The 140,423-nt window shown below is 50.2% G+C and overlaps 5 protein-coding genes across 7 annotated transcripts in view; 3 read left to right on the top strand and 2 right to left on the bottom strand.

Annotated features, from left to right (window-relative positions):
- The window catches only part of ATXN7L2 (ataxin 7 like 2), a 16,785-nt gene extending 4,393 nt beyond the window's left edge, over positions 1–12,392 (bottom strand). The window contains exons 1-9 of one of the 3 annotated variants that reach the window (XM_067531744.1): positions 12,245–12,392; positions 8,547–8,618; positions 7,022–7,126; positions 4,991–5,195; positions 3,970–4,280; positions 2,889–2,971; positions 2,138–2,379; positions 1,640–1,832; positions 922–1,043 (exon numbers count right to left, since the gene is read on the bottom strand). In XM_067531744.1, the coding sequence (XP_067387845.1) occupies positions 922–1,043; positions 1,640–1,832; positions 2,138–2,379; positions 2,889–2,971; positions 3,970–4,280; positions 4,991–5,195; positions 7,022–7,126; positions 8,547–8,618; positions 12,245–12,377 (1,466 nt within the window). In that variant the 5' untranslated portion in view covers positions 12,378–12,392. Of the gene's footprint in view, positions 1–921; positions 1,044–1,639; positions 1,833–2,137; positions 2,380–2,888; positions 2,972–3,969; positions 4,281–4,990; positions 6,331–7,021; positions 7,127–8,546; positions 8,619–12,244 lie in introns of those variants that run through there. The other 2 variants (XM_067531741.1, XM_067531740.1) reach the window with 2 other exon arrangements.
- A 6,147-nt stretch (positions 12,393–18,539) lies between these two features.
- On the bottom strand, positions 18,540–34,290 carry SYPL2 (synaptophysin like 2). The gene is made up of 6 exons (XM_067531723.1): positions 34,069–34,290; positions 33,828–33,899; positions 28,616–28,740; positions 23,475–23,676; positions 22,342–22,533; positions 18,540–21,484 (listed from the first exon to the last, which is right to left on the bottom strand). The coding sequence occupies exons 1-6, from the start codon at positions 34,114–34,116 to the stop codon at positions 21,356–21,358; spliced, it is 768 nt and encodes a 255-aa protein (XP_067387824.1). The 5' UTR covers positions 34,117–34,290; the 3' UTR covers positions 18,540–21,355.
- Positions 34,291–54,661: 20,371 nt separating this feature from the next.
- Positions 54,662–70,907, top strand: PSMA5 (proteasome 20S subunit alpha 5). Its single transcript, XM_067531714.1, has 9 exons — positions 54,662–54,870; positions 58,642–58,708; positions 60,684–60,810; positions 62,249–62,316; positions 63,211–63,318; positions 63,422–63,480; positions 64,496–64,598; positions 65,990–66,076; positions 70,615–70,907. Exons 1-9 carry the CDS (start codon positions 54,842–54,844, stop codon positions 70,690–70,692), a joined length of 726 nt encoding a protein of 241 aa, XP_067387815.1. The 5' UTR covers positions 54,662–54,841; the 3' UTR covers positions 70,693–70,907.
- Positions 70,908–80,256: 9,349 nt separating this feature from the next.
- SORT1 (sortilin 1) lies at positions 80,257–121,673 on the top strand. Its single transcript, XM_067531523.1, has 20 exons — positions 80,257–80,491; positions 93,422–93,481; positions 95,933–96,006; positions 97,647–97,749; positions 98,281–98,445; positions 98,862–98,935; positions 100,493–100,542; positions 102,232–102,362; positions 103,153–103,297; positions 105,416–105,571; positions 106,993–107,099; positions 107,804–107,906; positions 108,201–108,369; positions 108,878–109,068; positions 111,861–112,050; positions 112,632–112,748; positions 113,461–113,569; positions 113,737–113,843; positions 116,900–117,023; positions 118,127–121,673. The coding sequence occupies exons 1-20, from the start codon at positions 80,315–80,317 to the stop codon at positions 118,139–118,141; spliced, it is 2,367 nt and encodes a 788-aa protein (XP_067387624.1). The 5' UTR covers positions 80,257–80,314; the 3' UTR covers positions 118,142–121,673.
- A 6,024-nt stretch (positions 121,674–127,697) lies between these two features.
- On the top strand, positions 127,698–128,720 carry LOC137142197 (galanin receptor 2a-like). The gene has a single exon (XM_067531433.1). The coding sequence runs from the start codon at positions 127,698–127,700 to the stop codon at positions 128,718–128,720; it is 1,023 nt and encodes a 340-aa protein (XP_067387534.1).
- The last annotated feature ends 11,703 nt before the right edge of the window (positions 128,721–140,423 follow it).

The raw sequence follows: 140,423 nt of genomic DNA, 5'->3' as shown, positions 1-140,423 counted from the left end.
AGTGACTGAGCTGGGAGTAGCTCAGGTGTCCTGGCTCCCCGGCCCCTGCTCTGACCTCTGAACGCACTGCCAGGCTATTCTGGTTTCTGGTCACACTGGCCATCCTCTCTTGCTCCCCAGGATGCCCTGAAGGACCAGGCGCCAACCCAGTCCACCTGCAGCTCCCAGTGAGGGGAAGGGGAGCAGGGGCAGCAGAGGCAGGCATCACCGCGGACTGAAATAGAAGCCACCCTCTAAATTTAGCAACGCTGAAAGGACCAAAAATGGACTGACACATCAACTGACCTCCCTTCCTGAAAACTGTCTCCTCAGCCCTTCCTTGGGTCCCCGAGGGCTTCCTCTTCAGCCTGCCACAGCTCCCGTGAGCTGGGTTATCGTACCTGAGGCACAACCCCCCCTCGTGCACACAGGGCGAGCTTCCCCAAGGAACGGCTGGAGATTTTTCCCCTAGGTTTTTCCTGCCCACCCGGGTGTGCCTGGGCTCCCCAGCAGACTGAGCGCCAATCAGGCCCAATGCAACGCCGCCGCAGGGCCGAGCCTGGAGGGCAGAGGCTGCGCTGGGAAGAGGCGCTGAAGCTCACACCCTGCTCCAGAAGGCTGACTGGGCAGGGGAGTGGCTGGACTGGGAACTGCCAGCTGTCCTCCCAGCTTCCGTTCCCCCAGCCTAGCGCTCGGCTCTCCCCACACATCCCTTCCTCGCCCACAAGGAAACGCGACCCCCCCGCCCGGGACCTGAGCAGAGGCTGGTGCCCCTCGGCCAGCCTCTGTCTCAACGTGCCATGGAGAGACCCCATGTGCCAGGAACCATTTCCTCCTGCACACGCAGCTGCTCCATCCCCACTGCACGCCTGGGCCAGGGGGCAGACACACCCGCTCCCAGTCGGCCCGGGCGCCGCCGCCTCCCCCCCACGGGACACTCACTTCCACATGTGCGAGCTGAGGTGTCTCTCCAGCATGGAGCTGAGGGCCGAGCAGAACCGGTCCAGCCGTCGGTTGAAGACGTAACACCCGGGGCTGACCAAGCGGCTTCCGAAGGTGCAGAACTGTTTGGCAGCAGGAGAGGAGGGGGAGAGAACCATCAGGGAGGCAGAGACTCCTGCCGACCACGTGGCAGCACCTGCCGGGGGTCAGGACCCCAGCCCATAGCATGGCAGAGAAGAGAGAGGAAGGACTGTGGGCTGCATCCCCAACCCACTAGCGCCTTCCCAGCCCCAGACGTGGCAACTCCAGGTGGGTCCCAGCTGGATTCTGGGATCCCAGCACCTCCGCAGGAGCAGAACCAGCCTGGCACAGGGTCCCATGTGCTGCTCCCTGAGAATCACTGGACGGGCCAATATCTCCAATGCCACAAGGGGGCACCAGTTTCCGTGCGGGGAGGGGCAGAGACCTACCCCACCCCACGCCAAGCACTCACCCAGAGCCGGTTTCACACCGTACACACCTGTATGCACAGCATCTTCAGCGCCCACCCCCCCGTCCCCCACCAACAGCTGACCGTGTTTTCTGCAGGGGAGTGGACAGGGGAGAGAGGGGCTGGCCGGGCACAGGCCCCATTAGCCAATGGGGTAATCTGCCACTGTTTAGGCGCCCCGAGGCATGGGCCTACTGTGCCTAACTGGAAATCTGGCCCTGGACTCACCGCCTGAGGCCGGGGTGGCCGTGTTGCATAATGACAATCCAGCCTGTGGGATTCCTCCGCAGCGTCGTCCTCGCTCTCGTCGCTGGAGACCCGGCTACTCCCCTTTGGCATGGGGAAGGGGTAGAGCCCCGGGTCTCTGTCGCCACAGGCCGTGGACGGCTCCTCCGGGTCGCTCTCTGAGGAGACCCTGGACCTGAACCCAACAAGAGGCAGAAGAATGAGAGCTGGGGGCTGACGGGTTAAAGCTGCAGAGGGACGGGGTTAGACCGGGTGGACGCTGTGTGCCAGAGGCAAGGGCTCCGCTGGACAGGGGAGACGCTCCCATTGGGGTGCGGTTCTGCTAGGATCCCTGCATGGGGGATGTGGGAGGGGCCAGCCCTGAAGAGATGCCAGAGCAGCAACCCTCTCCTATGCCAGGGCGGGGGAGTCTCCCCGATCCGACACACACAGGGAAACACGAGGCTCCCCGCCGGCGGGAGCTGGGCCCTGCTGCGTTACCTGGGAAGTGCGCAGTGGGAGTGGGGCTGCTTTGCTCGGCAAAGGGAAGTGCTGGGTAGAACCGACGAGGTCTGCGCCACGGAGGCTTCCTGGGAGAGACGGTCGGGGATCGCTTCCTTCCTCACCGGGCTCTTCTCCTTGGGGGACTCCCCCTTCCTGGAACTAGCCTTCAGCTCGGCCACCAAGACATCAAAGTCCTTCGCCCGGCCCTGCACCTCGCGGCGCTGGTGCACGGAGTGAATCTGTGACACGGGCAGGAGGGGAGAGCGTCACAGCCCTGGCGTCTGGGAACGTGTTCTCCACGGGATGCCAATCTCAGACGTGCTGTGGGGATACCCTCTAGTGGCTAGAGGCCCGCAGGAGCTACAGACCCTATTACTGATTCCGCTAGTGGAGATCCCCCAGGGGGAGGCCTGTGTTTGGAGCAGAGGCCCTAGGGTCTCCTTTTCCCTGTCTACATGCATGCAGCTGAGCCGTCAGATGAAACCGCGGGTGTCTCTAGTACAAGGAGGCCTCCGAGAACCAGTCAGCATGAAATCTCCCGCCCCCTCTCCTCCAACTGGCTAGACCTTTGCAAAACTATAGCAATGCAACTGCAAATGCTTCTCTTCCCCAGCGGGCTAAGCGTCAGTCTGGGGGCCTCCCGCAGCAATTCAGAGCCCTTCAACCGCTAGCTGGGCTGAAGGGGAGGAGAGCTCATCCCGCCTCCCCTTGTTCCACCAGGAAACAATCTCACACATGCCGCCAATACCTTGCAGGTCAGCAGCCGGGTGCAGATCTTTTTGGTGTCAGGATTCACAACGCCACACTGCCTGTTCAAATCACACTCCTTCCCTGCAGGGTAGAAAGACAGAGTTGAGACGCACAAGGGGAAAGCAGCAGTTACTGGGCACGGTGACAGGGCCTGGCTGAATCCCACGAGCTCGCCCTGCTCTTCAGTGTCTTCTCCAAACTTCCTAAGAAGACCCCTGCATTTGGCCTGGATCATTGGTTGACACGCTTTTGTGTGGTGAGGTTCTCGCCATTTCAAAAGGGAAAATATTGCTTCTTGCATCTATTTTAAAGGGACACTGTCATCACCGGGCTTTCATACTCGTGGCCGTTGGGCGGTGCTCAGGTACAAGTGCAACGGGAACTATAGAAAACCTTCCCTTCGAGAAATGAGGTCCAGCATTTAGGATCTGTTACAGAGCTTACTAAACCAGGTATGAATGGAAAGGTGGATTTAAATGTCCCGACCCAGACTAAAGCAGCGTTGGGCCAGTGCAGAAGGTGCAAAGACATGCAACACCTGGCATGCGAGGATCTCTGAACACTGTGCAAACAGCTCATTCAGCCTCACAATCCCTGGGAAGCCAGTGTTATTCTCATTGTCCAGGTGGGGAAACTGAGGCACGGAGTGTTAAGTGACTTGCCCAAGTTCGCCCAGTGGGTCAGTGGCAGAGGTGGGACTAGGACTCAGATGGCCTGACTCCCAGTTCTGGATTTAAGGCACTGGCCCAGGCTCTCTCTCATGGTACCCAGCATGCAGCCCACTAGCTGTGTGCAGCTCTTTAGGGCATCTAGCTGGTGCCCTTCTCCCTCTTCCTGGGGCTCCAATCAGGGGGGCTGGGAAGAGAGCGGTTCAGCTAGCGGGTGTATGGCAGGAGAGAAAAGGAGATGCCAGGATCCCTGCTCCCTCCACGGGCCAGAGAGGAGACACCCTCCCATTCCTGCCCAAAGGAGAGAGGCTGAATTGAGCGGCACTGCAGAGCCGCTAAGCAATCACGGCTGGCAGCCTGGCACGGAGCCACACAGCTGCGTCCTCACGCAGGGGGAACAACAGGACTCACGCGCCATCTTCTTGTGGGATTTGGGGGGCGGTTTGGTGGCACCAGGCTCCTTCTCCCCCGAGGCAGGGATGCTCTCTGGTTTCCTGTCCAGGCCATCAGCGGGCTCGATCGAGTCGACTCCTGCCTTGGCTGGCATGAGTGGCTCTTTGGGTGACATGGCCAGGGACAGCTTGCCCAGGGACTCTTTGGAGCTGGCGGAAGGCTGCCCGGGGATGGAAGAAGCAGCAGCCTTTGGCGGCATCTTGATTCCGTGTCCGTCCGGCTTGGGAAGGCTGGAAATCTTCTCCAGGTTCACCACTGGCATGAACAAACTGGAAGGAGAAGGGACAGGCCCTGAGAGGTCAGCCAGCCTCGTCCCTAGACACTGGGTAATGTGCTAGCAACAGCTGCAAACCTCCCTGGGAGCAGAGGGTGACTGAGGCCCATCCGGGCCAGCAGGTCACAGCCTCCATGCCACATCCTGGGGCAGGTGCCCTGGGCTTGTGGGACCTGGACTCTGGGCTCCTCCTCTCTGCACCTTAACAACGAACCCACCGGCCTTGCAGTCGTGTGTGCTCCAGCCTGCCTCCGTCCACGGACTGCCAGGCCAGACCCGAGCAGCCAGGGACAAAGGCGCCGTCTCCATTGAGATCCGGCCGAACGGCCGGAGTAGCACATCTCCTGAGCCCGGAAGCTGCCCTCACTGACCGCTCCCGCCCCACAACAGAGTGGGGCGGGGCTCCCCCTTCCCCAGCATATCAGGGAGGTCAGGTTCCCCCCACTGTCCCCCGTGAGTCCGCTCCCCATGTCAGAGCCAGCAGAGCCTGTGGCCCCTCCCCACACATCAGAGTGCAGTGGGGCTCGCCTGGCCCTTCACCCACATATCTCTCCACTGCCCCCTTCCTCCCAGCCCCTCAGCCCCAGAATGGAGCTTCCCCCCCCCGCAATCCCTCTCACATCAGAGCAGGGCCAGGCTCCCCCCGACCCCTATGTGTCGAGCACAGTCAAAGCAGACTCCCCCCTTCGCCCTGCCCCAGCTCACCAGAGGTTGTCTTTCTGTGCCTTGTCTGGCCTGTCGGGCGGGTGCTGGGCCCGGCTGCGGGAGCTCTGTGATTTCTCCCGCGAGGCCTTGGCACTGCCGTGGCCCGCACAGGTGGGGGGCTGCCCGTTGACGGCGTGGCACTTCTGGGCGTTGGCGGACGCCTGCGCCCGGGCATAGAGCTTGCTGAGAGGTCCGTGCCGTCTTTCTGCAGGGGAGGCAGAGGCTCCGTCAGCGACCCTGCCCGCCAGGGGGGCGTCCCAGCCCTCGCTGCTCTCCAACACCCCTGGGGCAGGGGGGCTGCAAAGGAAGCCTCCCAAACCCGCCCCAAGACACTGAGAGCTGCCTAAATCTGCAGCCAGGCTGGTCCCACAGCACCGCGTAGCAGGAAAGGCCCTGTTCATCACATTGTGCCGTGCACTCTGAAGGCTAATGATGACATCTGGAGCAGCAGGAGTCCTCTCACTGCTGATCATTGTAACAGAACCATCCAGCCTGGGGTGAAGCCTCAGCACCACCACCATTCCCATCTCCCACCTGCTTGTCTGAAATTAGCAGCAGTGCCTGGCTAAGAACCCAGGAGTCCTGGCTCCCAGGCTTGTGCTCAGCCCATCAGGTGTCCCGTCTCCGCCCAGCAGCCTGAGCTGCCTTGTACATCACCTCTGCGTGCTGTGTTTGGGAGCCGGCCCCACAGACCACAGCAGCTCCAATGCATGTGGACAGCTATCAGACCCTGCTACGCATCAGGGCGGCATGAGGGTCTTTAACAGGCACTACTCCTCCACCCCACTGGAGCCCCCGGAGAACCATGCCCGGCACCAGAATCTGGGAGCCACCCAACAAGGCCGGGCCCGGGGTAGAAGTGAGTAGAGCAGCCACGCACCCCTTGTTCCTGCCCAGACCACGCCCCTGTTCCTGGGGTGGCTCCCTACGCCGGTCTTTTTCCCCTTGTCCTTTCCTGATGGAAAACCCGCTGAGAGCACGAAGCCAGCGGTCGCTCCCCCGATCTCTCTCACCCTGCCGCTGATTGCTGGGGGGGCTGGATTGCGCAAGGAGGTGAGGATTGTGGTGGGTGGCGGGGGACAGAGGCCACCGGCTGGGATGGGAAAGAAGTTGCCAGATCATAACTCACGGATGCTTTTTGAAGGTGTCCTAAGACAGCGTTTCCCAAACGGTGGGTCCCAACCCACCAGCGGGTTGCGGGAAGGTTCTAGATGGGTCGCCAGGCCCTAGGCAAACCCACACTTCTCCCAGCCCAGTGTGGAGGGCGTCAGAGAGTGAGCCTTCCCCACACTCACCCTATTGTGGCAGCTTCTGTCCCGTGGGGCTGGGCCTGGCTTGCCCCTCTGGGCATTGCAAAACCTGGCACAGCGGGTCACGGCATCACTCAGATCTGTCATGGCCATGGACCAGTTTGTAACGCCACTCACTCAAATGTGGCCTGGCTGCCCTCCCCTCCACTGCTCCGACATGATGGTGGGGCGGCCGGGCCCAACCTGAGTGGTGTTGCGACCCCTTACACCTGGTCGCAGGGAGCCAGGCCCAGCCCCACAGGACAGGAGCCGCCTCTGCAAGTTTGGGGGCCTCACTCTCCTGGACGTGCACCCCCAGGGCCACCCTCCCGCACCGGGCCACCCTCCGGGTTTGCGGTGCCAGGACAGAGAGTGTGTACTCGTCGGAAAACGAGACCAAGTGCAGTTGGTGGGTTGCCTCAGTGAAGTTTGGGAACGGCTGGCCCATGCCCGGGGCTTCCTGCACAGCCCCGCGCGGCTGCCTCTGCGGCAATTCTCGCCCCACGGCAGACGGAGGAGGCAGAGCCTTCCCTCTGGAAACGCCCCCGGGCCGTCAGGCTCAGTCCAGAGCACGACGGCTGCGTCGGTGACACCGGTAGAGTCGTCATTCCAGAGCTGCTCCCAAGTCAGCACTCGAGGGCCCAGAGGGCAGAGGCCGCGGCGGAGGAGAGGAGAAGCAGGACTCCCCATTGCCGGACAGGCCCTGCTGCCGAACTCAGCCCCGGACACTCAAACAGCTTACCGCAGTGCTTCTGAAAGGCTTGAGGCTTGACCACTTGGCTGCAGTGGTTACACACCACCAGGTAGAACTCGTCATGCGCTGGGCAGTGCCCAAAGATCGACATGTCTGCCAGGGCGAGAGACAGAGCGGTGAGGGCCCCACCGCGGCCTTGTGGGCAGCAGAGGCTGTGGCTGTCCAGGCCAAGAGACGCCTAAGAAAACCCATGTTTTGTACCCCATGCAAACGGAAAGTCACATCCCCTGAGATCAAGAACCAACTCCCCCCACCCAAAGGGTGTATTCCCAGCTCAGACCACAGGGGCTGGGTTACCGGACCTTTCGCTGCCAGCTCAGCTCAGCTGGGATCAAGTGCTGCTGCCACCCATAGGGAACAACGGGTTGACCTGGTGGCTGGCTGCACCGACCAGCCGGCCAGCAGGTCAACCCACAGGGAACAGTGGCCTGTGTGAAATGAGTTTGGCGAGTCTCAGAGCTGACTGAGAGCCGCCGCCACCGCGCGTGGGGCCACCACCGGGCAGTTTCAGCGGACGCCAAAAGACAAATGGGTCTTGGAGACCGACCTCCCCACTCAGCCCTGGAGAAGGCCCCTCAGGGCGAGGCTGGCACAGACGAGGGGCAGCTGCCACCCATGCGGACGCTGGGGCTACCGGCACCTGGGGCGTCTGGTTTATGGATGCGCTGCTCAGACGATCCAGAGACAAGAGCCTTGCCAGAGACTCCAAGACCTCTGCATCTCAAGCCTTAAACTGGGACGGCCTGTCCCCTGCCCTGCACCCGGAGAGCAACTGGGCCAAAGCAACTCACTGAAGGCTATACCACACGCTGGGCTCTGGGCCGCATCCACTTGGCTTGCAGGGCTGCCTGCTGTGACACCAGGGTGGGTTACAGAGCACCGGGCTGGCTTTGGCCTCTCCCCCGCAAACAAGATCAAGGCCTGTGCTGCCAGGTGAAGCGGGGGAATAATCAGGCCAGGAGTGATGGAGCTAACGCCAACCTTGCAGGGGATCTGGAGGTCCCGGAAGAGTGCGGCCCCAAACAGCCACTTGCTGTGCTTGGGCTCCAAGCCAGCCCGGCAGAGCTCCACAGCACGCAGCGCGCGCAGGCCGCAGAGAGGAGCAGTCTGGGTTGAATTCTGCCCTGCGTTTGCTCTGCGCATTGGAGCCCATTTCTCCCAGGCTAACTCCACCCAAACGGGACGTGCCTTGCGTGGCCAAGGGGGGCTGACGTGAGCTAGGACTATGAGCTGATCTGCTGTTTAGCAGCTCTCTCCTCCGAGAGGGCCAGTCTGAATGGCCCAGGCTAAGGGAAGTGATGGTGAGAGCTTCACCTCGTGACCAGGGCCCCAAAGTTACCTGCTGATGCCAAATTCACAGCTGATGCTGTGCTAACCACCCACCGCCCCCTAGACACACAGATAACAAGAGCCTTGGGTACAGCAAGACTTCCCCTCAAGTCAAAGGAACAAATCACGCCCACTTCAGAATCAGGCAGCTCCCCGACCCGGAGGTAGCTGGACAAGATCTTACCTTCCTTAATGAGCGTCATTGCATCCAGTTTCTTGCTCCTACTCTTACTGCTCTCCTCCACCTCGGACCCTGCTAGAGACAATCAGCATCAGCCACAGTTAGGACCCTTCCCAGATCCCCCTAATCCAGAACCACCGGTGCCCCCAGCCTGGAAGACAGCCTGCTTCTTGCCAGAGGATGGTGGGTTGTTTTTAATCGCTTGCACGGCAGGAGGATGGCAGTTCACCAAGGTATCCACAGACTGAGGATCCCCTAAGAATCAGTCAGTTAACAAGGGGCCCGGCCTTGGTCTCTGGGAATCTCAGTCCCCAGGGCCTCCGGCTCTGCCACCCCGAATCAAACAGGCATGTTTGGAAGCAGGAAACCAACAAGCAAACAGCGCCATCAATGGTCCGTTTGCCACATTACAGGTGGGAGTGGAACAAGGGTGCAGCCCCCGGGGCCGAGAAGGGGTCTTTCTCTGTGTCTGTGAAGGGCCATAAAGGAATTAGCCCCGCTCTTTTCACTGCAAAGCAGTACAGTCCCAGAGCTCCCAGCAAGCTGATGGTTGCAGGCATTGCAACCTCTCTGCTCGCCCTAGCAGATTCTGCAGGACTCAAGGTTTGTCTACACAGGCAAATTATTCCAGATTAACGTAGCGTGTGAATTCCAAGTGCAGTAGCTATTCTGGAGGAGCTCCCTTTGTGGACATTCTTACTCCAGTCTTTTTCCAGGCTGGTATAATCCACATCCAAAGGGTTCTCTATTTCCCCACTGATCATCTCACCAGAAACGTCCCGCCAATGTGCTCAGCCAGGGAGGCTGGATATCAGAGTCACGAATCTATCCCCAGCACCTTGCCGCACTGTGTGTTCTCCTGGGCTTAGTCCAGACCAGCTTGAAAAGTCCCGAGCAGTGGGACTGCCAACATTTCCCTTGGGACACAATTGCCCAGTCAAGTGGCTCTCCAGAGGGTGGGGGAGATCCAGCTGACTCCATATGATAGGGCATTTTCCTTCCCTTCACTTCATAGATTGCAAGGCCAGAAGGAACCATTGTGATCAGTCTGACCAGTCTGACCCCCTGTCTAGCACTGGCCAAAGAACTACCCAAAACAATCCCTAGAGCAGAGCATTTCGAAAAACATTCAATCGTGATTCACAAATGGCTAGTGATGGAGAACCCACCGTGACCCTTGATATCACTCCCGGTTCTACCCCAGTGCACTGAGGGAAAGGGGGGAATGGGGCAGCAGCCACAAAGGAAGAGTAAATGGACAGGGGCTGGCAGCTGGTAAGGAAGGGGGAGAGCATCAGAGGGAGAATAGCAGAGGGGAGGGCAGAGAGAGGGTGTGTCTCTTGGGGCATGAGTAGCATCCCACCACTCTCTCCTCCCCTTCCAATCCCCATGAGCACCTTGGGTTTGTGCCCCAGACCAGCCAACTGAGCAGTGAAATCCCCACCCAGCAGTTCATGGGATGGGGCTGCGTTTTGATACAGGCATCAATGATGTAATTAAGGGCCTGACGCCAATTCCCTCTTCTCTTTTCTTTTTGGCATTAAACCCATCCGATGCTTTTTTAAAAGTAGATTTTAAGATTATCCTAGAAATTACAGCACAGTAGGGCAAATCCCTTGCCCGATCTCAGGAAAAAACAGCCAACAGGCTCCCAGAAACAGAAAGCCTCAGAGAGGGGAAACTATGTATTTTTATAAAGCAACAACTTGCAAAAAGTTGCTTGGATGTTAAACTCCAGTTTGAGCTATAGTTAAGGCCAGACAGGAAAAGCCATGACAAATATACTGTGTGGAGATTCCTACACTGCACCCCACCAGCAGGAGAGATTAGATAAAACTAACAAGGTTTCTCCAGCTATCATTTTGGTACCATTTTCAATCTACAAGCAACAAACTTAGCCAACAGTGTGAACTTGTCTGCAAAGGGAATTTTCTTTACAGCCCAGCTATAAATCCCTGAAAACACAGGAGTCATTATGCAAACTCTGCCGGAGCCTTAAGTAGATCAGGAAGCACGATGCTCTAACTACATCAAGTGCAAGGAAAAGATAATGGAGGGGGAGGGGACGCAGCTCCACAGTATAAGAAGCGTCACCAGGGACAGCTCCACGGGCCTCCGCTCCCCCACTTCCAAGGCCTTTCCAGTGTCAGACTGCACTGGAGAAATCAAACGATCCCCTTCCCCCCCAAAAGGTGATGCTACTGAATGACTCCTGGGATTTCAAGGACAAAAGTCTCAAGGGGCAGATATCATCTCTATCCCCCATGGGGAAAGAGGGCAGACAGCGGGAGTGAGGGGCACAAGCAAAATGGGGGTGAAAAGCCGCATAGGAAGAGAGAGGGCTCTGGGGGAGTTCAGGTCTGGTGAGGAATCCAGTGGAGGAGAGGATCTGGGGAGGGTCAGATGAGAGTATTGGGAGAGACTGAAGGGTGGGGTTGGGAGATCAGTTTCAAGGGGATACTATGTTGGGGGTTCAAAGGTCAGGGATAATGGGGGTGGTTCAGAGAAAAACCAGGGGGCATTGGATCAGGGGGCACTATGGGGAATGAGGAATCTCATCCTCCACTGTCAGGGGGCTAAGTGAAAAGTTCAGGGAGAGTCGCAGGGTAGGGAGAGAGGACATCAGGGGCAAGGAACCACGAGGGCATGGGTTTGTGAGGAATCTAGGAGTGTGTGGGGATACAAGTGACAGGTACAAGGGATAGCAGGAGAACCAGAGGCCAGGGAACATAGATCTCAGAGGATCAGGGTGTCTAGGGAGCTGACAACAAGTATCATGGTGTGATCTGCTGGGCAGGAATGGGGGAGAGGGATCACAGGGTGCATGTGAGTCTAGGGGCTATAGGGAGATCAGGCAAGTAAGGATCACAGAGAGCATCCAGTGGGCAGGAATCACAGCAGGGCAGGAATCCATATGGGGTCAGGATCCAGAGAAAGGATCAAGGCTCTCACGGATCATACAGGGTTTAGTTAGTAGATATGGATTTAGATTCAAAGATCATGGGAGAGCCAGAAGGGTCAGGGATCATGGGGGTGCTCTGGAGGCACATAAGGGATCAAGGAAATCCGGTGCAGCTGGGGATCATAGTGTGCACATACCATGCTCAGCACAAACGAAAGGGATCAGTGATCCCAGAGGGTCCATGGAATCAGAGAATGATCTGTGTTCAGCACATGCATCATGGACCACGGGTGATCCAGTTGGGTCAGGGGTCACGGGACACAGGTTTTGAAATGTGGGTTAGATCAGAGACACACACGAGGGATCGCAGGGGATCCATCCACTGGTGTTGGGGGCCGTAGCTGATCCACAAAGGTTCAGCCTTAATGGACCTCAGGATCCAGTGGGATCGGGGATCGCAGGGTGCTGGGGATCTTGTGAAGCCAGGGAACCAGAGTGAGACTCAGGGTCTCGGGGGAATCCAGCGGGATCAGGGGTCCCCGGTGCCCAGGCTCCCATAAGGGCTGGGGATCTGGGGCTCACAGAGGATCCGCGGGAGGGGGGAGGGATTCCGCGGCGCTAGGACCCGGCAGCGCGGGCGGCGTAGGCGGCGCTAGGACCCCGCGGCTCCTTTGTTCGGGGCCGGCGGCGGGCGGGGGTGAGGAGCCGGACGGCGGCGGCGGCTGCCCCGCTCCCCGCCCCGGCCCCCCCCCGGCCCGACCCGCTGGCCCGGCCCCGGGCGGCGCGCGCGGCCCCTCACCTGGCTCGGCGGGCGGCCCCGCCCTCTCCACCCAGGCGCTCCAGCTCTGCCCCGCGAAGTCATCGAGGCTCGGCAGCCGCCGATCCACAGCGGCCATTGCTGCCGCCGCCGCCGCGCGTCCACGCACCGCCATCACCGCCGCGGGAGCGCGCGCGCCCCCCCACCGCCGCCCGTCCGGGGCAGCTGACGGCGCAGGCGCAGCGCGCGCCGCGCATCATGGGAAGTGTAGTTCTCTGCTGCGCTCGGGGCCACGGGGTTATGGCCCCGTTGGAGTGACCAGGGTGCTGCGCAGGAGCTCAGCTGGGGACTCCACAGCGCCCCTACCCCGGAGATGGCGGGAAAATGGTGGCTTGAGAGCCAGGACGCCTGGGTTCTAGCCATGCCCGGGGGGGAGGGGCACTGGGAGCTAGGACGCCTGGGTTCTAGCCATGCCCTGGCCGGGGAGCACTGGGAGGCAGGACACCTGGGGTCTGTTTTACAGTGATCTGATGGCAAGTGGGAAAAATCAGGCCAGGTTGGGGGGGTAATAGGTGCCTATATAAGAAAAAGCCCCAAATATCAGGAGTGTTCTTATAAAATCAGGACAGCTGGTCACCCCTATTCTGTTGCCAGCTCTGCATGGGCTCCCTGCATTGGGGTGAGTTTCACCCCCAAAATTTCTACAGCACAAAAGTTATCTAGATTGCCTTTGACATTTCCATAGTGCCTTTCACTCCACAGCGATTCCCTAAATGCTGTATAGACTTATTATATGGGGGAGTGGAGGGGTGATTCCTTACCTACCACTGGAATGCAGCAAATTCTGGCACAGAGCACAGCAGCTGTCCAACAGCACACAGCAACGCATAAGAATGGCCAGACTGGGTCATACCAATGGTCCATCTAGCCCAGTATCCTGTCTTCTGACTGGCTGGTTCCAGGTGATTCAAAGAGAATGAACAGAACAGGGCAATTACTGAGCGATCCATCCCATCGTCCAGTCCCAGCTTCTGGCAGTCAGGGATTTAGGGATATCCAGAGCATAGGGTTGCATCCCTGACCATCTTGGCTAAAAGCCATTGATGGACCTATCCTCCATGAACAAATCTAATTCTTTTTTGAACCCAGTTATACTTTTGGCCTTCATAACATCCACTGGCAACAAGTTCCACAGGTTGACTGTGCGTTGTGGAAGATGAACTTCCTTATGTTTGTTTTAAACCTGCTGCCTATTAATTTCATTGGGTGATCCTTGAAGCTTGTGTACTGTAAAGGGGTAGATAACACTTTCCTACTGACCTTCTCCACACTATTCATGATTTTATAGGCCTCTATCATACCCATCTCAGTCATCTCTTTTCCAAGCTGAACAGTCCCAGTCTTTTTAATCTTGCCACATATAAAATCTGTGCCATATCCCATTTTTGTCACCCTTCTCTGTACTTTGTCCACTTCTAATACATCTTTTCTGAGATGGGGTGACCATAATTGCACGTAGCATTCAACGTGTGGGCATTCCATGGATTTATATAGTGGCATTATATTTACTGTCTTATTTCCTAATGATTCCCAACATTGTTAGCTTTTTTGACTGCCGCTGCACATTGAATGGATGTTTTCAGTGAACTACCCACAATGACTCTAAGATTTCTTTCTTGAGCGGCAACAGCTAATTTGGATCCCATCATTTTATATCTATAGTTGGGGTTACGTTTTCCAAAGTGCATTACTTTGCATTTATCAACATTGAATTTCATCTGCCATTTTCTTGCCCAGTTTATCTGAGATCCTTTTGTAACTTTTCACAGTCTACTTTGGACTTAACTATCTTGAATAATTTTGTATCATCTACAAATTTTGCCACCTCACTGTTTACCTTTTTCCCAGATCACCTATGAATATATTGAACAGCACAGGCGGCCCTGCTATTGACCTCTCTCCACTGTGAAAACTCTCCTTATTCCTACCCCTTGTTTCCTACCTTTTAACCAGTTACTGGTCCATGAGAGGACCTTCCCTCTTATCCCATGAGCACTTACTTTGCTTGAGAGCCTTTGGTGAGAGACGTTGTCAAAGGTTTTCTGAAAGTTCAAGTACACTATAGCCACTGGATCTCCTGGGTCCACATGTTTCTTGACCCCCTCAAAGAATTCTAATAGATTGGTGAGGCATGACTTCCCTTTACAAAAACCATGCTGGCTCTTCCCCAACAAATTGCATTCATCTATGTGTCTGGGAATTCTGTTCTTTACTAGAGTTTCAATCAATTTGCCTGGTACTGAAGTTAGACTTACTGGCCTGTAATTGCCAGGATTGCCTCTGGCGCCTTTTAAAAAAATCAGCGTTACATTAACTATAGTCCAATCATCTGGTACAGAAAGTGATTTAAGCGATAGGTTACACACCACAGTTAGTAGTTTTGCAGTTTCATATCTGTGTTCCTTCAGAACTCTTGGGTGAATACCATCTGAACCTGGTGACTTATTACTATTTAATTTATCAATATGTTCAAAAACCACCTCTACTGACACCTCAATCTGGGACAGTTCCTCAGATTTCCTCAGGTGTGGAAATCTCCCTCACATCCTCTGTAATGAAGACAGATGCAAAGAATTCATTTAGCTTCTCCACAATGGCCCAGTCTTCCTTGAGTGCTCCTTAGACTCATAAACTATAAGGTCAGACGGGACCATTATGATCATCTAGTCTGACCTCCTGCACAACGCAGGCCACAGAACCTCACCCACCCACTCCTGTAATAGACCCCTATCCTACAGAGTTATTGAAATCTTTAAATCATTATTTGAGGACTTCAAGGTACAGAGAATCCCCCAGCAAGTGACCCGTGCCCCATACTGCAGAGGAAGGCAAAAAAGGCGAAACCCCCACAGGGCCTATGCAAATCTGTCCTGGGGAAAATTCCTTCCCAACCCTAAATATGGCGATCAGCTAAACCCTGAGCATGTGGGCAAGACTCACCAGCCAGACACCCAGAAAGAATTCTCTGTAGTAACTCAGAACCCGCGCATCAAACATCCCATTACAGGCCATTGGCCATATTTACTGCTAGTAAATAGCACCTCTATCCAACTTTTTTTTTTGCAATTAGGTTTTAAGTCTTTTACTAATTGCTCTTCAAATTCTTTTTTGGCCTCTCTAATTGTACTTTGACACTTGATTAGCCTGTTCCTTTTATTTTCCTCAGAAGGAAACACCACCCGACAGTTTAGGACAGGAAGTGAAGAAGTATCCTGTATCACTGGAAATTGCCAGGGGGAACAGAGGGAGTCAGAAGGTAATGACCGAAGGTACAGGGACTCGGAGTAACCATCAATCAGGATACTGGGGTGTCAGAACCCTTGCAGCCTCACCCCACCACCTAGGATGAGGGAGTAAGAAGCCTGCATAAATATGTCCGAGAAGCTCCAGCTGAGCGGGCCTGGATCTCCTGTCATGGTGACAGAGGACTCCCTGGGGTCAGAGAGGACTGCAGCCAAGGGCCGTCTGTGGCCATGAAAGCTTTTGTATGTTTCAGTGCCCATGTTGATCTGTTTCTCCCCCTTCCACACAGAGATCAATACAGCCAGCCAGCCGGCATCCTCCAGCCCAGGCTGCCGAACGAGTTCATCCATCACTTTTGCTCCTTTTCTAATGAATATTTTCTCCCCTATAAGGGCTGCTGCTAAAGTCTCCAAACAGCAATATTTCTCCAGGAAACCATCACTCCCTTTAGCAGGCTGTGGCAGCGCTTTAATCACAGTGTCCAGATACTCCTTTCCCCCATAGCCCTGCCCCTTCCCATCAGATTACACAGATAAAAGTTGGTCTTGCTGGGTTCCTGGCAACCTGCTTTAGTTCAGCATTTGGCCTGAAGTCCTGGAGAGGAATCAGGCCCGGGCATTTAGGGGATGGGAAATCTCAGGGCTGGGGGAAGGAAGGGCACTGTTTTTAATGCCCCAGTGCAGCAGTGGGGGCACCGGAGTAAAGCTATGTCACTGGGAGCTTTGCAGAGACCAGATTCTCCTAGCAGTAATCACAGCCTCTTGCATCATTAGGACTTGGTGTAGTTCATTATCCTATGCAGCTCGGTTTCACTTGTAGGTCTGTGTGGGTCACCACAAAAGCCTATTTCATCTGTGTGCAAAGGTGAGGCCTGCCCTGGGGCACATGCAGCAGAACTTCTTAAGAATCAGTCTAATAGAGGGCGATCTGGTGTGTCACACTAGTACACACGCAGCTCAGGCAGAGAGCAAGGGCCATTAAAAATGCCCTTAAAATGAATCCACATGGCAGTCACCGACTTCAGAACCCCTATTGCACCTGGACACATGGAGCCAAGGCTGTAAGAAGGCCCAACTCCTGCTGATCGCAAGGGCAGCTGCACCTACTTACCCCAGCACTGAATACTATTCAGAGGGAGCAATTTGGGTGTGAGCTGTGAGCCTTGTTTGGAAGGATGATCCACAAGAAATCCACGGTGCTTTTAGCACCCGATCTCCACAGGGATGTACCGCTGCCGTCCCCACTCCCCTCTGTGTTCTCATTCTCCTCTCATTCGAGCTTCAGCCTAAGTCCAGACCAAAAGATCCTGGCAGCACAGAGCTTGGGCCAGTTTCTAATCTGTTACACTGGTGTAAATCCAAAGCGACTCCGTTCAAGTTGGTGGTGGAGTGACTCTGGATTTTTTCCAGCATAGCCTAGATCACAGTCCAGCCCCTCCGCTTTCTAGATGCCATGTACACTGATGAGATGTACATAGGAACATTAAGCAATAACTCAACCCAGAAAGCTTTTTCCTTTGGCGCTCACGCTGATCACTAGGGCTCCCTGCTGTTGGGGTCATCCTGGCAGCATCTTCTCCCATGTTTTCAAAGGCAGGGAAGAATTTTGCCCTGCCTGATTGGTACTTGTCTGCGGGCAAAGAATGGTGCAGCAGCTTGTTGGGGCTAATTAGACCCCAACCTATCTAGTAGGACATGCTGGATGGGTGATTTTCCCTTTACTGGGCAGTTCCTGCTGACGTGATCAGTCAGACATAACAACCAAAGCAAAGAGGTTTTCCCCATGGATCAGGGAGGGGATGTAGTGATGTCACTGTTCTCCTCCCCACACCCCCCCCCCACCAGGGGAGGCCAGGTTGGTGCGAATGGTGTGACTGGCGTACAGGTGGTTATGGCTACACACTATGATCTGCCCTCACTGGCAGTAGAATACATGGCATGTAGGTGGGAAGGACCCAGGCTGCTGGTGGCGTCAGGGGGCAGGGAGGGAGGGGAATGCGGGGCCGGAATGCAAGGATGACACTGCTGGGGCAGACAGCTAAGCTGTATTAGATCACCTAAGCTCCCTGCCCTGGAGATGAGTGCGGGCTTGTTCCCTTGGGGCGGGGGAGGCACCAGCCGAGCAATATTGCCAGCCCTTCCCTGGAGTAGTGCAGGGTGTGATGGTCACTGCTCTCCACCCCACCCTGGGAGACATGGGGAGGGTCACAAGCTATCGTGAGTGCCTGCTGCTGAGTGGATGTCAAGCTGGGTCTGAGCGGCTGATGCAAACGTAACCTCCCGGGCTGCTGGGTGGAACAGGATCTGAATCTGCTCTCATCCGACACAGGTGGGAGAGAACCAAGCGCAGGCAGCAGCTTGTTTGGGGTAGCACCTCCTCCCCTTTCATGGGTTTGAACCCCAAACCCTCGGCTCCAACAGCACAGGCCTGTACCTCTCCAGCAAGGGGAGCATCAGTTGGCAGTAATAGTAGGCTAGCGTCTATCTGGACTAGCCCCTAGAGGAGGAGCCCCCCCCCCCCCCCCCGCTCTTTGCAGGCGTGACAGCTGTAAGAGCCGAGAAGTGGCTTTCTATTCCTGTGACATGAAGCAGGTTAGAGAGAGAGGCTGTTGGAAATGGGTGGGGAGCACAAAGGAAACCGGCCCGGAGTGGCACTTCGTCATAGCAAACCCTCGCGGCACTTTTTATTCAAAGCCATAACAACAAGCACGAGAAAAACATGCAATGTAATCCGGTGAAGAGGGGCCGGGGCCAGGCCTGGGGAGACAGACGGGGCTGCTGGGAAGCAGTCAGGGCCAGGGCACAGGCAGGAGAGCCACTGCCCCCCCTCTCAACTCCTGGTGCAATCGGTGGCTCTGACAGTGGCCAAAAGGGTTAAAGAGCAAGTCCTCCCCGCACCCGCCACCCGGTGATCCCCCTCCCCACAGATTCACACAGATTCAGGGCCATTTGCTGCTGCCAGGCCTGCCTCCGCCCCCTTCCATCCACCCCCAGCAAAGAGATTCGGCAAACAGCGGCACTTCATTTTCTACAGGAAAATGCAAAGCCAGCACTAGCTAAGGTTGGTCCCTCCCCCTCCTCCTAGCCACAGGAGTCCCCTCCTCTGCTGATCTCTGTCACAGGGCAGGGCCCTATGAGGAGCAGCATGGCCCGGGGCCTGCAGCCTGAGATCCGTGGGGGTTATTCACGAAGGAGGACTGCAGGCTGGTATTGCTGGTGCCCCTGGGCTTGGTTAACATAGGAGGCTAGCATGAATACATCTCCCAGTGCTGGGCAAAGGGGCAGGTGCCAACCTTAGAGCCACTAAGCAAAAAAAAAAAAAAAAAAATGGATTGTATTTTATATCTCCCATTTCAAATAAATAAATACAGACACTGAACAAAACAAACCGCACAGTATAAATGGGCCCCAGCCCCTGCTTCCCCCACAAGGGCTGAGGTTAAAAAATAGAGAATTGCTCTCTCCTTTCCTCCGGGTTCTGGAGCCATTATTACTAATCACTGATAAGCAAAATAAAGACACAGCCATTCCTCTGTCCCTCCGTGGCAGGGATGGGTGCCAGCTCAATTGGCTGCTGGACTCTTGGAAGATCTGAGCCGCAGAGGTCCCTGCTGTGGCGTCTCCACCAAGAGGCCAGATCCTCAGGTAGTGTAAAGCAGCGTCACTTCCTGACTTGAATGGAGACGGGCTGCTTTACACCAGCTGAGGACTGGCTTTGAATAGCTCCCTCGCTTAGCAAACAGGGACACCGGCAAAACAGAAGGAACCAAACGTGGCTGGAGCACTTTGGTTGTCCTGGTACAGAAGCTGGTTAGCCCAGCCACTCTCAGAGCCACCCTGGTAGCATAGAAATTGCCATCCCAGACCAGACCAGTGGTCCACCTAGTCTGGGATCCGGTTTCCAGCACCAGGTGCTTCAGAGAAAGGGGCAAGAAAACCCATACTGGATAATTATGGAATAGCCTGGCCATGGGGGAGGTTTCTTCTTGACCCTTGGTAGTTAGTGGTGGCTTATGCCCAGAAACATGAGGGTTTAAACCTCTAGGAAGACAAGGATAGGAGAAGTCTGCCCAAGGGCCAGCTGGATTGGAAGCCTGGGTGGGAAGGGGAAGCCCTGCGGCAACAGATTGGTCAATTCTCTTCTCCCACGGGGCATCCCGTGGCCATGGTAGCAGGCTGAGGACCACACCACATGGCTACGGGGCTGTGCTGTGGGGAACTGGGCATCGCAGGCCCGTGGGGCGTGGCACAGGGCTCCATACAATTGGCCACAGCCCGTCTGCCATGGAGGGGCGAGGGGTGCTGATGGAACTCATGGGCCGGGAGGGGAAATGTACAAAATATGTAGGAATCGGGTCTTTGCTGAACAGAAGGTCCCACAGCTAACAAAGCACCATTAACATCAGTGTCTCCTTCAGCAAAAGGGAGCCCACCCCCTCCCCGGGGCAGAGGGGAAAGGAAAGGGAGAGAGTAAGACCAGAAGATTCAGAGTGAAGCCTGGATTACCTGGGCCCCTGCTGGAACCAAAGCTGTTGCCTGCCTCCAGGGGAGGTAGGGACCCCTCTGAACAGAGCAGTGCCCTGAAGCTCCTAGGGGTTTACGGACTTCAGCTGCTGAACATGTTGCAGGCCCCTTCTCCAAGTACGATGCAGTGTTGTTTTGGAGTAGCTGCAGCATGGCCCTGGGTCCTTCTGCCTGGGACCAAGTGTCATGAGTGTAGACTAATGGATTCCTCAAGCTACGAGAAAAGTCTCCCCTAGAAACCAAGCCAAGCTCTATGGCTCAGGGCACCGGAGAGGGTCAGTCTCACATTACGGCCCCTCGGGGAGCCGATGGAGCTGACGTTCACAAATACTTGGAGGTTTTATAACGAGGGAACTGGAGAAATCTGGGGATGCTCCTCAGCCATAGGGCAGGGAGGGAACGTGCACCAAGAGCTGCTAAAAGGCTGCCGTGGGAAGAGGAACCAGCTGGAGATCTGAGTGAGGAACCCTCTGCCTGCATCACCCACGTGTGGGATCAGAGATGGGTAAGGTCACCTGGATCACTGTCCTGCAAGGGCAGGATCACCTCCCCCGGCAAAAGACGTCTCCCGGATCAAGCTGCTGCTATACTAGATTATCTGGCCTAACATGCAGTCACCCATTGAGCCAAACTGGAGTAGACGAGCAGCTGAAAACCCTCCATCAGCTTCCCCGAGGAGCTACAGAATGCTGCAGGCCGAAGGGAAGAGGAGAAATATACTGGCCTTCTCCTCCCAGGAGTAAGAAATAGCATATTCTCCACCTTCCCTTTCTGCATCTTTTGTCTGTGTTCCTTGTTCCTAGTCAAGCAGGAGGGTAGGTATGAGACGGCCTTTCCATGGCTGGGCAGGAAGGGGTGCGCTTGCATGGGAGGGTTCCTGTCTTAGGTCTCCCCAGCATATCCACTATCACCTGCAAGTGACTACCCACCCCACCCAGTAGCATCTAAACTCCAGATTGGTTTAGGCTCATCAAGGCAGCTGTAAAGAGTAATTCCACACAGCCTCCGGCTGGGGGGCCAGGAACACAGAAACAAATAAATTACACTTATTAAAAAAAGTAATAATAAACCGTAAGTTGTGTAATAGCCACTTGGAGTCTGCGACGAGTTACGTATCCCTGGGACCGAGCCAGGACTCCCGCCTGCCAATGACTCAAAGGTGAGCATCCCATAATGCTCAGGAGGGATGCCAACATGACGATGGACCTCGGAGAGGACGGGGCTCCCACAGCACCGTGTGCTGGGACGAGGGGGTGTGTGAGACAAGGTGCTGGCCGTCCAGGGTGGAGGGAGGTCTCCGGAGGGGGTGGGCAGGCGGGGAGGGTCTTTATTGCTTGTCGATGGCTCCCTGTTCAGCAGAGTTCTCCTTGGTGGTGGTCTGCGCGTGCCATGAGGTCTCTTTAAACACAAACCAGCAGTTTCCAGCCCACAGAATAAAATTGATGAAGCCAAAGAGCTAGGGGAGAGTCAGAAAGAGAGGAAGCAAAGGGAACAATTACCGTGGATGCATTCCCAGCAAGACCTTCCTAGTTCCAGCATCAGGTGTGTGCACGACCCTCTCCTGGGTGGAATCAGAACTGCTCAGCTCTCTGTGGTATGTCCCCACCCTCCCGTGGCTGGGGACATGAAGGACAGAAGGCTGCCTACAGCTAATGGAGAGCCTCCGTTCGCTCAACAGACCTAGAGGCCATACGGACTTGGCAGTATCTCCTCCACTCTCTAATTGCTGCATCCGCTCCCGTTCCTGTGCTGAAGAGGCAGCATCACTAAGGAGTGCAGACAGCCACTCACAGCGACCGCCTCTCAAGGAAACACGCTTGGCACACGAGACAGCACCCAATGCGCCAGGGTTTCCGAGTGGTTCCTGGTGGTCTGCCTGGCCTTGGGTTAAACTACAGCGACACCCCCCGTGTGGCAAACACTCTCGCCCTAGTCGCAGGCAGTCCACGGACAGAGGTCGACGGGCCTGGCCCAGCTATGGCTAACATCCGCCTGTAGCTGACACTAACAGCTCATGCGTTGAGGACCCCGGGTCAATCTCCAGTGCTGATTTCCTCCCCCCATCACTCAAGGGCACGGCGCTGCACAAGCCCATAGTCCAGAGGAGCCTCCACAAATGCGCCGCTCCACTTTTGTGAGCACACGCCGAGGCAGGCTTTGCACCTCGTGGGCCAAGTCCTCAGCTGGTGTAAACGGGCCATGGCTTTCAGCAGCGCGATGCTGATTTACACCAAGCGCCAGTCTGACCGAATGGGATCCCTGCCCGCTCTGCCCGCGGGCAGCTGTGGCGCTCGCTTCGCCGCTGGCTCTTACCACGGAGATGTTGGCCAGCCCCATGGCCGGCGTGACCCCGGCGTTGCACACCGCCTGTTGGAGATGACACACCGGCATGGCGGCGATGAGGCTGGACGGCCGCGTGGCCCCCTTCACGTCTGACAGGCCTTTGCCCCAGGCTGCAGCCGCCACCAGCCAGAAGAAGGCGAAGGAGACACTCACGCAGAAATCCTGGGCGGGTACGAAACGCCATGCTGGCTCTGGCTGCCTGCACAGCAGGCCTTCCATCGCTCTCCCCAACCCCAGGGACCTCCATCCCCGGGACCTCCATCCCTGGGACCTCCATCCCTGGGACCTCCATGCCCACTTGGTCTCTGCTGCCTCCCCACACCACCTGCCCCCCAGCTCCGTCCTCAGCCTCTCCACCTGGTGTACTAGGGCAGTCCCCAAAAGATCTAGGCCCAAACCTCCAAAATGGGCACTAAATTCCGTGGAGGGTCCCACAAGTTTCCCAGCCCCTCCCCCCAATGTATGCAACTCCCTTGTTCTCTAATAAGCGAAGGGGTTTAGGAGCGCATGGCTTCCCACCACACAGCTTTAGTCTGCCCTTGCTGCCTGCATCTAACATCTCCCTTTCTTGACCTGAAACCCCAGGCACCAAACAGACCTGCTAAATCCCAGCATGAGGCAACCGACTTTGTCTGTGAGCCCCGGCTCTGAAACTGCCTTCAGCCTTTGCATCTAGCACGCAGAGCTGTGAAGACTATAAACACATGGCTGATGACCCTGGCCAGGATTAGGGGGAAGGTGCCTGTTATTGGTCAGCTCTGTCTCCCCTTGTGTTACCAGCATGACAGCACCACAGGGAGAGAGCTCCCAGGACTGGAAGAGTTGCGAAGACAGAATGATGGCTCAGACAGAAAGGAGTCAGAGGTCAGTGGCGAGGGAACCCATAGATGCTCAGCTCTGCCTCCCCTGACTTACTCTCCAGAGAAATGGGAAGTGACTTGCCCAAGGTCCCATAGTGAGTCAGTGGCAGAGCCAGAAATCAGACCCAGGAGTCTCCTGTGCTCTGGCCACAGTAAACACCCCAGGTTCCTTAGAGCCAGCCCTGCAGCCCGGAAGAGCCATCGAATTAACCCCAGCCCTGAGGGCTAAGGCAGGGATCTCACCACAAAGGGAAGCCTCTTGTTCTCTGTGTAGAGGGAGTGAAATCGCAGGTAGATCACCAGGGCTGCCATGCTGTAGAGGAAGGAGAAGACCCCCAGGGTCACAAAGAACTCAGCGGGTGCCGAGAAGTCCCCCATGAGATGCAGAGTCCTTTTAGTGGTGTTGTCCTCGCAGACAGGCATCTCAAAGGGAATCCTGGATAACCTGCCCACAGACAAAGAGATGGAGAGAGGGATGCATTTAGCAAAGAGGAAGGCACAGCGCAGGAGACAGAACGGGGATGAGACCTACAGCCGCTCTCTTGGGTGAAAGGAGCCAGCCTGTCTGAGGACTGGGATTGCTGGGTGAGCAGTGGAAGGCCTGCCCCCTCAGATGGGGGAGGGGCCATGGAACCCAGATATGGACTGCGTATGGAGGACCAAAGTGAACAAAGATGGCCGGGGGTGCAGGTCACAGGGTAAAACCAGTGATCCACAGCATTCAACTTCCTCCTCCCGGACAGATGGACGGCCGTCTTGGCCTGCCACTCCAGGAAGCTGCCAGGATGGTCCCAGCTTTGTGGGGTCATGGCTGGGAGTTATCCACTGAGCAAGGACAGCACGGACAGTGGCAGGGTAAGGTCCCCACACTCCAGCCTGCCAACGTGCCTCATCCCTTCTAGCGCTTGATCTGCACCAGTAGCCCTGCCCATGGCGGTATAAATGCTGGTGCCTGGTCTTACACTAGAGCAGCGCTACCTGTAGATGATTTGCTAGTGTAGACACAGTCTAGGAGTGAGTTCAGACTCCACAGCAGTCAGTTTTTGGCCACTCTGTCTATCTGGATTTCCATAAGGTTGCCCGTCACTGTGGTATCCAACCACCGCTCTGCTAAGGCTGCTGGCAAAGGGGGCCGATTCATGCCAGTAACAGAAGGGATTTTTGTGACTTGTCACTTCAGCTCTGGTGGGACACCCACCGACTCATTTCACACAGGCTGCCTAACAGCTATCGGATGGCAACGGCATTCTAATTCCATATGATCTGATTTAGACTGCACCCTCCCCGGGGGAACTGAGTTGTCCTTTGTCAATGGCAGTCAAGCAGTGACATGCATGCCATGGGTGCTACATAAACAACAGGTAATTTTCAGTCATTACCTTCCTATGCTGAATATGACACAGCCACCTGGGAGTGAAAAACTTTCTAGCCCTATCCCCCCCTCCCGCCAAGTGCCATGAATACTGTTGTTTTACTTTAAAGGAAAAGGGGGGTTTTATCACTTCGACCTGACCCTCTCCCTGCACTCTCAGAAAGCTGAATACAACAGCCCCGGGTTAGTACGCGAGAACTACAGATGGAAACCGAGGTCGGAGCTGGTATAAATCGACAAAGCTCCAGTGAGCTCTGCCCACATACATCAGGATGGAGGATGAGGACCTGACCTGGACAGTGAAACCATGTGGCCCACTTTCTATCTGGTGAAATGTATCAAGCAAGAGACCATTACATGGGGGACAAATTCACCATCTCAGGGTGTGAGTTTGGTGACGCAGCCCTTAGCAGACTGGGAAGACAGCTATTCTTTTCCATCTTGTGTTCGGAGCTGGGCAGGAGTCTTGCATATGTTGGAGGTCACACAGTTAGAGGAGCTCTGAGGGTGACGGCACTTGTTAAGGAGGAACTGAGGTATGCCCGAGATCTCACCCCACCCCCTTGCCAATTGTCCCTATTGAGAAGGGACCGTCACTGTTATTTCAGTAGCAAAGTTCCCCATTTCTCCCCTCTCTGAGCCTCCTAGCAGGCTCCCAGTCAAATGCATTTCAGAGAAGATCAGAGGTGTGCCTCTATTTATAGCTATCGAATGTTGGCAGGCAGGCCAAGATGTGTGGATAGATATAGCCATGTTCACACTTTTCATATGTTTAGCTTCACAGGATGGATTTCACTCTAATTCTGGCGTCTTTTCTACTCACCCGAGAGGCCTTTTTGCTGATCCCTAGCAACGTGGCTATTCCTGTGCTCGCTTCGACTTCCTTGCTGCTCGACAAACCTTTCTGGATTTGGAGTGGCAGAGAAATTAACAAATGCTGGCCATGATGGAATAGACCATTGGCCCATCCATTCCAGTACCCTGCTTCCAGCAATGGCCTATACCTGAAACATGAGCTGACGTCTGCAGCAATTTGCCTCCTGAACTCGGCAGCCATCAGGAACAGAGGTGACAGATTCCACAGTATATTCTCTCTCCCTACCTCACCTCCAAACAGGTGACTGAGGGATATTTTCCGAGACCAGCTGCCGCTTTTGAAAGTTTACCTCTGCGGGCGTATAGGAACAACTGTGCATGTTGCTGTGAAGGATGGGGTGAGGAATCGGTGTTGATTTATGAATATTGTATGCAACCTGGTTGCTGGCTATGGTGGTTTATTGGATGTTTACTGTCCATATGCATGGACTGTTGGGGGAAAAAAAAGTAGAAAGGCAACACTATGGATGCAGATAAGCAGCCACGCAGGGGGCATTAAAAGAGGGTGCCTGAGCTATTCGCTGTGAAGTTGCTATTTCCAAGCCTCAGGCCAAGTTACAACTGGGAGCCAACCAATCAAACAGAAATTAAAGAGTTCAAAAGTCTCTCTCTGCCTAGAGGTGGGGCAGTCATCAGGGAATCATAGACACAGACATCCATTTGGGGGTATTGAAGTAATCCGGCCTCCCTAGGCTTTCAAGGGGGTGGTGGGCCTCAGATAAGATAGACATGCGTGCAGACTCTTTCTTGTTTAATCCTTTTTCTCTCCTGCTATGCCTGGTTCCTACCGTTAAGGCTAAACAATGCTTTGGTGTAAGAAGTCTGTCTGGTTATCTGTACTAACCACTGCTCACGAGTTCCCGAAGAGAAGACCCATGGTGTTGAACCCACTCAAACCTGTTGGAGTAAGTACGGTAGATGCACGAAGTGCTGTAGTCCAGGCCCCAGTCTAAGGGTGAGAGAATCATGTGATTCCACCCCAGGGAGGTAAAGAATCAGGGACTGACATCTGAAGGGGTGCATTCAAAGACACCAGAGGGGTCCATCCCTGTACCATGACACCATGACAGTAGCATAGCACTCAGAATTCACAACTGTGACATTGACACCTGGGGGCTACAAGGGGTTAAAGTGGTCATCTCTGAATTCTGATGGTTTCCTCCATGCACCCTCATCAGCTGATTAAAGAGGATCTCTGAGCCCTTTAACATAAAGAGAATTGAGCACAGAAACTGCCTGACTGAAACAGATCAATGGTTTACCTGCCTAGCCCAGCATCTTATCTCTTAATAGTGACCAATGTAAGATGCTTTAAGAAAAACACCTTCTTTTAATGTGCCAGGGGAATGCAGCAGGGAGAGAATGAGGGAAGAAGAATTTCTTCCTGACCCAACTGGTGCTCAGCATGTGCCCTGAAGCATGAGTACTGAAAGCCCTTCCAGTTGTTATCAGAGCTACTATAGCTACAGGTGCTGCTTTTTATTCATACAAATACCTAATCCTTTTATGCAGCTTTGCTAAGCTATTTGCCTCAGATAATACTGGCACAAGTTCCTCTCTTGTAGGAACTGATACCAGGTCGATTCATGCATTTACCCATTCAATGCAGCCTGAAGATATCCAAAAGGTTTCACCTCAGTGACACAGCCTCCCTAACTTGTCTTGGACTAAGGGTTCCCTATGCTCTGGAGTCTGTTTTAATATCCTCTTCTCTGAACAGTTAAAGGGGTCAGAATAGATCTGTCCATGATGGATTGGTTCTCCCTTAGGTATTCCATCTCCAGGAGAGGCTCAGAGGATACACTTTTAAATACAATGCAGTCAAAGTTATTCAAGCATTTATTAACCCTGTTTTCAAGGTCCCTAAGTCACCCAGCAGAGGAATGATAAGAAGGGTCCATACAGAACACTGCATTACTGAGTAATTTTCCATCGAGTGGGTATGCCCATGTTACTGGAAAAAGTTTGTTATGGGGCTGGAGGAAAAAATATAACCAACAAAACGCACGACTGGCAAGCGCTCGTTGTGAGAAAGCACAGCCCAATTCCAGCCTCAAGAGCAGGGGTCTGGTCTGCTGAGGTGAGGAGAGGGATGTTTCTCCATGGGTCAGAACTTTATTTACCTCTTCTGGCCTGACTGCCGTTCCCTTTCCTACACAACGGGAGTTTTTCCAACATCGCTAACACCAGCTCAGCTCCACCGCTGTCCGCAATGCTGGGAGCAACTGCAGCCGGCGCCATGTTAAGCATCATGCCATTTACTCCTCAGAGCAGGTCTAAGAGATGGGATCTGCTGATGTCAAGGGATGCAGCTTCATCGACTTCAATGGAGACAGCTCAGACCCTCAATTGGCGTGAATCGGTCTGCGGTGCTTCACGTGGCCATAGGAGCTTTGCATAGACAGGGCTTTGGCAGAGCATGGAGGGGAAGTCTGGCTGCTCTTCTCTTTGATTGTTCCCACTTGTTTATTTAAAAATGCCTTGTTCTCTCTGCAACTAAGCATGCATAGGCACCAGCTGAACTGTCATACCATGGGATCAGGCAATGTGCATCTTGTGCCCACCTGCCTCCACTCTTCAGCTATCCAAAGGCCATGTTTTGCAGGTTCCTACTTGCAGTTAATCTTGGGTAACTGAATCCTATACCAGCCTGCACTCTCCCTTCCCTTTGCCCACACCCATTGCGGAAGGGATTTTCAAAACCCAAAAGAGCCCAAATGGGAATCATTTTTCAGTGGGCGCAGTTAAATAGCCACCCTTCAGCTCCCAGACTAAATTCAATCTGTTTAGGTCGCATTCAAATTAAAGAAAAACCTGCAGTGAGAGTCCCATTCGATCAGAAATATCAGACAGCCGTGAGTTCTGCAGGTTAACAACACATCACATCGAAAAGTATTTCCTTTTTGAAAATGGGAAATAGAAGCAAGGCAGTATGCGCTGGTTTGGGAAGAGCACTCATCTGGGAAGCTGCAGATAGGTTATGGGTTCTGGTCCCTTCACAGACCATGCTCCATTGAGTCAAGCACTGTTGTCAGGCCAGTCTGTCTATTCAGATGGATTAATCCCAGTCCCCAGTGGCATTAACCCTGAAGAGGAAGCATCCCCTGGGTTAGTACCCAGCAAGAACCCCAGTTACCTGAAAGGGTATCCAAACTGCACAGAGATGGCGGTCATCTCTTTCAGATTGTCATTGCATTTCACGGTAGCCCCCGTCTCCCCACTGAATGAGCTGCAGGATCCAAAGGCAAAAATGGCAAAGAGCTGGAAGAGAAAGCAAAACATTTTGGAGTCAGGAACTCCAGCTGGGGATAGTGAATTAGCAACATGCAACAGGCACTATCAGGTAACTCTTGTGGGCTCATTGGGCCTCCTGATATTTACAAGACAGCCCTGGTGATCACAGGTAAATAGTCCTGGGTTTATTTGGGACATTACAATGTTGCAGTGGCATTATCACAAGGTAACAATGGCGCATCCATAGATCATCATCAAGGCAATATCCCCAATGTTGCAATGTGGTGCCATAGTCACATGACATCCCTGTCACCTGGTGCAAGGACCCAGCAGAAAACACTGTCTCAGCAAGGTTTTTTCCTCGCGCAATACCGTTTATAACAAGAAATCAGAACAGGCCAACACAAGCGAAACATGGAGAAACATCCCTGTGACCCATGCAACTGATCTTATAGCCCTTCCCTGGGCAGCAGTGCAAGGGGAAGAAGAAGCAGAGCTGGAGTCAAACTCTTCTTCACAGAAGACTAGGCAGTGCTATGACCTAGACAGAGATGGAAGCGGTCCCTGTAGTCCAGTAGTTCTCAGCCAGGGGTACGCAGAGGTCTTCCGGGGGTACAAACATCAACTCATCTAGATATTTGCCTATTTTACAACAGGCTGCATGAAAAGCACTAGCAAAGTCAGTACAAACTAACATTTCATACAGATAGTGACTTGTTTAAACTGCTCTGTACACTAGGCCATTCAATCCTTGGCCTCTGGCTAAGGCCCAGTAAGGGAGCCAGTTAGTGCCGACTGTGATGGAGGTTTCGTGACATGGAATTGGTGGGAATGGGACTGAGACCATCAGCTCCTACGCGCCGGCAGGGAACCATCACCCAAGCTATCAGTCACTGCATTCCTGACCTGGAGAGCTGGATCCAAGCCGGCGACCTAGCAGTGAAAGGCTCTGGATCCCATTAGCAATCCTCTGAGCCAGCCTCTCTTCCGAATTAGGTTTGTTGCATAAAAACTAAGCACGTACCTTCCTCAGAGAGAACCAGACACGTCTGCAGGGACCCATGTCCTGGGACAATGAGAGATGCTATCTCAGACTACAACCTAGCCTGTCTCCGGATGCAAGTTCCCCTCCACTGGGATGCGCCCCAGTACTAGTGCTCTGACTTCAGCAGAGCTACGCCAGTTTACACTAACTGCGGTGCTGGTCCATTGATTCCTACTGAGGGTGGAGATGAGGCCTAGAGCAGGGAAGTGAATTGCCCAGGGGGGAAAAGTCAGGTAGTGGCAGTGTTGAGAATGGAACCCCAGTGTCTTATCTCACAGTTCCCTGCTCTAGCTAATAGACAACACCGCCTCACATCTGCAACGCCATGGGGAAGGGAATAACAGCATTGCTAGGATGACCCCTATAACTCTCCTTCCTAACAAGACCTTTTGCAGGTTCTGGGGCTGAGGGAGGTCTGCATAGGAAGATATCCAAACAGACAAAATGCCAGGCTGGCAGGGGTATTTACCCAGCATCCCTGCTCTGCTTTGCACCATGCACACCTCCAATGCCTAGCAGCTCAAAAGAACCACTTGGAACACAGTGGATACGGGCAGAGAATAGCTGCAGGGCCTGACGGAGGGAGGAGGAGGCAGGCAGCACGGCTTAAAGACAGCAAGAGCTGTCCCACTGATGGAGACAACTGGAGCAGATGCCTCCCACTGAGGCACATCATGGCACCTGGGGCTCTGATCACAAGGAATACACAGAGCCGCAAGGGCAGACAGGCCCCACGGACTGCAGCACGGCACCGCCCCAGAACACCTGAGAGCACAAGGCAGTGAGCATGTCGCTGGATCGTTAAGCTTCCCAGATATCTATAACCCCAGTGCTTTCTGTCGGGGCTCCACAGGGCCCAGTTCCTACCACCGAACAGCTGACAGCCCTTGTAATAGTCCAGAGCAGTTGATAGACAGCCCATGCTCTCAGTGGTCCCTCCTCCCTGCTGAGCTCTTCTGTTTCATCCCTGCCCATCTGTGCCAGCAACACAGGCTGGCCGGGCGCCATACCAGAGATCTTTTCTTACTGGCTCCCTTCCCCACATTGCTCACTGGCCCCCGGTGAGCTGGCCAGCTTGTGTGCACTCCAGGAGGCTCTGCGCTTGCTTGGCAGCTGGAGGTGCACACCGTGAGCGTGCGGGGGTGTGGAAGAGAACTGCCACAGGCGGGGAAGGAACCTGGATGGTGTCCCACAAAACCTAGAGCTGGCCACACTTCTTTCTTCCCCTCCCCTCCCACATAATTGGACATTACCTGCCCATGCCAATGGCGATCAGGCCCTTCGGTATCTTTTGAAGAGCTTCTGTTGTCGCCGCCCGGCCACCAGTCCCCTAAAGCACTCAATCAGCAGTTCAGAAACCAACGAGAGAAGCTGGTGTTTCCAGAATGGCTGATGCGGAGACATGCGGGCAGGTGGCGAGGACAGAAGCAGAGAGAGTCTGTTAAAAGAAAAATCTGTGTTTTCATAGGAACCTCAAGCTTCCTGCCTCATAGTGAAACCCAGCCCAGTAACCGAATGATCTCTCTCTGAAGGCCCGGAGACCTTGTTAGGATCTTTTTCCTTTAAAGCACCTTTTAATTCTCTTTCTGGGGCTGATGATGCTGAAGGGTCTTTATGCTTCTAAACCAAAATCAGTTTTCAATTACAGGTCCAATAAACTGATGTCTTGTTTTCTTTGCCCCCCGCCCCCACCCCTGTAATGAGTGTGTAATTCATCCATGCAGGAAATGGTTACAAGTCTCAAATGACATTTCCTGTTCTAGGTTCTGAGTTGAATTTCTTTTTCTCTTCCATTGGCACGGGGTGAAGATGAATGTAGTTCCTGAATAGTTTTCTGGTAACTCATGCAGAAACACTCTGCTGTGGTTAAGTTCATGCACCCTGAACTCTGGCTCCCACGAGCGACAGTAAGAAAAAACAACTCTGTGTGCGTGTACGAAAGAGAGAATGAAAACTTAGGCTGAACAGACTGCGGGGTTCACACTTCATCTATAACGGACTGATCCGTGTAACCAAATCCTGAACAGAACAGGGGGAGAAAAGACTGTTATGTCACCTTGGCCATTCCCCAGCCAGTGCAGTACTGATCCTTACTGTATATTCCCAAGTACTTTGTCCAGCCTAATTTTAAATGATGAAAGCAACATGTCTCTTGCTGTTTTACTTGAGACACTATACCACAGTCTAATAGAGCTCTTTGGCCCAGATGCTCAAAGGTGCTTTGTCTCCTAGCTTCCACTGAAAGCCTAAACACTTTTGTGGATCTTGCTCTTTGTTTTCCTGCATTCAGCTTAGGTTTTCTTGTTCAGTGTTATAGCATCCCTCCTAGTCACAGCCCTTCGAACCATCCTATATCATTCCTCTCCCTCCCCGGTATTAACACCCTTTTGATCCTATTGGCTAGCGGACCTGATCCCACAGCGTGCTGAAGCCCTTTCAACTCCAATTGATTTCAGTGAGAATTCTGGGTCCTCAGCACCTCTCAGTACTGGGTAAGTGAGACGTGAGGCCAATGTTTTTGAGACTTGCCACTGATTTTGGATGCCTCTACTTGTGGGTATTTGACTTCAGACATGTTGAATTTACAGAGGTGCTGAGCCCCAGCGGCTCCCATTGACTTCAGTCAGGACTGCAGGAGCTTAGCACTTCTGAAAAATCAGAGCCCCGGTGTCTCAAGTTGGGTTCCCAAAACCAGAGCTAGTTTTGGAAGGTGCTGGCCTAATGCACCCCATGTAAACAGGTTGAAAGCCAGCTTTTAAGAGGTGGTGTGGGTGTGGGTCAAGGAATGTGGGGTCTAGCCCTACCCCTATGAGTGACCTCGCTTCACTTTCCCGAGCTGTAAAATAGGGACAATAACACTCACCTGCCTTTGGGAAGTGATTTATGGCAGAAGAGAGTTCTATAGGAGAGCTGAATGCTATTGCTGAATAACTACAGCACATCATACGCCAAGTACAGGCTTCCCTGGATCTTGGCAGATCAAGAGTGTGACCCTGCCCATCATGAACAGTTCTGTCAGCTCATGGAAGCATGAACCAAATGGAGCGCTCTTGATGCGCCATGAGATATGACAGTGCTGACGTTCCTCGTTTATCTGGAAGGCCTTTTAAACAATTATCCTTACAAATACGATCATTCATAATTAGTGTTATTCGTTACACCAAAGCTGCGTTCTTCTAGAGCCTGTTTCATTCACAATGGCCTTAGCAAAACGCTGCTGAGTTAAGGTGCCTGAGAAATGGGTGCATATCTTCCCTTTATGAATGGGTATGCTTTAGCCTCAGAGAGGTGATTTGCCCAAGGTCACATGAGAGTCAGCAGGAACAGAACACAGGAGTCCTGGCTCTCAGCATCCTGCTCTAGCCAGCACATCTTTCCTTTAAAGGATTCAGTCAAAGTAAGGCTCTTTTGACATTTCCTTACATGTGAGCTGGAGATTGAATCTGCCGCCACAAAACAATCTGTGTAGCTTTGCCCATGGAACACATGTTGCTTTCAACATTGCTGTAACAGACAACTCCAGCTATTGCCACCTGATCGCCATGCTCATAAGGTGGCGGAAAGCTGTTCCATAGCAGATCTGTGTGTGGGGGACAGTTCCCACACACTCAGCCTCAAGTATTGGGGCCCAAATAAGTGCAGGACTCCAATCTTTCCCCGCCGGCGGTGTAGAGAGGAAAGTTCAGTGAGCTCAGGGACCAGCCAAGGCCTGGTATGTGCAGGATCAGAGCTCTGGAAAGGTTAAACCACTGCAGCCAGCTTTTTTCCTCCCCCGAGTGAAATGTGAGCAGGGCGAGCGCCAGTTCCCGGACCCCTCTCCAGAAACGCAGGCCTCCTTGCACATAGAAGGGCTGCTCTGGGAGGGGCACCGCATGCCCAGCCTCTGGACCCTACCCTGCTCCCATGCCCGAGTCACCAAGAGCTCCTCCCCCTCCCCTAAAAAGCAGCCCCCCCCCGCCCCCCAATGCCCTCAGCTGCAGCCTCCCCCCGGCAGCACCGCGTTGCTTTGGAGGAACGTCACCCACCTCCCTTGGTACCGAAATAGAAAGAGCCTCTGTGGCAAACTCACCCACTGCAGCACCTTAATGAAGCCCAGGGGCTCCTCCAGGCGGCCCCAGCGCAGCCCGAAGAGCTGCCGGCCCTGCAGGGGAGAGACAAGGGCGGGGAGCCACGGTCAGCCGAGCCCCGGGAGGCGCAGGAGGGAGGGAGGCAGGGCAAGAGGAGGAGAGGGGAGGAAAGGGGGAGAGGGGAGGGAGGGCAAGAGGAAGAGGGGGAGGGAGGAAGAGGGGGGCAGGGGGCGCTGCTGGTACCTGCTGCCCGGGCTCCTTGTCGCCAGCCGAGGCGGTGGGCTCGGACATGGTGTGGCCGCGGGCAGGGCTGGCCGCTGCGCGCTTCGCCGGGCGGAGCGCACCCGGGCAGGGCGATCGGCTGCGGGGGGAGCCCAGGCGCGGCGGGAGCGGACCGGGTGGGCTGGCGGCGGCGGCGGCGGCTGCCTCCTGCGCGTCGCCCTGTCGGCTGCACACACCAGCGATTCAAACTTCTGTCAAACTCGCAGCGAAACTCCGCGGAGTCACGTGGAGATCAAAACCCAGCCTCCCCCCCCGGCGCCGCCCCCCCCAGCCCCTCTGCTGGGGGGCACCAGCGCCCCCTGCCCGCCGCCGGGGCACTGCCGGCATGCATGTCTGTCCGTCTGTCTGACACACAGGAGAGAGAGAGAGGCAGGGACATTGCCAGTGGGTCTGCCTGCCTGCCTGCCTCTCTCTGACACAGGCGGCATGAGGGGAACCAACCTTGCCATAAATTCCCCCAGTTAACAGTAACTGAAATCATGCCCTGCTGGACTGTGATACACCATTCTCTAATGCCCCATAATTACTAACCGATTATCAGTGAATGTATCATAGCAAACCCAGAGTAATAAGTGACCAGCCATGGATAGATGCCAGCAGTGCCATGGTTCTGTCTCTACCCGCCTCCCCTGGGGGCTGTGCACTAAAGCAAATGCACAGCAAAGGGTTAAATTTCCCCACCAGCCCCCATGCCCTTTGCAACTGCAGATACATTTTCCCCCTCCAAGCCCCCTTGTGCAAAGCTGGTGCTGGGACACACAGTAATTCTAAATTAATTCATACCACTTAGTAATACCTTTCCTCTTTCCAGGATAGCTCATCTATCTGTCTGCCCCAGGCCTACCACTGCAGCCTCTGAGCACCTTCCATGGGAGGGTCTCCAGTCACAGTGCCTTTACGTATGGCCAAGCACCAGCTTAGTGATAGTTCAGGTTTCCTTTCTTTTTAAAAGACAACTCTTCTAAATGCTCTAAAATCTGCATGCTTTACTCCCATTGCCTTGAAAATTGGTGTGCTTCATGAGAGCACAGCGTAGAATCAATGTTCCAAAACTGGGATCATTTGAGAAAGAGGTTCCCAAGCAGCCCCCTCCCCACAAAAGTATTTCTTAGGGCTGACACATTCTGCCAATTCCTCCCCCACCACCACCCCCGACCTGGGGCTCAAAACATGTCTCTGATCATGCCCCAAATGATCTCAGATGCTCAACATTCACCTCCTTCCCACTAGTGCATGACACTCACAGCCTCTTTAGGGAAGCGATATTGAAATCATTATTTTAAAAAAGAGTTAAACTCACTGGATAGGCGAGAGCATAACACTCACATGCTGAACAGATTACAGTGTGCATGTGAAGAAAGGCTAGCCAAGAGAGTTGCTAGCCAACTAGTTTTCCTATATCCTGGGTGGCTCAAGGCGTCATCCCATGGCCACTGAAAACTGACCTACATGAAGGCACTTTAAGTTTGAAATCTACTCTTATCTGAAAGTGAAGTATAAACATTTTGCTAAAACTCACCTCTGTACAGGTTTGTTCCTTTGTTTTTAAATTATTGTTATTGTTTTGGGGAAATGTAATCTGAGCACATCAAATAATTCAGAAGGCACGGAAACTTTTTTTTTTTTAAAGGAAATACATTCCACATGTGAATCGTTGCTGGAGGGAAGGGGGAACTAGAGACAGAAGAGTGGGTGGAAATAGAGGAGAGGTGTTTGGGGTTGCAAGGAAGGATGGGAATTAATGGGAATGGGTGGGAGGAGAGGGAAATGCTGGAGGAAGTGGTATAAAAGAAGAAACACACCATTCTCCTCTCAAATGCTTAAAGTTACTGTAACCACCAAGTAATAAAACTCTCAAGAATTTAGAATATAGACCACATCTGTGATTTCTCTCAGCAACTATACACTGCAAATATTTCAAAGCATGATCATTGTCTTCAATGCACTATAACAAAGTGTACATGTACAAGAGTGGGGAGGAGTACTTAGAACTCACACAGCAACTGTGTGGCCTACTGAAGAGACCACTGGAGTGGGACTATTTCTGTCACATCAGTGCTATATTCCTCAGTTTCCCCATCTCTAAAATGGGGAAAATGCTTTCAGATTTACCGATGAAAAGTGCTATATAAGAGCTAGGTATAATTATTACCTAGCCACAGAAGCATATCAACTACAAACCTACCTGATAACTATGACTGCCTAAATAATCACTAACTCCTACAACAAACATTTATCTTTCTCTTACAAAAACTAGGAAACTCACAGTCTAAAAACATCATTAGTTTAGAGTTCAGGTTGCTCTGTAGGCCTTCCAGAACATCGAGTTCAGCAAAACTCAAACCTCTCAAAACTAGTAACTCAAGAATTAAGGTGTTTCAAACTTAAACACTTTGAGACACTTGTCCACAACCTCTTTGAGCAATGACCCGTATACCCATAACAGCCATACTTGTACTCTGCCTTTGCAAATAGTGCCCATCACTCAGGGAATAGGGACACATGACGACTGCAGCACAGAGTCAACCACTTTCTCTTTGCAAAGGCAAAACTTGTATTTAGGTGAGCTGTACTGATCAGGGGCTACCTACACCTGTTCTACTCTCAAACGCCAAGCCTACACCCCAGAAACAACCTCATGCTTGTTAAGTTTTATAGCCCCTTTGCTTTCTTTTACAATCCATTCACCCATACTCACAGGATTCCATCTAACACTGTATTTTCAGTTGCCCATCATTAAACCCACACACCACCCTCAAATCCCTCCTCTCTGCTGACAATCCCATGGCAAGAAGACCCTTCTGCACTGCTACTGACACAACCTACAGAAGTGTGTGCTGAAATGAGGCATGCTGGATCCCCTAAGGTACACATGCACCTCTTTCCTTTTATTACACACACACAGGGGATGGGAAGGAGCTGATACCCACACAGAGGGCCTTGGCCCCCCCCAATCTCCTCATATCACAATCACATCACAATCTGCCAAGCTGCTCCAAATAATCCCTCCACCATTCAGTACAGCTACACCTCGCACAGTGAATGCAGCTGTAGTGGATGTAGGTAATTCCCAGTGGCTTTTGCCAGCTCCAGAGGGACAGAGTTAAGGTTGCATTGGTGTATACTTTATCTCTTCATTTCCTGGTTTTCAGAGATTTAAATGTCTCTGAACTCGATATTCTGGAATCCCACCAGGCAACATAAACTCTGTGTTAACCAAGTTTTGTGTCAGTGAATTAACAAATGAACCATGCTGTCTATATATTCTTACCTCTCGGAGTGTCGTCAGGATCATTATTATCCCTATTTTTACACATGGGGAAGCTGAGACATGAAGGGAGTAAATGCTTTGCCCAATGTCACTCAGCAAATCTTCTGTACAGCCAAGAAGAGTAAGGTGCTCTGATAGTATGGGGATGGGGATTAGAGAGACCAGTGGTACTCAGCCTTTTCCATACTGTGACCCGATGTTACCATAGAAACTATTTTCAAGACCCTCCTCCCATTTATCCAGAAAGAAAGCAAGGATGGGTGTGATGACATGAAACTGTTTGTGAGCTCCAGGTTAATAACCCATTCATCACTCCTATGTCTGCTGCTTCCCAGTTCCCTGATTTAACCACTATACCTTGCTTCCTTTTTTTGCTAATTTCCCAGTTCCCTGATTTATGCACTTAGACTGGGGATCAGACTGTCCTCTACATAGAAATATGCTGCACAGAGGACTAGAACCTCATGAAGTTTTGCCAGCCTCATTTCTCTGGTGGGCTGCTCCCCTCTCCCATGGAATGAGGTGGGGGGAGGCGAGATGTTGCCCTCTCTAATGACAGGTAACTATGCCCCAGTTCATTGAACATCAAGAACAAAGTTTCTTCTCTGCCAGCAGAAAATCCCATGCCCTGCAGTCCCCAGTGAGCCTACCTTGGCACTGCTGGGGTGATGGGCACCTCTTGATAAAGTCTCTAAATTGGGGAGAAGAACGGCCATCTCCCAGCATGGTGGATCTGCACTTTTTCCCCCACTAGTAACAGATCCGGCTGGTAGGCTCAGTTAGACCATGGCTGGTTTGAGAAATAGAGAAACAGATGAGAACAAAGAATTTACACTAGTGCTTGTGCAGACCCAGCAACAGGAAGCTATGCTACCATGGAGTGGGAAATAGAAGTCACAAAGGGTGGAGGCTAGTAGTGGTTTCCTTATGTGCCGGTCAGAATGTCTCAGTTCCTACTTGCTCTGTGGAGCTGACAGCCTCTGTTGCTTACCCCAAAATCTATCTCCGCTGCTACTAGGAAAGACAGTTCTAAGCCAAGTCCAGCTCTTTGTCCTTAGTTCAAGGACAACATCATGTAGACAGGTTACCCCATTACATATCCCGTTAAGGCTTGTCCAAGATTTCCTTTGTGAGCTGGTGAGGCCCAGCATGGCATAATGCAGGGGTTCACAAACTTTTTTTTGCTGGGGCTCTTTGGAAATATTTCAGGCTGTGACGATCCCCCCCAAAAAGTGATAACCTCCCCCATGCCATACCACCCTTACTGGCCTGCGTGGGGGCTGACAGCTCGCAGTCCCTCCCATAATAACCTCGCGACCCCTTGAGGGGTCACGACCCCCAGTTTGAGAACCCCTGGCATAACTGTTTGTTCTCAAAGTGAAATGCAGGGCCAGTACAAGCCAGGGCTACGCATCACTGAAATCCTCAAAATAGTCTGGCTCTCTGGATGGGGATGACCTCCAGAGTTTTCAGAAACAGACCTTCACTAATGCAATGCCATCTGCCCCAAACCAGATCCAGCCTTTCCCACAGCCTCCCAGAAAAGGTTTTTCCCCCCCCTCTTCCTGCTGATACAGAGGGGACAGACTCTAGCCCATCGGGATTTGCACACAAATGGATTTAACATGTGGCTGCGAATTACTAAAATCCAATGAGACAAACAAAGAAAAAATTAAAAGCAGCTAGAATTAGACTCCCCGCGAATCAGTGAGACTTGGCAAGTCTGTGCTTAGTCTGTCTCAGAGATTCCATTTCTTCCTGTTGATGTAGAATAACTTCTCCTATCTCCTGCAAAGAAAAGGCCAGGCTTATTGGTTTAAATCTATATCTGAGATCCGATTTGTTAAAAAGTTAGGGACAGGAAGTGAAAAGCAGAAGAGACCTACAGAGATTACACAAACTCCAGGAACTGAAATGGAACAGGCAATGAGAGCCAGTGATTTTTGATGTTCAACTTTAGACACCTGGTGTGAAATCCTGGCCCCACCGACATCAATGACAAACTCCTATTTACTTCTGTGGAGTGAGGCTTTCACCCCACAAACTTAATTTTCAGAGGTGCTGAAAGATCCACAACTCCAACTGAAGTCAGTAAGAGCTGAGGGTACCACACGATGTTGCACCCAAAATGAGAGGCTGCTTTTGCAAATGTGGGCCTTAAAGTCATAATTTCTGAGCCCAACAATCATTCTGCTGTCTCCGTCAGGGCCTAGGTTCTATACAGCGATGGGCACTGCCTAAATACTATGGATATTTGTTTCTGCATGCCATTTCCCTCTTCCACCTTTCCCCAAAGTGTGACGATAGTGAGGGGAGTGAAATCAAGGGGATACAAGGAAGCAACCGGGGTAATGGAGTTGAGATATTGCAGTTGCAGTTGCTGGGAGGAGGGGGGAAGAGAAAAACAAGCAGCTGCTGCTGCTGCTATCAGCTTCCCAGTGAAGCAGCTGTTTTTAAATGAAGGTAGGAGCTCTCGAAAGGGTGACATCAATGGAGTTCCCAAGGGAAGGGGAAAGAAGGTGATCCAAGAGAGGAGAGTCAGGGGAGACATTCAGAAAGGGCATGGGGTCATGAGGTAGGAGTGATGTGGTCTCAGATCCTCTTTGGGGAATGAATGATATTCTCTCCTTAGTTACATCATCAGATTAGTCCACTGTGTATTAGTGGGTAATACAAAATAACCTGGGATTTACAGGTGATGCTATTATTTGTGCATGTTTCCTCCGCAGAGAACAGTTGAAACTAGTGAGTGATACGGACCTTTAAACATGCTCTAAATCAGCTGTTCTGTACATAATAATATGGTGATCTGAAGGCCTGATCTCTCACCACCTGCTGGGGTTCTCATTCTGATCTCTCTTGTTGGTGTAAAACTGGAGCAAGTGAGAGATTAGGCCAAGTCCTGAATTCCAAGCCCTTCTCCTGAGAGGGTAAACTATCCAAGCCAGGCAAATGCAAAATACGTATGTGCATTTGGTAGAAAGGGCTCTGTGTCTATAACAGAGTTGTATTATATGTTGCATGAGTGGTAATAGTATTGCACATTCCACATGTGTGCTTATATAGAACTAGCTCTATGTCTTTGTTCCTGCTTTTAAATCCATTGCATTAAAAACAGGGCTTAATAGTTTGGTTTGTTAATTAAATAATTATCTGACTCCCTTCCTCCCCACACACTTGTAAAAGGCATCTGTGCGGGAGGCATATGGCTAGCTTTCAATCTGGGTGGCTTCCACGCTATAGCCAAGTGGAATGGCAAAAGGTTGCACCTGTACACCACATGGGCCGTTAAAGCACATTTTGTTTTATGTAATATTGATGTTGTCTAGACTAATCTATCTGCAGAGGTTTTATAACACACTCATCATCTTGATATCTGAGCACCTGGGATGTGGTTATAGTTTCTTAGCCATAAAGCTTCCATGCATGCAAAGGTGGGCATGTGCTACCATAGACAGTATTTTGGAATGTGCTATTTCACAAGCAGCTTTAGAATAGCTAAGCAAATTAAGCGAGGATCTTCAGCAGCGTACAGTGTCCACTGGTTTGAAGCTGGCATGAGTGGAGGGGGGTGGGCTCATCAGTCTATAGAAGTAAAAACTGATGATAAAGGAAAGAGATTTTTATGAAGTTATCTTGCTATATATACAGCACAGCTGGGGGTGAAACAGAACTTAAAAGCCTTGATGGTGCTGCTAGGAGTAAGGAATGGAGTCTTTGATCAAATCAGACAGCTGTCTCTCTATAGCTTAACCAATGTCATCTTGGAGCATTAAACGCATCCAGGCTGGTAATGTGGGCTAGTAGATAGAGCAGAGCTCTGGTGATAGGAATCCTGGGTTCTGTCCTTGGATGGACTGAAAGCTAGTGGTTAGAGCAGGGAACTCAGAGTTAAGGTTTTTGGATCTCTTCTTGAATCTTGATCTGTGACTTCGTGCCATTTATTTCCCTTCTCTGTGCCTCAGTTTCCCCCATTTGTAAAATGGTGACTAATAATAATGGAGGTCTGTGGGAAAATTAATGAATGAATGTTAGTGAAGTACTCTGATGCCTTTGGACAAAGAGTGCTATAAAGAAGAGAAATCGTATTAACCACTAACAAAAAATGGCAATGTAGAACAAGTGGGTGGCCAAAATAAAAGCAAAGATTCAGGGCCAGATCCTCCAATTCTGGGATGCCCTAATCTACCATTGAAGCACATGGGAATGTTGGGTGGATGAGGCACACACAACCAGGCCCTTAACATTATATATGTTTTAGTTTGTGGTCCAGCTAAATTTGGGTTTAGAGGGTAATAAATAAGAAGGTTTTGGTAACAAGGTTAGAATGAGCATGTCTCCACTGTTCTTTAATAAACTTTGCCTTGTATCAAAGTTCTGGATGCAGATTTACTCAGTAGTTATTACTAGTGGAGGTAGGGGTCTGAGGATCAGACCTATAGGGTTTGATTCAAAGTCATTTGAAGTCAATGGGAGTTTTTCCACTGACTTTCGTTGGGCTTTGGATCAGGCACGATGAGAGAAACGTTATTTCACAAACAAGTGCGAAAACAGAAGTGACATCCAGATACAACACATAAATCTACATTCTGCTGGTGTGCATGGGGGCATGGGGAAGAGACAGTGGTGTACAGAGGGTCTCCCGGGGGCCAAGGGGGCCAAGCCTATATTTACGCACCCCCGCAGGCCTCACACACCCTTCCTGCACAGAGCAGGAGTGGTCCCAGCGTACCCCCCAGCTTCCCTGGGGAGGGGGGCTCTGTATCTGCGGGAGGGGCCATGAGGCTTGGGAGGCACAAATACAGGCTTGGCTCTGCCGCCCCCCACCCCACACTTACTCACCATGCAGCACCTGCCTCTCCCCCTCCAGCCCCGCAGACCGGCACCAGCTTGGACGGGGGCAGCCTCACCCCCCTGCCTGGGGAGGGGTCTGGGCCGGCCCTTCACGATGCATAGTGGGACACCCATCAGAGCCTCCTGCGCCACCCCCTGCCTGTCATGAAGGGCCAAGCCTGGCGCTGGCTCAGATGGGGCGGCCTCACCCGCCCCTGCCCTGGTTCTTTTCATGTCTTTGTCAGCTAGGTTAAAGAGCTCTCTGCTTCTCACATATAGGGACTTACAGATTGTTATCAAGTCACCACCTTCTCATTAAAGATCTCTGTAGTGTGTCTCAATTAAACTCGTTAGGAGAAGCCTAGGGAAGCATGTTAAAAGCACATATGGGGGAACCAGCAATTCCTTATTCTAACCCTAATTTGGCCACTTGCTATGTGACCCTGGACAAGTCCCTCTGGCCAATGTTTTCCCATGGGGCCATTGATTTTGGGTCCCCACCTGAGATATCTTTGTCCTGATTTTCAGAGGTGCTGAGCATCCCCAACTCCAAAGGAAGTCAATCAAAATTGTCCCTGCTCATGCCAAGCCTGAATTTGGCTCTAGAAGTTTTCCCTTGTTTGTCAGCTGGGTGAAATGAGAGAGGGTGAGGCAGCCATGTTTGTTGTGGGCACGTCAGATTGATATATTTCCAAGGCCGTAGTCAGAGTTCTGGGACTTGCATTTAGCAGCAGACGCTACCATCCATTGCTAAATAACTGTAGCGCACCCCTGCACTCTGCCTGGCCATGTTCATTCCATGTCAGTATAACAGCAATTAGCTAACCACACATCTTCTCTAAGTAGATCAGGAACTGGCGTTTCTGTGCTGGTGCCTTGCTGGATGCATTTCTGATTGACTCATTAATAGATGCAGTCTCAAGACGCCAACTAAACACAAGCAGAGCACATTCCAGAGATTGCCAGTTGTGAGGGAAAGTAAAGGCAATCATCGTTAGAAAAGCCTTTATCTTTATCTATATCCAGTCTGTTTGCTGTCTCAGGCAGGGAGGCCACGAATCCAAAACCTAACCAAGGCTGAGCAAAACTCCAGTTGGTGATCCAGGTGGTCTCTGGATTCAACTCAGCTTCTGAAATACCACTGCTTACTGTGGGTGAAATTCACCCCTGTGTGGAGGGCCACCAGAAGGGTTATGTATAAGAATTATGCACGTAAAAAAGTCTTCTTTTGAGGCCATAAGTAGGATTTAAGTAATAATGCATAGGCCTTGTATTGGTCCTCTGCCTAGGGGTGAATTTCACTCTGGTTGCTTGATCTGTCTAAAGTCAAGCTTATACGACCCCCATTATTGATATCGATCACTTTACAATCTTTAATGTGTTTATCTTTATAACTTCCTTGTTACGTACAGAAGTCCCATTTTACAGTGGGAAACCGAGGCACAGAGTGAGTAAGTGACTTGCCCATGGTCAGCCAGGAAGTCTTTGGCATAGCAGGGATTCTAAAGGTCTGCCAAGTCATAGGCTTAACTACTGATGGACTGTCCTTCCTCAAACATACTAAGTGCCCCATTAATCCACTGTCCCAGAGGTGCAGGCTTTATACTAGGATAGGAGGGAATGGCTTAGTGGTTAAGCAGTGCATAGGGACTAGCTGCATTCCCAGAAACTACAGGGGCAAATCCCAGCACTAATAACTCATTCCTTCTAAGGGAGCTACGTTGAGTTTACCAGGTGACTCTTTTAGATGAGGCCTTTGATTCCGAGGCCTTATCTGATATGTGTGGATGACCACAATATATTGGAAGAATAGGGGATTGATCCACCAGCCTCAATTAAAATTTCCCCTCCCCTCTCTGGGGTGCTGTGTACTGGCTGGTGTCCTCCACTGTAGAGATGGCTGCTTTTCAGAGGTGCATGTACATAGTTTGTACAGTGCTTTGAGATGAATGGCACGATATTAAACATGCTTAGTCTTATCAGCATGTTTCACCGACAGTATTCTCTGGTAAGAACCAAGACCCTCACCTCCCCAGCTTTCTTTTTCACAGAGGCAATTTTTAACAGGCCAAGAGCTCCCCATACCTGGCTTAAGTGATCAGTCTTAAGCTGTGAAAGAAAAGAGCTGCCAGGCTCCCTAAGTAGCATTTCCATCCTGTCTCACTGCTTGCAGTATTTTCTCCGAAGTCTTGTTTACATGAGGAAATGTACCTACTATTAATAGTGGTGCAGCTGAACTGGTGCTGAACACTGTTTAACTGCCAGTGTAAACAGGACTAAGTGGCAAAACACTGGAATGGGTTACCCAGGGAGGTGGTGGAACCTCTATTCTTAGAGGTTTTTAAGTCGCAGCTTGACAAAGCCCTGGCTGGGATGATTTAGCTGAGGTTAGTCCTGCTTTGAGCAGGGGGTTGGACTCGATGATCTCCTGAGGTCCCTTCCACCCTAATATTCTATGATTCTAAGTACTGTTCAGCTGCATCTACTGAGCAAGTCCATGGTCAGCAAGAGGTTAATTTCCTAGTGTAGACAAACTTGTTGCATCCAAGCTCTGAAAGTGGGTCTATGACAGCTGCACTGTCTGCTGGATTTCAGTTGAGTTTTCTGTTGACTCCTAACAGCTCTCTTCATATAAGAAGAATCATTGCAAAGTGGAAGGCTGAATGGTGCAGGAAATTGCTAACAGACTCTGGAGGCTTTCATAGCTAGTTTGAATCCAGATAAACTTGTTACTTCAAAGCCCTGAGGACTACTGGACTATATTATGGGCCTTGCCTCCCCTTCTCTAAGCCTTCTCTACCCCATTATATTTATGCAGGGTGACCAGCTGTCTCAATTTTATAGAGACAGTCCCAATATTCGGGGCTTTGTTTTATATAGGCACCTATTACCCCCTAGCCCCATCCTGATTTTTTACACTTGCTGTCTGGTCACCCTATATTTATGGCAAACTAACTGTGTGGTGATGATGAAGAATTGAACAGGGTAGGAGCCTGGGACGTATCATTCAGTGTCTCTGCCCCAGCCCTGAAGGGGAGATGAGGAAGCAGTTGATTCTGATGCTGCTGCCATTGTTCAGGGCTGGATAATGGGAGAGTGAACTCAAAACCTTCATCCATTAGCAGGGGGAAGGGGTGACATGAAAGGAAAATGATGTCCTTCCGGGGTGTATCCAGTGGATGAAATGCCACACACATTGGCTGATCTGGTGCCCCTTCTTGCTGGCTGTCTGTCTGTCTAGAACTCCCACTGGCAGCCTTGGCGTACCACAAGCTCTGATCAGTAAAATGGAAGGTGCAGCTAGCCAGAGCTCTAGGTGGAGGTTAACAACAGGGCCTGGGGCTGCTCTAACTTATGCTGCGTCCCAGGCAGGCCCCCAGCCTAGCCCAGAATTTAGGAGGTGTAGAAGTGTTTGCGCCACCTTTGCCCCAGGCTGGGCTGCACCTCCTGAGTTGTGGCTCCTGGGAGGCACAGCTCAATGCTGGAATGTGCTGAGGCCTTTTTCCTGCTCCAGATAGTTTTTATAGATGGTGCTGTTCTGAAGCCAGATTCAGCTGTGTCAAGACTGGCTTTTGCCAACATAAATCGAGCTGCAGCAGCCCCAAGGCAGAAAGTCCTGGAGGTGAGGAGGCTGCTGTCAGCAACCAAGTCATGGGCAGTCTTGCCTAATGGTTGGAGCAACAGTCCAGCCTACCATTTAGAGCTGAATCCAGTGGGGAGGCGTCCTAGAGTAAAGGCAAAGGTCAGAGCAGGGAATCAGATGCTAAATCCTACACCAAACCAGAGTCACAGTCAGGAGGTGTAGCTGAGGATCAGAGCCAGGAGTCAGAAGTCAGGATGGAGTGGGGTGCTGGGGCAGGTACAGGCTGGAGATAGGGCAGAGCTAGAGAGAGGCAGGACCAAGACAAGGAGCACATTGAGTGGCCACTCTGCTGCTGCCACTGGGCTTCAGTACGCTGACTTCTATGCCAATCAGGTGACTCAGTCAGACAACTTCTGTCAGGGCAATCTAATGAGCACAGCTGGCCAGGAGAATGGCTCTGCTGCAGGCTGGCTCCTGACAGTGTCCCCTTTTCCAAGGAGCCTCTTAGGGGCCATGGGACCTGGTTTCAGGGGGTATTGCTGGTCAAAGCCACATACAAGTTCTGGAGCATGGATGTTGTCTAGCAGCTCCCATGATCGCTCTTCCGGGCCATAACCCTCCCAATCCACCAGATAATAGAGTTTGCACCAAGCTCGTTTGGAGTCTAGGATTTCACAGACCTCATGCTCTTCTTGGCTCAGGACTTCTATGGGAGTTGGTGCTGGAGTGGAGCAGCCAGGTCAGGAATTTTCCACCTAGGCTTTGAGAAGAGACACATGAAAAACTGGTTGGACCTTCAAGGATTCTGGCAACTGGAGCCTAAATGCTAAAGGATATATTTGTTCTGTGATCTTATATAGGCCAAACACTGGTGGTCCAATCTGGCTGAAGGACAGGTAGATTTGAGGTGTTTGGAGGACAGCCAGACCTTACCTCCTACAGACAGTCAGTGTGGCTTGGCAGTTTGATCTGCATGACATTTGAACACCTGCTTGGCAGCTCCAGGGTCTGTAGCCTTTTGATGGACCTGCTGAAGACAGGCAGCTAGATCTGCTGCAGTGGGGACTGGAGATTCTGTAGGTGTGGCTAAATGGAAGAAAGGGTGAAAACCAAAGTTTGCCTAAAATGGACTATGTCAGGCGAATGCATGGGTGTAGTTGTTGTATGCAAACTCTGTGTTTGGCAGGAAGGTGACCCAGTCATCTTGACAATAATTGAGAAAACACTGGAGTTATTGTTCAAGGGCCTGGTCCACCCATTCTGTCTGCCCCTTTCTCTGTGGGTTATAGGTTGAGGATGTAAGCAGTTCCATCCCAAGAGCTTGCAGAGTTTGCACCAAGAAAGGGAAGTGAATTGTGGACCTCCGTCAATATCCCAAGGAGCCAAAAAAATATAATCTAGAAAAAGGGTGGCCATTGCCTGGGTGGTTGGGGGCCATATTAGTAAGAAGATCAGTGGTGACAAGGATGACAGTGCAATCCTGGGAGTAAGTTAACTCTGGGGTGAAATCCAAGAAGGCCAAAGAGCACGGCTGAGACAGAGTAGGCAAAATCTGGAGAAGACCGAGCAGTTTGGTAAGTGGGCACTTGCTCTGACAGCACAGATCACAGGAACTAACGTACCTCAAAATTGATATTCAACCCTGGCCCCCAGAAATTCTGGGACACTAGATCTTGCAGTGGTCAAAGCAGTCAACCACTGGGGTATTGTGGCACATCTTTAACACCTCGAGTTAGGATTGGCCCTCTGAGATGTAAAGGCACCTTCCATAATAAAGTAGACCCTCCTTCAAATGAAATCCTGGACGGGACAGAACGCTAAGAGCATTTAGGGTCTGGCAGATCTTAGTAGCCTGGAGGTCTTGGGGAAGCAGGGGCATGAGGTCCCTGTTTGTTGTCCCTCTAATAAATGTGATGGGCATAAAGAGGTAGCCAAGTATGACTGAGCATATTCATCCTTGCAGGACAGGATCCTTCCCATTTCATGATCCAGGGCAGTAGGTGATGACGAAGTCAAAACTGGCAAAGAAAAGTGACCAGTTGATCTGGCGCTGGTTAAGGTTACGAGCAGTTTGGAAATATTTCAGATTCTTGTGGTCAGTAAGAACCTAGACTGGGAACTGAGCTCCCCCCAATATGTGTCTCCACTGTTCAAATACTACCTTTATTGCAAATAACGCCTTATCCCAGATATCATCATTTTTCTCAGCAGCGGTTAGTTTTCTTGAATAGAAGGTTCAGGAATGGAGTTGGTTACAAAGGCCGGTATGTTGTGACAGAGTGGCTCTGACATCAAAGCTTGAAGCATCTGCCTCTGTGGTGAAGGGCTTGGCAAGATTGGGATGTACAAGAATAGGAGAGGAGGCAAAAAGATTTCTTTAGCTGATCAGATACAAATTGTGTGTCTACTGACCAGACAAAGTGGACCCCCCCTTTTGGAGAAGCGCAATTATCAGGGCTACTAGGTGACAGAATCCTTTGCTAAAATGTATGTAGAAACTGGCAAACCTGAGAAACTGCTGAACATCTCTTATACCCTTCAGTGCATTCCACCCAGAAATGGCAGATACCTTTTGTGTGTCTGTTGTTGGCCTTTTGGGCAAGGCTTAAGTTCTCCTATAGTATTTCCTGATGCCCTCTCCCCCATTTGGGACTCTGGGCTTCAACTGCGGGGCAGCGAGGTCTTGAGGCTTCAGCCCCACAGGGCGTGCCAAGGTTTGGGGCTTCTGCCCAGTGGGTTTGAAAATATTTACCGGAGCTCTGCTCTGGACAGCTCCGGCTGAATTTAAGCCCTGCTGTTGGGGAAAATGATATACCTGAGCCTTTGTCGAACTCACATTATTCCAGTTTGGTGCAGAGATGGTTTTGGTGGAATCTGTTGAGAACACAGCATACAGGTTGCTTGTGCAACATCTGGTTTTCAGAAAAAAATATAATCTAAATAAATAACCACGAACCAGTCCAATATGTTCTGGAAGATGTCATTGACACAATGCTGAAATGTCACTGGAGCATTACAAATCCAAAAGGCATAACTAGATATACAAAATGTCCATATTGGGTGAAGAAAACAGTCTTCCACTCATCGCCTTCTCTGATTCAGGCCAGGTTGTAGGCCCCATGAAGGTCCAACTTAATAAACATTTTGGCTGAACGGACTCAAAAATGTCATTAATATTGTAAGTGGAAGGGGTTAGCAATTTCGGACTGTCACTTTGTTCAGAGCTCAGTAGTCAGTGCAGGGACTCAAGGAGCCATCATTCTTCACCATGAAGAAGATTGGAGTCCTAGCCAGAGGGATGGAGGGGAGAATGAACTTTTTCTCCAGGTTCTCACAGAGGTACTCTCGGAACATCTGGAGTTCAGGTTCTGAGAGGAAATACATGTGGCCACAGGAGATCTCTGCTCCAGGTTGCAAATCAATTGGATAATTACACCTTGCTGCCCCATTGCAGTTATTAGCTCTCTTTTTTTCAAAAAACATTTGTGTAATCTCAATTTTTCACCTGGATTCCTAAAGCTATTGAAGGGGTCACAGGAACGTACCTCCTATGGTCTCTGCATTCACAGGTAGATGGTGGAGATCATAGGGCATTTCTGGTCCAGAACATGGTTTTGGGAGGCAAAAAATCTCAACGCGAAGCATATCATGCCTGGACCACAGCAGATGCATGGATCATGGGTGATGAGCCAAGGATGATAGGGGAGTGAGGTGTATAGATCAGACCAGACTGTAGAACCTCCTGGGGACCCTGGAGCATGGTAACAATCAAGGGGGACATTTAATGAGTAACCAGGCTTGAGGAGAGGGGAAAAATCCATCCATAGACTCCACCAAATCAGGGTTGCTCTTGCGCTGAGATGGAATATTGTGAACCCAGGCAAAAAAAGTCTAAATCCATGAAATTGTTGGAGCGCTCCGAGTCTAAGGTCTTCAGCTCTACCCTCTGCCATGGTGGGATGCTGTAGCCAGAGTGTCATTTGGAGGTGCTGGCACAGTGTCCATCCATAGCCAGGGTACCCATAAATGAAGGGGGATTTAAGGTTCTGCAGTGAGGAGGAAAACAGTCTCAGTCCAGAACTCCTTAATGAGGCTGAGGCCTGGAGTCTTTCTGGTCAAAACACGGCCTGTTTCTTTGCAGAGCATCCCATGCATAATATCCAGATTCCCCACCATACAGGCATAAGCCTGAAGTATGACACCAGCCCTTCACCACATCAGGGAGGCGAGGCCAAACCTGGCTGATCTGTCTGGGCCCCCGTGATGAAAATGTGAAGGATGTCAGGAACTTGACTCTCTCCCCAGGTAGCGTCCAGGCAGGTGGTTGTCAATACTGATACACAGCTTAATACTGATTGTCAATACTGATACACAGCAAGGCATCCAAGGTCAGACAGCAGCTCCACCCATGCCAGTTCATCCTTGATTTCCTTGCTTAGGACATGTCAGAAGCGGTAGTATTGTGTTGCCTCGTTCCATTCAGTATCTGCTCCTGGTTACCAGAACTCCGCAGCAAACTTAGTGCCTGACCTGTTCCCTGATGCAGTCCCTGAAGTGCGTCCTCAGAGGACTGCAAACAAGTTGAATAGTCAAACACAATCACCATGACTCAGACAAACTCTTCAAACTACCCCAGCAGAGGGCTAGCAATCTTCAGGGCAGAAGAGGCCCAGGCCAGGACCTCCCCAGTTAGTAGTCTAATACAAAGTCCTACTTGGGTCTGGTCAATGCAGAATGACTGGGGCTGTGCTATGAACAGGAGCTGGCACTGGTTCATGAAACTGCAGAACTTTCCAAGGTCTCCACCAAATTTATCCAGCACTAGAATCTCCGGCTCCCTAGAAGCTGGGGCACAAACACAGATAGGATGGCTTGAGCCTGTAGGATCTGCAGCGCCATAAACCTGGGCCTGTAGAATTCTGCAGGATTCCCACAATGTCTCACAGGGGCATGGCTGCCCTTACAGAATCCATCTGAAGGGCAATCTGGCCCCTTACCCACCCTTGTTCACTCCTTTGGGCTGCTCAGACTCTCAGTGACTGAGTTGCAGGAGGGCTAGGCTAATGGTTGGAGCAACAGTCCCACCAACCAGCTAAAGCTGAATCCAGCTAGGGCAGGCTCCTGGAGTGAAGGCAAAGGTCAGAGCCAGGAGTCAGAAGCCAAACCCTAAGCACAAGAGTAAGCCAAAGTCATAGACAGAAAACATAGCCACGAGTCAGAAGCTGAAGGGTTAACTGGAGTCACAGTCAGGCGTTGTAGTGGAGGGTCAGAGCCAGGAGCCAGGATGGAGTGGGGTGCTGTGGAAGAAGCAGGACTAGGAGAAAGGGACAGGGCCAACCACAGCCATAGGTAAGGAGCTCAATGACCCGATACTGAGCTTAAGTACCAGCCTGCTGTCTCCTGCAGCCTATCAGGTGGCTCAGTCAATCAGACAACTTCTATCAGGGCCAGCTGCACTCATTAGTTTGTCAGAAGACTGGCTTTGCTGCAGGCTGGCCCCTGACAGCTGCATTGCTGTGAAGTGACCTCGACCTCAGCGTGAAAAATTCCCCTTTAAACATCAGCGTCTCTTTTCGCTTTCAGAATCATGCCCAACAGACGATCTAGGAAGCCAGCAAGACTGTCATTTTCCTCTTCTGGCAAACGCAGCAGCCTAACGTAAGTGCAGATATGGTATAATAGGGCCTCGATTTTAGCTTGAATGGCCTGGTTTTCTCTAACGATGTCTTGCCTAGTCAATCACACTGAAAGATAATGGCAACGATGTCTAATCATTGCCTTCTGCTGGACAGGATCAGAACTGCTCAACTATGCATTTATTAGGCCGAAAGCTGGAATAGCTTATGAAGCTTTTCCCTTATTTCATGTGTTATGGTCATTCACTTTTGGAGCCGACAGATCTGAGTTCTAACACTGCTGAAGCAGTAAAGTGATTGAAGTGCACAGTATAATGACAAATGTGAAGTCCTGGATGGCCACTGATTTATTACAAGCTATAAAGTCCTTCTCAGTTGTCACCCTGTGTCTCTATACCCTGCCCTCCATACTATTTATTATCTGGCTCTAGCTCGGTGTGTAAAACTATTGTGGCTGGCTGCTTAAATTTCATCCAACTATGTTTGCAGAATACAACACATCTGTATATTGTAGAATATACTGTAGAGAAAAACTCTTGCATTGGCTGGGGGTGGGGGATTGAGGTTAGATAATCTCAGGGGCCTTTTCCATCTCTAAGGTGTCTGACTGTGTGATTGTTACATTGCATGGCACTTTGCAGATGCAGGCAGACATTCCTGGTATGCAGGAGATACTCCCCTGGCTTTGGAAGTGCTAAGTCTCTGCTGAGATAAACCTTGCTGGTTGGATTTACCCCATTCCCTTCTCTGTGATGCTGAGACACAACAAAATAATTGCTTTGGGAAGGCAAAGATGCATCAGATAAATATCAGGGAGTGGATCTCCCTTCAAAGGCATCTTCCTGCCTCAAGTCCAACTGTTCCTCTGTTCCTGATCCACAGTAGCTTTATAAATAAAACAACACTAACTGAGAGTGGTGCAAACTGCTGATATAGACACATGAAACGCCGTAGCAGAAAGTGTGAGCAAATGTTTTTTCATCATCTCAGTTACCGCTAATTATAATATTTAAATTAAACTAATTATAATATTCTAATTATATGTAAAACACCAAGAGGCAGATTCATTGGCATGGGAAGATGCAAATGACAGTTCTCTGCACCAACCTGCCTCCCCTCCCCCATCCCCGGGAGGAAAATTTAGCCACTGGGTTAATTCCACCCATCAGTGCAGTTTTAATTCCAGCCAGGGACTCCAAATGATTTTTGCTTGCAGAAGCTATTTCTGTGCATCCCTTGGGTTTCTTGCACATGCCCCCTTCCCAAACAACACTGTCCAGTCTTTGGGTTACAATGGAGGAGGGGAGGTTGGGGCCACTTTCTGCCATGGCAATCTCCTCCCCAATGGATATGACACCTTTGGGACCCTACACCTGCATTTGTATTGACAAAATCCAGCATAGATCTGAGTTGAATCTGGCCCCGAAAGCACTGTCCACAGTACCACATACAAAAATAATCTTGAGTAAAAGGAGAAGAAGTGGTCTCAGGATAGTCCAAACTTTATGGGGAAAGGAGATTTTGTAACATAAGAAGGCTAAACACATTACTTTTATGTCTAGCATCAAAATTCATGGACTAAGACCCCCTGAAAATAGGGGAAGATGCTGACCCAGCTGTCACTGGAGCAGTGCTGGAGGGCCCTGTTAACACATGACTTAAGGCAACATCTCGTAGGTGTAAAGTCCAAGGATTTATATTTATGTTGGGAGAAGACAATTCACAAGTGGGTTTCAGTTTTCAATCAGTCTAAATCTATAATGAAACTATGTCATTTGCTGAGTGTTCGTAAAACAACCAGTCTGAGATTTACGAAGGTCTGAAGGTAGTTCACAGCTACTAGTACATGGCAGCAGTGCCGGTAATTCAGAGTTTGTGATTTGTACTTTATTATTTATTCTGTACGGCATCACAGATGTCCATAAAGGCTACCCCTCTTCCTATCTTAATGATGAATCTCTGAGCTAAATCCTAATGCACATCTCACTCTTGACTGGTTTGGAGCAGCCCAAGATCCACAAGGAGTTTGGAGCAATCCAAGTTCTGCAGATAGGAGACTAGACATGGAGCAGTCAGGATGCTACCATGGGAGGGGTGAAGATGATGGGACCAGAGCATCCCTCGTGGTAAGGTGTTTGGGCGTAAGCTGAATCTGGAATCCACAGCATTTGAGGCACCAATGTGAGTTACAACATGAGGCTAGTTGTGTGTACAGGTCAGCCTGCACAGGGTGAAGAGTCACTGTGCACAATAGAAGGGAGTGGGTGTACAGTGGTGTAGCTGCAGCAATGGTTTCATAGATGCTGGTGGTTTTGAGGCAGTTGCAATATTGCCGATTTCGAGCATTCAAAAATACTGACTCAAACCCTCTCCAAATCATGAGAGTCACGTAAAAATCATGTGATTTAAAAAAACCCCAACATTTTGGATTATTTTTCTTTGCCTTTTACTTTCAGGGCTGCTAGGGTGCATTCACTGTGTGACTTCAAGATTTTTACTGTAATGAAGGAGGGGAAAATAATTTTGTTTTAAAAATGAAAGCTGAGATTCTCATGCCATCTCCTGATCTCTGCAAGTGGGGCTTTAACAAAACAAACCCAAATGTTGTGCGACTTGACATGAAATCACCAGTTGCGGCCCGGACTGAGCGGTGGGGGCAGGCGGTGATGATGGCAGGTAAGGTTGTGGAGGTGAGTGGGGCAGAGGTTACTACCACGCTGGTCTGGTTACTCTGGACCAGGTGCCCAAAACTGCCCATCTGGGGAGCTAGAGAGACAGACACACATCATGCCTTGCTGGGCTCATCCCCTTCTACTACACCTGACTGCCCCTGCCCCATCTCCTCCCTGCTGGGTCCACCCCTCCCCTCTCTCTGCTGGGCCCTGCCCTGCCCTTCCTCTTCCTCCCTGCTGGACCCACCTCTCCATCCCCTACCACCCAGCTGGGCCCAGGCTTGCCCCTCCCCCACCTGCACCCCCTTCCTACTGAGCCCAGCCCAGCCCAGCTGAGCCCGCCCTCGCGTCACAGATACTGCCCCTCCCCCCTTATTACCATCTGGGTTCTTCCCCCTCTTAAGGGGTTGAAGAGGGGGGCGGGATCCCTGTACGCCTTACACCCTGGCAACCAGCAGCCAATCAAGACTTTCCAAGGTAACTCTTGCCCAATAGCATAGGGGCGAGACCGGATCCCGCCTCGGATGCCTATTGGCGAGGGCGTGGGGACGTCGAAGGGTGCTCCTCCAATTGGGTAGCGGTGAGGGGGCGGGGTCGCGCAGGCGCAGCGCGGAGCCGGGTGCTGTGTGCTGAGCTGACAGGGCCGCTGCAGGAATCAGGCTCTCGGGCCTGGCGTGGGACTCGGATCCGGATCTCGCGTTTCCCTGCGCCGCACGCACCGGCCTTCAGCTCCGCCGCCATGTTCCTCACCCGCTCCGAGTACGACAGGTGAGAGAGGACGGGCCCGCCCGGGCGCGCGGGCCCAGCATCTGCCTCGTCATGGAGCCGGGCCGGGGCCTGGGGCCGGCTCACGGCGGGAGCGGCCCGGCCTCCGAGACCCCTCCGCAGCCCCTCTCAGCTTCACCCGCGGGCCCCCAGCGCCCGCCTCTCCGCCTGGGGAGTCTGCCCCCACGAGCCTCCCAGCACCGCCCCTCCCAGCTTCCCGCTGCTCCTCGGCGGGCAGACCCCCTCAGTGGGCCTCTGCCCTGCAGGCGCCTCAGTGGTGGCGGGTGGGGGAGGCATGCTCCCAATGAGCCCCCCTGGTGGTTCCCATAACTTCCTCCTGGCCCTGAGCTGGGCCTTTTGGGGGGGGGCGGGGGAGATACAAGCTCCAAGACATTATCGCTGCGGAGGAGTTAAGATGCTGGGATCTGCAGACTGCCCCTCTGCTTACCAGCGAGCTTGTGGAGCTCCTGGGTGGGGAATGGGGAAGGGATGCTTTAGCCAGCCGGGACCTGAAGTAGGAAACTTCATGTCATGCTCCAAGGAACAGGGTCAGATCACCCGGCTACAGTGTCCTCCTTTGCCACTCACTGCCCCCAGCTCTCCCTGAAGTCTCTCCGTATTAAATACCAGACGTGCTGCAGCATCGTGAAGAGTCGGATGTAAAGCAAGGGATTACCAACTAGAGTCCAAGTTAGTAGTGCCATTTTGGCTCTATCCGTACTGCAGCTACAGGCCGCTGTAGCCTTCGCTACAAGAAAGAAGCACGTTAGAGACAGATAGTTGACTTGTAGTTGGTTAGAGCCTTTGTCCCTAATTCAACCCACTGTGCCTTTGTATTGTAATTTAACTGCTGTTCTCAAACACTTGGGCCTTGTCTACACCAGGGCTCAATCTGCTTTAAAGATGGTGGTTGTTAGCAAGGCTTTAAGATAGTTTACCTGACCAGAGTAGAAGGGGCCTATTCATGTTACAAAGCCATGCTGTTGCCTGGCTTGCAACTTTAGAACTGTAGTGTAGTCAGGGCCTAAGAGGCAGGCTGATTAGTCACAGAGTGACACTGAGTTTTCAGGCTTTTGGTTTCACTTTTAGTTGGAGGGAATGCTGTGTCTTGCATGGCTATGAAACTGCCATCAAGGCAAATAAATAAAAACTACTCAGAAAGTTTGGGTCACTATGTCATCATGAGCGATGTTATTTATGGAGATGTGACAAATGCGGATTTGTATACACACCCTCTCTGAATATATTTGGAATTGTTCAAATAACAACTTTCCAATAAAAACATGGCTAATTGTTCCTCATACAGTTACAAATCCTAATACAAACTTAAAATTGCATACCAAAAACTATTGCAATATATACAGACATGACACAGCAAAGTAACCAGGTACAAAACCCACAGAAGCATAGATATAGAAATTATGAGACAATTTTTCATTGATTTGTGGTTTATTGCTGAGAAAAATGCAAAATGAATTAACTTTGGTAAATAGTTGAGTTTCAGCTAATACTTTTACCTTTGTATGGTTTAGCTGTATGTATAATACAGATGTCTATGGTCCTGATCCTGCAAGGAGAGTTGTGTGGGCATACTTCTGTGCCTGCCCAGAGCCCCACTGCAGTCATTGGGGCTTTGTGTGTGTGTGCAGTGAGTGATCTGCCCACAGAGGGCAAGTCTTCTCATATGGAGCTCATTGCTGATTTGAAGCTTCCATGCTAGAGTATAATACAGAATTCTATTGCAACAATTTAAAAAAAAAAGTGACCTTGAAAGAGTGTTAGCAGAAACATATTTACAACTTCTCTGATGTACTGTAACAATACTATATACATCTCAAACTTGTATATCGTTAAAATACTATGGGGAAAATAGCTTTATGAGCTGCAGGGTGACTTCAGACTGGCAATGGAGTGGGGGTAGTTAGGAAGAGAGTAACTTCAAAATGTAGCTTCTTGCTGCTGTTGCAAATGTCTCAGTGTCCCATCAAGCAGTTTCTTCCCATCTGAAGTCTCTTCAATTGGCAGCAACTTGATCATTCTACCCTCTTAAATATCCCTTTGGGAGTGGGAACCAGCATTTGCTTTGCCCTTGCCTATTCCCTGCATGAGGATCATCTTCATGGGAGCATCTGGGGGGGCTCATTCAACAGCAGCTCCTAATGTGAGTTTGCCTGCAAATTTTGGATCCAGAGCAAAACAGTACAGGCACACAACTTTTCTAGTTCTGGATTTGGGGTAGTTGTGGGACAAGACTGCTTGGATTCCTTCTTTTGGGCATTGGCAGGAGTGTCTCTTCTCTCTTTTTTTCCCCCCCTTCCGTCTACACATATTAATATGGCACTTCCTCCTTCTTCCCACTCCCCCCACAAAGATTTAAATAGGCATTCGCTTCACCCCTTTCCACCAATAGTTTCATTTCTTTGGTGTGGTGTTGCTCCTTTTTCTGACAACCCAACCCAAAATACTAATTGTCTCTTTTGTGAAGAATGGGTGCATGCAGTAGTGCCAGACTAATACAAGATTTTTTTGTGGGTAGCTGGTGGTGGCATGGAATGAGATCCTGGCATATGCCAGTGGCTGTCGGTGCCCTAGATACCAGTATATAGGCCTGTCAGCTGGGGCACTATGCTGTACCAAGTATGTAGTTTCATACAGTTATATTCCTGTCTTCCAAGGTAAGGGAGGAGCACATGTTAAGAAATATCTGCAGGAGCTCTGGGAGTTCTGCATATTAGTGGAGTGTTTGATTGTGTTCTTACATTCACTTAGGCTACATCTACATTACAGCACTTACAGCAGTGCAGTTGCATCGATACCGCTGTAGCGCTTGTGGTGGAGACACCCTAAGTCTAAGCCAACAGGAGAAAGCTCTCCTGTTGGGTTAATAACTCTTACCTCCACAAGAGATGGTAGCTATATCGGCAGGAGACACTTACCCACCAAAATAGCGCTTATGTCGATGTAACTTACATCGCTCAGGGATGCGGATTATTCACACAGCTGAGCGACATAAATTATATCGAAATAACCTGTAGTTTAGATAAGGTGTCAGTGGCAGAAATGAGTCTAATGGACTCTTCAACAGCGTGAGCCGTCACAGGGTGAAAAGAAATTGTGATGTCAGAGCATCCAAGAATGGTGTCTGATGCCATGAGGAGAGGGAGCTGCTAGTTGGTGTGGAGTGGTACAAAGATGGAATTGTCATCTCCCATCTTGTCTGGCTTGGAGGAAGGGTAATAGGATTAGCATATGAGGAGAGCAATGGAATTTATCAGTTTGAGTGAGAAATCGTGCTAAATATTAGCAAGGCAATAGCCTTCCTGAGCCAATAGGAGCATACACTGTATAGAGTCCAGTGGCCATTTGTTTTTCTAGCATCTGCATGTGGAAGATCGCTTGAAGCATTTCTCCCCAGATTTATAATCAGGCCCACTAGAGTTCTAGGGCATCTTCTGCTTCTTTGTCTAGTCCTTGCTGCTTTCCCCCCCCCCCCCCCTCTTTTTAAAACTCTTGAACTTGTATCCCTCTAATCAACATCTGCCACATTGGTGTTCACTGTCTGAATATACAGGTGGCAAGCTGCTGGAGTGACGAGTATACATCTCTAAATCGACCCAGCCATTGACTGAAATGCACATCTTCGGTGTTACCTGCTGACCTGACTTCGTGCCATTAGGTCCCTCTGTAGCGTTGAACCAGGAACTATTTTCTCTGATGTTTTTCCTCAAGTTTTTGGCCTTTTCTCCAGCTCTGATTTTGTTTTCTTCATTACAGGGGTGTGAATACCTTTTCTCCAGAAGGGAGGTTATTCCAGGTGGAATATGCCATCGAGGCGATCAAGGTATTGTAAAACTCAGCCATTGTTCATACGTTGCAGTCTGTAGCCAAAACACTTCTAATTCTGATTGGATTTAGTCAGCAAGGATGGGAGATCTCTTAAAAAAATCTAGTTGCTCATTTCAGTAGTTGGCTCTCTTCATTTGGAGTCAGATCAGAACTGAACCAGTGCCCTATCATAATTTATTGTTCCCTTTTTATACACACATACCTGGTGTAGCTCCTGTGTTCATATACAGTGATGCTGGTAATAGCAGTCCCGATTATATCTTGTGGTTGAGAGCCAATCCTGTCCCATTGATGTTAATGGTTTTCAGACGCTGGCAACAGCCATGCCACTTACTAACAGGTTTGCAGGGCTACAGCAAGGAAAGGAAGTGCTTGAGGCTGCATGGTATGTGTCTGGGCTGCATCCTGCCCTGGCACTGGGGCCTGGGCTCTGCATGTCCCAGTGCTTCTTTCCCTGGCTGCAGCCCCACAAACCTGCCTGTGACCAGGCATTGCCATCCATATGGGAGGTAGTGGACTGGGGTGCCCATGTAACGGGGGAGCCCCTACTGGAGTCCTGGCACTGTGAGCTGGGAGGAGAGGAGGCAGTGGGCTGGGCAGCAGCAGGGAGGGAGATGTCAGCCCAGATGCTGGAACTTTCCACTGAGAGTGTAGTGCTGGGGCCCCATAGGGCACTTTCCTGGCTGTGTCCTGTCCTGGCACCAGGGGCCCAGGCTCAGCACGTACCAATGCTTGTTCCCTGAATGCAGCACTGCAAACCGGCGTTCTGCTTATTGGCAACTTCTGGATAGTAGCAATTTTTACTGCCAAATGGTGTTAAAACTGGGACTAACCATTTGAGACTACTAAAGATCCTATGGCATTTTCGAGGCTTGGTATTGACTCCGATATATAAACCAAATTCTCATTTGGGTAATTACATTCTGCCTCCCTATATATTTAATTTTAAAAAAACATCGTGTTATGCCCTGAATCTTCTTTGGCTAATGGAGCTTTGCATTGTGGGATGTGTAGTTTCCACATACTGCATCTCAAAAATGACCAAATTGCAACTGTACTTTATTTTGTGTTAACTAGGTGACCTTTATTTTCTTGGCTAGTTTTTATGGGTTCCTAGATAGCCTCTATTTAGGGATTTACATTGAGTCCTTTAGAGTTATGAGCAAGCAACTGATAGCCAAGTACTCCTGAGATCTAATCCCAGCTTTGATTCCCTGTGTGGCCTTTGCTAGTCACTTCACTTCAGAATGATCATTTCCCTGTCTCTAAGAGGGGGGTATTATACAGTAATTAATGCATGAAAAGCAATATTTGGTGTGAGTGCAAAGTGCTTCTCTTTCACTTGTACACTTGGTGAAGACTCCTATGTAAATTTTGCAGATGGGAAGGGATTTCACAGTAAAGGAGCTGAAGGAAAGAATAAAAGTGACTAAGCTAATAAAATTAATCTGCAAATATTGCAGATACATCCTGTTTTAAGGCCTCCATGGAAGTCAGTGCACCTGACTTAAATTAATTTTTATTTTGCAAAAGAAAGTTCACAAGAGTTTTTTAATCTGCAAGATTTTTAAAATAATATGTGAGATTATGATATAGCTCAGGGAAGAGATTAATTATTAATCTGCTAGAGGGTTTCTGGATTTCGATGAACTTTCAAACTGCACATCCTGAGCATCTTAACTTCCTCAGGTTCCCAGATCAAATTGACATCTTAAGTTAGCTCTCACTGTGCATTATCCTGTATTTCTTGTGATGGTACATAACTGTAGATAGATTAATGCATGCAGAGTCTGTTTCTGCTACTGACGTTACAGTACAGTAAGGACTTTATTCTGGGGGTAGGGATACTACAAATGATGTAAATCAAGATGAGTATCCTCATATTCGTGCAGATTTAGATACCAAAATGTAGGCACCCTAGTGATGTCGTAGATTACATGTGATGGTGGTAACTGTGCATGTGTTCTTAGCTTGGCTCCACAGCCATTGGGATCCAGACATCAGAGGGTGTTTGCCTGGCAGTGGAGAAGAGAATCACCTCCTCACTTATGGAACCCAGCAGTATTGAGAAAATCGTAGAAATAGATTCTCACATAGGTAAGAGTAATGCAGGTTTGTTCCTCCTCAGGGGAAGGCCTGTGGCATCCTACCAGCCCTTGATGTGTAAGGAAAGCCTCTCCTCCAGAGGAGTTTCATGAGATACTTGTCTTGAAATATGGCTTCTGAAGTCAGCCATGTGAGGGCCTGAGCTTTCTTGGGTGGGAATGAGCATTCATCTCCCAGCAAATACTAGGTGCTAGTCACTGGTTTTCCAGGCTCCAGGCCAGCAGGACATACTTGCAGGAGCAGGAAGCAGCAGCTGAAATGCTCCCTCCTATTTGACCTCCCTAATGAAAGCTCATCCCCAAATTTAGATCTAGGAGGGCAGGGAATTATTGCAATGTAAAGGCTTGATCCCAGGCCAGTGTGTATGCTGCGAGCTCACTGATTGGGTCACTAATGTTAGCCTGTTCCTCTGTGCTCAAGACAGTTTACTGCAGCTGTAGGGAGTCCAAGGAAGACTGATCTCCAGTTTTTTAAGCTGACATATTTGGCAATCTCCAAAACACTCCTCTTGTAAGTGATGAGAATTGGTGTGGGCTGTGCTGATTGTGAAGATTCTCTAGGAATCTAGCTTTTCTCCTCTGCTTTCTTACGACACAGCCACCAGCAGCCATGTGATATTAAAGGTTAAACCGATCTATTTATTTATAGTCTATCATTTCAGTCAGCTACAAATGTGCAACTTTGTGGTATTGTGCATGTATATCAAATACCATCAGGTAGAGGAGTGACCCTTCCAGTACCTAGATTTATGCTCAATGGCCCCACAGGTCCTCCCACCCCAACCTTTCACTCACACACATGTACGTCCCCAACCTGAATTCTGGATGCCCTGTGCTACCCAGCCTCTGATTAATTCACCCTTACATTATGCCACCTGTCTTCAGGAAGCTGGTGAGTGGCTCCCTGTGGAGTCTGATTGCTGTCTCAGACCTCTCACTGTGCCACTGCCAGCTAATAGAGAAGCAGCCAGCCCTCTCCTTAGGGGAGGGTGACTGTATTATCTTTCCAGCAAGTTCGGCTAGTGTCTTGGATTCTCTTCTAAGGTTCCAGACTCAGTTCCTTTGTCAGTTCACTACCATGGTGATTTTTGCTGGGTTGATGTGAAGAATTGAGTAATTTGCCTACCTCTGAGCGCAGGAATGTGTTCTGTAGCACCAGGCGTCAGCCCTGCTAAGGTATAGCTCTAGCTATCTAGCTGGGTAGTGAAACCTCAGCTGTTTAGCAGTTCCATTTGAATCCAGTGTTTTTTGCTTTCTGACCTAAACTATTGTTTAGTGTTACTGAATGCTCTTACATAGCAGCCACATTCTGTCCCAACGGGTGAAGTGCTACTTATGTCACTAGTAAAATGCTTTGGGGATTTGAGGGACAAAAGTGGTAGATAACTTAATAAATGAAGTTATTTGTCATTCTCTCCCCTTTGTTTCAGGCTGTGCCATGAGTGGATTAATAGCTGATGCAAAGACTTTAATTGATAAAGCAAGAGTGGAGACACAGGTAAAGCTTCCTCTGGTGCTTCTCTTGTTACAATGTTGTCATTCCCCCTTCCTAAAACAATGACCTGATTCCGAGAATAGATTATTTTTGTGACCTATTGGATGGTCCTGGCACTTCCAGACCTGGATAGCAAAGGCTAACAATGCTAAGCAGGAGGAACAATTTGGAGGCAAGCCCAGCTGCTGAAATTTCACAAGTTTGGCAGAACTGTCACTCACTCTCATTCCTTGTTTTGCTTCTGTTGTTTTAGTAGTGAGAGGGAACTGCATTAAATCCTGTAATAGAAGGGCTTTGGGACTCGCAGCTGGTGTGGGTGGGGAAAGGCACATCAGCACTCTTCCTCCCCTTCTTTTGGAGTGACATTAAATCCTTCTCTCCTTTCAAGCTGAATGTAGTCCTGAGAGGGCTAAGATGCCCTTACTTTGTAATCACCCTGTTAGCTTCCTGAGCTCTCAGGTGTCCGTAAGGGTAGCAGCAAACTAGTTAAGGACCAATCCACTATCTCTGAAAGAAGCCCTTGTGAATTGGTATTATTTCCAAATTACTGGGTTTTTCCCACTCCAAACCAGGTCCTGAAGATACCCGAGATATCCTGAGAGGCCTGATGTCACAGAGACGCATCCTTTAGCTTGGGATGTCACTTCCTTGTCTTATCTCCATCTTGTGATTGAAAGTACTGCCCTTGTAATGCTCCAAGCCCTGCCAGTTCAGGAAGTGGAACTAGAGTCTTCCACACAGCAATGCGAGCGCCATCACTAGGCTGCCTGGCAGGCCTATTGCTTTTGAGACCCTTTTATTCCATCAGAGCATTGGCTTGTGTGCATCCCCTGTCGTGCAAGAACTGGCTTTTGGAGAGGGATGGGTCGTTCAACCCTTTGTGCTCTCTCTTCCTAGAATCACTGGTTTACATACAATGAAATCATGACAGTAGAGAGTGTGACACAGGCTGTATCCAACCTAGCCCTGCAGTTTGGAGAGGAGGACGCTGATCCTGGTGCTATGGTGAGTAAAGGCTGGCACAGGATATTTTCATACTGTAAACCATTGGATTTCCTCTGCCTCAACAATCCAGGTCTCCCTCAACCATCCGGTGTTTTTGTTACAGTCTCGTCCATTTGGCGTAGCACTGCTGTTCGGAGGAGTCGATGAAAAAGGACCCCAACTGTAAGTTAAATTCTCTCATTGGTTAATGCTCCTCTTTGGTGGGGTCTCTACATGATTCACCACAAGATAGTCTTATTAGACAAGAAATAGGGAATTGCATAGAAACCAACATCTTGGGCTTATCTCAATATGTGTCTGGGATGCAACAAACTGCAGTGTGACCGACATAGAGGTTGCCTGTTCAGCGTTGAACTGAATGTGACACTTGCAGTAAATCCTGATTTTAACTCCTATTTAAAAAAAAAAAAAAAGAGTTAAGAATAAACTGAGAAGGGGAGATCTTTCTTCCCCAAAGGACTAGCAGAGCCACTGGTAACATAATATCTGGAGCCTGCTATAACATTCCTTAGGGAGGAGGTGGGAGCACTTGTAACCAGAAACTCAATGTGATTCCATGATCCAGGCCTTTCTGGAGTGTGAAGGGGTGTGTGGGGGGAGGAGGGAGAAGCTCCATGAATGCAGTGGGAGGAACATCTCAGTCAGAAGAATCTCTGGCTGAAGATCTGTCTTTCTGGGTGACCATGGCCTCAGTCTGTATCCGAATAATGAAAGATCCCGATCATGTGAAATGCTTCTGCTAGGGTTGTGCATGATAGTTACAGAAAGGTGTGCAACTCTAATTCTAGCTTGACTTCCCTGGTTGTCCGTTGGGTTTTGCGTTTGCTTCAGGGCATTGCTTGACCCTTCAGCCCCTTTGGAATCTTGGTCTGAATTTTGTCGCCCTCCAAATGCCAGCAGGAGTTATCTGCTGCTGATGTGTCTTATCTTAGCAGCCCCTCAAATCTGCCATACAGGATGATGCTGGCTTAAGCCGCCTAGCACATACTCTGAGCCTCTTCCCCCAGTATGTCAGGCAAACTGCCACTATCTAAATCTCACCTGATGAGTCCTTGGCTTCCAGCTGTAAGTTGGACTCAGCAGAGAACATTTCATTATTGTGACTCTTCTGGGGAAACACCTTCCAATGAGAGACACTCAAAATCTGTGTTGACACTCTTACCTGTATTCCTGGCAGGTTTCACATGGACCCTTCTGGGACATTTGTGCAATGTGATGCCAGAGCAATCGGGTCTGCCTCGGAAGGTGCACAGAGCTCCCTGCAAGAGGTTTATCACAAGGTAACAGAATGAGTTCAGAATTACTCCTGCTGATTAGCTAGCTGGTATATGCAATGCCCTGGGAAGTACCTATTACCCCCACTTCATAGGTAGGGAAACTAAGGCACTGTGGCGAAATGATTTGTTTAAGGTCAGAGAGAAGGTTGGTCCTCAGGAGTTCTTGGCTATAAGTTCTGTGATTAGATCATGCCGCCTCAGTTCTTCCAGGTTTTTTATCTTGGTTGGGAAACTTTTTCCACCATAATGGATACTGCCAGCTAGTTACCACTTGATAACAGACTCTGAAACTATTTACATAGGCGTACAATAGACAACTAACTTTGCATCTGGCACATTAGAAATGCATAAATAGGTAGGTTCTGCAGCACCAGGAAGTCACCGTTAAATGCACATAGTATTTAGAGTGATTCTCTTCAGTTAGCATCAAGTGTGGATGAAACCAAAAAGTGTAAGAGAGAAAGATAATTGGTCTTGTCTCACCCATGCGTGTAAATCTGATTCAGTAACTTTGTGGGACAATATTGGGAGATAATGAATGTATCAGATGAGGCTACCTAAGGAAGAACTTTCTCTCCCAACAGTGGAACAGTCTTGGTGTTCCATTACAGAGGGCCAAAGATTGTAATGAAGAATCTAATTGATTGTGCAGACTGCTTGGCTGAATGTTCTGATAGGATTTATTCCACTTAAGCTTCAAAAACCTAACAAATATAAATAGTAAATATGGAGGAATCAATGGAGCTAACGTTTATTAATGTTGGCATTCAGAAGGAAGATGGATCTGTAGGTACCAGAAATATCAACTAGTCGTCCATCCTTGGGTATCACATAGATCTTTGGCTCTGGATATTCGTTTATGGTGGGGACTCGCATGTTAGAACATGAAGATCTCTGCCCATAGGGAGGCCAATTTTTCAGAATTAAATAATATTCAATGAGAAACCCTGATTTATAATAAGAAAAACTGTCTCAGGTGGGGACTCAGCTGAATTTAAACTGACTAAATGAGACATAATTAGTGTTGTGGTTTTTTTGTGATGTAGGTCTGATTTGAGTTTTATAAAACAATAATGCTATACTAGACGCAAATGAGAGAGCTGCAATTTTGTACACAAACAAAAAGAAAAACACTGCACCCAGCAATTTAGTTATTACCTTGCCTGAAAGACGTTCGTCACTGCTATAGTGTTGGTAATATATGTAATTTGGTGACATTTTGATTTTCTGCCAATGACAGCTTGGTATGAGATTTTGGAGAGGGGCAGAGAGAGGACATGATTTCAGGAGAGGATGTGATTTTTCTTTTTCAGAGGACTGATTAGAGGGGTGTGTGTGAGAAGTTAAACAATGAAACTAAATGGCTAAGTTTTGTGGCTTGTTTTATTTAACAGTCAATGACACTGAAAGAAGCAATCAAGTCATCCCTCATCATCCTAAAGCAAGTTATGGAAGAGAAACTGAATGCAACTAATATTGAGGTACCTGCTGCTTTACTGTTCTTCCTTGTATAAAGGCTGTAGGAGTTCACAGCATTTGGACTATAAGAAAGGTCTGTCCTGGTTATATTCTTTGCTTCCCTGGTCCAAGTCTCTGTGGTTACACAGCAAGTATGTTCCTTTCTTGTTTCCCACCTGATACTAAGTCAGGCTTGGTTTTACAAATTTGTCAAAATAGGAATGACTGGGATGAGGAGACTTTAAAAACAAGGGCCAATCTGCATCTCTTAAGCCTTCAATCTCTTGAGGTGGTGATTCTTGCCTGTCTCAAAATCTATACATTTCTAATGTGTTTGTTGCCATAATATCCATGTGTTGCCACATAACTCTGTGTGGTATACCAAAGTAAGTCTGAAACCCTCCACCTTTCCCTTGATTTGGGCTCTTAGGAAAGTTTTGCTGGGCTCTTCTGCCCTGCTAATTGGAGAATGCTGGCCTGAGTGAATATCTGAATCCTACAACACTCCTTGAATGTGGCTAGACTTGCCTTTGTATTGATCTGGAAAACCTTAATGGGGGGCCTGCTGAGAGCATTGACTCCAGATCTCAAGAGGTGGCCAGAGTGGACGTGTCGTGCCAGCTGGGTAACTTCTTTAGGGTTTCACACTGCCATCCTTCCCAGATACTTCTAATGTTCCAAGCAATGAAAATTAAACAGCTTCAGGACTTGCTATTCTTAGTCTTGGATCAGTGCCAAAAATCCCTGTTAGATGATAACACCAAAGAGATGGATTTGACAGATTTCAAATCTCTGGGAATGAATATGTAGAGTCTATGTTAACCTCCACTTCCCAGTGGAGCAGCAGTTTTGCCAAATTTAATTTGGTTCAGGAATGCTAATGCTTTTTTGGGGGCAAATAAAAATCATTTATTGTCCATCACAGTAAAGGGTTAGGTGAATAGATTTCTTTTGAACAAGGCTAGTGTATAACATTTGTTTCTATTTTTGGCAGTTTACAAGATAACTGAACCTTAAAATCATGTCTCTCTGACTACTAACTTGCTCTTCTGTCTCCTCTTCGGTTACTGATGTGATTTCAACAGCTGCTGTCTCTAGAGCAATTAACTGTAATCAGTAACTTTCAAGCTAAAGTATTAGGTGCACACACTCAAACCCATCCTCTAATTTTGGATGCCTCCAGTTTTAAGTGCCCATCTTGAGATGCCTGGGGCCTGACTTCCCAGAGTTGTGAGCTGCAGCTGTCTTAGCTCTGACAGTCTGGGAAAGATCAGCTGCCGAAATTATAATGGGGGCAAGGTGGGAGAGTGAAGCAAGAAGTGGTCAGAATGACATGATTTTCAATGTCTGTATTGCACAACCTACTAAGCACAGAAATACTTTGGGTCCAGTATAAATGTTCTGTAGTCCAGTAAACTTCCCAAAGCACTGCTCCTGAAGAGTACCAGCAAGAGGAGAGAAGTTTAATGACTATATTGGATACTAGCAGCCGTTTTAGCAACAAAAGCTACTAGCAATAGGTATCTGATGCTAGCTGTGTTGCTTGTGTCTAACATTAAATGCTGCTAATGATCCCTTCTGAGATGACCAACTGAACTGTCCTGGAGAAGAGACTTGGAAGAGAACATGTCATTTTGGGTTTGCACACTCAGAGCACAGTCTTGTGCCATCCCCAGAAACATTCCAATTAATAAGGACCACTTCATGACCCTTTTAACAGGGCAGCTGGCCCCTTAAAGGAAATGGGGCTCTTGTTCCAGTCCAGGTGCGCTCTAGCTTGGTGTAATTAGGAGAGTGGGGCTGCCCCGGGAGTTATAAATAAGAGCTCAGAATCCTGAGATAGAGTCTAGAATGGGAGAGAGCCCAGAGGCTTGAGGGCACAGAGAGTTCAGAGGAAGAGCAGAGCTGGGCTGAGAGCATCAGGGCGGTGATGGCTCTGAAGCCAGATCAGGCTGGAGAAAGTGGAGGGCACGAAGGCGGTTGGAAGTGGGGCACCTACAAAATTCTCCAGGCCAGAGACGGCTGAAGGCTGAGAGTAGCAGAGGGTGATGCCTGCTGGCTCTCTGAACAGGAGAGCCAGAGAGGGCTGAAGGATGGCCACATGAGCCTGCCAATATCTCCAGGCAAGAGCAGGACTGTGCATGAAAAGGAACAAGGGTGGAGAGAAGAAACCCCAGCTAGAGGCGCTGAGCTGGGGCACATTGAGAAACACCAGAGCTGTACTTGGATGTTGGACTATTGGAACAAATGTGCTATTTGGACTGTGCTGGGGGCATCTTGGTTTATAGGCGGCAGTGAGACTTTTTGGTAATAAATTAGAACTGCAAAAAGGGCTCTTTATGTACTCTGAAGGCTGTACTGAGTTCATCTGAGGAATCAAGACGGAAACTGAGGCAAGGGGCCACTTACAGGGCTGTCTTCAGGCCACAATGGGGCACCCACTAGGGGGCCACACATTTACAAGCATGTTTGCTCATTATTACGGTCTTACAAATCAGTATCTCTTGCTCAGTGAAGCTTTCCACTGGATGACTGACTTGTAGTGCAGTGTGTGAAGAAATCAGTGCAGAGTAATGTGTACAGTATACTTATGTCAGGTCCTCATTTAACTGGGCTTAACTGCCCTCAGCATAGCTTCGTATGCATTGAGGAATCACGATCAGAGTTAAGTGTGAGAATAGTGTGCCGAGGGTTAAAGGGACACAGTAGACTCAAATCGTCCTTCTAAATGAGAAAAAAGCTAGTACAGCTGAAAGGCTAGAAGACAAACTGAAGAGGGTCATGCTTTTGGTGTACATTTGACAACACATTGTATAGTCCCTTTCCCTGTCTGTGTGGGTTTTCCCACATAGCAGTGGGGTGTAGGAAAAACATGAAAATGTGGTAAAGGAACAGTTAAAAATAAATGTTGACAGCAGGGCTCAGGAGCCAGTGAAGCACCCGAAAGGACTGGAGTCACTTTTTCTATGTGATTGTTTTCCTTTACTTAACTCTTTCCTTACAGGCAAGTCTTAAAATCTAGAGTTTGGCCAGAAGGGGGCTGGAAAACCTGAATAGTTCACTAGTGTCTTTGAATATTGACTTGGGGGAATGGGTAGAGTTGTGTTCTACACACAGATTAAAGGGATACCCAGTATCTTAAGCCAAAACTATCAAAAGGGTTAGTGATTTTAGATGCCCAACATGAGACACCTTAAACAGAGTTGTCTTTCAAAAAACGCCAACCTCCTGCCGTCTGAAAGCCAGGCCTGTTTGAGGTGTCCAATGTTGGACTCTCAAAACACTCATCATCTTGAAAATTTTGGCCTTAAGAGTTCTTGACCTATTTTTATTCAGTGCACCTCGTACATCTTTAATGTTCTTTGCTCCTCTGCTGGTGTTTGTGGGTGACCCCAAAGCAGTGCCGGGGGGCCCAATGGAAGCTCCAGGACATGCGGGGGCTGAGCCCTTTTTGTGCTGTACTTCTGTGCCCAGTCCTTCCTCTTGGCAGTAGCATGCTCCCCATTCCTGACTTCTGCCCATTCCCAGAACTGGTACATCTCAGAGTGGGCCAAGGAATTAAAGTTCTGTGTCACACACGTTAGCCACAGGTGTTCCCCACTCTCCCTTGCCAGCTGCCACTGCTTCTGTTCTTTACCACTATCTTCCAATGTCAGCCCCATTAAATGGCTGTTCAAGTGTTCTGTTGCTCATTTTCCAGTCTCTTAAAATTTCGGTGCTTGGTCCATGGAAGGTTCCAGGTTGTCTGCCTTAGAAACTGAATTTCTCTGATCCAAACAATATCAGGAGATCCATGTCCTGCCCTGCCTTGATAATGTGCCTCTCTCCTGGGATCACATCTAGGAGAGCGAACTGCCTGTCAGCCCAGTACCCATTGAATCCTTGGCCTTTCTGCTATCTCCATGTAAGCTGCCAAACAGATGATGGTAGTGATTGATACTCTGCTGACCAGGTCTATGTTTAAAGCAGTGACTTAGATGCAAACGGCCTCTTGGTTACCAGTTACCAAAACTACTCAGTATTAACAAATTGTCCCCTAATGATATGAGTTGTTATAGCCACATTTTTAGAATGCCCGTGTAACAGGATGGGGTTTGTAACCTTGGTTGTTATAGAAGAGGGCCATTGGCTCTCTAATCTTGCCTCCTGAAGATGGTGGTCAAAGGAATGTTAGCCTGGGTCTTATTAGAAATGGGACCGGGCTGAACTGCAGCTCGGGGGACCCCCCCCTGGGAAGTGTGTGATGAAGAATTAGTGCAAATGGGTCTGTCCCTGCAGAGGGAGAAGAAGCTGAACCTGAGTGTTCCCTGTAGATGTTTCCCTGAGCTGCTGCTACTATGAGGAGATTGAGTCAATTAGAAGCTATTTCTGCAGCAGGCAGCTATTTTAGGGAATCAAAGAACATGTTACAGGCTGGAACGATCTCTCTGGGCTGGCAGATCAGGCAGCCGAGAAGGAACAGCTGCTCCATCTCTGGCAGTGTGTCTGTTCCGTGCCCTGTTCTGTCACTTCCTCACGTATGCAAGCAGTTACATTTAACGGTTTCTTCTTTACCTTTCAGCTTGCAACGGTGGAGCCCGGAATGAAGTTTCACATGTACACGAAAGAAGAGCTCGAGGAAGTCATCAAGGATATCTGAAAAACAAGGAGCTCAAGGGAGAGACTCCCTCAAATGCCTCATTCCCTTCTCTAAGCCAACTGACTTCTTTCAGTTCCTTCGAGCGCCCGTGATTTTATTTCCGGCAGCATATGTGCTTGCTCTTTGTAGAAGGCTCTAATGGGTTTTTTTTACAGTTTCTGTACATAAACAATCTACAATAAGAGGAAGTGAAAATAAATCCTTTTGTTACTCTGTCTTGATTCTCTCGTAATGGAATTCTGGGGTGGGAGAAGAATGGGGAGCAGATATAGAATGACCTCTGCAGTTAAACTGCTTCAAGGTAATACAAGAGGTGCAGCGCTTACTGAGTGCTCTGCAATCTGGCGTCCCTGCTTTCACTGCCCTACTGTGCGTGCTGCTTCTCTGAACAGCATTGTCTGGTGTTCCCAGACGTGCCATGACCTCCAGCAGTCACTCGGGGAGATCCTTTCTGGCAACTCCAATAGCAAAGCTCCCTCCTGTGGAGAATGCTGTAATAACATATTTTCTGTAATCAAACATCTGATCCAAATGTCACTTATCTGAAACTGAAGGTCCATCATGCTCCCCCTTTGTGTATCCAGTATGTCAAAAAGTCCTCATACTCATCTAAATTCATCTCGCCCATTCTCCTTTATATATCCAAGGCTTGCCTGTAGCTTTAACTTCTCTTGAAGGTTGTGAAATCAATAACTGGATTTGACATTGTCTCCTAACAGAAGCCTTATAAGTAGACCCAAAGAGCATGGTAGGATACTTACACCCTTAACTGGAAATGAATTTTTAATAGACCAAAGTCCTCTGACTTGATTTTCATAGTTAATTTTCAACCAGTGACTTTATTTCCCAGATGTGAAATTGCTTTGAGATTTATGGGTACAGTATTGTCCTGTTAACAATCAGCCTTGTAGTGTTTATCTCTCGTAACAACAGTCATTTAGACCAGTGTCCTTTTTGCTTATCTAGTGCAATTCTTATCCCATTTACCTGTCTTACATTGAGTAATGCACAGCATTCGTTTCTCTAGCCAGAGGAGCTGTAACTTCTGCTGCAGAATCTGGGTACCGGGGATTGATATTCAAGTGTGTTGGATTGTTAAAAGTATAAGGAAACTCTGCGTAACCATCAAACCAAAACAAGTTAGTTCCTATGAAGCCAAGGTCTTGTTTTACCAATGCTATTTCAGAATTGAGGAAATTTCCTACGTGGTGGCGGGACCTGTTGAGTAGGTGGCTCTTTAAACCCTTATACACGGCTGAGGGTGGATCTACCTGAAGCTTCACCTTGTCTTTCCTATTTTGAAAAATTAAACAGTTTCATAATGAAGAAAATAGAATTTTTGTTTTCTGTGAAATAAGCAACAGCAGTCGCATTTTTAAATACAGGCCTTGAAAAGCCCAGGGAGTAGTGCAGAGAGAAAAACTTGCCTTGGCAAATGGGAATGCTTAAGACAATTGCTGCACAATGTACTGAAACAAAAAACTTATACCGCTAAAGAAAACCTTTCCATTGTGACTATGAAGTAGAAGCTTTCTCTGTCTCCAGCATTAGTTTCATTGCTGTTTTTAGCTTTTTCAAGCAGCAATATGAAATTGACAAGACTGATCAGTTTCGCTTCCTTACCTCATGGAAGTCCAAACACCAAGAATCATGTCAGTTTTCTTTTGCTGTTGCTTGGGAATGATCTGAGCAGCAGCAGAGGGAGGAAGGGGGGCTGTTGCCGGCAGGAGGAAGATTTCATAACAGAGGCTGGGTAAGGTAGAATAGCAGAGATCTCTCCCGCCTTCCTGATGGCTAGGCAGAGGGAAAAAGGTATCCCTCCAACAGCTGGGGGCATGAAAGTTTCAAATCAAACACCATCAGACACATAAGGTGGAGCCAAAAGCAGTGTCCAGAAAGTATCCTTGTAGGAATCCCAGCATCATCTCTTTCTAGTAGCAAGAGTGGGAGACTGGACTTCACCAGCCAATTGTCTATGGACCTTAAAAACGTAACAGCCATACTGGGTCAGACTAATGGTCCATCTAGCCAAGTATCCTGTCTTCTGAAAGTGCCCAGTGCTTCAGAAGGAATGAGCGGAATGGGGCAATTTTGAATGATTCATCTCCTGTCATCCAGTCCCAGCTTTTGGTAGAGGGTTAGGAACCCCATGCTCTGGGTGTCATGTCCTTGACCATCTTGGCTAATAGCCATTGATGGACCTATCTAACTCTTTTTGAACTCTGTTATACTTTTGGTCTTCACAACATCCCCTGGCAATGAGTTCCATAGGTTGTCTGTGAGTTGTGTGAAGATGTACTTTGTTTTAAACCTGTTGCCTATTAATTTCATTGGGTGACTCCATTCACATAATATCAAAACTAGGGTAAATAACACTTTATTCACTTTCTCCACACCATTCAGGATTTTATATCCCCCTTAGTCATCTCTTTTCTAACCTGAACAGTCCCAGTCTGTTTAATTTCGTGTGAAAGCTGTTCCATAATTCTAATAATTTTTATTGCTCTTCTCTGTACCTGTACTTAATGTTCATGGAGGCTCCTTCATGTCCTGTACTTGTGTAATTGTAATTCTCTCATTGCTTTGATGGACAAGGTTCAGCTAGTGTTGACTTAAGTTCTGGGTTTATTTGGTTTTATGGCTTCGCATGTGGGAAGCAAGTTTGAGCATGGATTTGCAAACAGGTTGCATATCTTGCAAGTGTAGTTGTTGAGGGGAGGGTTTGAGGCATTGGCCTTGTGACATGCTCTTTTCTCCTGCAGAGACCACAAAAGTAGATGCTGCCTCATGGCACAGACCTCTCCATCTAGGTCTGTCCAGTGCAATGAGTTCCCAGCTTTGTGTCTATCTTGCATACTTTGAGATTGGCCTTCGTGGTGTCTTTATATCTAAGGATAGGGTGATCCTTAGAGTGGATTCCTGTGCTCTGTTGGCTGTACAGCACCACTTCTGATATATGGGAAACTTCCATGTGAACCCCATGTCCAACCCAGCAAAGCTGAGCCCTGATGAGCATGCTCTCAATGCCAGTGATTTGACACCTCTCAAGGACTTAAGTGTTGGGACTCCAATCCTGCCACTTGATGTTGCAAATGGATCTTAGGCAGCGAAGGTGGATGCTCTCCAGCTGTTTGATGTGGCATCGGTACAATGTCCATGTGTTGTAGTCATGGAGGAGTGAGGTGAGTACAACAGCACGGTATGTATTTATCTTGGTTCTGAAGCAGACTCTGTGCTCCCTCTGGAACCTGTGGGTGAGGCAGCCAAATACCAAGCTGCCCTTTGCCAGCCACAGAATGATCTCATCATCCAACATGGTGTTGCTGGAAAGTATGCTCCCCAGGTAGCAGAATTTCCTGATCAAGTTGAGAGGTGTGTTGTCAACTGGGACAGGTGATCATGATGCTGGTGGCCTGGTGCTGTGGGGTATGTGACCTCCGTCTTTTTCAGGCTGATTGTAAAACCAAAGCATCTTGAGGCATAGGCAAAGCGGTTCATGATAAGCTGAATGTCCTCGAGCATGTGTGCAATGAGGGCACAGTCATCAGCAAACACAAGCTCTCTTAGTAGCTGTTCAATTACCTTGGTGTGGGCCCTGAGTTGTTATAGTTTTGAATGGGGGTCTATTCAATCTAAACTGGATGTGTATTGTATGTGACAACCCTGAGCTTCTGCCTAGTTGCCTCAATGTCTGTGGATTTCTCTGGGACCTCAGCTAATGCAGTCCCCAGTGTCTGTTCCAACTTTGCTTATTTGCTGATGTCTTTCATGACAGCCACATTGATCTTCTTTGGTGGTTTGAAGCATCTTCTAGGGCACTCTGAGAAATGTAGCAATTCTGGTCTCCCATGTTTAAGAAAGATGAATTCAGACTGGAACAGGTGCAGAGAAAGGCTACTAGGATGATCTGAGGAATGGAAAACCTACCTTATGAGAGGAGACTCAAAGGGCTTGGCTTGTTTAGCTTAACCAAAAGAAGGCTGAGGGGAGATATGATTGCACTCTATAAATACATCAGAGGGATAAATACCAGGGAGGGAGAGGAGTTACTTAAATTAAGCGCTGACGTGGGCACACGAACAAATGAATATAAACTGGTCATCAACAAGTTTAAGCTTGAAATTAGGTGAAGATTTCTAACCATCAGAGGAGTAAAGTTCGGGAACAGCCTTCCAAGGGGAGCAGTGGGGCAAAAAACCCAACTGGCTTCAGGACTGAGCTTGATGAGTTTACGGAGGGAATGGTATGATGGGGCTGCCTACAATGGCATGTGGCCCATTGGCAACTGCCAGTACCAAAAAATCCCCAATGACTGGAGACAGGACGCTAGATGGGGAGGGCTCTGAGTTACTACAGAGTATTCTTCCCAGATATCTGTCTGGTGGGTTTTGCCCACATGTTCTGGGTCTAACTGATTGATTGATCTATTTGGGGTCAGGAAGGAATTTTCTCCTGCGTCAGATTGGCAGAGACCCTGGGGGGTTTTCATCTTCCTCTGCAGCATGGGGCACGGGTCACTTGCGGGTTTAAACTAGTGTGAACGGTGAATTCTCTGTAACTCGAAATCGTTGCTTAAATTATGGTTGATTTCAGTAACTCAGCTAGACGTTAGGGGTCTATTACAAGAGTGGGTGGGTGAGGTTCTGTGACCTGCAATGTGCAGAAAGTCAGACTAGATGATCGTGATGGTTCTTTCTGACCTTAGTCAATGAGTCTATGATGCTTCTCACAAGCTGATGGTCTGACCAGCATTCGGCTCCTCTCAAGGAGTGGGTGATGTGCACATCTTTAATGTCTTTAGACCATACAATTACATAATCCAGCATGTGCCACTGTTTTGACCTGGGATGCATCCATGTTGTCTTCGCCTGTTGGAAGACTGTGTTGGCAGTGGTGAGATTGAGCTCAGCACACTTGGAGAGCAGTAGTTTGGCCATGGGAGTTTGACCTTCCTGTGCCATGATGGCCTAGCTCCCTGCACCGTGTCAGAGTTGACTCCCACACGAGCAGTAAAGTCTCCAAGGACAATGAGTTTGTCTTAGCATTGCACCCCTCTGAATACCCTGCTGAAATCTTCATAAAACGCCTCCATGACCTCGTCTGTATGAGTCATTGTTGACACACAGGCACTGATGATGGAGGCGTACTGGTCTCTGGACGAGTTTGTGTGGAGCACCATAAGTCAATCAGTTAGCATCCCTGGGGAGCAAGTCAAGCTTGTGAGCAATGTTAGACCCCCCCCTGACCGTCTTGGCTCATCCTTGACCTTGCCGATCCAGTAGTAGGTGTAGCCTGTCCCCACCTCCTCCGAGGGGGAATCATCAGCAAGTGTGGTTTCACTGTGGGCAGCAATGTCAGTTCTACCTCTCCAGTGTTTTGGCAATAAAGGCTGCCCTTCTTTCTGGTCTTTGGTCATTGTCAAGAAGAGTTCTGACATTCCATGACCCAAATGTCAGTCTGTGAATCTTTGTTTTATTTCGACCGCTGAGTTGGATGCCCAGCCAGGAGTGGTAGCCTGCCCTGTATGGAAGGGCATTAAGAGTGTGTTAAGGGTTCCTTTTCAGTCCCCTTTCTCTGGACTGGAGAGAGCGGTGCTGGTCCCAAAAGGCCTGTTCTGTCACCTCAGGAGGATGTGAGTCTATATCTGCCCTAGTCTACGGAGAACAACCATCACCGTAAGGTCACCTGTTTGCAGAGATGTTACTAAGGACTGCCAGCAGCATCCTCCGCTTGTCCCCCTCATCACTTCCCCATCGTCACAGCATTCTAGGAAGTTGATTAGGTTGAATGAGTTAAAGGCGTTTGGCTGAACAAACTGCACTGTGGAACAGGTTTAAGTGAGAAAGGCTTGTGCAGAGCCTTTCCACTCTCTCACCCAAGCAGCTGTTGCTGCGCTGGTGCAATAAATGCCACAAGCTGACATGGGTGCAGGGTTTGTATTTGGAATTGTCATTCTCCTAGATTAGCTGCCAGGCTGAGCTGAAGAGCCTCCTCTGCCATAACTGTCATGACTGGCCAATGACTGCTTATATTACACAGGTTGCCCTCATATGCCATCTCAAGATATGTGCTTCATTGACCTTAGTATTGTAAACTCTGGCTTTTATTATAGCACTTTTTATCCATAGATCTTGGTGCTTTACAAAAAAGGTAAGTCTCAGCTCCATTTTACAGATGGAGAAACTGAGGTACAGAAGTGAAATGACTTGCCCCAGGTCACAGCCAGTAGCAGAGCCAGGAATAGAACCTAGGTCTTCTGAGTCCAAGTCCCACACTGCCTCCAGGCATATTCCTCATGGGCTTTGTCTGGTGCATCTATAATTTCAAGGGTCAATGCCCATTTAAGAGAAACATACAATTCAGATATGTGAAGATCAATGCTAGTGTTTCCGTGGCTCGGGTTAATATGATGTACAATAACATGTTGCCTTTATAGCCCCATTCGTCTCTGGTTTTCATCTGTTGCACAATTATTCATGGTACGTGACATAAAGAATCCTGCTGTTCCGGGAGATGGTGCTCTTCCTTTTACTTAGCTTTTCAAAAATACAACAAACAAACCTTCCCTGGGTGAGACTCAAAACAAAGAAATGTCCTTTATATCCTACCCTAATCACATGTTTACTGGTACTAAATATCATGTGATCCTGCCATGGTTTCTAACTAAATCAAGGCTTTGTGTTCTTATCTTCGACCTATCTTGGCTCTAGAGAGAAACAGTAAACACTTGAGGTTGTTGCAAGTCAGCCAACAAGTCACATACAAGGAGGGGATCTTGAAATAATAGATTTTGCCTGCTCTTGCCATATGCCACTCAAATGAGTTTAATCTGTGCTCTTTTTGCTGTCTTCCCACAATACTAGGCAGGTGATGTGCAATGCCTCCCAGGCAGTTGTAGACATGTCAGCTGTTCTTTATCCTTATGTCTTTCAAATATGAAATCTAAATGACTGCATGGAAAAATAATGTGAGTGGATGAGGCTGATATCAACTTAAGCTCTTTTCTTGCCTGCACACCCCCCCAACCCCCCATTTACTGGGGAGTACGGAATGAGAACAAAATGAAGAGTCAGAAACTTCTGATTTTTAATCGGTTTGCCTGCTGCCTTAATTTTTGGCTTTGTGCAAAGCAAAGTCACTTAACCTGACTTCTACATATCTGCCAAAGTGAGAGAAGCTCTCTTTCTTCAGCATAGTTGAGTTATGAGGCTTAGTCACTGTTTGTAAAGCTTTCAAGATGGTAAGTGTTACACATTTGGGTTAGGAACTTTCTCCTTTGCACCTTCCCTTAATTGGAATGTCTGTAAACACCCTACGAGCTTTGGGCTGAAGGGGGAGCTAATATCTTTTTTGATGATTCCAATGGTGGATTCTGATTCTGTCTTACTTTCCCCATGATCCCTGCCCTGGATTTGGAGCTTCATTTGTTACAAAGCTGCTCTTCACCCTCAAGCCGCTTAGTTTCACTGTGTGGTGTTGGAATGGCAATCTTCAAACAGCAGCATTACCAGGGGGTAGCTGAGGTTTGGTCTCCATGCCTTGGATTCTCAGACTGTGTGGACATGTTCCAATTATCTTGCATAACACTTTAAACGTGGATTTGTAAGGGCATAATTAGAGCCCAGAATGAAAAACATTTCAGAATGTTTATGCTAGAAGAGGACTTTTAAGGTATTGAAGAGAAACCAGTTAAACATGCATTGCCTCCTCCATCAGTGAATGGACGAGGTAGAGAAGCTGAACCTCTTTTCCATCCTACCTATTAATTAAAAGTATCTTTTAAAATTCCTTCTGTGTAGTGCTATATTGTATCCCTTCATTGACTTTCCCTCTCTTACTCTGTCTAATTCAAACCATTGTTTTACTAATCTTGTGCCTCACATCATTTCTGCTTTCCTTTCCCCCTTCTTGCTGCGTTTGTTTTTTTTTTCCAGTCTTCTCATTTTACTGATCCTTTTGCCTCCCATTTTTGGCTTCATGTCTCTATTATGCTGCTTGCCTAGGCCTCGAACAGTCTCCTTGTTCTCCTCCACCCTCTCCCCCTATCTCTTGTCCTTTTAATCTAATTCTCCAGCAATTTCTTTTCAGACATCCCCATGGTCCCTCCAACACCTTGTTTGTTGTAGACTTGTAGAGGGTGAAGTCTGCTGGTGAAGGGCATGTGTCTTTATCTTGGTAGTAAAGCATAATGTGAATGCGTGACTGTCAATAATGTATAATATTTCCCAATGTTTGCAAGCAACAATCTGTTTAATTATGCTAAATCCTGGCCTGCAACTACAAGTTGCTTTCCACTCATGCTATGGTGTCACTGGTGGTTGGAGCTGGGGTTACTCTTGTTCCTGCTCAATTCACCATGGCTTGCACAGTTCAGTGGGTCAGCTACCACTAGCCCTGCTCCCATGAAGCACTCAGAAAGCATGAGACTGGCTTAAAAATCACCTGAATTGAAAAGCATGTTTTTAAAAAAATGACTTTCTGGTTTTTAAGCCTTGAGAGTGCGGGTCGGGTCCCAGTTTCAGCTTTCTCCACAGCCATCAGGGCAGAGCAGCTTTTCAAACGACTTGACCGTCTCATCTATTCACTTGACTCCAGCAGGTGGAGCTTTAAGAAAAATATCGGGTCAGATGAGTCCTACTAGGGCTGGTTGTGCTGGCAGGCTCCTTTGAAGTACATTATTAATGAAGGAGCATGCAGCAAACAGCCCCTGTTGCAACAGTGGAGGGAAGGGGGCCCAGGGTGTGGACGGGTGTGGGGCTGTTGGGTTCTGTGCCCAGCGCTGGCGGGAAGGGATGTGAGTCAGGACTCCTGGGTTCTGTGCTCATGGAGGGGGAAGGGAGGTGAGTCAGGACTCCTGGGTTCTGTTTTTAACTCTGGCGCATGGCTCTAGTGGAACTAGGGGCTGTGCACAGCAGCGCTCCCTCTTCCTTGGCTGCTTCCAGAGCCGGGCCTTCTGGGTAGCGGGGGGATCGCGCAGTGGCCGGGATCCCTAAATAAGGGTCCTGCGCCTTTAAATGCTTTGGGGGGGCGGCATTTCCAGGCACAATATTTCCACGTTCCAAAATAGTGTCTCATAAATTCAGCCAATTGAAAAAAAAATTGCTCCGCGCATCCACTAGCCAATCAGAGAGCGGTCGCTGGGTAGATTAGGATTGATGGACAATAAAATTGTGTCCCGCCAATCACCTGATGCAAAGTCAGCCAATGAGCGAGGCGTTTCTTGGAGGAGGCGGTGCTTCTTGTGTTGTGGAAGCATGATTGACAACGAGGGAACCTAATCGGAAGGTAAAGAGGCTGACCAGGGTTTAGCCCTTGTTACGTTGCTAGGCGGACGGTTTGAGTGGTTGCTACGGAAGAGACGGACGGCTCTTCAAGCCAATCAGAATTGTGGGGCTCGTGCGTCTACGCGAACGGGAAAAGAGCTGTCAGGGAGGGCAGGGCTTGTTCCTGGAGAGAAGATTGACGTTTCTTTTAGCCAATGAAACGTGACATATCGGTGTGTGCTGGCCAGTAGGGGGGCAGTAGGCGGGGCGCAGCGAAGCCGGGGCCGGGCGGTGGCTGGGAGGCAGCGGACGGACGGACGGAGACTGGCGCTGGCAGTGGCGCTGGTGTGGTGGGGGCGATGGGGCTGCGGGCGGCTGCGCTGTGCGGGACCCTCCTGCTGCTGTTGCTGCCGTCGCCGGGACTTGGCCGGCTGAACGAGCCCCGCGCCGGGCAGCTGCGGAGCCGGCGGGCGGCAGAGCCGGGCTGCGGGGAGCTGGGCGGGTTCGAGCCCGTCCTGGGCAACAACACCCACCAGGTGAGGGGAGGGGCCGGGCCGGGCAGGGACCCCCGGGGACAGACCCCGGCACCCAGAGCCCCGGGAGGGGACAGCCGGACCACCCCCACCCCCCAACACACACATACACACAGCTCCGTGAGGGGACAGCCAGACCAACACCCCCCCCCCACACACACACACAGTCCCGGGGGGACAACTGCACGAGGGTGTGGGGGAGGCCTCCCACATACACACAGCCCTGGGAGAGGACAGCTGGACTGACCCCCTCCCTGCCAAGGGGGGGCAGACCCCTTCCCACACAGCCCTGGGGAGGACACCCCAACTCCACGGAGTCTTGGGGGACACCTGGACTGACCCCCTCCCCAACCCACCCTGGGAGGACAGCCGGACCACCCCCCCCAGACAGCCTCCTGGGTGTGTGGGGGTCAAACAGTCTCTCTCTCTCTCTCTCACACACACACACACACACACACACACACACACACACACACGACAGACAGGGTGACACCCCTCCCCTCTCACACACTGGGGGATAAGAGGGGGAGCAGACTGACAGATAGGGGGACATCAGTTTTTCTCCTCACACATTGGGTGAGGTGAGGAAAAGTCCCTCCCTCCTCAGCCACAGAGGGTGAGCGGTGGGGCCATGCCTGCTGCCCCCAAGGCCCTGACCTGTCTGGTCTCAGGCTCTTGAGTGCAACCCCCTGCCTCTGAAACTGCCAGGCATGAGTCCCTGCCGGTCTTGCTGTGCCCAGAATAAGGGGCACTGCCCTGTGACAGTGCCAGCCACTACCATGCTTGCCTGGTCTTGGGGACTCCCAGGCTGCCTCCTAGCAGATCCCCATGGGACAGCAATTTACCTTCCTCCTCGTGCAATGAAGGACCCGCTGTCTTGGGCCCTGGGAGTGCTAAAACTGGCCCTCCTGCCTTAACACCACTTGCCAGTCCCTTGAAGACATTTCTGCACACAGTAGGGGTTGGGAGGCTGCTTGTGGGCTGTGGGTAGATTTGGGGTACATGGGAATGCAGGGCTGGTGTTTGCCTGCAGCACCCAGGACCTTTGAGGTTAAGTAAGTATAGAGCAGGTTCCTGCCAAGTGAGTGTGTAATATGGAAAATGTCAATGTGACCTTTGGCAACTCACTTCCGAGGTTGGTGCCTCGGTTTCCCCATCTTCTGAATGGGGATAATGATACTCATTTTACCTGTAGGTAGAGAGAAATCGTTCATGTCTGAGTGCTCTGCTTATCTATATATGGTAGAGAAGGGCAGAATCTTAATGGCTAGACTGACACTACTGCGGGCTGTTATCTTAGCCCCCAGGGCTGTGTGTAGGATCTACAGAGAATCCTTTAATGCTGCATTAATCACCTTGGTGTGACCATTTTGTGCCTTTACGTGGACAGCATTGTAACTTCTTCCTGACTTTCAAAATGAGATTGAAAACAGATCACTCTGCTGGTGTCAAGTGAGCGGCATGTGTTGCTCCTGTGAGATTGCATCTTTGCTCTCTGTGGAAGCTTCTGTGGCACTGAGTCTTGCTGCACCTTCGTGCATCCTTGGAACTCTGCAGCATGGGTTGAATGGTAGATGACTCTAAAACAACCTCTTCCTCCTCCCCCTCCCCGCTTTGTTAGTCATAGTTCACTGATGTGGTAGAGTGTAATGGCTCCAGAGATTGCACCCGTACGCGTGCTGCAAGAACCTGTGCTCTCCTGACACTGAGCATGGGGGCATATCATATAAACTATAACAGGCCCTTAACTATAGCAGGGCAATTCAGTGCTGCTGGTGCATTAATAATCTGCTGTGGAAAACCCTATTCTTTGGTTCCTTCTGTATTCCTTCTGTCTCTTCCTATTCCCTTCATGGCTTTAGCAGATGTTTGTTTCGCTCTTCGTGTTTTTCTTTGTGGCTTAATTCTTTACCTGAAACTTATTAGCCTTTTGGGGATCCCCTGAGAGGCAGAACTGTCTGGCAGGCTTACCTCCTTTCCCTCTGGGGAGGGATCTTTTAACATTTTATCGTGTGGCTTCTCTTTCTGCTTTTTTGTATTTTAAACTTTAAGTAATAGCTGATATTCCTACAGCAGATGCAGTGTGCCAGCACTTCACCTGAATGCAGTAGCTTCTTACTGCAGTGATTGAAAGAATGAGGTGGAAGATTAAGGAGATGCTGCCAGATTTGGAGAGACCTAAAATCTAATGTCCTGGTTATTTCCTGTTTGCACAGACTGCTTAAACTTCAGTCACCTACCCCCACAAAAGATAAATGGTTCGGTCCTCTCTCTTCTAGTACAGGTGTCCAAAAACAAAAACAGCCTTCCCACAAACACACAACCACCTTACCAGTTGCTTACTAGCCAGGAGCTGGTAGAAAAGATGAGACCTCAACCCCAGAAAGATCCTGGAGTACTATGTTGGAAGCCCCAGCTGACTTCTGCTGTTATGTAAATACTCCGTTTTATTGTTACCTCATCCTCCCAACTCACCCCCATCCTGTTTGCTTGTTTCATTCTGCCTGTCACCTAGACTGTAACTCTATGGAAGAGGGACTGTCGTCTTTCTTACTTGTCTGTCCAGTCCGTAACACAATGGAATACTGGTCTTTGATGGGGGTTCCTGGTTGCTACTATAATATAGCAACTGAGAAGGGTCCTGGGATTCTTACCATTGCATTATCATCCTGCCCCCTACCACACCTGCCTCAAACAAGTGAATTTCCTGGCTGCTCAGAAGGGTGGGAGGTTTCCTCTACTCTTCCCACAGAGCCTCTGGGCTGCCTCAAGTGGGGAAGGGAGTGTCCCTACTATTCCCCTTCTTTCCCCAGCTGCTTCTTTGAGTCCTTCTCCCTGAGGAACAGCTCCAGTGTTTGACACTGCTTTTAGCTTTCCAAATTAGCAGGTGCTCTGAGAAATGGACATAGATTCTAAGGCCAGAAGTAATGATCCTAGTATGGCCACAGCATTCTCAATGCTATTGTGAAACTGGTTGCTCATTGTTAATTTCATGCTGTTGCTTGGCAAAGCTATGAGCAGTAGCAGAGGCACTGTCTGCAGACTGGGGAAGACAGGCACTGTATCGGTTACATGGAAGTCACATTTGGAAGCTTTTCGTCACAACTATAAGGATCAAAAACTTAGATTCTGTAGCAACTAGTGGCGAAGCCTAGCATGCAGCAAGCGGTAGTAAACTGACTTGCCTTGTGCAATTGGGTTTTAAGCCCATTTCTGTCAGCCTCTTCTATACCTGATGTAGGATCTAAAGTTGGGATTCATTTGCTTACTCTTCTACCCATGTTGGGGTATTTAGTCTCTGTTGGTGGCATGCTGTATCCTGCCCTTGTGGCTGATGGGCTCTGTGGTATAACAGTACTCTTCAATGTATCTATCTGCTGTCATCCTATTTTGATTGGAGCTGGTGGTGAGACTATAATAAACCTTCTCTGGCATCCCTCCAGGAATCGGAAAGCACTTTACTGACATCATGTTTAACATCCCAACTTCCCTGTAACACAGGGAGTTTTCTCCCATTTTACATTTGAAAAACTGAGGCTTAGAGAGGTTGTGTCTTGCCCAAAGCCAGTCTGTGACACAGCTGGGAACAGAGCCCACATATCCTGATTCCTATTTCTTTGCGTTAACCTAGCGGTTTCCAACTTGTGGTCCGCGAGGCTACTACAGGGGGGTTTGCGGGAAAAGAAAAATAACATCCTCACCAAGGAAATGTACAGTTTCAAATAAAACTAGTAGCATATGGTGGTCCACAAAATGTTTGGAGGTTGAAAAGGGGTCCACACACTGGAGAAGGTTGGGAACTGCTTCCTTAACCCACAATCCCACCCTCCCTTCAGCGCGTAGCTTCTCTAGGCATGTAAAAAGCACTTAATGCCTAAAAGAAACAGGCTGTGTCAGAAATCAGCATTGGGGAATAACATGGTGTCTCCTCACAAAGAAGAATATGTGCATTTGTTTGCTAGGACTGGCAGTGTTTTGTCCTAGCCATCTGCAATAGAATGGATCGTGCCTGTTAGAGACTGGAGAGAGAGCCGTAGCTCTTACGCTTTTATTATGGGCCTCTGGACTCTTGAAGAGAGAGTGAAATCTAGTGTCCTTTTACACAGCTCTCCGCCTCTATTTCTGTTTAGCTTGCTCTCCCTTAGCCCTCGGGGGTCCTCTCCTCCCAACTCTCTGCTTTACGCTTGAGAGGCTCAATATCTTGGCTACGACTTTGTGTGTGTGGAAGGAATATAGTCCGTTCCCCCTTCCCCATGGGAGGGAAGGGGGTCTGTCAATCTTCAGTCCAGGGAGGACTGGATGGAGCTTCTTGTACAACTGAAGTGCTGCTCCCTAGTTGGCCATGTCAGATGATACGAGACACTCCTTCCATCCCCCCCTGCCCCAGCCAACTACGGTTGCTTCCCTCTGCAGATTGCTGCCTGGGTAAACAGCTCTACCTCTCAGCAATATTTCTCCCTCTGATTCCCAGTGTGGCACAGGCATGTCCATTCCAAAGCTTCCATGCAGCAATATGGGTGAGGAGATGGCCAGTGGGTTTAGTTTGGTTGGTCACTGGGGTTTCCTGCTGTGATCAGGTGCTGAAATGTGTGTGCACACACGCTGCTGCCTCCTGAAGGGTTTGAAAGCTTCCTAGCTCAGGAGTACACCTGCAGATGCAGGGTGAGGGGGAGGCTAGTATCAGCTGGTGTGCTCTCCTGACTTAGCTGTGAAGTTAATGAATAGCACCTGCCAGCTGGCTTGCTGAAAAATAGCAATTCCTTCTTCTGCAGGTGTTTTGTCTAAGTTAAACATGCCGTATGTGCAGACCTGTTTCAGGGTGAAGTTTTTGTTGTGTTATATGTAAGAGGCAGCATGGCCTTTGTTGTGTTTTGTTGCGTTATAGGTAAGAGACAGCAGCTCTCGACACTCAGTTATGCCTTAGGTAAGCCTGCTGAAAACGTGTTGCGAAAAACAACTGTTTGCAATGCTTCCACCTTGCAATGCTTCCATGTCTAAATACAGCAGTGTCGGTGGTATTGCTTGGGAGAATGTCGCTAGCTCAGATCTGGCTGAATTGAAGACATCTACAACAGGCTCTCCGCAGTGTTAGGAAACAACGAGCGCTGCAGCTGTTCCAGTTTGGCCAGTTCCCCAAACTGCCGCCTGACAATGCAGTGCTTTGCGTTTGGAAATCACCCACTAACTCTTGCGTCCAGCAGCAGTGTTGAGGGCGGTAAGAGAACGATGTTTGCGCTTCCCTGAAAGCTGTGACCCTGACGTCACAGAAGGATTGGATGGATGGATTGGAATGGTTCTGTCAGAAACAATATGGCTGTGGGGACAAGTGAGATATGCCATCTCTGTCCCTGTAGCAACACTGGGGAGAGCTGCTTAACCTCTGAGCCTCAGTTTCTCTATTGTAAAATGGGAGGTTACCCCTGTCTGAAGGGATACTGAAAAATCAGTGAGGCTTGACGAGCAATTTGAAAATATAAAGTGTTAAACAGATGCTGAATATTAAACTAGAGGTCAAGGCCTCAGAGCGATTTGTCCTGGATTTGGGAAGTATTCTGCATGCGATCTCTTCCTTGCTCTGTGGCATTTTGGATTGCTAGTTGGCGGCTTGGCAAACAGCCTTTCTCTGAAATAAAGGATTCTTGCCCTCTAAGTAGGGTGAGGTCCCAGTTCAATGTGAAGAGAAGGGACTTGCTGGCAGCAGAAGTGGGCCCCACTCCAGCTCTGCTCATGCTTGAGGACATTTCATTTATTCTGTGTTCAGAGCAGCAATCACCCAAGCATTTCCCAGAAGAGCCTGAATTTCCGGTTTAGAGACCCTATTGACCGGCAGCACCTTTGCTACGTGAATTGCTGACAGTGGGAACTAGACACCTGACTATGGGGACTTTGAGAACTCTCTGCTGTCCTGCTTGGTCCCTGCTGTACTTGTCAGCCTTTTGTACTCTTGTTCGAGTTTGATCAATGTGGGGCTGGCTGGCTCAGTGGAGCTGGGCGGTGTTTTCTGCCCCACTGCCTCTGGGTTAGGAAGACACAATGCTGTGTTGAGAGGCTGGGAAGGTCATGTTCTGAATTGCTTCTCTGGCTTCCAGTGAGCAATGTTGTTTTGCATGATCAAGGGCTGCGGACACAACTAGCTGCGCTTGCTGTGTCATTAAACTGAAGAAATGGTTTTGCTGAGCACTGGGCCCTGACCTACCTCTCCATGCTGCTGTCAGCAGGGACTAAGCCTTCCCAATGGCAAGGGAGAGGGCACCCTGATAATGAAAGGCTTTAAACAAAATTCCTGGCATTCTACCTTCTCTTAACTGAACTCCCAAATTTAATTTAAACAGGCAATGAATGACAAGCAGGGGTGTAATGCTCCCATTCTGAAGGCTTCTAGAGTACTTTGTAGGAATTGCAAGCACAATTTGGGAGAAGCAGTAGAGAACCTTGTATCTAATGTTGTAGTGGGTATTGGGATTTGATGAGAACACTGAGGTTAAAGCTTCTACTCTTGGGATCTCTAATGACCATAGGTAGTCAGGCCCTTGGATTTAGATCCTTCAGAAAAGGAAGGATGGTCCAGAGATTAGGCTGCTGGTTTGGGACTTTGGAGACCTGCGTCCAAGTCCTTGCTCTGCCACAGATTCCCTGGGTGACCTTGGGCAAGTCATTTAGCCTCACTTTGACTCAGTTCCTCATGTGTATAATGCGGATAATAGTCCTGCCCTGCCTTCCTGAAGAAGATTGTAAGGTGCATAGATAATGGCGATGGAGCCATATAAGTACCTTAGACATTGTATCAGAAAAATTACACCTATAGCATTTAGATTTTCATCAGGGATGTTTCTCATCCAGCCTGACCCTTCTTAGTGGCGAGTTTACACAATCCGAGCCTGTGGTGGGCTGCGGTCAGGTGGCAGAATCCTCTAGATTCAGACTGATTCAGCAGATCAGCCTGGTACGTTTCACTGGCTGTTGGCAGGACTCTGGCATTACAATCCTGTATTACTATACTATACTACTGTGCTATCTCTGTCCTATGTTTTGGATTTCAATAGCAGAGTGGCTTGTTTTTGTATAGGGGAACACCACATCTCCCAGCTGACTGAGTGGAAGGCTGCCTCTCTGTGTAGGTGGATAAAGTCTCCTGTTAACACACATGGACGTCTCGCAGTGTACATCAGAAACGTGGCTGTGGAGTTTTCAAAAAACCCATAACCTTTGGCAGAGCACTGAGAAATGGTGATGCCTTAGACTGCAGGAGGTGGGAAGAGATGATAATCTGTGTGTCAGAATCCCAGGGTGCTGACAGCTGCATTTCAAAGCATGATCCCTGTCAGGATAAGCTCTAGGTTCAGGAAGGACAGAAGAGGGTCTCTTTCCTTCCAAAAAACAAATCTTAGCTCAGTCGTTGGAGATTTGAGACCCCTGTGCTCTCTGCCAGAGCTGTCATCCTGCTGTGCCTGATGTGCTAAAGGCTCTTAATAAAAGGCTGTGATGACATAAGCGACCCATACTTCACACTGTTTGGTTCACTGTTGGGGTGACTTTCCTCTGTCCCTCCTGGAGAAAGGGTTGAGGTTGTGCACGTTCAACAGCTGCTCTGGGATTTTATGGCATCAGTACTTGCTGAACTTGAACCCAGCATAGCTCTCCACAGGGTGTAATTTGTTGCCTTCTGTACTGTCTGGTGCCTCCCGTGCTAATACGCACTGTCTGCTTGTACTCAGACATATTGCAAAGGCTTCAGGCACCTCACAGGGCTTTTTCTTTCCTACCACACACAAGGATTTAAAGTCTTTGCACAGCTGATCATTTACTGGAAGGAGTGAGCACTGTTAAGGCACAGACTGGATATGACTTGACTGGTCTTGTCCCTGCCTAGCTCCTTTAACTTCTCTTCCCAAGTGTGTTCAGTGCTAGATGGACATTCTCTAGGAGGCCAGCCTCCTTGATCACAAAGGTCCTGTCTGCCCCTGGAATCTGCGAATCTGTAAACAGCGTGAGCCATCAGAGTTCCCCTGTTCCCTCAGCTGTTACTGAAGCTAGCTCTGTTTTTACTGGGGGAATTTTCCTTTTGGCCCAGCTTCCTCATCCAGCAGGGATGCCATCAGACACAAATTGCTTTCCCATAAGAAGTGGAAGCAATTGACACTGTTCTCGCTTTGGAAAATGTCCCTTTTAACTAGGCATTGTATTTGACTTAGTGTGGTGAAGATAAACACTAGCACACCGCATCTGAGCCTTTATTTTTAGCTGTGCTGTTGTGAAAGTAACGGGGTCAAATCATCTTTAATAAGATTTGAAATATTAAAGAAACACAATGGCATTTTTCCTAATAGTTTTACCAGGAACTTCTCTTCAAGCATCTACAGGCTTTCTCACCTTAGAAGGCATTCCCCTTTAATTAGATCACACCAGCATAGTGACATGCTTAAGTAGAGTGTGCTAATGATGCCTTCTAAACAGCAATGCTCACTGCTCAGGCTCCTGTCACCTGTAATTTCCCTCTCTAAATTATCAGTGTTGCTAAAAGAAGAGCTGATCAAATGGACATTTGTGCTTTTTTGAAAAAAGCAACCACAAATCCTTTTGTCTTTCTTCTTTAACCCCTGTGTGTCCTGGTCAATTTCCAACTGGTGTGGCTGTCTCCGAGCTTTCCAAAGCCTTCCTTCAATTGCATTTGGAGTGCACTATCTTTTACGCCCTGACCTCAGCCATTCTCTTGTGCATGGTGCAAGCTTTTCATGGCAGGGGTTGTTTGTATGGTTCTTAGCAAAATGAGATCTTGATGTTGGTTGGGTTCTCCAGGTGCTACCATAATGTAAATAATAAAAAACAGCTGCCATGTTCCATCCCAGAGGTAGCTGCGCTTCACTGCTCTGGGAAGTGATCTCCATGCCCCTTCCCTGTACCTCACTGTGGTGTTAAGGCTTAGCTGTTAAACACTCTACGATCACTTATAAAAGTGCAAAATAGCTTTCCTTCCTCTTCCCTGAGGTATGCTCCATTGAGTTGCCAGCACTTGTGCTAAGGAGCTATATGGATAAGCAAGTTTTGACTGCTTAAGAGTATCTCTGTGCTGCTTCTAGTCAAGCAAGCCCTGAATCCACCCAGTAGCCTTCCAGCATCAAGATGTTCCTGGGTATGCCAGCCCCTGTCATGCAGACAGCTCCTCTTATGTTTAGACAGCAGGACTCTCTTGCTGTCTTTGTGCTGCTGCAGATGCCCCTCCTAGAGTTCCTAGTTCAGCATCTGCAACCCTGCTGTGGGCCCACAAATGCCATCTCAGTGGAGGCGGGAGGGCTGCTATACACAGAGATCCCTTCTGGCAGTAAGAACTTACTGCAATGTAACTAGATATCAGGTCCATTCTTTCCATTTCTGCGTGAAGAGGAGCTGTCACGCCATTAAAATCATACTTCATTAACAAAGACTGAGCACCTGGGGCCATGCTACCATGAAGCTTGGCTATTGATGGACCAGTAGGCCAAAAACACAAGGTCTTTTACACTAGACTACAGCAGAGCCCCCTCCTGTCACATGGCCGTCCAGTAGGTGATTTGATGGCCTCCTAGCAAGTAGCATGAGGCCTGGTGAGATTAAAGCACAATTTAGTTCCCACAGAAAACAGAACCTTCCAAATCTCGCTTGGCTGAAATGGAGGTGGCTTTAGAAAACCAGTTGGGATTGTTAGGTGATTGGGCCATGTGCCTGCAGAGTGACTCAGTCCTTTCAGCAGAACTGCTCCCCATCTTGCATCAAAGCAGCGTCTTTATGTAACTGCTTCTTCCTGAGAGGAGGGGAGCTAGGAGACAGATTTGCCTGGGGCTGGCGAGGAAAATAATGCAGAGTCTGTCTCCATGTTTGGAGGTGGCTGGTAGCGCACAGTTTTTGCTGACCATTTGCAAATTTCTCCACTGGGCTTCCTCACGCTCGAAGTCTCTGTGTTGCTGTCTGGATTCCGTTCATTTTGGCATGTCTGTAACCTTCGTTGGCATCCCCCAGCTCCGTGTAGCTCATCTGTCATGCAAGCAGCTAATTTACATTTCTTCCATTTTTTAAATGAGATGCTAATAGGTGTCTCTTGGAAAGATGAATCCGCTAAGGCTTGCACAGGCTGGAGGAGGGAGGGAGGGGCACAATTCCCCTGGCTTCTCTCCCCCTTTCCCTAGCTCACAGTTTCTGCTCTTTGTTTGTCGACTCCCTGTACTGTACCCGCTAGACTGTTTGCCTGTCCAGCTTCTCATGCTGACTCTGGTTCAACTTCCTGCGGCTAGGGTCTCAAACAGAAGCCTCTCTCTTGGGCAAGAGGTGCATCCTCAACACCATTTCCTCTTTCCTTCCTTTGCTTGGAAACCCCCTCTGCCTTGACTCTTCCTTGTCCCAGAATGTTCCTCCTTCACCTGCCTCGTGCTGCTGCCGATCCCTGACTGTGTCTCCATGCCTCTCTCCTTGACTGTTGAAAATCCCTCCTCTGTTGTCTCCTAAAGTCCCAGCTCCTTGCACTCAGGCCCATGATGATCAGCAACTTCCTGCCCACTCCAAAAGGTGAGATTGCCTCACCCTCCATTCTCAAACTCCATGCTCATTCTTGGGTCCATTTCAGAATCACCCAGGCTAGTGGTGGACATCCAAGGGCTCGATACAGTCCACTTCCTGGATTTTCCGTCTACTCCTTCCCTTGTTTATATAGCAGTGACTCCTTCTGGTCCATCACACCACCCCATCTCTGTCGGTGTAAGAGCCTTGTCCACAGCCTCCTTGTCTCCCTTCGTCTCCTTCGGATCTCCCCAGGAACCTGCCTTTTACACAGGTCGGGCATAGCTCAGTAACAGTGTTGGCACTGCCCCTCCCCAGGCTGCAAGGTGCCCGTGGTTGTGTAGAAACAGCATTCTGTACCCTCCCCCAGCTGTTACCTGGGCCTCTGCTTTCCTTCCCCCAACCCCCCCCCAGTGAAGGTAACTGGACACTTGAGGCTGCAACTCTTGTAGTGCTTCTCCCAAGGTACTGAGGGCGTCTCGCAAACGGAGCGTTACAAGGAAAATCGGGCTCCCAGTCCCAGGTGTATTTCCATGGTGACTGTCTGGCCGTCTCCCAGGCCTTGCCTGTAGAATGCTGGGATTCCTGTTCCCAGGTGCATCAATCACCTGCACTGGAGGGGGAGGGGTTTCTCCACCTGCAACCCAGATCTCTGTTTATTTCCTATCTAGACCAATGGTTGAGCTGGGATTTTATGGTGCAGGTGCCAGCAGAGTGGTAACGTGTACAGCCTCAAAATTTAGTGAGATTGTGAAGAGATTATGGTTTAATTGAGGCAACCTTTAAACTGCAGGGCAGGGCGCTGATGGTGCTGATTGTTCCGCTCAGGGGAATATCTGCATTGCCAGGTTCCCCTATGGCACTAATGCGGTGCTAGCTAGCCAAATCCTGACATCGCTGCTTTGCTGGCTTCATCTCTCCGGTGTTCCTCTGGGCTTTTGAGGCCAGGTCCAGTTCGTCTCCTGGCTTAGCGGGAGTGTTCTGTGATCCTGCCTGGCGTCTTGGCACCAGCAGGAACTGCGGAAAATATTATCTGGAGGCGGATGCCTGTGCAGGGTGGTAGGGCTGCGCTGTTTACTCTAGTGCTCGTGATAAAGTGCACAACCCAGTTTTACTGCTATGCAAGGCCAAACGAGCACACCGATGTGGTTCCTGTCACCATGGTGCTGCTGTTTTGGCTGACCAGTTATGTCCAGCGGGAGAAGAGCTCAACTCTGCTTAACCGTCAGCCATTACTGCCCCTCTGGCTGGGGAGCTCCCTGATAGGAGAGGCATTATTAAAAACTCATGAAGGGGTGAGATATGGGAGCAGTCTGTGCTGCTCAGAATCATAGTCTCGCAGGGCTGGATCTCAGGCCATCACCACGAGGCCCATGAGGCTTGTGGGGCTTCAGCTCCTGGTTTAGCAATGGAGCCCCATGAGGTGCGGAGGACCACAGTGGGCAAGCATCTGCATTTCAGCTCTTCAGCTGAACTGAAAGGGAAATCAGCTTCTCGTAGCAGAGCTGTGTGTGTGTGTACGTGTGTGTACGTGTGTGTGTATGTGTACACATGGGCAGGGCATGTTAACCCACAGGAAAACACAGTGCTCCAAAGCAGTTCTGGAGTTTACTCTTGGGCAAGGGCAAGCACAAGGGGAATGTGGTTAAGCTTTTTCTGTATTGAAATAACTAGCTGGTGAGTATCCGATGCTAAGGGGCAAGGCTCCAGGCCCCTGCAAAGCTTTGGGGTAGAGACAAGCTGGATCTGTAGTTCAAACATGAGCACGTGGCAGCCCCTTGGAGAGGTGGTCGGTGCGGGTTGCACTTAGCACCTTTGGCCCACAAAGCATGAGGTCTGCTTTGCTCTCGCTGCCTAACACAAGCTGCCCAGTGTTACCTGAACTACCGAAGGGGTGAGATGGTATGGAGAGGAAGGACTGGGGAGATCTTCCCACGGAGGCTGGATGGAGAGACGCACTCTGTTGAGTTGTCATATGTAGGTTGAGTGGCAAGAATCCAGCAGGCATTTCAGTTATATCCCACATAAGGGGTTGTGTGTGGGTCAATGAATGAAAAATGAAGCCACCTGAGGGAGCATGAAACTGTGAAAAAGTCTCTGGTGGGTTGTGTCTACTACTAGCATTTACTGATTCAGCTGTAGACTGCACAGGTAGCAATGAGTGAAGGGAAAGCCACCCTGTGATGAGAGGCAATGAACTGTGGGTTCCTGAGGCCTCCCCAGATGGGGACTGGGTAGTTATTACTGCTTTGGATTCAAGTGGCCTGGGATGGTCTGTATAACCAGGGGATACTCTTCCACTGTGCATGTTGAATTCCTCTTGATCCTCTCCCCTCCAGTGATGAGAGGTGGAGGGGTTTGTCATCTGTAGAAGTTTGAATGTGATTCCCATCTTTTTCCTTGCAGCATGTCTTTGATGATTACAGCCGCACTGTCTCACTGTCCTGGGTTGGAGACAGCACTGGGGTAAGTTAATGTGTTCGATCTGAACGGGTTTTTAAAAGTAACCTTTCTAAATGACAGGGTAGCGGTGGGGGTTGGGCAAGCCAGAGGGGCAGCTGGGAAGTACGACTTCACTTCCTGGAACCAGTGTTCATTGTGAACCTTGGGCGCACACATTCCCGAGTACAGGCCACTCCCACTGTTCTGCACGCGCACGCATCTAATCCTGCCAGGTAAGGTCCCCAGTGGGGGCTGGTCTAGCGCTCCAACTAGATCAGCGTAGATGCCAATGTAGGTAAAGCAGCACCACTCTGCAGCAGGGGTGCAATTACATTGGTAGAAAGGTGCTTAAATTGGTCTGGCTTATTTAGGCATAGTTACGGGAACAAGCTATAGCAGTGTAAACGCCTTTATTGTGATAGATCCGTGTCCACACTAGAGGGTTGCACCGATTCTGACTATCAATTTCAAAACTAAATTTGTTAAATCAGTACAAAATCTGCATGTAGACCATCCCGAGGTCCCTTCTGCAGAGATTGTGGCTGCCCTCATGCTAGCAATGGCTCAGTTGCCTAGCAGGGTCTACTGCCCGTTGATTGCTGTATCTAGCGCTGTCTTGCTCCGAAGGGCCCAAAATTTAAATACAAATAAATATTTTAAAATTAAAAAAGCCACCCTAACAAAACTCCTCCATACATGCAATTCTCCTCTGGTGGAAAGAACAAACAGCACGCAGTAGATGCCAGTCATGTTGGTGGAAGGCACCCAGGTATTACAGGGATGATAGCAGCACAAGAATCTATACAGATTAGAATGGGAGCAGCTCTAGCAAATCTGTCGTATGACCCTAATGGGGGTTGGGGAAGCTGCACTCTTTTGCTCTGGTAAGAAATGGCCAGCAGCCCAGTGGGGCTCATTCCCATTGAGCTAGGGATGAAGGGTTTACACTGCCCCATTGCTAGCTTCTCGTGTGGGGCAGGGATATGTGCTGCCTTTTCCTTCATCTGCTGCACTGAGAAAAACCCCGTGGCCTGCTGGTGCTGAATCCACCTTGAAGTCCCAGCATCGCCAAGAGCCCAGCTTGCAGCATTTCCCCCTTATTTGCAGTTTGAATGTGAAGTTGAAGCTAGATCAATTCAGACTATAAATAAGGCGTAAATTTTTAATGCTGAGAGTAACTAACCATTAGAACAATTTACCAAAGGTCGTAGTGCATTCTCCATCAATGACCATCTTTAAATGATGGGGGGATGGTTGTCTAAAAGATCTGCTCCAGGAATTATTGTGGGGAAGGTCTCTTTCCTGTGCTACACAGGAGGTCAGACGAGATGATTCCCTTCTGGCCTTAGAATCTATGGAAGCTCCTGGCCTTTGAGGAGTGGGGTGGTGCTGAGCTGTGCTTGTGTGTGACTGACGCCCATTAGACGTGTCTGAGCATAGAGCAAGTGAGCTGCTGCTAGGAAACCATCACAGCCAGCACCGCTCACTGAGCAGGTGGCGTCGGCGGATTTGTCTGTAGCGCTATCACAAGGCGGCTGTTCCTCCCCTGTAAATTACAGCTCTGGGCTGCCTTTATCAGTCAGGGAAACCTACGCTTCTGTGGGCTCCTGCAGGAAAGAACTGCTGAGGCAGCCAGCCTTCCTCACCCTCATCAGATGGCCTGCTGCGTCCCTGACCAGGCTAGCTCTGAGAATAGCTCAAGCGCCGTGTCTGAAGTTCTTAGTATCCTTGGAATTAAAGGCTCAGACCCTGAAAGTGTTGGCTCAGCTCTTCAGTCTCCACTGTGTATGGGGCTGTTGGCCAGGACCTTACATCCCAAGGTCTTGTCTGGTCTGTGGACATCAAAAATCCCTTGGCCCTTCTCATGGGGTTTTCCCTAAAGCCTGGCCAAAATTCCCCCCTCCCCATTAGTGTTGCACATTGTGCTGTCCATAGCTTGGTGCCTTCCATCCTAGAAATAGCTGCATTTCCCTGTAAAGCATGTCGGGAGGTGAAGGCGTCATATAACCATAAGATCATTCTTAGGTACTAGCTCGTGGGATTTGCTGCCTTAAAGACATTGGGGTTGGCTGTCCCTTGAGAAATGTGGGTTGAGCCAATAATCTGCCCCTGGATTTGGCTGGAGGCCAGGTGATTGTCCGACAGCAGCACAACAATAGCCTGCGATTGGGGGAACATCCCCAGCAGACTCGCTTCCTGCCCCTGGCAAATAAAACCAGTGAGTCCCTGTTTTGTTGTTAAAGCCGTTGTCCCTGGGAGAAGCCACGTGAGAGACACAGCACTAGCTGACTGTCCTCAGGGGCGCTACATAAGGGGCTGTTGAATCCCTTCACAGGTTCAGTAAATCCAGTGAGGTGGCTGGGCGGTGGCTGAGAGCTGCTGGCTGCACTCATAGGCCTCCTGGAGGAGAGCTGCTAGTCAGCTGTCCCCGAGGGCTCTCCAGAAGCTTGATGGTCTGGTTCTCTCTTTGTCCAGGTTATTCTCATCCTGACCACGTTCCAGATACCGCTGGTGATCATGAGTTTCGGGCAGTCCAAACTGTACAGGAGGTGAGGCCCATGGTGCCTGATGCATTCTGTTGATCTGATTAACTCCGTGAATTAGTGAGCTGCCTCGCCTGGCTGTCTGATATGCTACTGCTGTGCTCTCTCTCAGTGGCAGCCAGCCGTAAGCGCCGTGGTGTACCCAGTGGGGGAGGAGTTGGAAGGAGATTGAGCTGCTGGCAGGCTCAGGCAGCCTCCCTGGGGTGTGGTGGGGAAAGCAGGGTTTCTAAACTGGCGACAAATCACTCCACTGTGTCAACTCAGCTGATGGATGCTGCTGATGTACAGGAATGGGTGATGCCTGGAGTGGGAATAATTGCCATGGGCTTGGGTGTATCTTGCCTCTTGCTCTGATGTGCCTGGGAGTGTGTGAGGAATGCAAAGACAAGCTCTGCCCAGCCCAGTGGAGTGGGCGTGCTACAGGATGACCAGAACAGCTGTGGGCTGCTCTGCTGCTGTGGGAATCTGGGTGTTCAGTCTCTGCGTGCATCATATTGGTTAAGCAACACGTCACACCCAGGAGGCCGTTTATAAAATCCATGTCAGTTAGAATCATGGAAGATGAGGGTTGAAAGGGAGCTCAGGAGGTCATCTAGTCCATGCCCCTGCTCAAAGTGGGACCAACCCCAACTAAACCATCCCAGCCAGGGCTTTGTCAAGCCAGGCCTTGAAAACCTCTAAGGATGGAGATTCCATCACCTCCCTGGCTAACCCGTTCCAGTGCTTCACCACCCTCCCAGGGAGAAAGTTTTTCCTAATATCCAACCTAGACCTCCCCCACTGCAACCTGAGACCATTGCTCCTAGTTCTGTCATCTGCCACCACTGAGAACAGCCTAGCTCCATCCTCCCTGGAACCCCCTTCAAGTAGTTAATGGCTGCTATTAAATCCCCCCTCATTCTTGTCTTCTGCAGACTAAACAAGCCCAGTTCCCTCAACCTCTCCTCCTAAGTCATGTGCTCCAGCCCCCTAATCATTTTCGTTGCCCTCCACTGGACTCTTCCCAGTTTGTCCACATCCTTTCTGTAGTGAGGCACCCAAAACTGGACAGAATACTACAAATGAGGTCTCACCAGCACCAGATAGAGGGGAATAATCACTTCCCTCAATCTGCTGGCAATGCTCCTACTAATGCAGCCCAATATGCCATTAGCCTTCTTGGCAATAAGGACACACTGCTGACTCATATCCAGCTTCTTGTCCACTGTAACTCCCGGGTCCTCTTCTGCAGAACTGCAGATATTGGTTCCCGGTCTGTAGCTGTGTATGGGATTCTTCCAACCTAAGTGCAGGATTCTGCACTTGTCCTTGTTGAACTTCATCAGATTTCTTTTTGCCCAATCCTCTAATTTGTCTAGGTCACTCTGTATCCCATCCCTACCCTCCAGCGTATCTACCACTCCCCCCAGCTTAGTGTCATCTGCGAACTTGCTGAGGGTGCAATCCACCCCATGCTCCAGATCATTAATTCGCCGTGGAATGCTTCCATTCTTTATCTGCTGTCTGCACTGAGTAACTGCTTTGCAGTGCCCAGCATAGCCCTCCTTTGCGGCTCTCTAATCCCAGCAGTCGCCCCTGAAGCGTCAGTGGCCCCTTGTCTCCTCTGCTGCATCCCAAGAGTCATTATTTACTTTCTTCCCTCTCAGCGAGGACTATGGGAAAACTTTCACAGACATCACAAGCTTCATTAATAACACCTTCATCCGGAATGAGTTTGGGATGGCCATCGGACCAGAGAATTCGGGGAAGGTAGGAGACCACTGCAGATGTGCTCTTGAACAACGTGCTCCCCAGGCAGCTTGAACTGCTTCTGAGTCAGTGACGGAGCTGGTCTCAATGCAGGCTGCTTTAATGCTGAATAGCGCTGCCCTTCGGTTCATTGAAATGTAACTCTCCACATGGTGGTGGTGCCTAGTGTTCAGGGGCAGGGGGTGCACTCCTGGGGACTGCTCCCAACACTCCAATTAATTACCTCTTGGGAGACTGAGGGCAAGTCACTTCCCAGCTCTGTGCCTTGGTTTCCCCATCTGTAGAATGTGGATAGTGTCCATCTCTCTGGAGCTTAGCCAGAGCCTGTGAAGCGTTCTGGGCCCCGTTCCCATGAAGCGCACGTTATGATCCCATTGTGGGGAAATTGGGGCTGAGTGGGCTACATGAAGCTCATTTGTGTTGGAGCAGGTCAGTACAGCCGGCGCGGGGGATGTGGCCGAGGCTGTCTCTGGCATAGCGAAAGCATGTGTGCTCGGCACTCACTTAGTCTCCCCCTTTTTCCTTGTCTAGGTGATTCTGACAGCGGATGTGTCCGGAGGGAGCGATGGAGGAAGGATCTTCAGATCGTCTGATTTTGCTAAGAACTTTGTTCAGACAGATCTCCCCTTTCACCCACAGACTCAGGTCACATACCACCCGCAGAACTCCGACTACCTGCTGGTCCTCAGCATTGAAGTAAGAAACCCATCTGGGAAGCCAGGGCGCTTCCCCCTCCCTCTCATTTCTGCTTTCTTTTGGGAACAACTAAACTAGCTGCAACTGTGCTCTGTGAGATACGCTGGGATCGAGTTCTGTAGCGACACCTGGTGGTGTCGCGTAGTAGCATCCCACAAGGGGAAGAATGACAAATCACAGCTGCTGCTGCGTCCTTTAGCCTTTTAGGATTCTGGGGGATGAACTTCTATTCCTGAGTCTGAAACATACAGTGGGTGCTTTCCAGGGAGTGTTATGTGGCCTTGTATTTAGAAGCCCTGCTGTGTGTTCTGTTTCAGAGGGCTGGCCCTGCCTTTTTTTAGGCCAGATTCTATTTGAAGCTTTAGAGGTAACACAGCCAGTAACCAGCAATCCTGTCTGAATACTGAACTTTTCAGAACAGCCTCTGGGTGTCCAGGAACTTTGGAGAGAAGTGGGAAGAAATCCACAAAGCTGTTTGTCTGGCAAAATGGTGAGTAGCTGAATGGTACATCGGTGTCTGTTGCTCTGAGCTCTCCCACCAAAGGAAGCTCAACGCTGTGGGTATGGCACTTCCCATCGCTTCTCCTCCACTCTTTTTTTTTTTTTTTTTGGTCCCCTCTGTCTTCCCATAGAGGAAACTCAACAGTCTGAGGGGCCCATATCACTCATGTTTAATATGCTTTGATTTAGAAATAACAGTATCCCATCACACTGGGGGTTGGGAGACTTCCCTTCCACAGTGCAGTATTGGACTCAGATTCTTCCATCTGGGAACGGCAGGCCGCTCTCTGAGGGTTGGGAAAGCATGGACTGAGCATTCACTCGATGGAAGGTGCCACTCTTTTCACATGGAGTGTCTAGAACGCTGCACACAACCATGGCTGGACTGTGCTCAGGTGGTAAAACTTGCCTGATTGGTTTTGCCTAACTTTGTCTGCTCTGGAGCCTCCCCATACCCTGGCCAGCCACCCTTCCACCTGGTAACCCTTACTGGGGTTAGCTAAATGTCTGTGTTCAATCACATGTTTAATTTAGCTCTTTGGCAGTCTGATAAGTACTCCAGTACCTACTTGGCTGCTTAATTTCTCTAGTGTGTGTGTATAAATTATTGTGCCTATGCTGCACCCATTAATGTCCAGTTCTGCCTATGGATGCCCACAATCTTTCATGGCTGCTGCAGAGGGCACCTTGGATTTATTTGAGTTGATGAATCCCAGTTTGCTTAGTCTCGTTGGCTTTTTAACCCCTTGGAGTCACCAATACCACTCAGCATTCTGCTCCTAGATACCAAGGTGACATGTGAATTCAATAGCTTTCAGTTCAGACTGCAACAGTGTAGAAACCATGGGCTTGGGTGCCATGAGTTTGGTAGGTCTCAACCCTGCTTCTGGTAGGTAGAAGTTTCATCATAAACTTACTTGTGTTGAGTCAAACTATTAATCCTTCAGTGAATACCTGGACTGTGTGCAGTACGGACAATGTCTGGTTGCAGTTCACAAAGCTATTGGATGTTTCCCAGACTCTTGAGCAAAAGTACCCACTCTTCTCTGAAAGGCACTGTAGCTGTCCTCCTCACTGGTGCATGTGTTGTAGAATCCCAGTACAGCACTGGGGTAGAAACTGTCCCTGCCCAGGGAGTCTGGCTTCACCTCTGTCCCCAAGTTGTGTAAAACTCGGAGTAAGTCTACATGGCAATCAGGGGTGTGACTGTCCCCCATGTCGGCATGCCTGTGCTAGCTTTAGTCTAACTAGTGCAGCTAAAAGGAGCAGAGAAGATGTGGTGACATGGAGCCTGGCAACATGAGTATATACCGAGGGTTTTGGGTGGGTTTGTATAGCCTGTGCCAATGTATGTGCTACTGCATCTTTATGGCTATTTTAGCAACACTATTTAGATTAAAGCTAGCACAGATCTACCTACCCAAGCTGCAGTTACACCTCCAACTGCAGTGTAGACAGTCTGACCCAGCTGTTGAGTCCCTAACGAGCCACCTTCCTCATGTCCACATTCTAAACACTTTTTTCCCCCCTTCCTGTCTGTTTCTAGGGACTCCAGCGCTACCATCTTCTTCACCACCTACCTGAATGGCTCCTGCAGTAAGTACTTCCTGCTTCCAACTAACAGTTGTGCAGTATTAGAGAATCAAAGCCACTTTGTGTGTGTGAGACCAGAGACTTGACAAGCCTTTTCCCTTCAGCTCCATGTTCCGCAAAGATCTTAATAAATCATCAGCTGTTAGCAATTGACTCATTTGCCCAAGGAGCTAAGGACAGGCCAGTGAATGGTCCTGAGCCCAAATACCCTGGAGGCTTTATAATCTGTGGCTATTTTAACATGCGATTCTGAAACCCACCAGCTGTTTGTATCCCCCTCCTGCCTGGTACCGTATAAGTGATTTAGGTGCTTGGATTTACAAGTTAAATGACTTATGTAAATTACATCGCAAGTCAGTTTAAATATAGCAATCCCACCGGCCAGAATTCTCCAGGTGCTCTCCAGCGATCATGGAAAGCATTATGAAATGCAACAAAAACATAATACCCTCACGAAACCCGACGAGCAAACAGATGGGTTGGATGCTGGGGAGTAGGTGAGGGGAGAACGGGGGCTAACAGTGCTCTTGCTACAGCTCCTTAGTGCTCTGTGGCATAGTTTGGATGTTGAGAACTGAGGAGAGATGGATGTCTAGGGGGAGAACTTGCTCTTCCTGGAGCTCACTAGAAACTTAATCGCTGCCAATTTGAGATGTGATGGTGGGATCCCAAAAGGTGGGTGGTGTCGGAATGCAGATGAAGCCATCCTGTTCCAGGGCTATGAGCGCAGACGTTGGAAAGGAAGCCGAACAGGCCTGTGTTGTAAAATAGAGGCAGGGTTGTCTGAGGTTTCGGGGGAAGCCTGGTGGTGGAACTCCTGCCACTGGGCAGGCTGAGGCTAGGCTGGTGATGGCAGATGTAGTCACTGATAGCAGCACGTGCTCACTGTCAGGGTGGCAGTCTGTGAGAGACACAATCTAGAGCAGCCTTTAGAGCTGACTGATACGTTCAACATAGGCGTGCGCATGGGGTGTGCCCAGGCACCCCCTAATGCAAGGGTATCAGACATACCTTGTTTATCTGGCCTGCGCACCTTTTTGACGTGTCCTGCGGCGCCATCTCGGTGTGCGTAAAGCTGCTGCCGAAATAGCGGAGGGCACATGATTTTTCGGCGGACGGAGCTGCGACGGATGGGAAATTTGCTGGCGAAATACCCTCCCTCGTGTCATTTTTCGGCAGAGACTATGACGCGGTGCTAATTCCGCCCATGGGAAATGTAAATGTTGCCCACCTGCGGAATTGAGTTTGACACCTCCGATGAAGATTCCCTGGGTGTGCATGCCTATGCTTCAGGATGAGGTTCTGCCTGGAGTGTGGGAGGGGCTGGGTGAGAAACTGCTGTGATGAGGTGGGGACAGATCCTAAGTGGATTCAGCACTTCTGAGCCCTGTTCGACACTTCAAACGCTGCAGGGCTTTAGGGAAGACGCTACCTGTGTCAATGGAGGAGCTGCTCCTGTTGGTGTGGTACGTCAGCTCCCCAAGGGGCTAGGTCACCAAGAGAATAGTCTCGTTGACCTAGCGCTCTTTACGCGGGGGGTTAGGTTGTTTTAACTGCGTTGCCCCGAGGGGTGTGGATTTTTCACACCCCTGAGTGTTGTAGTTATACCAACTTAACTTCCTACTGTAGACCTGGCCTCAGTGTCCCCCTGTCTGCTGCCGCAACATTAATTCTCATTTCCTTCTCCTCAAGAAACTGACCTTGGGCTTCTGGAGCTAAAGAAAACCAATGACTTTGGCAAAAGCTTCAAGACCATCGGAAAGAAAATCTACTCGTTTGGTCTGGGAGGTCGCTTCCTCTTTGCTTCTGTGGTGGTGGAGAAGGTAGGAGATTTGCTTTGGTCCTTTCTGTCTAGCTTTCAGGTGGCCCTGTGAGTCTGCGGAGTCGCAATGCTTGTTTGCGTCCATATGAGAGGCCTGGGCTTGGAGAGAGACCTTGATTTGGGTTTGTGGGTGTGGGATCTGTATGAATGTGATTGTGCCTTATGCAGTGGCACTGAGGCGGGAGGGGTGGCGGGGCCAGACCTCCAGGCATTGGCCTGGGGGGGAGGTGCCGGGCCAGCCCTTCATGATGTGCAGGAGGCTCTGAGGGGTGGCTGGCGGCAGCTGGGGGGTGAGGCCGGGCTGCGGGACTGGAGTGGGAGAGGCAGGCGCTGCGCAGCGGCTAAGTGCAGGGAAGGGAAGGTGGCAGAGCCAAGCCTGTATTTGCACCCCAAGCCTCACGCCTCCTGCAGGTACAGACCCCCCCTCCCCAGGACAGCTGGGGGGCAACACTAAGACCCCTCCTGCCCTGTGGGCAGGGTGGGGTGCGTGAGGCCTGGGGGGGCGGAGGGGGCGGCGCAAATGTAAGCTTGGCCTCTGGGCGCTGGAGCCTCACAGTACGCCACTGGCCTTATGGGACTGGGAACAGGCAGGGACATAAATGAACACGTGGCTGTCCAGAGTGCTCACGCCATTCCTGTGCCCTGGTCTAGTATCAGGACCATTCTCATTCCTGCTTCTCTTCCCCATCACCCTCTATGATCTGTCTTGGCCCCGGGGGAGGAGGTGCTGACGTATGGTTGAGCATGACAGCCGTTGGTGCTGGACCATAAAGAACGTACTTGCCTTCCAGGGCAATGCAAGGAGAATCCATGTGTCGCTTGATCAAGGTGAGACCTGGAATATGGCCCAGCTTCCATCTGTGGGTCAGGAACAGTTCTTCTCCATCCTGGCAGCCAATGAGGACATGGTGTTCATGCACGTGGACGACCCTGGGGGTAAGTGATAGAGGAGGGTAGGTGGAATAGATCCAAAGTTCAGTTCCCGTGCTTCATCAAACTGGAGTTGATTGTAAATCTCTCTACTCAAGAGAACACTAATCTTCTGAAAGCAAACCCTGAGACCTAGAAATGCAAAGCAAAGCCTAAAATGTACTTAACTCCCCTGCCCATACATTCTAAGTATAGGAACAACCTTAACTGTGTCCCATTCTGTACAGACCTCCTGCCTTGTGCACCCACTGCACCTTCCATGTAGGAGGCAGCATCCTGAAGGACAGTGCAGTAAGGGTTCTAATACCTGGTAGCTTGTGTCTGTGGGAACACCACATTCACTTACATAATCTGCTTGCAGTGCCTGAGAACTCTGGAGGATATGACTATGGTTTTGTACATTGCATGTTTGAGATGCGTGTGATTTCCGTACCACCTTGCCACTCCCTCATTTAAATTGCTTAATTTTTGGTCCACACCTTAACTTTGTTCTCCTAGAAGTATTAGCCTCTTATCTGTACTGAACCTTTCACCGTGGCACTTACTACATTTGAAAAATCTGTACTTTGAATCTTACAGTCCTGAATCCAGCCTCTTTTGATGAAGAGAGGGACATCCAGTCTCCTTTATTTCCTCTCCAGTTGTTCATGGGTTTGGAGAACAGGAGCAGCTTGTAGTGATGGAAAGACAGATGCCCTTCAGTTTAAATTGCACAGTGCAATCTAGGAGCAAGACCAAAATAGTTCAGTTAGATCACAAGTCAGTTTTCAGAGTCGCTGATGCAGTCGACATGTTTGTTGCTGGAAAGTAGGACTGTTTTGTGATACAAGGGCAGAGTTAAGGTGACCCGGGTATCCTTAACTTTGATTTTCCAGGCTTTCTAATGCTTGTGGAGGGTTCTGAAAAGTATGACATTCTCTCAAAAGCTTTTCATCTGAGTAACTGATCTTTACAGTCTTAACCTTGACTGAAATACTTTGCTAGGGAATTTTCTTTGAGACTTCAGGAATTGTTCAGCAACGGAAGTGTCGGTAAAGCTTGCAGATGGCCCAACTGATTCTCAGACTCTCTTTGTGGAGTCTTCCTTTCTGGTGTCAAGACTGGGCACTACATGTAGCTCCCTGCCCTCCCATTCCCCAGTCATGGAGAGAGCCACATCAGACTGATGGAAGCACTTAAAGGGGATTGAGGGGGTCCCCTCTGCACTCCTCGCCACTCCCTTGCCATAGCTGTATGTGTCATGAAACTGCCTATTATGAGATACATGTAAACGATTAAATATTGCCCCCAAATCCCTCCTCAGCAAACTACTCAAAGGCATGAGGCTTTAAGAGCAACAAATTAAAACAAACATCTGGTTTCTAGGCTGCATGGTTTTAGAGTCACTGAGTGTAATCTTCACTTCTGCACCACTGTCTGGCTTCAGACTTGCCAGGAAATCTGTCCCCTTGCGCGTGATCATACCTGTGACATTTCAGTTGCACTGGTTTTGGTTTGGCAAAGCTAAGGGGCTAGGGATCAGTACTAGGCTTCGGCTGGAGGATGACCTTCGCTCAGATGGCCCTGTTATCAGAGTGCCTTTGAACATTTATCCTCTCACCCCTGTGGGGCGGGGCTGTTATCCCTAGGATACAAATGAGGAACTGAGGCCAGAGAGACTGTGACTTTCCCATAGTGTCACATACACATGGTCTGTGATCAAGCCCAGAACTGAACCCAGATCTCCTAAGTCTCAGGCTGGCATCCTAACTGCTGGGGCATCTCCCCAAGGCCCTGCTTAAATAGAAGCAAAGAATTTGGCATCTGACAGCACCACCCCATGTGAGCTCTGGAGTTTATGGGCCATCTTGCTTCCCCTCTGGGACTTGCCGCTTCTTTCTGCCCCTCTCCGCCCCACCATGCAAACCAGGGGTAAATTGCTGATGTATTGCTGTCAGCACTGACAGTATAGGGTAGTGGTGTGACACTAGCATGTGGAGACTTGAGTCCGGGTGTGGCCAGGAAACCTCCCTGGCCTGGTAACCGCTTTCACAATTACTCTTTAGGCCTATCTGATTGCCCAGCCCTGCATTTGTTTCTCTGATTGCTCCTCTTTGCGAGCTGTATAATCTGTCTGTCTTGCAGATACTGGGTATGGCACAATCTACACCTCAGACGATCGAGGCATCATATACTCCAAGTCCCTCGAGCGGCATCTCTACACCAGGATTGGGAGTGAAACAGATTTCACCAACGTGACCTCGCTGCGGGGTGTCTACATCACCAGTGTGCTCTCTGAAGGCGAGTGCACGCTCTTGGAGTGTGGGTTACGCCCCAGCAGGACGGGCTGTGTTAGCGCAAAAGCCTCGGCCCTGGAACCAGGGAGGGATGTGGGCTAACGCGTCCCTTCCTGGGTGGGTGAAGTCAAGGCAAAACCTTTCGTGTAACCTGGGGGTCGCAGTTCTTATGGGGTCTACAAGGGGCCTCAGGAATGCTTTGGGGCCCACTGATGCCATGGAAGGATGGGGTCTATCTCGTGGCTGATGTCCTTTGCCTGCTCCTGTTCGAGTCCAACCCTTTCGCATGCTTAAGGGATGGCTTGCATGAGCCTGGGTTCCAAAACTGTGCAGTCCTTGCTCATGTGAGTAATCCCATTAATGTCCGTGGGCCCAGTTCTGCTCCCATTGATGCTGGTGGGCCTGCTCACAGGAGTAAAGTAGGAGCTGGCCCCTGGGTGAAAAACAACTTTCTCTCCAAAGCCCTTTCTTTGCTCATGTATAATTCTCCTGTGGGGCTGGAAGTGGCCATGTTTGGGGTCAACTCAGAGGTCTTTATCCCGGCTGGGGAGGGGTGAGATTTATCCTGGCTGGGGAAGGGGGTGAGACATAGACCTTTCTATACACAGGACTCCAATCATTGCACGTTAGAGCTGCAGGTTGTTGGCAGAACGCTGCTGGAGTTCTAGGCTGCTCTGCCGTCTCTGGCACTATGCAGTCACACCGTGGGGCGGGAAGGTCGTTGCATATCTAGCAATCAAAAATGGGCACTGTGGGGCATACCTGGGAGGAAACACGATGTTCTCACTGGTTTGTTGGAATGTGCAGCTGAAACGTTGCATTAATATACAAAGGGACGAATAGTCTATGGCAGCAGGAGCTAATGTGAACGGATACTGTAACTGGGCCACGTAGGTCCCTTCTGCCTTATAGGCAGGTCAGGGAGGGAGGCTGGTTGCCTTAAAGATACAAAAAAAAAATGCTTGAAACTTGCGTGCTTCTCCTTTGTCTGTGAGGATGGTTCTTCACCTCCACTGTCTGCTGGACAGCCTTCTACTATAACTGGGGGGCTTTCTAATTACTGAACTATTAGGCTGGGACCTTGGGGTCCTACTAGTCTTGAAGCCCTGAACTGGAACAGTCTCAATGTGGTGATTGCAGCTGGAGAGAGACTGCCTCCATGTGGTGTAGCAGGAGCGCTCTATGCTGGGAGAATGGTGCAGCAGAAATATATGCAGGTCCGCTGCCAGTGAGAAATCAACTTGCTATCTTCTGCTGCAGCCGGGGTGCCTGTTTCATGGGGGTGGGATGTCTGCTAGATGGACCAGGACAAGTGTCCCATCAGACCTTATTGCTCTCTTCAGAGGGAGAGTTGAGTAGGAGTGAGCTGAGGGGAATACGAAACACTGAGGGTTTTACGCCAAGCGCTTCCTCCTCCTCCCGCAGACAATTCCATCCACTCGGTGATCACATTCGACCGAGGCGGTGAGTGGCTGCCGCTGAGGAAACCTGTCAACGCTAAGTGTGACTCCACAGCAAAGAACAAGGAGGAGGTTTGTCTGTCCGGGGTCTCTGCCGAACGCAGTCACGGGGCAGCCAGGCTCAGGTGTGGGGCATTGCCATGGGTCCGGGGCACAGTCAGGTCAGAGCTGGCCCCATAGTTAATTTTTTTGTAAACAATCTTTTATTTAAAATCACTGAATCTCCCCACACGTGAGCCCAAGGGGACCTATCCCTGCAGCATCAGGGCTGCACATAGTGACTGGAAATCGAAGGGGATCTGTTCAGTTTCTTTGCATCCTGCAGCATGAGTGAGATGCTTAATAATGCTAAATAGCACCACCAGCTAAGACTTCACAGTGTGTTAATCCAGGGTATCGTGGGATGTCTTTGGGGGCAGCTGGCTGCCTTCCCTGCATGGCTGGTTTGTGCCTAGCACAATGTGGAAATGACAGGAGAAGGTAAAAGGTGTGCGTGCCTTGCTTGGTGCAGGACAGTTGAAGTGTTCTATAGAGGAGAGACGGAGTGCACCCGTGTCTGATCACAATGCACTTGCACAGGGGTCAAGCTCAGGTCCCCGGCTCAGGGTGGGAACAAACCTTAAACGAGCTGAGAGGCTGCTGCCTGAGCTGATCAGGCTCGAAGCAGGGCTGGTGGGAACATGCCCGGAAGATCCCCCTGGGTGAAGTATTAGGAAGATTCCCCCTTGCATGTTATCTTGTCGTCTAACCTGGATTCTTTGGTGTTCTGTTTACAGTGTAGCCTTCACATCCATGCACTGTACAGCATCTCCATGAAATTGAAAGTGCCTATGCTGCCACTGTCTGAGCCCAATGCGGTTGGGATAATCATCGCTCATGGTAACGAACCCAGCTGCAAAAGTGGGGGAGTGGAGGGCAACTGTCTGCAGGGTTATGTGGGCAGGACAGGACAGGAGGGGGCTCTCAGAATCCATCCTCGGGATCTTGGGCTGGCAAGGGACAGGTTTAATCCACTGGGGGTGGGGAACACTTGTTCCTGCAGAGTAAGGCTGGTGGGGGAGGGGGGGTAGGAGGGAGAGGGAAGGTCAGAGGAAATAGGGCTAAATCTGCCCCGGGGAAGTGCCACTTCCTGGACTTGCGCAAATCCACATGGTGTTGGGCCCTGTGTTGCAGGCAGCGTGGGGGACGCCATCTCTGTGGTGCTGCCAGACGTTTACATATCGGATGATGGGGGCTACACGTGGGCACGGATGCTGGAAGGACCCCATCACTATGCCATCCTGGACTCCGGGGGCATCATTGTAGCCATTGAGCACAGCCCCGAGCCTATCAGTGTGATTAAGTATGCACGAGCTCCCCTTTCTAAAGCGGTTGTGGGACGGGGTGGGTCTGTTCTCTGGCTCCAGCAAACTCTGACTAGCTCTTAGCAGAACTCTGTCCATATAGATGGATGCCTGGGGAGAAACTAGGCTGCTCTCGGGCTTGGCATTTCCCCTCCCTTCCTTGTTCTGCAGCTGCTCAAAGGCCCTTACATGGGCGTTGGGTTGTTGAGGAGGGGCAGGTGACATCTCCTTTAGGCAGATTGCTTTGTTCTTAGCCCCCTTCCTGAAGCTCTGTCTGTGAGCTCCCACGTCTGGGCCTTCACTATGATCTGGCAGCTTCTGCCTGCATAAGCCAAGCTGCAGGACGTGTACCGTCTTTCTGGACGTCTTAGCCTTTGAATATCACGGGGTGGAGTGGAGGGGGTCACAGAAGATTCCACCAGGCCTCAATGACTTTCTGGTCTCTCCTTGGTTGTGTGAATACTGCTCCTTAATGCTAGCTCCTCACTGTAAACCTTTTCTGTCTAGGTTCTCGACGGATGAAGGCCAGTGCTGGTACAAGTACACTTTCTCCAAGGAGCCCATTTACTTCACTGGTCTGGCGTCGGAGCCAGGAGCCAGATCTATGAATGTCAGCCTCTGGGGCTTCAGAAAGACTCTCTTGTCCCGCCAGTGGGTCTCATACACCATTGACTTCAGTCATCTCCTCAACAGGAGCTGTGAGTTTCTCTTGCCTCCTTCCTTTCCGTACAGAGATGGGGGGGCTGAAAAGCTGCTGGCCTTCTAAGAGGGGCAAAGTGGGGGAGGCAGTCTGAACAGATGAGTACAGCTGCGTCAAGTAATGATTGATATGGACTGGAGAAAAGGTGGGAGTTTCAGCTGTCCTAACAGTGGAACATCATCTACAGAGAAGTTGTTATGGAGTGACCGTGCCTCTCTGCTGTAAACTGCACACATCAGGCCGCTGATCCCTTTTACACCGAGGGATGCTTGTGGGATTTCATGCAGGAACCCAAATTAAGCTGCAGCAATTGGAATCTCCTGACCCCAGATTTCCTACAGTTTGATCCCATGTAGAATATAGGGTTAGAAGGGATCTCAAGGGTCCTCTAGTCTAACCCGCTGCTGAGAAGCAAGATTTGTGGTATCTAAACCATCCAAGACAAATGGCTATCCAGCCTCCTTTTGAAAACCTCCAGTGAAGGAGCTACCACAATGTCCCTAGGCAGTCTGGTCCATTGTCCTGCTATTCTTAAATTTAGGAAGTTTTTCCTGAAATTTAATCTACATCTGCTGTAGTTTGAACCCCTGCCTCTTGTCCTGCCCTCTGTAGCAAGAGAGAACAACTTTTCTCCATCTTTTTTGTGGTAGCCTTTCAAGTATTTGAAGACCGCTATCATGTCTCCCCCTTAATCTCCTCTTTCCAAACTAAACATACCCAGTTCCTTCTGCCTGCGCTCATATGACTTGTATTCCATCCCTTTGATCATCTTTGTTGTTTGCCTCTGGATCCTTTCCCATTTCTCTACATCCTTTCTATACAGCAGTGACCAAAACTGGACACAGTGCTCCAGCTGAGGCCTAACCAGTGCCAAGTAGAGTGGTACTGTCGCCTCCCATGACTTGCATGCTATGCCTCTGTTAATGCAACCTAAAATTGCATTTGCTTTTTTGCAACAGCATCACATTGCTGACTCACGTTGAGATTGTGATCCACCACAACTCCCAGGTCCTTCTCAGCAGTGCTGCAGCCAAGCCGGTTTTCCCCCATTCTGTATTTGTGCATTTGGTTTTTCTTTCCTAAGTGTAGCACCTGACATTTGTCTTTGTTGAACTTCATTTTGTTGTCTGTAACCCAGTTTCCCAATTTATCAAGATCTCTGAATTTTAGCTCTATCCTCCAAAGTGTTGGCAACACCGAGCTTTGTGTCATCTGTGAATTTGATCTATTCCTACATCCAGGTCATTAATAAAGACGTTAAACAGCATCGGACCCAGAACAGCTCCCTGTGGAACCCCACTTGAGACCTCCCTCCAATCCAACATTATTCCAATAATAGTTACTCTTTGTTTGTAGTTGTTTAACCAATTATGTATCCACTTAATGGTATTTCCATCGAGCCCACATTTCTCCAGCTTACCAATCAGAATGTCATGTGGGACTGTGTCAAAAGCCTTTCTGTAGTCCAGGTATATTATGTCCACCGCATTCCCCCATCCACCAAACCAGTTACCCTGGCAAAGAAGGAAATCAAGCTGATTTAGCATGATTTGTTATTGGTAAATCCATGTTGGCTGCTGGTGATTACTCCTTCATCCTCCAGGTATCCGCAAATTGAACGTTTTATACATTGCTCTAGTAGCTTCCCAGGTATTGAAGTCAGGCTGACTGGTCTCTAGTTCCCTGGCTCCTTCTTTTTCAAGATGGGCACTATGTTAGCCCTTCTCCAGTCTTCCAGACCTCTCCATGAGTTAGAAAATATTATTACTAATGGCTCAGATTTCTTCAGCTAATTCCTTCAGCACCCTGGGGTGAATAGCATCTGGCCCTGTTGATTTGAATTAATTCAAATTAGTCAGAAGATCTCTGATGTGTTCTTTACTTATCCCGATCTGCATCCCTTCCCCTTTATTGTCTGTGATAACTTCACTCGTCCTCTTGTTATCTTTTTGTGTGAAGACTGAAGCAAAGCAGGCATTGAGCAGCTCAGCCTTCTTATCTTCCTTTACCGTCTCACCTTCTCCACTGAGCAGCGGACCCACACCATCCCTGATCTAGCTTTTTTTGTCTGACACATTTGTAGAACCCCTTCTTGTTGTCTCTGACATTTCTGGCTAGTTGTAACTCATTCCTTCCTTGGCTTTCCTGGTTTTTTGTCCCTACACGCTCGGGCTATTCCCATGTATACTTGCCCCTCCTTCCATCCCCTGTATGTATCCCTTTTATTTTGCAGATAGCTAAAAAGGAGTGTGTACATCCAAGACGGAGCCAGGATTAGAAATTGGGAAGTCCTGGCATTAATACCATGCTCAGTCCTCTAGCTCATGCTGCTGCCCAGTGGGTTGAGCGAGTACCCCAGTAGCCTGCTCGAGAACTGGTGTTCCTTATGAGCATCCCGAGGCCCACTGGCTGTGAGGGACTATGCTGGGCAGTGGAAGCCCTGTGGAGGGAGATGTTGCTAGGGTTTTTCAGGGCAGATTTTAGTGTTGATGGAAATGCATGTGGCTGATGCTGGCTAGAGCAGGTGGTGTAAAATCTCTGCCCCTCTTCTGTGGCCCTCCCAGTGCCCCCCGTTACTGCCACTCCTGCAGACAGACTGACCATCCTGCTTCATTGGGGCTGATCCCGTAGGGCTGCAATGGCCCCACTCCTCTTTTTGCTTTCGGACCTGTGATCCGTAACTCTGGGGTTGGCGGCCGTTGCATTACCTTGCTGCTGCCGAGGGCCAGTTCCTGTCTTCTCAATTCCGTCGTGTTGTGCTTGGAGTCTGATCACCTCCCCCTCTCTTAGGTGAGGAGAAGGACTATACCATCTGGCTGGCTCATTCCAATCACCCCGGCAACCGCACGGATGGCTGCATTCTGGGCTATAAGGAACAGTACCAGCGTCTCCGCAAGTCATCTGTCTGTCAGAATGGCCGGGCTTACCGGGTGAACAAGCAGCCGTCTGTCTGCCCCTGCACGCTGGAGGACTTCCTCTGGTATGGCGAGCAAAGGTTCCCCTCGCCTGGCGGAGACACAACTGTAATGCCCGTAGGGGTCTGAGAGAGTTGGGCCTGGGGTGACGTCCGCTCTGCTAAGGTTACTAGAATGCCACTGCATCAGGTGGCGCGCTCGTCTGGGGATCAGGTGATGGCACGGGAGCTGCCTTTGCACAGGACCCGCTTCGGAGTCCTGGTCAGAGTGCAGGGTTTGTCGTACCGGCTCAGATCAGCGCCCGGCCAGTCAGGGATCCGACTCCTAGTGGTGGCTGGTGCTTGGCGAAGGCAGAACCACTCAGAGTGCATCACACGTGGCGCAGGGCTATAACTAGCAGGTGGGGAGGATTCCTAACCAGACGCTGACTTTCCTATGGCGCGTGAGAGAGTGCTGGGACCCGACCCACAGGCCTAGCCCCGCCAGCCAGGCCAGTGGTGTTTCTAGCCACTTGGCTATAAGAGATACTTCAGGTGCTCCCAGGACTGTCTGTGTAATAGCGCTCTGGCTGGTTAGGCGCAGTTCACCCCCATCTCTCCATGTGTCACTCACTCCTGTCTCTCTGCTTTTTGTTGTTGTGCTGCAGCGATTTTGGGTATTTCCGCCCTGAAAACCAGTCTGTCTGTGTGGAGCAGCCGGAGCTGAAGGGCCATGACCTGGAGTTCTGTCTGTATGGGAGGCAGGAGCTGCTGAAGACGACTGGGTAAAGTGGCTTTTTAACACCACTGGTTACTGAGCTGGAGTCGCTCAGCAAACGCTGGCACTAGATAGGGACAGGGGGACGGGGGCAGGGAGCAGCATGGTAGTGAGTCCTGGGACCAGGGGGGGGAATATATCTTGCTGTTACTGTGGCAACACACGGCCAGTGGGTAGGGCCACAGGGTGGGAATTAGGAGGACCTAGGTTCTGTGCCAGGCTCGGCCACCAATTCTCCCTCTGTGCTGCTCTCGGTAATCATTACCCTCTGGGTAATGATGGTACTTCCCAAAGCCTTGTGGCCAGACTGGGAGAAGTTCTGCTGCAACCTGCCCCCCTGGTCCCTTGGTTCCAGTCTTCAGCTGGTGACCAGCGCTGGGCAGAGGCCTGGCAGAGAATGGACATGGATGCCCCTAACGCTGGCCGTGTGCTGTTTGTGGGGGCAGGCTGTCATGAAGCTAAATCCACAGGGGAGCCTGCCCACCTTTTAGGAGGAGGTTCCTCCTTGCACCCTGGCACAGGTGGGGGTGGAGATCGCCCTGCGTGTCTGGTTGTAGCTTTTGGATCACGACCAGGCAGCAGCATTTCTCTGCACGCCCCTCCCAGGAGGGTGGGTGGGGTTGATGTCTCTAGGAATGGCTGGGCAATCTCGGAACTGGCCTGGGAAGCTCCCGCATGATCATCAGGCTCTGCAGGTGCTTTCTTCCCTGAAATTCCAGGTATCGTAAGATCCCAGGAGACAAATGTCACGGTGGGGTGAATATGAGCCGTCAGGAGACTGACCTGAAAAGGAAATGCACAAGCAACTTGTTGAACCCCAGCCAGCTGGTAGGTGATAGCGAATGATGGGGAGTAAGCCAAGCAGTACCAGCACGTGAAGTGTTTTGGGGTCTTTGGGGTTGCAAACGTTCTTGTATGAACGCCTGGAACTGGAGCGGTCTCGGTTTAAATGTCATGTCATGTGAATGTAACAAAGCTTCCTTCTCTCTCTGCAGTCTGCCACCTACCGCTCCACTCCTATCATCCTGGCTGTCATGGGCGTGCTGCTCATCACGGCCGTAGCCGGAGTCCTGATCATTAAGAAATACGTCTGTGGGGGCAGGTGAGGTTCGGGAAGGATTTCATGTGGAGTTGGCCTGGATGAAGTATTAGCCATCTCACAGACTCTCAGATTTTAAGACCAGAAGGGACCATTGTGATCATCTAGTCTGACCTCCTGCACGTTGTAGGCCACAGAACCTCACCATCTCTCCTCCCCCCCCACTCCTGGAAGAGATCCCTCATCTCTGGCTGAGTTACTGAAGTCCTCAAATCATGGTTTAAAGACTTCAAAGTTCAGAGAATCCACCAGCAAGTGACCCAGGCCCCAGGCTACAGAGGAAGGTGAAAAACCCCCAGGGCCTCTGCCAATCTGCCCTGGGGGAAAATTCCTTCCCAATCCCAAATATGGCGATCAGTTAAACCCTGAGCATGTGGGCAAGACTCACCAGCCAGACACCCAAGAAAGAATTCTCTGTTGTAACTCAGAACCCCCCCATCAAACGTCCCATCACAGGCCATTGGGATATTTACCGCTAGTAGTCAGAATTCAGTTAATTGCCAAATGAGGCTGTCCCATCATACCATCCCCTCCATAAATGTATCAAGCTCAGTTTTGAAGCCAGCTAGGTTTTTTGCTCCCCCTGCTCCCCTTGGAAGGCTGTTCCAGAACTTCACTCCTCTGATGGTTAGAAACCTACATCTAATTTCAAGCCTAAACTTCCTGATGGCCAGTTTATATCCATTAGTTCTTGTGTCCATCTTGGTGCTGGGCCACAGTACATTATAGGCAGCCCCATCATACCATCCCTCCATAAACTTATCAAGCTCAGTCTTGACGCTCCTCTTGGAAACCTGTTCCAGAACTTCACTCCTCTGTCCACAGGCAGGCTCAGAGGGTATATTCACAGCAAAAAAAGCAGCGTAGATACAGCGGGATAGGCTCTGGTGCAGGCTGTACAAGCCCGTCGGAGATCTTGGGCACCTACTTGTGTTGTTAGCCCATACTGATGCCCATGCCATTGGATCTCCATTGCTATTTTTAGCCGTGCTAGCACAGGTGAAACTAGCATGTTTACCCGTGCTGCGGTTGTACCTCAGATTGAAGTGTAGACGTATCCTGAAATGACTCCTAAATCTACCATCTTCATAGACTCATAGGATTAGAAGGGATCGCAAGAGCCATCTAGTGTAACCCCCTGCCAAGATGCCGGATTTGTTGGGTCTAAAGACAGATGGCTATCCAGCCTCCTTTGGAAACCTCCCAGGAAGGAGCTACCTCCACTTCCTTAGGCAGTGTGTTCCATTGTCCTACTGTTCTTATAGTTAGGAAGCTTTTCCTGAGATTGAATCTAAATCTGCTGTGCAGATAAAGTTTAACTAGGATTATTAGTGTGGTAAACAGCTACTGTGTCCTTGCCGCAGTAATGGTAGCAGTCACTAACCATTCCACTGCATAGTACTTCACATCTTAAAGGCCTGGAAGTCTTCACCCAATTCAGCGATCTCACACAAACATCCAACACCATCCCCTGGGTTTCTTGCCATAGTCCTCCTGGTCTGGGCTAGAGTCCTGCGGCTTCCCGTTCGGTCACGGGGGCCATGTGCTTGTTTCCTACTCAGGCTGCGCCATGTGCTAACTCAAGCCAGTGGAAACGCCCAGCTGCATATGTAGACGTAAGGGACAAGGGCTGCCAGGGAAGCTTTCACCCCCCGAAAAAGGATCTGTAACTAACCAGGCTGTGGTGGGCTGGAAGCCAGACTTGGCCTCCTAGTTGCTAGATCAACCAAGCAGTTGCTGGATCCATGGCCTAGAACAGGTCCAGCAAGGAGGGGCTGGGCATCTGGAGGAGTGGACCCTTGGGCGTGGGGGGTGCGTGTTAATGGAGCAAGTCGAAGGATGCAGTCTGAGATCTTGGGAGAAGTCACAGGTGGTGCCCAAGCCCCAGTCTCATTTCTGGGTGGGGAAGAGAGAGACCAGTATCAGACAGATGCTGCTGACTTCCTGGGTCCCAGAGATGTTACTAAACTGGGCAAGACCCCTCTGGGTTCTAACCCTTGTAGAAATGGGAAACTTGGCCTTTTCCATGGAGCAAAGCAGCGTTGTCCATAGGTGTCCCTCGGCTGTGGGGATTTATGAATCAGTGCAATGCTCTGCCAGGGAAGTCACCCTCCGCTTACCCCAGTGACCTATACGATGAAGTGAGCTTTGGGCAGCCCCGTTTGTACTGCCTTGCGCTGTGATCAGTTCTCTCAGAATCACCAACCTCTGGCTCGGTTGGTGTTGGGTAGCAGACTCCCAAGAGGAGCCTATGTGCTGCAGGAAGTGGGTGACGGTGACTTAGGCCTGGTCTATGCTTCCGGGGAAATTTGGTGGCAGTCGACGGGAGTTATGCAAGCTGCGCAGCTTGCGTGTAACTTCCGTTGACTTCCTAAATCCTCTTCTGCGGGCTGTCTCCACTACGCTGTGCCGACGGGAACTGCATCCCTGTCGACGAAGCGCTGCACCTTTTGAGGAGATAGTTTAATTGAATTGACTGGCGGATCGATTGAGCGGGTCTTCATTGCTGCTCAATCAATCCAGATAGATTGATCTGACGGCAGCGAATTTTCCACTGTCCGTGAAGACTTACCCTTAGCGTGCGGCGTTCTTCCCTGGGAGGTATACTGCAGCAGCATTCTGGTGCGGTGCTCCTGCAGTGCATGCTGGACTGGAGGACTTGCTTTCTGGGACACAAACTCGAAGGACTCAGCTATTTGGGGTTAAAAATCCCTTGGTATTTTCCAGAGAGGTAGGTGGAATAGTCCTGGCCCGATCATGAGCATCTGACTGTTCTTCCCCCTTAAAACATTTCTGTGATTTCAAATGGATACAAACTTCTCTTCCTTTCTAAATGGTCAGGAAGTGTGTTGTGTTCTTCTGTTAAACAGCCGCTGTGCTTCACCCCTGAGAGAGCTGCATTCCAGTGCCAGATGCCGTGCTCCCTTGGCAGTCCTTCCCAGGCTCCTATGGGTATTAGATGGTCTTGCTGTTTGAAGTGCTTTGAGATCTTCCCACCAGAGGTGCCCATCAACTGTGTATGTGTGTGTCCCTGACCTGCGTGTCTGCTCCATTCCCAGGTTCCTGGTTCATCGCTATTCCGTCCTGCAGCAGCATGCAGAGGCGAACGGAGTGGAAGGGGTTGATGCTTTGGATGCCGTCAGCCCTGCTAATAAACGTGGCTACCACGACGATTCCGACGAGGTAGGTGATCGGAAGGTGACGCAGACGCAGCAGAGAGCAGTGCCTGAGCATGGCATATCCTCCTCAGTGTCCTGGGCATGAGTCGAATCTCGGGGCTGGCGGGGAGCCAGGGCTTCAGCTGGGCACCAGCAAGCTGATGCATGGGAGGATGGGGTTAAAACCTGCTGCTACTCTCGTGCAGCGGAGGGGACTGAATCTCAGGGCTAGGATAATCTGAAACTGCCCCTTTGTTTGAGCAGCCTTGGTGGAATGAAAACCACAGCCACTGGCAAACGGTGCATAGGCTGCCTCCCTCTGAATGTCATCCTCCGGCTGCAGGCTGGCCTCTCCCAGAAGGCAAAGCCATTCAGATTGTAACTGCTGGGGTCGTCCTGCTTAGAGAGTGAAGGCCCTCAGCTGGCCTGGGCAGCAGCCACAGCCAACGGAGTGGGTTCTGAATGGGGCAGCTGGTCTGCTGCAAACCTCTTCATGTCTGGAATGTCTCCAGCGACTTGGAGAACATTTGATCTTTGTTCTCCTGCTTGGCATGTGGGGCTAATTCACCAGCGTCTCTTTCTTAGTTGATGTGAGGCATAATGTTCTGATCTAAAAGCCACCCCCGCCTGGGTTGAATGGCCTGTGTGAAAGCGGTTTGTCAGTCCCAATCCCATTCCTAGCAGAGGTGGTCTGTCGGGGAGAATACCGCGACCATCTCCCCTTTGCCAGCGGGCTGATCAGAGCCCAGCCACCCCCGCCAGCTTTCTGGACCAGGAAGCCACGTGGTGCATGCAGGGAGCTTGCACTGCTTTTGCGCCTGGTCTGTTGATAACAGGAAACTTCAGTCCTGGCGCTGTTAGGCCGAGGAGCGGGCCCTGTGCTGTCCTGGTGGCTTTGCCTTCCCATCCTAGCTACCAAACAGGCTGAGAGCTTCACCCAGTGCTGAGTTTCTAGCTGCCCAGCAGAGTAGCTTCCTGTGCCCAGGGGGAACAGCAGCAGGTGGGGTGTCCCATTCTCTCCCACTCCAGGGGCAGGAGGGGAGTGGTCCTGGGCTGGGATCTGACTGAGAAGGGCAAGGCTCTGGTGCTGTCTGCCCTCTGGGGTGAGCACTTACGTTCTCCCCTCAGGACCTCCTGGAGTAATGGCGTGTCGCTGCTTGCTGGCCCTGGGACAAGTGGGTTTGGACGCTGCCACGGATCTGCAGATCAGCAAACACCTCCTCCAGCCCACGCTTCTCCAGACCGGCTCTCTCCCCTTTCCGAGGGACTCCACGCTCCTGTCGCTTCCATTGAAACTGTCCAGAGCCAGCGGCGCCGCAGCTCCAGGGGAGGAGACGGGGAGCCGCTGCAGGGACGTGGCTGCCCAGAGGCGGGGGGAGGGGGTGTGAGATTTTAATTTAACTTTATTTGAATGAGATTTCTTTCCAGCTGTGTTGGTTTGTTTAAGGATGACTAAATAGGAACTGAAAACAGCATTTCACTAAGCACTAGCCATTACTAAGGTGCAATTCACCCTGCTGTGGAAAGAAGGCTCTTAACTTCAGCTTAACCTCTCGGGGGCTCATCTCTGCCACGGCCTGGCCTCTGCTGTGCCAAGCCGCTGCTGGCTCTGCCTCATCCACAGCCGCGGCGGCAGCGCTGTCACCGCCACTTCACCTAACATGGGCAGGTCCTGGGGCCCACAGCGGCCGCAGCTCCCACCAGCACTGCACGTCGCTTAGCCAGCACCCCAGAGGGCCGCGTGCCCAAGTGGGGGGTGTTTTTGGTCTCATCTTAAGAGAACTGACTGGATGAAAGCAGTGCGGTGCGTAAAATGGAGTTCATCTCTGAGCCGGGGGTAACCGCTGTGGCTGGCCTGCCTGGAACCAAAGAACTGAAGTGTGAAAGCCCCATGTCTGCAGACACAGGCGCTTTCTAAATCAGCAGCAGGGCAGGGAAAGGGGTTAGTTTTAGTTATAGGAGTAAGTGCAACAGAAAACTCGGTAGGAATAAATCTCCTGCATGTTCTCGTGTTCTGCGGGGTGATGGAAAGCGTGTGTTCCAGGTGGATCTTTGTCCTGAAAATATCATTGCTCTGGCTAAGAGCCCCATGTCTTCGTTTAAGGGGGCAGAAGAAGGAAAGACCCCATCTAATTGTCTATCATGCGCCTGTTTTTTCCCTCAATACAGTAGGAGACCAGCTTGTATAGCTGCTGTCAATGTGGCCACGAGTGGTCATGGCTCGCAGGCTCTTATAAACAGGATCCTCAGTGCCCCGCCTTTCCCATCGATACCGTGTTGGGTGTGATGTTGCCTGACAACTGCAAGCTGTTTCTCTAGGAGCGTTTTCACTTGGCTGAGTGCATTGTGCAATGTCTGTGTCCTATTTTTAAATGCCCATGTGCCCTCAGCACTGGATGCTGCCTAGCTGATTGCGAATGGGGCAATGTCTGGATGGCCTTTGCATTCGGAGGGCTTGATAAAAAGTGAAGGTAGAGAAGAGTCTGATAGCACTGGTATTCCTTCTCCAGGGCTGGGCTGGGCCTTAGGGGGGCAGCTGCATTGTTAGTCTCCAGTGTAGACCAAGATGCAAGGAAAGCGGCTCAACCCCACGCACGCATGAGATGAGTTTCAAGGACTTTTTAAAAAGCAAAAAATACTTGGCTTATTTAAACTTAGCCAACTTCTTGAACAGAATTGTCCATCTCACTCTTCCATTAACAGCTTCTCTTTGGCTTAACCCTGGTCCCAATCTGGGGCTCCAGCATCTACACTGCATCATGTGGGCCCAAGTCCAACCACCCATCTCCCAGACTTTCTAGTTTCTTCCTTAAATGTGGTGTTGACACCCTTTTTTGTGGTGCACTGTGGGAAAACTTGGCCAGAGGACAAAACAGGTTCTCCCATAGGGTTGTGGGATGCTTTTGGAGGACTTCCAGAGCACGAGTCCAGTGGGGCTGCATCTACACTGCAAAGCAGTAGGGCTTGAACTCTGGATCCTGGCTTGACTCAGGCTCAGACCCCTGTGGGGTCCTGGGACCCTAGGTCTGAGCCCTGGGTTAGCGCAATTTGTGTGTAAATGGCAGGAGGATTTGGGTTTGAACCCTGGGTTTACATTGCAAGTGTAGACATACCTGCCGGCTCCTAACTCTCACTGAAAGTCATAGGACTTAAGCTCCTAAATCAGTTAGGTGTTGCAACACTGAGCGAAGCAAGCCTTAAATACCTTTACAAAAATCAGGCTCTAAGCTACCAAACTCACACTGGAGTTTTCCTTTAAGAATTTAAAGAAAGAGCCACGCCTTTCCTGTGGCCACTAGAAGGTGCCATTTCTCCAGGTACCGCAGGAAGGCGGCTCTCCCAAGCTGGGGTATATTTTGGAGTAGCCTCTTGCAGGGGGGAGAATCCTATCTGGCTAAGATAGAGGCTGCTGTGTGGGTGAAGGCAGATACGGGTGCATTTTCCTGGGCAACACATTACCAAACTCTCCCCTTGTCCCCCCAACACCCATCAGGTGTTTATGCAGCTGATCGTGTGGAATAGGAAAGCAGTAGCTTAGCCTGTTTGGAGAGTTTCTGGCTCCTAGACTTAGCCAAATTTCTTTTTAAAGAATGAGTTGTTGAGGGGCTTTCCTTTAGAATTTGACTAGCTGCCAAATAGACGCAGCTGGCCAAAGCTGTGGGAGACACTCTGGTCAATGTTTCTCACCCGCTGGCAACAGAGGCTGGAGGATAAATACCCAGGTGTGTCAAATGGAAGACTGTTGCTCTGTCTCAGTTGCTCCACAGACATCTGGGGCAGAATCAGATGCCCCCTGCTCTTAATCCTACAGCCTTTGCTGGAGCTCCAGACGCTAGCCTGCGATAGCAGCGGAAGCAGAGGATTCAGGGAAGGGGACACAATCAGATGCGTGAATGTAAAACTGGCTACTAATTCTCATGCTCTTGAGACCAGCCTATTCTGAAGGAGCGTTCTCGTCTACAGGCTGTAGGGGAAGCTGGTAAACGCTGTGTTTCTCTTTCGCACACACCCCTGCCCTATTTCCTGCCCCCAAACTCATCAGCTATGCGTGCAGTACGTTGGCTGTTGGCACGGAGAGCACCTGCCCCCAAGGAAGCTTGCACATGAATGGGGTGACCACAGCCCTGGGGAGAGACAAATCATTTTCCGGTGGGTGACAGTGCATTGCCCCAAGTGCCCATGTCCCTGAGCAAAGCAGGCTGATAATGCTGCATCCCTTTCCCTGCTGAATGGTTGCTGCAAAAGCGCGGCCCTGGGATGCGCTCATCGTGTGGCACTGAAGCACCAACGCCTCCCCAATACCCTTGGGCTATCAGCGTGCCTGCAGGGCAGATTAACACAAGGATGCTGTGCCAGGCGCCCAGCCGATGCTATGTCACCACATAGCTAAAAGCCATAGCCCTTGTCCTCCCACATAGAGTATCTCTGCGATGTCCGGGCCCAGGAAACGGAAGGGAGTTCTGTAAATAAACCTGGTTGTGCTATAATTTTGTACTAGAGAGCTAAGAGGGTGAGGCAATATCTTTCATTGGACCAATGTCTGTTGGTGAGAGAGACAAGCTGTCGAGCTTGCACAGAGCTCTTCTCCAGAGCTGGGAAATGACTTTGTACTTGTATTTTTCTGTATATCTGCAATATTTGGGTTAGAAATAAAAACCAAATGGAGTTTGTTTTACCTGATCTGTCGGCTGCCTTACTGTCTGTGAGCTCCAGAGGCTGGCTTGTGTTAGACACCTCCCCCAGAGCCCAGCTGCACAGGGACCGGCTTTAGCAGAGATCTGGGCACTGTAACAAATACAGGGTGCTTTCTCTAACCAGCACTCCTGGGCCCAGCTCCCCCACCAGCTCAGTACTGAGTTTGAACGTGACTAGCCCCTGTAACAAACTCTACAGATGGGGTCGGGATAGCGGCATGATCAGTCTATTTAGCCGTGTGCCCATCTGGATCGATCCGCTGAGTCTGTTGTTCATGTGGCCACTTGCCTGTTTAATGCACGTGTCTGGGAATGAACTGACGTAAATAAAAATGTAGTGAAGTTGATTAGTCCTATTGAATCTCTCTTAGCAATGGCAGGAAAACTCTCTTTGCTCGCATCATCCTTCTGCCCTGAAGCAAGAGGCATCCGTAAGGGGAGCTGCATAAAAGCAGCCTGGTCTGGGGCTGGATTCTGGGGGGCAGCAGAACATTTGGGTGTTGCAGGCATCCTTGGCCAAGGCCCTGGAGCGTTGAAGGCCTTGGGGGATTGCTGGAGTCTGCTGGGGCTAGCACCGAAGCAGGTTGCTGTCCGGTGAGCCAGACTTGATCCATCCTGTCCCTCCCCTGCTGCTTCCCTTCCAGGGTTTAACTCAGTTCACCACCTGGCTCCCAAGGGGCTGTTTGTCCCAGATCACCTCCCCCAGGTCTTTTGAAAAGAAAAGCTACTTTCATGCTTTTAAAACCTGTGGACCGAACTGCTCAGGGCTGTATACAGCCACTGTCCAACCCACATCCCTGTGCAGTGAACAGAGGCGTGATTAGCATAACAGGCGTGATTAGCATGCAAACAGGAATGCTCTACCACAATACTGTTTGTTTGTATTACTGTAGCACCCAGGAGACCTACTCGTGGATTGGGACCCCAATCTGGTAGGTGAACAAAAGACTGTCTCTGCCCGAAGCCTGTCCTGTCCCATGCACGCTACGGTCTCTTTTGGAACCTGGAAAGAAGTGGATACTTTTTTGGATTGGAGTAGCCTGGAGTAGTATGTCTTCACTGCAGCTGGGCACAAGCCTCCCAGCCTGGGTAGACAAACTTGCACTAGTAGGCCGTGGCTTGGGCTACCTGCCTGAGGTCAACCCAGCCAGCCCCCTGGATCTGAGCTTGAGTAGTTGTGGACCAGGATGTCACTGTGCTTGGTGCTGTACAAATCTTATCAATCTGATTCTTGTTTTCTCACAGTTCACTGAGCTGCTCTAGTGCCCAGGGCAGCTCAGAAGGAGGGCACCCAGCGTGCACATTAGGAAGAGCTGCCTTGGCAGTGGAATCAGGTGCGTTCTGCTCCATGCATCCTCATCCCAGCCAGTCTCTCGGCTGCCTCGTTCCATGTTGTGTGTAATGTTACTGGGAACAAACTGTGCAGCGCACTAGGCTGGTGCTTGTTCCATTCTCTGCAGCAAGTTGTGCCTGCGTCCCAGCTGGTAATTGGCATGGTGTGGGCAGCAAAATCCATGCAATCAATTCCTCTCCCTCCCCAGAGCTGCTCCCAAGCTCTGCACACCCATAAATAAATCTGAGCAGCCTTGACTTGTGAAAACACTTCCCATGAGCCAGGCAGCTTCTACCCCCATACGTGTAACACCTTCCCCAAGAGGAGGCTGCTCGTCTTTCCCTGGCTGTGGAGGTGATAGTTTTTAATAAGCACCATGAGGCCTCTTGATGATCTCTGCTAATGATGGGCTGTGTTTGGGGGCATTAATGATGTCTTTAGGGCCTTGGTGGATGCAAACACTGGTTTAATGAAACAGACAGTCTGCCAGTAAGCCTTTCTGGCTGAAATTTAGCTGATTAAACCAGACACACCTGCTCTTGGGAGGGATGGGGAAGGAGTGTGGGGGTGGAAAGCAGCTTTGAAGAAAGATGGTGTTTGAGGATTCAAGGATCTGATCGTTTGGTGTTGGGGGACCCTGGTGTCTGAGTGTCTTTCCCACTTCACCCTTTGAAAGAGCTCGAACGCCATTTAAACTAACAGAGCTTGTGGCTCAGACAGGGGCTTTGACAGGTAAAGGCAAAAATTAGCTCTCGTGGGCAAAACTGGTGTGCATTTCCAGCCCTGCTGTCAGTACACTTCAATGAGCGTATGTGTCAGGAGCTCCGTTACTAGAACAGAGGGGGGAGCACACGCGCCTGTTCTGGCAGAGCCTGCGCTGCCTGGCTGCTCTTTGTGATGGAGGGAGAAGGTCCCTGAGCTCTACTTTCTCAGACTGGTCATTTTAAATGTAGAAATATCAAGTCTTGTCCCTGATCATGCTGGAGATCTGCTTGGAGGAGCAGAGAACTGGAGTTCAGAGTCCTCAGATCTCCACTGATGGGAGCGAGGAGTTGCTGAACCCTTTATACAGAGCTTTCTAATCCCGGGTGGCAGGAGTTTGGCTTGATGGCTGTTAATGCAAGAGTGTTAAACAGCCCCATTAAAAACCTTCTCTTAACTGCTCTGGCTCTAGTCCCATGTGATGTCGTCATCTGGCTAGTTCTCCCATTCTCTGAAGGGTCCTCTGGCAAAAAAAAAAAAAAAAAAAATAGGGAAGAAAGTGATGGGATTTTGTGATTTGAGCTGTTTTTTAATGTATTAAAAAAACAGGAATAACCTTTCTATTCACATAATAAAGTTGTTCTTTGTATACAAGAAAGAAGTGCAAAAAAAAAAAAAAAAGTGCCACAATTTAACATACAAATCCTTTTAACTGTTGTGGTAGCTGCTAGGGTGAATCCAGAGCCAGCTGTCCTGACTCCCATTCCTAGCTCTGGGAGAGGAGTGTGGTCTCGCAGTTGGATCAGAGAAAAACTGAATTTAAACTGCTGGGTTCTGCCCTGACTCATTGTGTGACCTTGGGGCAAATTAACTTCCCCTTAGTCTCTGTTTCCCCATCTTTAAGAGGATATGACTGTCTCCCATCTGGTGAGGCTGAGGTTGAGTTCATATTTACAAAATGCTTTGAGATCTGCAGCTGGAGAGCTCTACCGAAGGGCAACCTCTTAGGAACAACTTCCAAAACTACAAATAATCGACCTCTAAAAGCCAGTGTAGTATGGAACCTTATTACTTAATCACATGATTGAGCCCAGCTCTTGCATCAGATTTTTGAGGTGCATGTCCCTGCATGAGAGGAAACCATTAGAAATCCCGGCTCCTCCTTTAAAGAGGCTAATCTCTGTCCCGCTCCCGTATTGGGTGGAAATAGCAGTGCTCAATTCCCATCTGGCCCAAGCAGGCAGGGCTGGGGTGATGCCAATGGAGTTGTAGCTGGTTAGGTCAGGTCTCACTCAAATTCCCTCATGTTAGAATTTGGATTCAGCACCTCCTGGGTCCCGTTTCAGGGCACTGATCTGCTAGAGCAGATGTTTATAAATCTGCCCCTGCAGTAAAGGCTTTGGTTTCTTTGGTTCCCAGCACATTAAGGCTTCACACTTGGAAAAGAGCGGGTGCATTCAACCTGAACGAGCTTCCTTCTAGAGCCAGGAAAATAACCGAACCAGAGAGAACAAATGGGAAGGCTTTGGGGAGAGCGCAGCGTGTGTGTGACTCGGTCTGGAAGCACAGCTGCCTCACAGCGCGGCTCCCGACAAGCTCACGATATATAAGCACAGAAGGAAGACCATCCCGTGGCCATGGTAGTGAGAGCGCGCCGGGCAGAGCGCTGAGTGAATAATTGACTTTGGTTTAGTGCCCAAAATGCAAATAAAACCAAAAACAAAAAATTCTTTTTGGTTGAAACTAGTCACCAAATTTGACCTGAATTCACCAAAAAAAAAAAGAAAAAAAAAAATTTTTTTTGGCAAAATTTCTGTTTGCTGAAAAAATATGTTGCCCAGCTTCACGACGTAGCTCATGGAGTGCCTTCGCCATCAGTCCTCCAGTGGTGACCCCTGCATCCTCCTGAGAAGGGACACTGCTGTGGGTCGGGCTGGACTGTGGGTTCCAATCTGGGTCGATTTCAACCGGCTTCCCGGTTATTCAGATGGCCTGCGATGTGGGGGAGGTCAGACTTGATATCATGATGGTCCCGTCTGACCTTGAAGTCTGAGTCTACGAGAACAAATGGCAGAAGGAGACAACCACCTTGTTCACCCCAGTTTGATTTCTCTGCCTGGCTGACTGAAGGCCATCTGTGTGTTGTGGCTGATCTCTGCACTAGAGCAGGTTGCCTGTTTGCTCAGCTAGAGGGACTGGGATGGCAGAGCAGGGGCGTCGTCACCTCCTGGGATTTTTCTGGCTGGAGTTTATAAATTGTCTCTCATTAGTTAGCAGGGGTTTGCTCTGGAAAGTGACACGGTCAAGACAGGAACAGCTGCAGCTTAATCCAGAGATTCCCTGCACCTGGCACCCACGCCGCGCTGGAGAGGTGAGTCCTTTTGGCTCAGACACACAACAGGCTCCTAGCTTCCAGGCAAGGGAGCCAGGAGCCCTCTCTGCAGTGCAGCAGCAGGAGACGAGCACAGAGCCGTAGCTTCATTTCCGTGGTAGATCTGTGTTTCGAATACAGGAGGAAGGAGTTTGTAGGGAACTTGGACGTTGGGCCTGCTCCTGTGCCACGGAAGATCAGTTCCTGCCTTTGGTGGGAGCAGGATTGGGCCCATGGGGCATGTCCAATGTGTAGTGGAGGAGAACGGGTGCCCTGACCGGTGCCAACCGGGATTCCAGCTATGGGGAAACTGCCCCCGTGACCAAACGAGACGCCACCTCCAACCAGAGTGTTTAACTCCTGCGCTGCAGTCTCAGTTCCTAGCTCACAGGCCAAAACCAACTCCCCGTCCTGAGGGATGTGTCCTGCTGCCCCAGTCCCACATTCCCTGCTGTCCTCTGGGTGAGCAAAGCCGCCACAAACACAGGCCGCTATTGGGAGCGTGCTGGAATTTAGGGCGCCCGCTAGAAACAGCCACGCCCGACACAGTCGCACGTGGAGGCTAACGGAGAGCAAGAGAGAAATAACCCGTGAGCCCCGACCACGCACCTGAGGTTGTACGGGACACGTGGCAAAACAGCCCTTCTTCCAAAGAGCTTGGAAGTTGCTTCAGTGAAAGCAACAGAACGGGAGGAACTCTGGCCTCCTGGACCCACAGCTTAAGCCACAATCCTCAGCTGTAGAGGCTGGGCTCCTGTGAATTCCTCCGCTTTTCCTGGCCGCTGGGATGTTTTGCTGCGTTGCTTTGAGGGTTCTGTCCTCTGGCTGCGCCTGGCCCTCCCAAGCATTCTTCCCAAATCCCCATTACATTTCTCTAGTGGTGGGATCAGACTCGCGATCACTTCCTTAGTTAACTTCAGAGAGAGATTTTAATTATCCGGATGCGCCTGCCTTTTCCAGGCTCTTAGTGCTCAGAATCCATCACCCTATAAGCTCACTGCCATCTACCAACTGCTCCTCCTGGGATGTTTGCTGAGTCTCCCCTGCTGGAGAGGTGGCTTTGCTCGCTGGCTAAAGCCGGAGGCTAGGACACCCGTGTTCTGGTCCCAGAACAGTCACAGATCCCTACTAGAGAAACCTCCAGAGGATTAATATTTGCTCTTGCTTCCCGTAAGGGCACTTTGTACCTTCAGTGTCTGTATTTCTAGAATTTTGTCCCCAGGAAGCTGAGAGTTTGGTTTCTGGCGGTGTCAGAGTTTCTCAGGCTGCCTCCTGGATTTGTCACTTATCCCCCTTCCACACCCCAAGCCTCCTGACTTTGCTCTTCGGGGAGCCATGCTCTTGACAGTTCTCCTAGGGCTGCTCCCTTAGCACTGCTGCTTTCTCTGAGGCCGGGTCTACACGACAGGCTTATCTCAAATCTAGCTACAGCACACGGGTGTGAAAAACCTGCCGCTGTACATCAGGACAAGCCCTTAGCTTGGCATTCAGCACCTAACTGTGCCCTTTGATTTCCGGAACAGAGCGAAAGGACCAGCTGCGGCTTGTTTCACTTGACCAAGTGTGCCAAGGTCCCTGTTGCTGCCTGGACCCCTCGTTATGATCTCCAGCCCCAGTGCAGGGAACGGCTCCAGCTCTGACCTGAGTGACCTTTTCCTCCTCCAAAGCAGGAGGCTCTTTGCTTCCATCTACTTCCTCATCTTCCTGCTGGGCATGCCTGGGAATGTCCTGCTGCTCCTCGTCCTGATCCCAGACTTCATGAGAACCGGTGCCAGCCCCGGCTCCCGCCTGACCGGGCCCCTGATGGTCAACATTGCTCTCCTGGACCTCCTCTTCTTCCTCTACATCGTCCCTGTCATGTCCGGCAACGTGCTCTTCAAGGGCTGGCCCTTGGGCTACGCCGTGTGCGTCACCTACAACAGCCTGTCTCTCTCCCTCACCTTTGCTGATTTCTACAGCCTGCTGGCCATCTCGCTGTTGCGCTATGTGGCCGTGATCCACCCCACGCGCACCGGGGCCGTATCCCAGAGGCAAATCGTCTGGGCCTGCGTGTTCAGCTGGGCGCTGGGCTTCCTGCTCTCCGTCCCTTTGTGGATTCATTACACGACAGTGGAGGTGGAGGGGGAAACATACTGCGTGAACCAAATGCCCAAGCACCAGCTGGCTCTCTACTTCAGGCTCCTGGGCGGAGTGGCGTTCCTCCCCCCCTTGCTCCTGATGATCCTCTGCTACTCCAGGATCATCTGCGCCCTGTGGCTTCGGAGGAAGCTGGCCATCCACACGGCCTCCAGCCTCCAGGTTAACGGGCGTGCCACGGTGATGGCTCTGGTCACCGTGGTGACCTTTGTGGTCATGTGGGTCCCCTACTGGCTGGTGGTTTTCCTCACGAAGGATGACGAGTTGCTGACCACGGGCCCCATGTACCTAGCGTCCAACCTGACCACCCTGCTGGCCTACGCCAACCGCTGCGTCAACCCCCTCATCTGCTTCGGCCTCTCCAGCCAGTGCCGAGCCGGGCTGAGGAAGCTCTTTAGGCGGACGGGCCGGCGCCTCGAACGAAGCTGCCCCATGCCCCCCGTCGAGATAGATGCAGTGGCGGGGGGAGAGGGAGGAGCACGGTAGGGACTGAGGGGGCTGGGCTGGGATGAGGAAGGGCTGGAGAAGGTCTGACCCTCTCCTTCCTCGCTGCCTGTGACCCTGTCCACTCAGTGCAGGGCCCTCGTGGGCCCGGGCCATACTCAGAGATGGATGAGCTGGGCCTCTTCACTCAAGCATGAGCCTCTACTGCCTGAACAGCCAGAGGTCCCAGGTTCAATCCCCCCCGCGGACGGGCGTGCAGTATTGCACGCAGTGGATGAGCTCTCCAGTCCCTGTCCTGGGGATGGGTCAGCCAAGGGCAACCTAGACTGTGCCATCCCCAAAAGGCTCCCAAGCCCCCCTGCTCTTGCAGCCTCCTGGACGTGGGGAAGAAGCCCATGGGGCTGGCAGGCCTGACTGGCTAAGAACCAAGTGCCCCCCATCATAGGTGTTAACCTGCCTCCTCCGCCTGGCTTGATTGCCTTGCCGCTAAGCTCTGGGGGGCCGTGGCTGTGATATTATCCTGGGTTTGACACCGAGCATGCTGGGGCCCAGCTGGGCTCAACCAGAGGCGGGGGCCTGGATGTAGCGGTAGAGGGCGGTTTCTTTGGGTTGCACTCTGCAGATGCTCAGCCGCTGATTGTCACAGTACATTGTCAGGCCTTAACATCTGATCCTTTAGGCGTGGTTGCAATAGGAGCTTAGTAATAAAGCAGGGGCCTGGCCTGGCCTTATCCTCTGGTCCTCACTGAGGCCCCCTCCCCTTTCTTCTGTGTTACGGTAGCTCTGAAAAGCCCAGTATGCCAGGCACTCTGCCTGCCCCCACCACAGCCAGCTCTTTGGGGCAGGGACTAGCTCGGTAAATAGGAACCCTCCTATTTAACTTCAGCCTGCCCTGGCCCCGCGGTGCCTGCTCTCCAGTAGCCTGCGTTCCCTCGCTTTGCCGAATGTTGACAAGAATTTCCATCCCTGCTCTGGGCTGCAGCTTTGCCCCGAATTCTAGAACCGCTTTGTTACAAAATGTGCATAAAAAAAATTACTGACTACCCACCCGCATGTGCTCTTGTCCGGTTCGTTGGGTGGGCACGTGACGCTGGGCGCCAACGGGCAGAGCCGTGTGAGAAGCATCAGCTAGACGGGGCCTGGCCTCGGCTTGTTTTCTAGTGGGTTAGAGTTAGCGGGTTGCTTTCAATACCAGTGGAGTCGGTAGGTTGTTGTTAATGGATTGTAGTCGCCCCAGTGGAGAGTGGGACCCCCAGGTGCTGTACGGAGGTGCACACACAGCTTCCTCTACTCTAAAGTTGCAGTGCCTTCGTGTGACAGGCTCCCCAGGAGCGGTGCTGTGGAACCACTCGGGACGCAGCCCGTCAGGTCTCTAGTGTTTCGGAGTCTGCCCCCTGCGCTTTCCACGCACCTGTGCAGCCACCTCTTGACCCTGGCCTCGCAGCGTTCAGCACCCCTGCTCTGCCCGAGCTCCCCCTGTGGGACACCCTGAATTGGAGGAGCCCTGCCCTTACATGCCCCAAAGGGGCCATGCACCCCGCCTTGCAGTCAGAAGCGATTCACAGCCCACGTGGGAGTCGGAAGGTTTATTAGTTCTCAGGATCACAGTGCAGAAAAACTGTTAGCAGCTTAATTGGATGTTACAGCAGCGACCAACCGAGGAGTCTCAGAGCCACACTCTCGGGCCCTACTCCCCTCAACCCCTCATGGAGGACTGCCTTCCTCTCAGGCACCAGAGGCACCCTCCTGCTCTGGCCCCTCCCCAGTCCTTTGTCTCTTTCCCGGGCCAGCTGTTACAACCTGTTGTAGCTGGTTTGACCCAGGAGGGCAGCGAGGTCTGCCCGTGTCTGTGTGGCTAGGAAAGGCCCATCCACCCTCTAGTGGTCTCTGCAATGATCACACCCAGGGTCCCATCACTGAAACACACAAGTAACATATAGGGGCAAACAGGCATGCACCCACCACCTTGAGAAAACATTAGGGCCATCTCCACCTTGTCACCGTGAGAGATACCGGTGTAGTTAGACATACCGCGCCCCCACCGTGGAGAGGGTTAGGTCAGGATAAAGGTGGTTCTGTCAGTATAACTATTCCTGTGTCAGTTATCCTCTCCTTGGGGCTGGAGTGCAGTGATACGATAGACCTGGGCATGAAGCCTTTAGCGCTTACGAAACTCCGGCTAGTCCAGAGCGCTGCAGTGCGTCTCCTCAGCAACATGGGCCACCGCGAGCACATCACGCCTCTCCTCCGTTTCACTAGCCTGGCTTCCCAGAGAACAGCAGATCAGGTTCAAGCTCTCAGCCCTTCTCTTCAAGAGGTGCCGTTGCTTGGCCCCGGGGTCGCTGTCAGAGTAAACTCGGGGGTGAAGAGCGTGGTTGACTGATCCCCGTGCTCCTTTCTGACCTTGGGATCTGTTAACACTGCTCCTCCGTCCCAGTGGAACCCTCCACAAGGGTTTAGTGGGTGAGGGGGATGCAGGAGGTCAGATTAGATGAGCTGGTAGTTCCCTCTGGCCTGAAACTCTGAGTCTACGTCTCCGCTGGAGACAGAATTTCCTCAAGGGCCAGTCCAAGACTGTGGACCAAACCACCTCCCAGGAACAAAGGGCTGTCCCAAACCTCCCCCCTTCAAGCGAGAGGCACGTTGCTTTGACCCGCCTCCTCTAACGTAAAAGTAGAGCAATGTGGCTATTTTAAAAACAAAACAACCCCCTCCTAAAATCCTACCCATACACAACACCACAGCACGGGCTTCTCCCGCGGGGAGTGGATCAGAAAGCAAACTGTGCGTGACAGATGGTTGCCACGGTGCTTAATGCGCAGCTGGAAAGTGCTCCAAGCACGGTGTAAGAACCGTCTAGAACAGAATATCCCGGTAAAAAGCGTCTCTGTACCACTGTGACTGCAGCTAACTGTTTTGGCAACCCCACCCTCCCCACAATCTGCATGTGGAGCAGGCTCTAGTCTGAGAGACAGTCCCTGCTCTGACGCGGGTTCAGTATAAATCAATGAGCCAAAGGTCAGTTCTACACCACAGTCTTTTGTCAGCATAGCTGTGGGTCAGGACTGTGAAATCATCATGCTCCTGCACTCGCAAAATCCCCCTGTAGATACAGCGTACACCAGCAAGAGAAACCTTTGAACAGTATAGCTTACGTCGTTTGGAGAGGTGGGGTGATTATACTGGTAAAGAACACCTTTTCCTAGCATACATGGCATCTTTGCAGTTGTTTCTTTATAACCGCAAAGCCTTTATCATGTAGACTAGGGGCTGAGTGTGAGAGGGGAAACTGAGGTACAGGGCGGGGAGATGACTTGACAAAAGTCATCCAACAAGCCAGCGGCAGATCCGGGCAGAGAGCTCTGGTTTCCCGATTCCACATCCCAGGCCCTAGCCACTGAGCCATGCTGCCTGCCTGGAGAGTTCTCAACAGGTTATAATGGAGGCCAAGACTGATGCTGTGTTATGGAGCACAAGGCTGAATGGATGGCTATTCATCTGTTTCTACAAGTGTCTGATTTCACCCTGGGGTTATCTGGTACTGGGTGCTCAGGTTGTGTCACGGAGCGTGTGCTGATTCACTTTCATGGAGCATCAGATGTTTGTTCCCCTGGCAGCATTTCAGCAGCATCAGCCTCCAGAGGGAAGTGGAAGGTGGGATAATGAGTCACTTCAGTGATCTGAGGGCTCCTGAAACACTAAAGGTGTGAATGAGCTCATGTCCTGCAGTCTGTGTTAATGAGGTCTCAGTGGGCAGTCAAGGGGGAGTCACCGGGCTGGAAGATGAATCTGCCTTCCCCTAAAGAGCTCTTCCAGTTAGATTCCATTTCTATCAGCAGCATGCTGGCCTGAGCCCGTGAGCCTGGAGGTCAACGGCAAAAGCGCCCGCTGGTCCCAAGGACAGGGATGCGCCCAGTACTGTGACGTAACTAAATGTGCTTTGCTGTTAGGTCCTGCCCTGCCCGGTGCTGAGCACCTCCACCACACTGGTGCTGCCTCGCAGGACGGCGCCTGGGCTGTGGCCAGAGACCCTCTGCTGTATTCTAAAAAAGTCTCAGAGCAAGAGAAATTTCGTCTGCTGCCGCCCGGCTTTTGTCATTCTTGATCCTCTTGGGTGCTTGTTCCAGATCCTCCTTGGCCCTGCAGTACTGAGGAGTTGTGACATGGATTATGGTAGTGGCCCCATCCGAAATCTAGCTCCCAGGTGTGTGGTGCTGTACATGCACATAATGAGAGATTGACTCTTTACGCCTTTATTTTTAAAACACGCATGCACATGTGCTTTTTCACATCACGCTGCCCCACCAGCCCAGGGCAGCGTTCAGCTCTGTGGTAGCCATTCCCCGACCTCCTGGTGCTAGGATCGCACCTTCTGAAGGACTGATGGTGTTCTCCATGGGTGGCAGATAGGAAGTGTTCTGTCTCAAGTCTGGTGTTAGGTGCAGTGTGGGGGTGCACATCGGACGTGGCTCTCCTCAGTCATAGGTGTGTCCCTTTAAAAGGACACGGCTGCCTTCAGCCTTGACGGTTGTCCAGTGGCCTTGGATATATAATGCTGAGTCACCCAAAACTCACCGAAATGCACGTAGCACCGCTGCAGCCGGACATCCTGCTGATGCTGCCTCCTGGAACCCATCCTCTTCTAGCACCCAGCTCCCTTCTTTTCTGGTTGGGTCCCAGCACAATCCTGGCAAAACGCCCACTGACTTGAATAGGAGCAGGCCTGGACCCTTGGGTTCTGATTTAATGACGGGATGTATGAAAACAGGATCGGTGGCGTTCCTGAGTTCCAGCTGCATGTGTTAGTGATTGTGTGGTCTAATCTTCAACGGAAATTAAAAGGCACAGTCAGAAGAGTGAAAAGCTGCATGGAAACTTAAAAAAAAATCCCATAATAGAGACTCACATTAAATGGATACCCCAAATTAAAAAGAGGACCAAAAAAAATGCCACCATCACTAAACTACAGAGTAAAAGAAGTGGTGAGAGGCAAAAAGGCAAAGCTTAGTGAGGAAAATAGAAAGGAGCAAACGCTCTGGCCTGTCAAGTGCAGAAGTATAATTAAGCAGGCAAAAAGGAATTTGAAGAGCAATTAGCAAAAGACTCAGAAACTGACAGTACATTTTTTACAGTACCTCAGAAGCAGGAAGCCGACCAAACAATCAGCAGGGCCACTAAATGATCAAGATACTGAAGGAGCACTCAAGGAAGACAAGGCCATTGCAGAGAAGCTAAATGAATTCTTTGCTTCAGTTTTCACTGCAGAGGATGTGAGGGAGATTCCCACACCTGAGCTATTCTATTTAGGTGACAAATCTGAGGAATTATCCCAGATTGAGGTGTTGATAGAGGCGGTTTTAGAACAAAGTAATAAATTAAACAGTAATATGTCACCAGGACCAGATGGTATCCACCCAAGAGTTCTGAAGGAATTCAAATGTGAAATTGCAGAACTACTAACTGTGGTATGTAACCTGTCATTTAAATCAGCTTCTGTACCAGATGACTGCAGGATAGCTAAGGTAATGCTGAGTTTTTAAAAAGGCTCCCGAGGCGATCCCAGCAATTACAGGCTGGTAAGTCTAACTTCAGTACAGGCAGATTGGTTGAACCAATAGTAAAGAACAGAATTATCAGACAGAGTTGAATACAATTTGTTGGAGAAGAGTCAACATGGTTTTTGTAAAGGGAAATCATGCCTTACCAATCGACTAGAATTATTTGAGGGGGGTGACCCCATGTACACCTTTATGGTGTGATTTATATATCATTCGTGTTCACCCTTCATGTAAATGTGTTTGGTCTGATGCAAAGTATGCCATGGAAGGTGTTTTTTGAATGCTCATGGCATATATTGAACATTATTGTTATGGTAGCATGTTTCCTGCAGTGTCATACATATGTACAGATATGAAACTCTGCTGTGTAATATCCCCAAATGTATCTCATATGGTTTGAATAGATGCAGAGGATCACAAAGCCGTGGTTCCACACCCCACAGAGGCATGCATACAGGTACAATGGATGGGCCTAAGCACCTGTGAGCACTTTGGCTCAAGTGGGACAAATCATGCTATTGCCAGACAGGGCTGATCACCTGACCCCAGGGAGTGTTGAAGAAACTTGTTAAAAGCTGAGGTGTCCTTGTCTCTTGGTTCTCCCCTGGAATCCGTCCTCTAAGCAACACCCAAGACTGAGAATCTACCCACAGGGAGCGGGGGCCTAGTTGCAAGAGGCATCGCAACCAGCCTGTGTGGTAAGCTGAATACAGACTGACATCTTAGTTTTAGGCTAAGATGTGAGTTATCTTTTAGTTAATTGTGATTAACTCCTTGATTTTTTAATAATCTGACTTAGATTCATTTAAAATCTTGCTGTAGTCAATAAACTTATTTTTGTTTTATCTAAAACAGTGCATGTGGATTGAGTGTGTGCAGATTGTCACTCTAAGTGAGGTCTGAGCTGGTGCATATCAATTTCTTTGATAAATTGATGGCCAAGTGTAAAGGAGCGTGCAGGATGCAGTGTGCAGCACTGAACCCTGCAGGACGGCAGTTCCCAGGGTTGCATCTGGGATGGGGGGGGGGTGGGGGGTGTTTTCTGGGGGTCTATCCCATAAGCAGCTGACCAGAGCGCTCCTTCACTAGGTGAGTGTGGACAGGCCCCTGGAAGCAGGGGACAGGATCCAGGCCCCTCCCTCTGGGTCCTCTCTCCTGCCAGAGAGTCTCAAGCCCCTTTTCTGGCCAACAAACAAACAGTCTAGGGCCAGGCCCTCCGGCAGGGCTGGCCAAACAAACAAACAAACAGTCTAGGGCCGGGCCCTCCGGCAGGGCTGGCCAAACAAACAAACAAACAGTCTAGGGCCGGGCCCTCTGGCAGGGCTGGCCAAACAAACAAACAAACAGTCTAGGGCCGGGCCCTCCGGCAGGGCTGGCCAAACAAACAAACAAACAGTCTAGGGCCGGGCCCTCCGGCAGGGCTGGCCAGGTAAGCAGGCCGCTCTCTGGAGCGGTATGGAAGGTGAGGCTCTCTCAGGGCTGTTGGGGAAGGGGGACGCAGGCCCACCCGTCTCCACTGCATCCCAGCCCAGGGCCCTTGCAGTGCCAAAAGGCGTTTGTCACGGGGTCGGCAGGGCTCCTGCCATAACATGCCACCCGGGTTGCCCCAGACTCAGCCACGAACTTCTGGCTGCCCCTGGGCTCCTTCCTCCCAGAAACCCCCGGTACTCGCCTCCTTCGGGTCACTGGGGCGTGGTAATCCTACGAGGCCCTCCTCATCCACGGGTGGCAGCTCTGGCAGCTCCATGGGTTCATCCCCGGTGGGGCCCCCCGCCAGCTCCCAGGCCGCGGGGAACCCCGGTGGGGCCCCCCGCCAGCTCCCAGGCCACAGGGAACCCCGGTGGGGCCCCCCGCCAGCTCCCAGGCCACGGGGAACCCCGGTGGGGCCCCCCACCAGCTCCCAGGCCACGGGGTAAGACCAGCCACTCCCTTTCAGCATGGGTCTCTGACCTAGCCTTAGCTGGGAGCTCAGGAGAAGAGGCATCCTTCTCCCTCAGCCATCCTCTCTTGACTGGGTTCACAGGCCTGGGTTTTAAAGGCCTGGCTCCGCCCCCCCTGCTTCCGGTCAGGTGGTGCCCCTGGGGCTTTTAAAGGCCTGGACCCGCCCCCCCCCCCCCCTGCTTCCAGTCAGGGCTTTTCCTTTGGGGCTCTACCAGCCAGGGTGGGTCTGGCTCCGGCTCCCCCTCTGGGTCCTTCTCAGAGGGGGACCACCCCTCCAGCTACAGTGGGGGACCAATTACATACATAAGGCTGGGCGTGGGCTGACCCAGGAGTGGGTGGTTCACACAGCAAAGTGGGGTGAGTCAGGGCCCAGGAGTGAAGAATTAGGGTGACACAGCTACACACAAATCCAGATTGCAGGGGAGGAATATCACAGAGGGTCAACAAGCATGTGAACAAGGGTGATCTAGTGGATATAGTGTACTTAGATTTTAAGAAAGCCTATGACAAAGTCCCTCACCAAAGGTTCTTATACAAAGTAAGCGGTCATGGGATAAGAGAGAAAGTCCTCTCCTGGATCAGTAACATGTTAAAAGACAGGAAAGAAAGGATAGGAATAAATGGTCAGTTTTCAGAATGGAGAGAGGTGTCCCCAAGGGTCTGTACTGGGACCAGTTCTGTTCAACATATGCATAAATGATCTGGAAAAAGGGATAAACAGTGAAGTGGCAAAATTTGGAAATGATGCAAAACTACTTAAGATAGTTAAGTCCAAAGCAGACTGAAGAGTTACAAAGGGATCTCACAAAACTGGATGAGTGGGCAACAAAATGGCAGATGAAATTCAGTGTTGATAAATTGAAAGTGTAATGTACATTGGAGAACATAATCCCAACTATGCATATAAAATGATGGGGTCTTAATTAGCTATTACAACTCAAGAAAGAGATCTTGGAGTCATTGTGGATAGTTCTTTGAAAACATCCACTCGGTGTTCAGCGGCAGTTAAAAAAAGCTAACAGGATGTTGGGAAAGAGAGAGATAATAAGAGAGAAAATATCATATTGCCTCTTTATAAATCCATGGTACGCCCACACCTTAAACACTGCGTGCAGATCTGGTAGCCCATCTCAAAAAAGATATATTGGGATTGGAAAAGATACAGAAAAGGGCAACTAAATGGCTAGGGGTATGGAAAAGCTTCCATCTGAGGAGAGATTAATGAGACTGGGACATTTCAGTTTGGAAAAGAGATGACTAATGGGGGACATGATAGAAGTCTATAAAATTATGACTGCTGTGGAGAAAGTAAAAAAAGGAAGTGTTGTTTACTCCTTATTTACACAAAAAACTAGGGGTAACCCATTGAAATTAACAAGCAGCAGGTTTAAAACAAACAAAAGGAAGTATTTCTTCACACAATGCACAGTCAACCTGTGGAACTCCTTGGCAGAGGCAGTTGTGAGGGCCAAGACTATCACAGGATTCAAAAAAGAACTAGATAAGTTCATGGAGGATGGGTCCCTCAATGGCTATTAGCCAGGATAGGCAGGGATTGCTGTTTGCCAGAGGCTGGGAATGGCCAACGGGATGGATCACTTGATGATGACCTGTTCTATTCATTCCCTCTGAAGCACCTGCATTGGCCACTGTCGGAAGACAGGATACTGGGCCATACTGACCCAGTATGGCCATTCTTATGTTATCACCTTGGGTAGGTTGCTTCATCTCTCTGTGCCTCAGTTCCCCATCTGCAAAACAGGACTAACAATCCACCTGTTCTCCCAGTGTTTGTCTGTCTTGGCTAGTTAGAGTGTGAGATTTCAGGGCAGGGGCTGTCTCTGGGTATGTACAACACCTAGCGCAATGAGGTCTTGATCTGGGCTGAGGTGTCTCAGTGCTAGTGCAATGCACTAATGATTAACAATAACCAAATACATGCTGGGTAATCCCAGCTCTCCAGTTACATTTGAAATGATGTCATCCTGTTTGTTTTAAATATCAGCTGACCAGTTTGTTAATATTCTAACCCTCCTTTTCTTTGCCATTGTGCGTATTGGAACCTCAGTGCGCTCTGCTTGGCTGGGAAGTTATTTTCCTTTGCAGGCCTGGTTTGAAAATGAGGGATTTTTCTTTCGGGGACTTGTTGATGGTGAACACACTGCATTGACTAAGCTCCTGGGTCAGTAATGCAAAGTGCCAAGGAGATGTGAAAGGCGGCCCCCTTCCCTGCTCCTCTTTTGGGTTCCTTTCTGTTGGTCCACATGATCTCAAAGATTTAGTTTGAAAACAAACCCTTTGACCAATGCTGCCTGAAGGTAAAATGGTGGAGAGCGGGGGAGGATTCCAGCCTTGGAGAAGGGAGAGATGACATCAGAAAACTTCCCTCTTCTTTCTGGCTTTAGGGTTCTCTAGTTCTGTCTCTGGAAACCAATCCATTTCTTCAGGTCCCCTTTGCAGTACAACTTTCCTTGGCTTCCGTGTCTTTGCACAGCAAAGCTTACTACTAGAAGCCTGGTGGATGGGAGGGTGAAGGAGCTGTTGCTACTGGGGAATGGGTAAATTTGGGAAATGTTTCCTAACAGGAGAACTTCTTCTTTGCAGAGTTGATTTAAGGGAGTCTCACCTTCACCCTGTATTTTATTTTCTTCCTGTATTTTATCTTTCTTCCCTGTAGTAAGCCAAGATCTGGTGTCCATCCCCTCAGAGGGAAATGTTATTAGAGTTTCGGTGTCTTACTTCTATGTGCAAAAAGACAAATTTCTTAACTTAGTCCAATCAGCTCCTGCTTTCGGACAGAGCAAAACAGTCACCTCTTGAAAAATTATTGCATTGAGCTTGCCTGGGATGGGAAAGGAAAGTACTGTCCTTGTAGTCAACACACAGGAGTGGTCTTGGACAAGTCACTTAAATCACTGACCCTAGAAGTCCTGACTTGCAGTGCGGCGCTTTAATTCCAAGACTAGCTTTCCTAAAATCTAATGTTCCAGAGCAGGGCAGCTGGCAGTAAATCTGCTTAGCTTCCGAGTGCAGTATGGAGCTGCTGTGTTTGTATGTAGCAAAGAAGTGGCAACATGATTCAATTTGCTTATCCATAGATTTCGATGAAGTGGATGGAGCCTTGCATCTCGCCCATCGTACCAAGAGTTCTGTGCTTCGAAAGGTTTTGGGCATGAAGGCTCTTGTTTGTGTGCAGTTCAGTGGCACAGAAAGATCTGCCGAAATACAGAGATACGGGCAGAAGTTGTGTGTGTGTGTGTGTGCATACGTCTGTCTGTAGATTGTGTGTGTGTGTGTACCAGTCAATTTAAGGATTCTGAAGCTCACATCACTGCAGTACTTAGGTTCACTTTACATGGCTTAGTCACTTGTGGATTCTCCTCCTAGCCTCCCACAAGTTCAAGGAAGTTTTCCTTGTTTGCTTTCTCTGTTTAGTTCTTTGAGAATGTGGACTGCCCCTGCCTAACACGCTGCACTCGTCGAAGATGAAAATGTTTGAATTCAGTCTAATCTCTTTCAATAGCTCATTCCACAGCCAGGTGCCAAAGAATCCAAGTCACTTACTCTGTAGCAACCATGATGAGGGGAAATTAATAATGTTGCCAATCCTGTAAAGAGTCTCTCTGTTTTATTTTACTAGTCTGATCTAACAGGATGGATTCCAGTGATTAGCTAATTACACTCTCAGGCCAGGTTTACAAAAGGGGCGCATTGCTGGCATAGGAATATTGGTATGCTGTACCGGCAAAGTGCTTCAGCGTGGACATAGCTGTATCGACAAAACCACGCTTTGCACCAACATAATAAACCCGTCTCCCGGTGAAACAAGCAATACTTGTAAAGCACAGTTTGGCTGGGGTAACTGCATCTACGTTATAGACTTCTGCCAGCAGAGAGGCGCCGGTCAGGAAGCCACACTTCTTCATACCCCTGTCCGATGCTGCTATGCCGGCAGGCGTTGGTAGAGCAGACAGTGAAATCCAGCTCTTTGTCTCGCTAAGCCTTTGACATAGTGCTGAAGTGGGACACAGGTTTGTGCAGAGGGTGGCGCGTCACCCTTCGGCTGTAGAATACAGCTACCATGGGCATGGCTAGTCTAGCAGCATTCACACCTCCATCTGCAACATAGACATACTGTGGCCTGATCTATGGATTGTACGTTAATAGTACCGATTACTTTAAAATTCCCAGTTAACGCTCTGAGGTTTGATAGGCTCTCAATCCCAGTATTATCAGAATTCCTGTT

This window comes from Emydura macquarii, unplaced genomic scaffold (genome assembly GCF_026122565.2).
Source record: "Emydura macquarii macquarii isolate MOO-44397 ecotype Brisbane River unplaced genomic scaffold, CSIRO-AGI_Emac_v2 contig_3220, whole genome shotgun sequence".
NCBI lineage: Eukaryota > Metazoa > Chordata > Testudines > Chelidae > Emydura > Emydura macquarii.
The sequence above is the reverse complement of the archived record's forward strand: the minus strand, read 5'-3'. Positions and strand labels throughout refer to the sequence as shown.

What these genes read in the sequence shown, in the direction of transcription:
- SYPL2 (XM_067531723.1), bottom strand. Translation starts at nt 34,116, where the DNA reads ATGTCCGAGCCCACCGCCTCGGCTGGCGACAAGGAGCCCGGGCAGCAG. An exon ending in ACAAGAGGCTTCCCTTTGTG is followed by an intron (nt 22,534 to 23,474) that starts GTGAGATCCCTG and finishes GTACCCGCCCAG; the next exon opens with GATTTCTGCGTGAGTGTCTC. An exon ending in GGCTGGCCAACATCTCCGTG is followed by an intron (nt 21,485 to 22,341) that starts GTAAGAGCCAGC and finishes ACTCTCCCCTAG; the next exon opens with CTCTTTGGCTTCATCAATTT.
- PSMA5 (XM_067531714.1), top strand. Translation starts at nt 54,842, where the DNA reads ATGTTCCTCACCCGCTCCGAGTACGACAG. An exon ending in AAGCAAGAGTGGAGACACAG is followed by an intron (nt 62,317 to 63,210) that starts GTAAAGCTTCCT and finishes CTCTCTTCCTAG; the next exon opens with AATCACTGGTTTACATACAA. An exon ending in ACGCTGATCCTGGTGCTATG is followed by an intron (nt 63,319 to 63,421) that starts GTGAGTAAAGGC and finishes TTTTTGTTACAG; the next exon opens with TCTCGTCCATTTGGCGTAGC.
- SORT1 (XM_067531523.1), top strand. Translation starts at nt 80,315, where the DNA reads ATGGGGCTGCGGGCGGCTGCGCTGTGCGGGACCCTCCTGCTGCTGTTG. An exon ending in CTACCTGAATGGCTCCTGCA is followed by an intron (nt 100,543 to 102,231) that starts GTAAGTACTTCC and finishes CTTCTCCTCAAG; the next exon opens with AAACTGACCTTGGGCTTCTG. An exon ending in ACGCTGGAGGACTTCCTCTG is followed by an intron (nt 112,051 to 112,631) that starts GTATGGCGAGCA and finishes GTTGTGCTGCAG; the next exon opens with CGATTTTGGGTATTTCCGCC.
- LOC137142197 (XM_067531433.1), top strand. Translation starts at nt 127,698, where the DNA reads ATGATCTCCAGCCCCAGTGCAGGGAACGGCTCCAGCTCTGACCTGAGT.